The sequence below is a fragment of the Oryzias latipes genome, chromosome 6 (genome assembly GCF_053564925.1).
Source record: "Oryzias latipes strain Hd-rR chromosome 6, Olatipes_Hd-rR_3.1".
Classification (NCBI taxonomy): domain Eukaryota; kingdom Metazoa; phylum Chordata; class Actinopteri; order Beloniformes; family Adrianichthyidae; genus Oryzias; species Oryzias latipes.
This window is the reverse complement of record NC_136242.1, coordinates 8535415-8657310: the sequence shown is the minus strand read 5'-3', so window position 1 is coordinate 8657310 and position 121896 is coordinate 8535415. Positions and strand designations below refer to the sequence as shown.

Below are 121896 nucleotides of genomic sequence, written 5' to 3'. Positions count from 1 at the left end.
GCTCTACTGGGGGAAGTCACATTATTGAAGGAAGAATGAATAAAGAAAATGTACATTCTGGGTAAAAAATCTGCTGCCTTCTACCAGAAAGCTGGAAATGAACAGAGGATGTCGTATGAGAGGGACAATCCAAAACACAAGGTTTAAGGAGAAAACGTGCTTTTAAAGAAAGAAATAGAAAATCTTTAGAGAAATGAAGATCAACATTTATTAGAGAGGAAACCTTTAACTGTCATACTGTTGCTGTGCTATTCTTGGGGTGGTGGCCAGTGTCACCTCTTCTCCTGACAATGTGTGGAATGACAGCCAGAATGTTCCACTTTTCTTTCATCTGACCATACTTTAGTCTCCCAGAAAAATGCTTTTTGCCCCAAATTGAACCCAGCTCCAACAAGCTTTTTGTTCAGCAGCGGGGTCTTGCATGGTGAGCGTGTATGGACACCATGATGGAAGATCTTCCTGAAGCTCTGCTCCAGTGGTTCTTGGTTCCTGGAAAACTCTCCTGATTATTCTTTTGATTCCTTGGAAAGGGATCCAATTTTTACCTGTTATGGTAAACATTTCTAGATGATTGCTCTGACAGTGCTCACTCCTGGAAATGCGTCTATTACCATCAGAAGTATTTTCAACGCTAAGATTATGAAGATCTCAGAGGGTTCTTTGCTCTTGACCTGTGAGGGTCCTGGGTAATGAGAAGCCTTTTTAAACCATCAATTAGGACTGAAACAGCTGATACAATGAGTGCAGATATGGGGGTGGAGTTTCTCTCTTAATATTGACAGATTTTAGGTGATCTCCTGGCTTTCTTATGCTATTTTCTTCTCTTCCTGTCATTTCACTTAATGACTCAAACTTTTTAATGTTCTGATTTCTTTGGACAAATTCAATATTTGTTTTGATGGCGATTTTGGTGCTCCGACCAGACAGAAAACCTGAAGAGTAACTCTCCCTCTTTTTCTTCTCTCACACCTTTTTTCCTTTCATGCCAATCTGACAAACCAGACAAGAGTGTGTGAAAGCTTCACATTCATTCTCACAAATGGGTTTAGTCAGATGATACATTTACTGAGAAAAATGAACAAAGAAGCAATTGTGCAATTGTTATTACAGAAAACTAAACCCTAATGAGGAAGACCCACTGCCCAAACAAAACCACACCATTAACGTCTGTGGTCTGGGACAAACGGGTCACATGACACTGATATTTGTTTTGCAGCGGTCGCCGTTGGGTTCAGGTGTTTGGGATCAAAGTGCAGAGAGACGCTGCTTCCTTCTGGATTCACTGTTCTGTGATCAGTTACTGGCCACCTCGTCTGCGTTGTCTGCCGTCTCCAAGGTGCTGTCCAGTCCACCGCGCACACGCCAAATCTTCACAGTCCGATCGCTGGAAAAACAACATCAAACTAAAATAAGAGTCAACCCTTTACTGAGCAGGTGGCCGGGGTAAGGGCTTAATACGTTCACGCCGGGCATTTAACGTCATTCAAAAACCTTCTATAAGGGCATTTAGCTTACAGAATTGTCGCTGTCCAATACTAGCACATGCCCCTACTGTTGGAAGAGGCTTGGTGCAAAATGTTGAAGCAGTGGAAATCTGGTGAATCTTGCTTCAGGCTTTTTCTTTCACAGCTCTACTCCAATATATGAAAGATTTGGGGTCATAGAATTCCAGTCGGGCACTGTGATGGCTGCCTACGCTGCCACCCCATCAGGGCAGTAACCTCCTGTACCACACCCTACATATATCACTTTATTTTTTATGCATATACTTTTAGATTTCTTTTTCAAACACACACATTTGAACATCACATTTAGTAACACGTTTCAGTTTACTTTATTATAATTTGTTTCATTAATTTGCTGTTATGCTTTGAGTTACCAGTGCTAAAGGGAACCATTGTTGCTGCTGGAACCAGCAAGTCAGGCCTGACACAACAATGCATGCCAGTCAGCAGAGGCCTTTTATTCAGCAGGCAGCTAATTGGACTAAACCATCGCCCAGGGGACAAGAAATTATTTTGTGTTGCTTTACTTTAGTTTCTATTTTAATTTTCTTTATTTTTATTCATTTGTGTATGTTAATTTACCACAGGATGGACATTAGTTTAGTTTGTTTGTTGTATTTTGTCTTAGTCCTTTTAAGTTCCCCCTTGTGTGTCTAGTTGGTTTGATCAGCCACTATACATGTTCCCTTAGGTAAGTGAGTTTAACCCTTGTGCTATCTTAGATGACCCCACCCTTACATTGACGTGTTCTTCCTACCATGACAAACGTGGATAAAGGTGGAAAGATTTCATGTAATCCATGGACACCAGGGAAGATCAAAAATCATTGAAGAAAAAAGGTTCAGCGCACTGTCTGGTGGGTCTAGATCAGTGGTCCCCAACCACCGGGCTGCGGACCGGTACCGGGCCGCGGGAAATTTTGGCACCGGGACGCACAGAAAGAAAAAAATAATTTTGATTTTATTGTGTTTTTTTCTCTCGAAAAAAAACATTTTATTTTGCAAAGTGACACTTACCATAGCAACCAGAGTGTGTCGCGGTAGAAACGATGTTGCTCATGTGATGTTCTGTTGTTGGTGTGACGTTACGAGGACACCGCTAATAAAGTTGCACATGATTACACAGTGGATTTACGTTCATTATTATTATTGTTATTATTATTACTAAAGAGAAAATTCCACCCCCGGTCCGCGGTAATCGTGTCTTGCGTTGCACCTCAACCCCCACCCCCCACACCCCACCGGTCCGCGGTAAACGTGTCTTGCGTTGTACCGGTCCGCGGTGACAAAAAGGTTGGGGACCACTGGTCTAAATGACCCACCTCCCAATGTTAAAGTGCCTAGGATAGCACAAGGGTTAGGTAAGTTTGTCTGTCTGTTCAGTTGTCCTCTGTTACATTTAAAAGCTTGAGTTAATTTAGTCACTTTGAACTTTTTTAAAGGGCCATTTTTGCCCATTTACAAGTTTTTGAACAATAAATTTGAAAAGTTTTGATCGAATTATTCGCTGTCGTTGTCTTATACTGCTCGGCCCACCACAGGCACAAACCACAATTATACATTTTTTCCTCCATAATAAATTTTCAAAGGATTGGTACCTCCATGAATTAAAGGGGATGCCATCCATACGCCACTACCAAATCTGGTTGGTCAAACGGGTTTAACTTACAACATGCATTCAATTGATGCGTGTTTTGTACGTAGAGCCTGACAACGGTCTTAAACATTTGTGTAGCGATGCAAGAACACCAGTGTTTTCAACTCAAAACGTGTTCCCTAAGGACGTATGGGTCCTTAGGGAAGACCCTTCACGCTACTGCCCAACTAAGTAGTGGCTTAAGTCTGGGTCCCCCTGTGCTGGTCCACAGCCCGGATAAACTACAGGGTTGTGTCTGGAAGGACATGCGGCATAAAACCACCTGTGTGAGCCTGTGGAAGCTGGTGATCCCTGACGGGCTGTGCCGAAAGATGGACGACAAGATCAGTGACTTTTGATCTGAAGTGGTTGCTTGAATGGACGTTTTCAAGGCCGGTGTGAACGTAGCTTCAGAGGACAGGAGTGATGGCTTTTGTTCTTCTGGTTTAGGCTCAAACAGCAGCTTTTAAACATTAAACAAACTTGTTTTTTTACCCATTTTTAAAGGTTTACTCCGTGTGTCAGAGTTGCCTACAAACACTCTGTCTTGTAAACAGTTGATTGACGTTTCCATCTAGTTATCTTCTCCATTCTGTCACTGTCCACTCTTTCAATCTATGCTCGCAGCCCTGGGCTCTCCTGTCGCTTTCCAGTAAATGTCCTTTTTCACAAGCCAGCAACAGTACAGTCATTAAATATTTATCCAATATTTATTGTCATTTTTGGTTGGCAAAAACAAACAACTGAAGAAAAACTTTCTCCTACACGTGGAACAGCAATGTTGAGAAAACTTTTTCATCTTTAAAAAAAATAAAGCTTTTTTTAAGGAAAAATGTCTCCTTTTTAACCAGTTTTTGCTATTTCATTCATTCAAATATTCATTTATATCCAGATATAGCCATTATACTCTCTGTTTCAACTTTTTTAAACAAAAGTATGTGCATATGACTTTAATGTACCTTACTAAAAAGTGGGTAAGAAATGTCACCTCTAAAGATGTCAACAAAAATCACTTGATATTCAAACTTTAACAAGCCAACTGGCCAATTTAATTACTCTTAAATCAAGATGGAAACTAATTTTTTAGTTAAATTTGGTTTCATTTCTTTAAATACTCTTAGAACACAGTAATCTTTAATGTTTAACAGTTAACATACTTGTTTCTTTGCTTCTTTATTTTACAGAAAAGAAAAAAGCACCTCTCCCAAAGCCGTTTACGTTGGATATTTGGCCCAAAAATAATAGAATTTCTAATTCAGATTTTTTACTTATTGGAATTTTGTCTAACCAATGGAAAACCCTTTGCCAGTTTGTTGAGAGGCTTCATTAATGTTAAAGGCCTTATGCGTGTGGGTGCGCTCACTCAGAGGCGGTGAACAGGTGGCTGCTGTTGACAGTGATGCTGTTGATGGGGCTCTCGTGGCCCTTCAGCTCTCCCAGAGCCCCCAGTGTGTCTGTGTGCCACAGCTTGAGCACCCCCCCTCTGCAGCCGCTCAGCAGGGCAGGGGACCCGGGGACGACCCCCAGCGCACACACCCAGTCCCGGTGAGCGTTGGGCACTTGCTGGCGGATGAAAAGGACAAAGATAAATGAGATGTCATTCATTTGGCTGAACGTCTTCCTTGAAGGGAGATACAGAAAAGCAGAGTCGCTCGCTTGCATAACCTATTATTGACACTTTAAAAAAGACCAAAGTAAAATATTTCATAGTATGATATTAATTATATTAAATGTTGATTCAGACAGTTTGGGATCATGACTTCTCCACCTGCTGCTCGTGGATTCTTTTAGAGTCGATGTGTTATCTCCAGGTGACAGCAAAGCGTATTCCAGCTGTGCAAAAGCTTTCCAGGCTTTGACAATTAAATGCAGATCCAAATATTACATTTCAAGAATATCTATGTTTGAGGTAATCTGTGCTGCATTCATCAAGGGCGAGTCCACCTGGCCTCTTTACACCTGAGGGGTCTTTCTGGCATTAGAGGGCATTAGATACTTGAGATTATCAAGACAGATTATGGTCGTCTTTTGGTTTGTCCAAATTGGAGGGCTGCATCCTTCAATGGCCGCGGTCTTCCTGGTCGACAGTGGCCATGTCCCCTTGGCGAGTGGGTAGGTCGGATGTAACCGACTGTGAATTTGGACGAGTCTAGTCCTTAGAGAATTCCAGCCATTACACCGGTGAATGTCCTGCCGCCTAGCAACCGTGAGTCCCGAACAGAGAGGAGTCGTGAAGCAGGCGTGGAGCTAGAATTTTCCTGGCTTATTTGATCCAACTTTTAATCTTGGAGGTGTAATTACAAAAAGGTGTAATTATCTGCAACTCAGGGTCCCGCTTTACAGTCCGCCATTGTTGTCAGAAAATCTCGGGGTTCGGCCCCAATGCATCTTGGGATATGGACAACATAGCAGGATACACCAGACCAATCCTTGAAATCAGGAAAAAGAACACTGTATTTGTTGGCCGTATTTGAAGGAGTTGTTGAATTTGGAGAGCACTTGTGGCGGCGCTGTGACATAAGCAGCCATAGAATGGAAGGAAGAATGCAGCACTCAAATTTGGACACAGCCTTTATGTCCTGTGATGGCTTCCTGCCTAAAAACTGTCCCCTGACTTGACTAAAAGCCTTTCCCTCATTCTCCGCCTGGGTTTGTTCAGGCCTTTCTATTTGATGCCTCTTCCCTTACCTGGAGCAAGTCTCTGCGGTCCAGGTCCCACTTCTTGATTCCGTTATCTCTAGAGCCGCTGAAGAGCATGTCACTCTGGACCACCAGTGACTCAATGCCATCATAATGAGGAGGCTCGAAGTTGTGTGTAGGGCTGATGCTCCCCAGAGAGCCCTCTGTCACATCAAACAGCTGCAGCAGGAAAAGCAGCAATTGTACAACGTCTGAGATGTTTCAAAAACAACTACTCCAATCGAGTTTGCATTTTGTTGTTATCCAGGTGATCAAATGTTCTAGATATTTGAACTCATCGCAGGATCAAGACCGGCAGGATGTAACACACACCTTGATGTAATGGTCCTTAGATCCAGTGATCACCAGATCTTGATTATTACCAGACTGATCCACAGTCAGACACATTACTGGACCCAGGTGACCCATGAGTTTACCTGTCGATGCAAATCTGTAAGAAAAAAAGAAAAAATGAAAAACTTCTCAGTTTTTTTTTGTCCAAACGTTAAAAACTACCTTAGTAGATTTATGGAGTGATATTTCTGCCACCACTTTGCACACAAAACTTTCTGGGTTGAAAATGAAAATATTTGCTTTTCAACTAGTTTTTATTTTGCTTTATTTTTTATTTTTTGCTTTAAAAAATGTTTTTTGCATGCGTTGTGTCAAATCACACTTTTTTCCTATCTTTGATTTTACTGACTTCTCTAATAAAACTGCCACTATTGCCACAGCCAAAAAAGTTTTTGCATGTGTTGTGCGTCATCTCACTTTTGAATCTATCTTTGATTTTGCTTAGTTGAGTTTCAGTTTGACGTAACAAAACTGCCATCAAACAGCTGCTGATTGATCCAGATTCTAACCAATCAGGTGTCTGTCTCATATTCACGGCGCTGGAGGCAGACATGGACTTTGTGTCGGTTCTGTTCGTACGGGATTCTGCCATTTTCAACCATTCTGGCCCGGTTCTCTCATAGTTAAACCCAGAAGGAGCAGCAAAGCAGCTAAAATCAAACCAAGTTTTGTATTTATTTATGTCAGTGTAGCAACAAACGTGATTAAAATGTCTGCAGCAGAAAAAAAATATGTCCGAGCTCCGACTCCGTCCAGCAGGAAGTAACACTTTTTAAGATTTGTATCTGAACTATTGTTTTATCAATAAACGGTGAAATAGTAAGAGAAATTAGAATTTTTTCATGAGTAAATATTTTTAATCTGGACAAACACGGGTTCTAAACACTGAAAATTAACATAAAATTTAAAAATGCTTCTTCTGCTAAATACATTGAGTCTACTTTAGTGAACCGTCATTCATTCTTTTGCTTATTATTGCTGTTCATCTGATCCCAAACACGTGTGCAGCATAAAATATCAGGTGCTTTAAATCTTTTATTGTTTTGTTTTAACAAACATTTCCAAAAGATTCACATATTTCACACACAGGCCTGTTAAATTTAGTGTCAGTAGATAAACAGTTTTACAGTTTCAGGAGATCCTCAGCCATAAATTTACAAATCTGACCAAATAAAAATTAATCAAAGCTAAAAAAGAAAGAAAGTATGAATTATTGTTAAAATGATAAAAAAAAAAATTCAAAACGTCTTCATTCAAAGAGACAACATTGAGGGTAAAAGGTTCTGGTTTGGTTTGTCTGCCGTATTAGATAAATACTGCGATTTGATTGGTTAGATTCTGGACCAATCAGCAGCTGTTTGATGTGGGGGAGGCAAATTTACTGGTCGCACATGACTGGTCGCGACTGGATGTAAAATTCAGTCGCACACTCTCAAATTTTGGTTGCAAAATGCGACCAAATGGTCGCAGTCTGGAGCCCTGCATGGGTGTGGCCATTGGGGCTGAGCTGAGTAGCTCTGCCCTTGAACCCCCCCTTTCTTCAAGCTGTGTCTTGCATGAGTGAAGAGCTTGACACAAGGGGAGGAGGGCACAAACATCACCAACTGACAGTCTCAGAAACGGTGAAAATTGTTTCCATTCACTTAAACAGCAAATGAAATGAAATGCCAGAAAGGTCAGTGTTGAACTTTTTTCTTGGCCGCACGGACAGAGGAAGTGTAAAGTTTAGGATTATGGGTTACGGTTAAGCTGCGTTCACAGCGAACCCGATTTGGGCGGCAGAGGCAGCCAGTTTCAATGTTAAGTCAATGGTTCAGACCCCATCTGAGGTGCTGCAGTGCAAAGGTCTGGCAGCAGCGCGATGCGGTTCCCGTCTGAACCAAATCGCCCATCAGCAGCCGGCTGTTTCTCATTTTCATTTTTACTCCCCTGGTTAACGGTACGCTTTTAAACATGGTACGAGCGAGAACACAAATGCAGAGAACACATTGGGGACTTTAATGTCAAGTTTCATTTTAAATACATGTGGTCAATGACAAAATCCAGCCTCGGATGCATTTAAAATACATGCAGGAAACGCAGCAATGTAACATCTTCTCTTCCCCCGCACCATGATGCTAGACGGGGCAAATCAGGGAGCTTGTGTGTGCGCTACTGGGCCGTTGTGACATCACAGCAGGAGAAATACTAAGAAATGCAATGATGAAATGATTTTTTACTACATTTATTCTCTTTTTTAAGAAAAATGTCATAAGATTTTCATCGGAGGGGGACTATAAATTGCTGCTGGCAAGTTATTTCCTGACAAAAAGTTTCTGTTGTGATCCATTTATTTTTTCAAGACGAGCACTGAGGCCATTAATCAGAGTCAACGCCGGCTGACAGTAATTGATAAAAGCTCTGATTCGCATTCTTGTCAAGTTTTCTAAATGAAAGGAGTCATTCAAAGAGCTGTGGGTTTTTATGAAGCTGTGGAGCAAACAGGTTTTACGGTATCATTGAGATTCAGGGAGAATGCAGAGGAAATGACAGAGCGCATCAGGATCCAAGAATTGAATGTCAAAAGTTGCAGAGACGCTCGTCACTGGAAACAAATGAAATATGTCTTTTTTTTCCATTTTCAATTAAGTCATCTTGCTCTGGACTGCTCTGACTGTCAGGAAAATATTTCAATTACCACTATTGAAGGAGATTTTCTAATCTTAATATAACTTTGGGAACAAAAATAAAGAAAAAGCCAAATATTTTAAATATTTGGAGGCAAGTTTTACAGACAGCCCAAACTTACAAAACCTTTGGACAAATGGAGCTTAAAGTCTCAGTCCAATCATCTATTGATCTATTCTTTTAATTATGCTGTGTTTAGTCTAAATTTGTAAATGGCGTCGTTTCAGTGTTTTATAACCTTTTTTGAGCTGAGGTACACTTTTTCCTCGACAAACATTCTGCGGCACACCAGCAACCAAAAAGGTAAATAAAGAAAACTCTGTAGTCGGTATTGATTTACAGTCTCTCCACCATCTCCCGTGCATCTTTTGTAATAATAGAGGCCCAAAAGATTTGAGGTTACGCTTGTTTTTCCTAAAAGTTGCATTTGTTCTTAATAATAATTTTTAATTAAATTAGTTGAAACTCTTCTCAGGAAGTTGCTTTCCGCTCCAGTTACGGTAATTAAAATGCAGTTCTACATAACCTCACAAAAACCAAATGAAAGGACATTCTTTCTTAATGGTAATTTAGTTTTTAAATAGGTCAGTTTTTATGTTTGTGTAAGAGCACACAAATAGGCGCATAATCACAGAATAGTTGATAGATTTTAGACAAAAAAGACTAACATTATGTTTATACGTTTAATTTTAACACAAAAACCTGAACATGCAGTTTTATTAGTTTTTCTTTTGTCTGAATCAGAAATGTGACTTTAACAAAAATGTTGCATTTATTTTTGGTGAATAAATTCTTTCATTTGACTTGGATGTGTCCGTTGGCCACTTCACTTTAATCTGGTTTCTTTTACTTTGTCTTTGCACTTTATTTAAACGTAACTTCAGGTTTTTCAAACGCGAATAAAGTTTGAAATTGAATTTGTCCTTCAATCCAGACATTATTAGAAAACATTTGTTTGTTTTTTATAAAGATGACTTGGACCAAAACCTGGAATCTCTGACTGTTAATGAATTCTTTGTTCAAACTTGAAGGAAAACTAAACGGTGTTCCTGCTTTTATCAAGAATATTTACAAACTGTTAGAACAAAGATGTTGAGATATCCGGTGTATTTATACTGAAAAACTCCACAAAGCTGTCGGCAAACTACTCAACATGAAACCTGAACCTTTTTTGATGAATACAGAGCTGATAAGGTAAATGTTTTTAGATATGTGCAAATGAATGATTTCCCGCGGTACACCTGACCATCTCTAGTGGTTGAAAAACACAGTTCTGTGACAGTTTCTGCAGAGCAGCAAAAATTCACCTGAGTTGGGGGCGTGACTGCAGACGTGGAGCAACCCCACCCCCTTCCCTTCACCCATTGCTGAGAGTTCTCTGTTTATATGCTCTCCCGCTAGATTACAGCCCCCTCACAACCCCAGCCTGACACTACCGGGACAACAAAAAAAGGCAGGCTAAACATCTGGCTGTACAGTTTTGAGCCACATTCCAACTCAGATGAAGAAAACGAAGATGGATCTACATGGTGTCAATTTAGCGTCTAAAGAATTGCGCATCAAAACCGTAAAACCGTGAATCAAAACCCCAAATCCGCCAATCAAAATGCATAAATTGAGAACCAAAACCCATAATTTGCAATCAAAAGATATAACCCAAAGCACAATCCTATTTCTCAGGTGCCGATTTGTTTTCTCGCTATTCTGAAATCGTCCTTTTGAGTTGTGCTTTTATTTTTTGCAATTGAGATTCTAATATTAAACGATAAAACGTGTACTCTGTGTAATCGGAGGACGCCAGCACAGTCAGATGAGGAGCTCCACCAGTAGCTGCTAGTGAAAAAGTAAGATGTTGCATGAAAAACCATCGCCTATAATTATAAAAAGTGTTTGTCTGTGCTAGCCATGCTAGCTAGCTCAATGCTAGCGGTGTTTCTTGCTCATTTCATGACTTGTACGGATTAAACAGTCGATTTTACGACAGTGTCAGGATCGGCCATGTCAAACCTGGGAATAATTGCCCGTGAACTTTCACCAGGATTAATCAAATATTTTTTTCAAAAAGTACATTAATGCATAACCTCAATAAAGTTTCTGAACATTTCCATTAGGGATTAGGGATTACATTTTAAGTTTAGTTTTCTCTATGCATGTCCTCAATCATCAGAAAAATGTCACAAGAACATGTTTAAAAACACCAACATGATTCTGTGTCGGAGTGCTTAAAAAAATTCCACTTCGTGTACCGCTTAAGTACAATAATAAGCAGGTAAATTCTTACATAAAATCATTGGGCAAAACTGTAAACAAGAACAGATTCCATCTAAAGGCTCTCATTGTGGTTATTCTGCTATAAATCAAATCAAATCAAACTTTATTTATAAAGCACTTTTCATATATAAATATAACACAAAGTGCTTAAAGGAACGCTTAAGTAAATTCTTGATTAAAAACTGCAATATCCCGACTTTCTAATTCTCTAATATACTGGATTTTGAAAATGATCAATGATGATGATGGCTGTCTACAACATTTAAGAAAACACTGCCAGTTCACATCAGAAAAGGGAGAAAACTTTGAAAGATTCAAAACCGTTTTAAAGAATTGGTTAAAAATAAATCCATCATGTACTTGTGTTGTTTTCTGTGTTTACTGTAAAGGACTGTTTGTGTGGATTTGTGTACTTTGTGCTGTTGTGCATTTCATGTCTTAATCTTGTCTGTAACGTTTTGGATGTAACTTTTTTTCCTGCCTTGGGACTACAGATGTTAATCAGCTCTTTTATCTAGATCTGATATATTTATTTTGTAGCCCTGCCAAGACATTGCTTCATGTGCATTGTCCTAACTTCAATGAATAAATCTGAGCCTGGTTTCTCTAGTTCAGACCACAGACTGAACTCACCTTCTCAGATCCCAAACCCTGACTGAGTTTCCAGCAGCAGCGTATAAAACGGTGCCGTTGGGGTTGAGAGCGATCTGGTTGATCTGGTTTTCTCCTGCAGGGATGGCGACGGTCCGGTTTGTGTTGGGTGCGCAGATGTCCCCGATGTTAACCTGACCCATGGATCTGCAAATTTAAGAACAAAACTGGGAATTTATGCCACTGACAACTTAGAAGAATGAGAACGAACGACTAGATGGAACATATCAGATTGTAATTGAAGGCGTTTCCTGCTCCTAATTGTCACTTAACAAAAGTCTCATCAGCTCTTATTGTTGTACTAAACTTCTTCTTCCACTTTCGGCTTCTCCCATCAGGGGTCGCCACAGCGAACAAGTCGCATGGTAAATTTGGCAATGTTTTACGCCGGATGCCCTTCCTGACGCAACCTTCTCTAACCGGGCTTGGAACCGGCAGAGGTAGAGAAGGGAACAGGGAGCAGCCTGGAGTCGAACCCGGGTTTCACGGACGGAGGGCGCCACAAACCAGCACGAGCTAAACTGGCAATAATGAGTGCTGAGCAGCTCACGTTAGTGTTCGGATGCACTTGGCCGAGTCCCTGATGTCCCAGACTTTGATATAGTAGGTGGAAACGGTGAAGACCAAACTGGAGCTGTAACGCACTGACACCACGTTGTTGGGGTGAGCTGCCAGGGACATGATCTCCTGACCTGTCACCAGATTCCACACCTTACAGGTTCGGTCTGCAGAAGCATAAATGCATGAAAACACTCAATGAGCATTTAAAAATGCAGAAATCTGTTCCATGTTCAACAGAAAACACAAAACAAATGACAATCCTAATGAGAGCCTGTCAAGTTTAACTTGCTGTTACACAACTGCATATCACTGTAATACATGAGCGGCGTTTTAAGACATGCATCAGAATGTAGAGGCACCTTTGGATCCGGTGAATAGAAGGTCATCGGTGCAGTCGACGCACAGAACTGCTTTATTGTGTCCCTCTGCCACATGAACGCACTGCAGCGGTGCCATCCTGCTGCTCTTGGTTGATGGGACTGGGCTGATGACCCCCCTGAAAAGAAAAAGAACCTTTCTGTTAAACCTGATGAAGATGCTAAAGAATCAAAGCAGAGCTACAAACATGCAGCACTGAGATTCTGCTGCAAACTGACACATAGATGCGAGCCAAAGATGGAGGAGTACCCCCCCACACCCCCATAGAACAAAGGTAAGACCGCTGTGCTGTGAAAAGAGTCAGCCCTGATGACCTGTAGGGCGCCCAAGTAGAAAAGTGTCCCAGAAAACTGATGAGAAGCTGAAGACAGTTCAACAATGAGAACCAGAGGTGGACTCGTGTACTTAGTCACATAAATGGGGGGTTGACCTGTACGGGTGCTGCAGGGTTTTGGGTTGTCCAGGCCCGTAAGGGGTCATAGAGAGGTGTGGCTGCATCATAAAGGGAGCACAGATGTGTCTGGGAGTTTCCTTGAGGCTTGTGCATCACCTCAAGGGACGTCATAAAAATGGAATGTACCATTGTTGTGGGTGTGGCATGTGTATCGTGAAGTATTGACAAACTGTGGTGCTGTGGTACCTTTACGCCACACTCTAGTCATTAGTGGGGTAAGCGCACTGACCTCCTTACTGTGAGCCCTACCAGCGAGGTGTGCAGGTGATAGGCTAAAGCCCTTAGGGTGTCCACACAAAACTACACTCTGCTAGTCTAATGTCCTAAGTTCTAACAGTCAGGTTAGATGTAAAGATGTCTGCCACAGTCATAGAAATAAGATTTGGTCACAATTTTCTTTCAGTATTTGTTTTTCCATCCATCATTCGTCCAGATGTGTCAATGCTTTAAGCACTTTCACACTTCTAAAAGATTGAAAACACAGCGATTAAATTCAAGCATTACTCTTTCAGCACCCACACAAACCACCACAACACAACACGCAAGAAAGACCAGATACTGCAGACAATGCTTTCTACTGAGCTCTACTTTCAGTCACATAGACGACAGGTTTGAGGACAGGACACCTGACACGCATTTAGACTTCTGAACATGATCAACACTGAAAGACCCACTCCAATGTTTTTGGTGTTTCTCACATGTACTTTTCTGATGGCAGACATACCCATAGAAAATTAAGCTTAAAATTTCCTCACTGAGTATCTCTATATTCAAATCATTGTCAGTCAGAAACAGACAGAAAAATAAATAAACATGGTATGTTGGGTTTAAAGGGCCATTATCGGGCAAAATCAATGTAATATAATCCTAAAGGTTTAAACACATCTGTTATTGAGGAGCATTCATTTTTAATGAAGTTGCACTAAAATAAAATGACAAACTTTATAAATAAAGGTTGACTGATCTGCAGACGTAGTTATTTCTTGTTTTGTTGATTAGGTATTGCTCAACTAGCACTTGGTAAGCTGAACAATATCAACGATCAAGCGATCTGCTTCTGAACCTTTCAGAAACGGCGTGTCTGCTGGTCTAAAACTGTCCCACGGCTCCGACTGTCACAGGGATAAACAGCGCTGCAGTCCCTGGGGTCTGTGGTGGGAGTCAGAGGAAACACTGGGCCGCTCTTCAGGTTCCTGATGACTGAGCTATGAAGGAAAGAGATGCCAGAGATGCCAATTAAGCTGCAGCATAATTAAAGTGTGCTGAGCTGTTTGCACTGAGCGGCGTGAGTGTGGGAGGACAGCGCGAGGACAGAAGGGAGACGCATATGCTGCACTCATGTCATATGGAGCAAATGTCTGCACGCCTTCACAGCACTTTTTTATACCTGGTCTTTTGAGTTTTTATTTAGAAGTTTCCAAGTTTCTTATATGGAATTCACAAACAAAGTATCATGTCAGCAGGACTGGTTATGTAGCAGCTGAAATTTGTTGTGTTTTTAACATGTTCTTGCAGCATTTTTCTGCCAATGGAGGACGTATAGAAAGAAAGTTAAGTGTGTTCAAATCGCTGTGAATCAGGTGCAGACGACAAAATGGCATTTAAAAAACAGCTGATTTGTGATGTAGGAAATATGCTGGGAGAGCCAAAGGCTCCCTGCTCTGAGCTCCCAGCAATGGGGAGGGGGGAAGGGATCAGTCCCACTCACAACTCAAAGGTGAATTTCTGATGAACTCCTGCTGCTCTGCAGAAACTATGTCCTAGAAAATTACACGTTTTGTGGATTTTGGCTAAAAACATCATCATTATTAAAAGTCCACTGGAAAAACTTTACAATAGATCAAAAGATGATTGGATTATTTTCACTGTTCAGAAAAAAAAGTGATGGAGATGGAGTAAAAAATGTCAGAGTGGGCCTGAGGATAGTGGCTGAGTAAATGCCACGCTGGACCCACAGGATCCTTCGGTCTTCTCCTCTGGTGGCTCATTGGTCCAAACAAAAACTATTTAGATGCAACAATTATGCTTCCAGTCAAAAGGGTTTAAAAGAAACATTTTTGCTCATTTCTGTCTTTAGGAAACATTCTTCTTTTAGAGGAAGAACATCTCAAAAATAAAACGTGATACCACCCACATTTTATGCTAGATAGAAAAACAAAAACTAGGAATCCTAATAAGAACATTTGCTAATAAATGCTGTGAATACTGTCACAGACTGCATGATCCTGCAAAAACAATAAGAGTATTATAAAAAAAAAGTAAATAATATTGTTGCCATTTTTGTAATGCATAACCCTAACAAATACCAAACAAGAAAGTCTGATAAGGAAGCCTCATTAGAAGGTAATGTGCTACTTTATCTAAACTATAGATCACATGTGTCAAACTCAAGGCCCGGGGGCCAAATGTGGCCCTCCATGTCATTTTATGTGGCCCCCCGAGAGCATAACAGTTTTTCATTACTTAAAATAAAAAATAAAAATGGTTGTGTTTTATTCATATCTAGGTGGAATTTGACTTGGAAGTATCTTTGTGGGCAACTATACATTAGGACTTAAAAACACTGTCCATATAACCTAACCTGACAGAATCAAATTTAAAGTAACAAGCAAAAATATGTTTTCTATGCAACTGTAATTGTCACTTTAAAAAGTTATAATAAATAAATAATAAATTAGTTGTATTAAGAAGTAGTTACGTTTATTTTTCATTACATGTAGTTAAATGTATAAGTCATATCCGGCCCTTTGAGGACAGCCACTATGCTGATCTGGCCCTCGGTGAAAATGAGTTTGACACCCCTGCTATAGATGAACACAACTTTATTGATACGTCACCAACTTCTTTTTTCTTTGTGGGACACAAGAATGAACGCAATTACAACTTATATAGATGTGCCTAAACCAGGAGAGGTCATTCGAACACAAAACAAATACAAAAATCCTGACGGTCAGTCACATACGCACTCTATCCTGCTGCAAAAGCGGCTTTCTGTCGCTAACTCTGTGTCTCTGTAACCCACATGCGTTCAGGAGGGGATAAATAAAAACAAAAATGATCGATTTCTTATTGTCTCGATGAAAATAAGAAAAATATCATAAGATATAATAAGAGCTTGCTGCGTCGCCATACCGGACATAGCTCCTACGAGCTCCAGCCCGCCACGAGCTCTTTTGCTCTTCATGCCGGCATTCAGGCAGCTGGCTGGCCGGTAGACAGACAGCCAGTTGATATTGTAGTTTAGGGTCGAATAGGAATAATAATATTCAGGACTTGTCTTTTATTAACATACTCTTTAGAAGTCACTTTACATCCGAAGGCTACATGCTACGTAGCCTATCATTTACCCTGTTGTATTTGAATGCACCAGGTACAGGGACACGGTGATTGGTTGAGATGCATTATGGGATATGTACGATGCATGGTGAGATACTTGGCATGTATCTCACCATTTATTCATTCATTTATTTGACCATAAATGTATGACTTATGAATGACTTTAACAAATTAATTAATGCCTGGGAACGGAATATTAATTTGTGGAAACGAGATATTTATTATTTTACCCATCTACCTATCTTAGTTAATGACTTTTTCTATTTGATGGATGCACTATTTTTTGTTGAGTGTTCAAGATGCGTCAAAGAAGGGTACTGTTAAATAACAAAAGATGGTCATAAAATAAAAATCTGGGAAACCCTTTATTAAATGTGTTCATTTTGTTTTGTTACAAACGTATCAGAGACAGACTTGGAATCTGCAAAATACTAAAAATCAAATGATTTGGAATAAGATCGGGGACAGTCCTAGTAAAACCCTAAAGTCTGCATCACCTCCTCTGTGAAACTGCCTGCAAAACTAAGGGTCACCAGAATTATTTTCCAGCTGATGCAAAGACTTTTTCTCACAGCTGCTGACACCACAGCACCAGCTTCACTCAGGAGAATCACAGGAGGACAATGAGAGAGAAACGTGCAGCAGGTCAGAAGCAGAGCAACTGATCAGCAAGCTGAGCGCCAAGTTTTAGTGTCAGGTCATCAAAACAGGAAGTTCAGGTGATGCCACATGCCACACAAAGCAGGAAACCAACAGGAGTGTTGGTAAAGTCAGGCAAAGACTTTAGTTCTTAGCTTTATTTTGTTTTTTTTGTCAGCTTTGCAGCCACTCAACTGTCACCCGGCTCTTACTGTGTGATCTCCTTGACCTTTGCCCTGTCAGCCGCAGCTTGTGCCTTGTCATACATCTTCCTGCGAGAGAGCGGCGAGGGCTCGGCAGCTCGATTCTCCACAGCAGGCACAGCTCTGGAGCCAGAGCTGTGTGTTCAGTTTGACCGAATTATCCACAAACAACACACAGACAGCAAACAGAAAACATGTAAAACAGCACAGACAGCAAACAAAATAAAAAACATTTAAAACAGCACAGACACAAGAAACCCACACAGGCTAATGGAAGTGAGGAGATGTGCATGCAGTACACAAGGACAGCGTTACTTGGTGTTTAATGGTAGTTTTTCTCCTTGTTCAGTAATAATGAGAAGACTTTGTGTTATTAAAGAGACCTGTCAGCTCCAGCTCTTATCTGAAGGTAGTTAGGATAAGGCTTGGCCTTCATGGCCGGAATTTATGGCAGAATCTTGGAATAAGTCATCAGAGGATCAGCATTGAAGCCATACAAATGTTTGCTTTAGCCTTTTTGTGGAAAAACTCCTCAGCTTGGGGTAAAACTTTAAGTGTGCATTTGAAACTATGGATAACCTTAATGACATAATCAAGTTCATGAGTTTATGAGACAGGGTCAGGTCTGGACTTACATGCTGCCAGGTTTAGAGGAAAAGCCAGGGGAGAGAGCAGTGTAGTCTCTGACTGATGAGCTCGATAGGTCCATGTCTCCACCCCCATCTGGGGTTTCAGCCAGTTGCAGCATTGGGCCGGAGAAGTCTGTGGGGGTATCAAGGGCGGACTCGCTGCTTGCATACAACAACTCCATTTGGGTGGTGGTCCTCCTGCGAGCCTGTGTGAAAACGTTGGCAGAAATCAGAAGTCTTCATCTTTTTAGATGATCATACAGTACAGACCAAAAGGTTGGACACACCTTCTCATTCAAAGAGTTTTCTTTAAGTTCATGACTAAGAAAATCATAGATTCACACTGAAGGCATCACAACTGTGAATTAACACATGTGGAATTTTATACATAACAAGAAAGTGTGAAACAACTGAAAATATGTCATATTGTAGGTTCTTCATAGTAGCCACCTTTAGCTTTGATTACTGCTTTCCACACTCTTGGCATTCTCTTGATGAGCTTCAAGAGGTATTCACCTGAAATGTTTTTTCACTTTACAGGTGTGCCCTGTCAGGTTTATTAAGTGTGATTTCTTGCCTTATAAATGGGGTTGGGACCATCAGTTGTGTTGTGCAAAAGTCAGGTGGATACACAGCTGATAGTCCTACTGAATAGACTGTTAGAATTTGGATTATGGCAAAAAAACAAAACAGCTAAGTACAGAGAAACGAGTGGCCAAATTACTTTACGAGATGAAGGTCAGTCAGTCAAATATTTGGAAAACTTTGAAAGGGTTTCCAAGTGCAATCACAAAAACCATCAAGCGCTACAAAGAAACTGGCTCACATGTGGACCGCCCCAGGAAAGGAAGACCAAGAGTCAGGATAAGTTGGAGGATAAGTTCACCAGCCTCAGAAATGGCAGGTTAACAGCAGCTCACATTAGAGAGCAGGTCAATGGCACAGAGTTCTAGCAGCAGACACATCTCTACAACAACTGTTCAAAGGAGAGACTGTGTGAATCAGGCCTTCATGGTAGAATATCTGCTAGGAAACCACTGCTAAAGAAAGGCAACCATCAGAAGAGACTTGTTTGGGAACAAGAACACAATGAATGGACATCAGACCAGTGGAAATCTGTGCTTTGGTCTGATGAGTCCAAATTGGAGAATTTTGGTTCCGACCACTGTGTCTTTGTGCGATGCAGAAAAGGTGAACGGATGGACTCTACATGCCTGGTTCCCACCGTGAAGCATGGAGGAGGAGGTGTGATGGTGTGGGGGTGCTTTGCTGGTGACACTGTAGGGGATTTATTCAAAATTGAAGGCATACTGAACCAGCATGGCTACCACGGCATCTTGCAGCGGCATGCTATTCCATCCAGTTTGCGTTTAGTTGGACCATCATTTATTTTTCAACTGGACAATGACCCCAAACACACCTTCAGGCTGTGTAAGGGCTATTTGACCAAGAAGGAGAGTGATGGGGTGCTGCACCAGATGACCTGGCCTCCACAGTCACCGGACCTGAAGCCAATCCAGATGGTTTGGGGTGAGCTGGACCGCAGAGTGAAGGCAAAAGGGCCAACAAGTGCTAAGCATCTCTGTGAACTCCTTCAAGACTGTTGGAAGAACATTTCAGGTGAATACCTCTAGAAGCTCATCAAGAGAATGCCAAGAGTGTGGAAAGCAGTAATCAAAGCAAAAGGTGGCTACTATGAAGAACCTAGAATATGACATATTTTCAGTGGTTTCACACTTTTTTGTTATGTATATAATTCCACATGTGTTAATTCACAGTTTTGATGCCTTCAGTGTGAATCTCCAATTTTCTTAGTCATGAAAATAAATAAAAACTCTTTGAATGAGAAGATGTGTCCAAACTTTTGGTCTGTACTGTATATCAAATCTACAGGTATAGTACCTTATTTCTTGTTTTGGTCTCGCCACAAAGTTTTGCCAAGTCTGATGCCAAAGTGCTGAAGATAAAAAAACACAAATATATTTATGACAGCAAGCACAAAAAAATACACCGTTTGTCTCCCACTATTCAACATAAACTTTAACAGATCATGGAAATGAATTCACATTATCCCAATATTTATTCCTTTCGTAACTGACCATGGTATATACCAGGAAAATGCCCTTCAAGGAAGGTGTCCACTATCAAAACGTATCCTATTTTTAAGAGTTTAAGCCACTTTTTTTTGTGCATAATTTGGCCGGGCGTGCGATTGATACTAAGGTGTGATTTTTAAAAAAAAATAAATTGTAGCAACCACTACAGGGGTCTGTATGTGCGTGTCTCAGTATTTGTTACTGACCGCTGAGTCTCGTGCCAGGCTTGGTAAAATTGTTCCAAAGGGACATGAAGGACAATAATTGACATAAAGGACAAATAATTCAACGGATTTAGAGATTTAAATTGATATAAAGAGCTCAGTTGACTTGTTACCAAGTTCTTTTTGGTTATCTGAATGATTGTTCATATGTTGTGCTAATATACCAGATTCCTCCTATGTTTCATAAAGCTAAATAAGCACCAATGTGTTACAGTAGTAAAGTATGAATTTTCAGTCTATTTTTACTTATCCCCATTTAATGATTTGCTTTTTCAATACGTCTTTATCCCATATTTTATTGCACACATTTCTCCCAAAAGTGTAACTTCTAGTCCAAAAAAATACAACAATGGACTTTGTAGATGACGGTTCATGCCTTTGGCTTGTCCAGTTGTTTCTGACATCTCAGAGGGGATTTTCCCCTAATGCAGCATGTAGATGCAGGAAAATGATATAATACATGTTTATAGTATTCTTTAACGTGTACTCACGTCCCCTCAGCTGATGGGCTTTGAGCCGACTCATCACTGCTGCTGTTGTCTGCATTTTCTAAAAAAAATGAGATCAGGCAGCAAAGTTTAGAATCCTGATTCAAACCTACATTAAAAAAAAACCATTATGGCTTCCTGACATGTAATAATTTATCTTCTTATTTTTACAACCTTCTAGATATTCTTTAAGAACAAATACAGTCAATGAACAAAAGAAGCAGATGAGAATGATGTCAGCACAGAGCCATGCTATTCAACTGTCATATGGCTCCTTTTGAGGCTTGATGGGACCAAACTGACAGAAAAAGATGAGAGGTTGAAGATCAGAGTGGGTTTTTTCAGAGAAGAGTTTGGGGAGGTGAAGGTAAAAGACCGGCACTAAGTCCACGAGGTGAATGTCTGAGGGTAATTATTAGTCCGTTGCTGCGGATGGAAGTCAGCTGAGGCGCCGACAGAGCTGAAACGTCCACGATGTTTAGTTCCTGCGAAAGGATCTGGGGTTAGCTGGTGTTTAAGCTTTGATGCTGGAGCGCATGAGCCTAGAGGAGGGGGGAAGGTGTGCCGACAGACGGAGGGAAGGCTGACTGCCACAACCTCATGCACCTGCAGCTGCTGCTGTTAGTTTGCAGGGGACAGGAACCATGCAGTCACAGAAGAGTTGGACTCCGACATGTTTTACTCACCAGCAGGAATGTTACCTAGCTCTGAAAAACGATGGGAAAAGAAAAGAAAAATGGGGGAGGGCGAAACGGGACAAAATATGAAGACAATCCCTCCAAATTCTAAGAAAAGACACTGTGATAATTGTAAAAATGACAGACGCCAACAGTTCAAATATATATTTCATAATAGTTACTTTTCAGAAGTATATCAAATCTAATGAGGAATCAAGCTTTTTTTCAGCAGAAAGCACAGGCAAAAGGCCCAGTCATGCAGCTGGCCAACACCCAGCCGCCTTCCTGAAGGGCAAATGCTTATTAAAAAAAAATCTCTTCATCCAAACTAACCTGTGAATGAGAAGTCTACATCAACGCCACTGCTTCTGCTGTGACAGCGGGACCCAATTGGCTGCTTACCCTGCAGAGCGTTCCCAAGCAGCGCGTCTAGCTCCGGGTTAAACTCGGCCTTTTCCTTCAGCATGTGGAACAGCAGCTGGTTCTGAGTGGCGCTGGTTATTTCCGTCTGCTTCAGCCTGCCCTCCATCACCTTCACCTGAGACTCTCGCTGAGCTGCCTGTAGGCCCTAAAGATGCAGGAAACACAAGCGTCCAGCAAGTATAGGCAAAGACATTAACTATGACTATTTCTTTTTTATAAAAACGTTCCTAGTGTTGCTTTGATTATGATTAGGATGCTTTTAACCAAAATCCCACAATCTAAATGTCTTAAAACAAAAACGATATTTCTTGTTTATCTGAAGCCTCCGTTTCCAAAATCTCCTCTACGTGGACGTGGCTATTGGTGCTGAGCTGAGTAGCTCCGCCCTTGATCCATGAATAAAAAGCTTGACACAAGGGGCTGAACGCAATTTGCATGGCAGAGGCAGCCAGTTTCACTGTTAAGTCAATGGTACAGGCGCCTTCTAAGGTCCTGTGGTGCGATTTGGGCAGTTTGGTCTGCCAGGCCACAAATAAAGAATCTGAACTATGGCGAGGTCGCTTCATCGTATCAATCAATCAATCAATCAATCAATCAATCAATCAATCAATCAATCAATCAATCAAGAACTTAACTTTGGGCATGTGGCATTTTCAGTGACAGCGGGTAGAAAACACATCCAATATGGTGGATTGCCTGAACTTCTATCCATTTTCCTAACTTTTGGGGCAGCAGGGTTACCGGAGCCCATCTCGGCTACTGCTGGGTGAAGGCGGGTACACCGTGTACAGACTGTCGCAGGACCCATGGAGCTGCGGCGATCGCGATCCCTATGCCAGCTCTCTGGAGGCGAGCTGCTGGCCAGACACAGACCTGCTGCTGGATGGGGAGCCAGGCTGCTCGGGCCTCCAGAACTTAAGGATAATTTTCTTATTTTCATCGAGGCCATAACCAAAAAAGTCCCCTGATTTTATTCTTGTTTTCATTTTTTACCCTCCCTGGTTAATGTGGGACAGCCAGCCTTCAAACTCGGTCATGGAGGAAACACAAAATTGCCAAATTTTGCACAATGGACACCAAGCTGTACATCATGTGGGGTTTTGATTTCATTTGTAGATTTTGAACATTTTCTTGAGCCTCGTAAGAGACTTTGGCCCCAGTCTTTTTTTCTTGGCGGTTTCTCTCGCTGTAAATCCTCCTTTTTTAGGCGTGTCATTTACTATGTCAAAAATGTACTATCACTGGGTACCAGGTGTGGGTTTGAGTTTTAGACTATGTGAAAGAAGCAAAATTTTCCCTGAAAAAAAGGTAAAAAAAAAACAAAAAACAGTACAAAAAAAAGTTTGTTTAAAAATATAGTCCTTACAGCCCAGGATTGCTGTGGGACATAAAAACCTTTTTGGTTTGGTTTAAGTAAGAGATGTGTCCAGCAGTATTGGGGGCACTGAATTCATTACTGCTGAAAGATGCATATTGAAATAGTTCAGTCCAACATTTTGAGACCAAACAGCAAAAATGTGTGTTCTGTGTTGTTTTTTTCATGAGTTGTCATGTCATCATAACAGACAGGAGTAATGTCTCCTTTCCTCAGATAAGGGGGTACCTTGTTAATCGCCATTGACATGAAGTGATCCAGCAGGAAGCGAGCTTCAGCCAGAGTACAGGAAGTGATGACAGCAGAGACATCCACTGTGTCGGCCTCTTCCTGCACATCACAGTCCAGGCACAAGGCTTTTAAAAATCATTCAAAAAATAAGTTTCGCTCTTACGATGTAATCAGTTGGTTTTGTCTTTAAGAAAGAAGAATGGAGTTAAAACGTGTGTGCTTCAGAATTGACAAAGCCTTTTGGATAAGAGGTGAAACGTCTTCAACTTTAAAAACCAATTCCAGATGACAGCCTTTAGACCTACTACTGTGGTGTGTGCTTCAAAAGTCTTTTAAATGAATGTGTAGCTTTATAAACACAGCCTGAAGTCAACAGGTGGCCCCACCTTGGTTTCCTCCATCTGCATGATGTTGGCTTGACAATCTGCAATGCTGTCATTAATGTAATCAATGTTGGCGGTCAGAGCATCGACTTCCTCGCTGAGGGGGAGCACTGCCTTCTCCTCTTCTGGCCCCGCTCTGAGCAGCCGTTCTCTCTTCCTGATGACTTTCTCCTTCCGTTTGGTCAGCTCTTCTCGTTGCTGCGTGTCCAAAATAAATGGCATAAATGGTAAATGGCGTGTACTTATATAGCGCTGTACTACCTTCTTAGGAGGCACAAAGCGCTTTACAGTTACAGACCCATTCACACACTGATGTACACTGGCGCCAACCTATAAACACCAGGAGAGGCGTGAAACTTACTGCTTGCTCAAGGACCCTTCAACACACGGACAGACAGGGAAGGAACCAAACCTGCAATCTTCCGATCAGTGGTTGACCGCTCTACCACGGAAGCAGGGCAGCACAATTTTTCTGAATACATTTCTGCTTTCTTAAATTTCACTTTTCTGCCATACATGAACCAAAGTTTGGGCTCATTTTAAACCTGAAGCAAAGGTTTCATGACTAATATGAAGAACGTCACCTTCAGGAGGCGGTTCATGTCAGCCTCCATGTTAGAGATGGTCATCCTCTGCATGATGATATCAGAAATCCTTCGCTCCAGAGTCTGCCATTTGTTTCGAGCGATTCTAGTGGAATAGATTCCTGCTGTGCGCCTGTAGGAAGACCTGTTCACACAGCATCAGCCATTGGTGAAGCAGCTGAGAGGCCAAACCATTCATTTGGCTCCATAACACCGACCCACCTTGTGCTGTTGGGAGGGGCGTTGTTGGGGGAGTACATGCGGCCGGATGGGGGTCGGTGGGTAGAGTCCTGAACTGACTCTGGATGGTTGATCCTCCTGCTCACCCTACCTGAGGTGGGCCTGACCTGCCTCCTCAGAGCCGTCACCTGAGGCGCACAAACAGGTAGAAATACATACAGCCACAATCGACTAGCAGAAAAACATATCAAAAGTACAAGTGCATTATGGGTAGTCATGTCTTTTACACATAAGTCCATGCTTTCTGACTGATTTACTCAATACTGAACACTGTTCATCTCACCTCTTCAGTCTTTCTCTTTAAAATCAGCTCCTGCTGCCTCTTTTGAGCTTCCAGTAACTTCAGCTGGTGCTGAGACAGAAGTGAACGATGAAAACACTCAACTGTGATGAAGCTGCATCAGACTGAGGAGCATCTCATCACTGACCTCTTGCTTTCTCTGGTCTTTCTTCAAAGAGGCAATCTCCCGGTTCCTCCGGGATTCGTTCATCCTGTTTTTTTCCTGCTGCTCCTTCATCTGCTTCATCAGGCGGACCTGATCAACCAGAATAAACAAAAAATGAAATAAATTCAACACCAGCCAAATTGTTGACAGAGGTCATCAACCCAGTGAAGACTGTCTATCGGCAGGATCAACAATGACATTAACTGATCATCTGCCCCACCTTAGTCTTCTTCATTTCTGCCACATCCATCTGAAGCTTCTTCAGCTGCTTCTCATACTGTGATTGGTTCCTGAGCAGGCGGGCATGCTCCTTCTGCGCAGACTGGAGCTTCTGAAGCTCCTTATTCATCACACTCAGCTTTTTCTCGTATTCAACCTTGATTTTGCGAGCCTTGTCCTCTGTGCCGCTCTCCACTGAACCTTCAGATACACAGCAAAGACACAGCTCACGGACATTGCATGAACTCAATGTCCAAGTTTAAAAAAAGGAATCTTGTATCAAGTTTTTATTATTTTTTATTTCCAAATAATCTTAGTTTGAGGAAACCTCTTTAAGTTATCAGAATGTTTCGGTCCTTGACCATTTTTCTTACCCCACTGGCAGATATCTCTTTGCTAATTTAAAGAAACTCTGCCAATGGGGTTAGAATTTTTGACTTATTTCTAGGGGGGCCTGTTTTTGCAGTGCAAACAGGCAGAAGCTCAATGACTCTTTATTTTATGTCACTGGAGTTCCAGTCATATTAGTCTCAAATCAAAGTATGATTTGATCAACTTTTACTCCCACTGCCAATCTTTCAGGATGTATTCTTTCAAAATTGAAAAAATGAAAGCTGAGATCAAACATGAGACAAGCCGTTCTAAATAAAGGTAATCTAAATGTTTAATGGGATTGACTTCTAAGATTGAATTTACCTGAAATAAAACACAACAAACTTAGCTTACCACTGACATCTAGTGGATGTTTTTGTCTCTAAGAACTTGTGAAGAAATTGATTAAAGAACCACTCTGATAAAAATGGTGTTTTGGGTGTTTTTAACATATTCTGGTGGCCTTTTTCTGATGATGGAAGACTGATAAAAAGAAAATTCAGTTTATAATTGCATTTTTAACGAGTACTTTATTCAAATCGTTGTAAATCAGCTGCAGACGAAAAAAAGACCTTTTTGTTTATGTAGACAATACGCTGGGCGGGCCACAAGCTCACTGGTCTGCTCCATTCTAATGTATCCACTTGCAGAAAAATAGATCCATGGTTGTGTCCGAATTCCTTCACTACTCACTAAGTGCACTATATAGTGCGTTTCCCAGTTTGTAGTGCTGTCCGAATCTATAATTTCAAAACAGAGTGCCCTAGAAAACTTCCCAGAAGTCTCTGCGAAAAACCAGTGTCCATCGATGCTCATTAGATTGGTGACTATAGACCACAATGCATTGCGTTTAAACAATTTTGTGTGGGGAAAAGTGTTTAAATGTACTCTTTTAATAAACCATCAATGTTTTTATATTCAGGAACAGGGTGGATTCAAAGTCATTGTAAAATACTCATGTGTGTTAGGTTCTTACTTTGTGAAATCGATTATGTCATATTGGCCATTTAAAAAATATGAAAAATATAATATGTAAAATATAAAAACATGAGCATGACGTCCGGATTGCTTTCCAAAATCAAGGGCACTACATAGTCCCGCACTATATAGTTTTATAGTAGTTAGGGATAAACAGTGAGTTTTCATTCTCCTCGTCTGAACTAGCATCAAACTGTACAGCTGGATGGCTCCAATATTGTTCACCATTTTAACTGTATCAATAATGTTAGGGTGGGGGTGTGAGGGGCTGTAAGCTAGCGGGAGAGCGTGTAAACATGTGGATGTCTAGAACTGACAGAGACTATGGCTACGTTCACACTGCAGGGCTTAATGCTCAATTCGGATTTTTTGAAAAAATCCGAATTGTTTGCTAGACCGTTCACATTTCCAAGTAAATCCGAACTTTTATGATCTCCAGTGTGACCGTGACACGACCCAAACGAGACCCGCATGCGCAGAAGCCAGAAGAATACTCAATGGTGAACGACGTCACTTGTTTGCGGAGCAGATGTCAACAACAGTGTTGTCAAAAGCGGAGCTCTTTTTGTAATATTAAATTTATTTTCACGAAGGAGCAGCACAATTACAATCTTCTCATTTTAAGAAGGCAATGGAGTCGGGATCGTCTGTACCCACTGTTGTGGAATGGAAATGTGTATGTGTTGGGCCCGCGCGCCCCGTGTGTGCAAGCGCGTGCCGCGATAGAGAATAGGGGGGGGGGGGGCAGTGTGGGCGCGCATTCATGTTGTGTGTTACGGAGGACGGTAATAAAAGAAGGTTTCCCCCAAAATAAATGCTATGGAATCTTTATCAACCCGTTCTGGAGAATCTAAGGATCAGAACAGGGAGGAGGAGGGGGATCGCCTCGGGTCCCCTGCGCTTCTGAGCACGGTGACGGTCGGAAGGAGAGAAAGAAAAAAAAGTTATAGCTGTAAAGGTTCAACACCACGCTCTGCCATTTAGCTGGAAAATTTTTCAAAAACCGCCCAGTTGCAATAAGAGCCCTGGAGTTTGGCCTGAAAAGAGCGATCAGCCCAAATATTAATCCAATCGGGGATCTCGCTTCCCTTCCACTGACTGATCTCAGCAGCATCGTCCACCATGGTTGATGTTTACGTTCTCGTTCCCGCCTACTTTAACGCAAAATGATGACGTTTGTTGCGTGTCGATGACGTACGATTCGGAATCAAGTCGCCTGGCCGGTCAGACGGCGGTCGCAATTGAAAAGAACGGCTACAATTCGGATTCAGGACGGCAAACCCACGGGGCCTGGGTCGCAATTGAAAAGATCGGATCTGTGTCATTCAGACTGTCATGAAAAGATCGGAATTGGGCCACTTAGGGGCAAAAAATTCGGAATTGGGTCGTTTCAGCCTGCAGTGTGAACGTAGCCATTGTCCTAAAAAACCACACAGGTTTTTAGATTTTGGCTAAAACCATCATAATCAATTAAATCAGGGGTCGGGAACCTATGGCTCGCGAGCCATATATGGCTCTTTTGATGGTCACATGTGGCTCGCAGACAAATCTTTAATTATAGTTTTTTTTTTTCATTAGACCAGTCCTTCTCGGGCGCAATGCGATGCCAGAGGCGCGCAGTAGTAGCAGTGCTTAGAGAGCGAAATCTGCGCCAGCGCTATCAGTTACTATTATCTATTATTTCACAGAGTTTGTGCCAGCTGGAAACCTGTGAATTGACGTGCCTAAAACTGCGCGCTCCCGTCTCTGAGAAAGAGCGCACAGATGCGGAGACGGGATGTGTGAGGGAGAAATCAGAGGGTGGGGCTGAGGTGTTGTGGGGACAGTCAGCAGGTGAATCGCGCAGGGATTGTAAAAACGTAAAACCCGCTTCCCGTCACTCACTGCAGCGTGTGAGTGTGTGTTTGGCTCCCCGTCTGCATGTGAGCAGTCTTTGTCACATCTACAGAACATTCAGACCTACGATCACGTTTAAAGTCTCAACGCCTGCATGAAGCAGAAACTCACCACGTATCAACCAGACTAGACCATCAGCAGAACTACCACGAGAAATACTCATCATTTATTAGCAACAGCATAACGATGTTATTAAAAAGAATCCACAGACTTATTGTACTTTAAAAATGTTGAAATTAAATCAAATGCACACATTCATTTGTATATTTAGTTTTAAACAAATTGTCGCGGACTGAGTTGGATGGCTGTCGGGCCGCGTTAAAAGTTCTGGAGTTCATTGAACGCGTCAAGCAGAGATCTGATTGGCCCTCAGTTCTGTCGCTCAGCCTGTTGTTAGGTAGTTTGGACCAATGGGGTTCAGCTATGGGCCGAATAAGGGAAATGGGAGGGCTGCAGCGGGAGCAGGGGAATATAAAGTTGGGAGAAGCGCTCTCGTGTCGGCGGGAGAGATTCAGGAGTTGCTGAATTAATTGAACGGCGTTTGTTACGGTCTGCAGTAATCGGAATAAAGAACTTTAAAAGAGGTTAAGTCTCCGTGCCTCAGTGTGTGAAAGGGACACTACATTATTGTATGGCTACATTATTGTATGGCTCTTTCGAAATTACATTTAAAAATATGTGGCATTTATGGCTCTCTTGGCCAAAAAGGTTCCCGACCCCTGAATTAAATGATCACTGGGAACGCTTTGAAAATGGATCAAAAGATGATCGGACTGGGACTTTAAAGGCCGGGACTCTCTCCTCATCATCCTGCATCACTTGTGCTCGATCTTACTCATGTTCTGGAGGACCCGATCCCTCTCCAGCTGCGTGTCCCTGATCTTGCACTGCAGCATCATCAGCTTCTGCTCATACTGCTGCTTGAGCGTGTGCAGGCGCCGCTGGCTGTTCTCCAGCTCGTCAATAAGTTTCTGCTTGATGGCGATCTCACAGGTGATGTTGGCCAGATCCGCCTGGAAGTTCTCTGTCAGATACATGATCAGATTAGAATTTCCACATCCACAGGGACTTTTTAACCCTTGTGCTATCCTAAGGGGTCCAGATGACCCGATCCTTACATTAACGTGTTCTCCCTACTATGACAAAGGTGGATAAAGGTGGAAAGATTTCATGTAATCCATGGACACCAGTGAAGATCACAAATCCCTTGAAGAAAAAAGGTTCAGAGCACTGTCTAGTGGGTCTAGATGACCCAACTCCCAATGGTAAAGTGCCTAGGATAGCACAAGGGTTACACAGTAGCTTTGCCATGTATTTTCTGTAAAGCAAATACAATATCTTAAAGTAGACAAGAATAATGTGAAGGTTATCTTTTAATACTCTCAGAAGAATTAATCATGTTTCTCTTTTGCAATTCGCAGAAAAGTACTCAGGTAAAACTTTTATCGTTTTTTAAGTTTTATATTGAAACATTACGTGTCAAATCCAAGCTTTTATTTAGATTTATCTATACCTTTACAAATGTACTGCACCAAATAACAGCATTCAGAATCTTTTTATCCTTAAGTAAAGCTGTGGATAATGATATAGATATTTAAATACATGAAACAAATGTTGAAGTAGATTCAAATAAGTGCAGTAAATTGGTTAAAAATCGAAACTTTTGTAGAAAAAAAAAACATCCAGCAGTTTTTTTATTTTTTTGGTAACAAAAGTCATCATACACAGTTTTTTACTAACTCAACTTCAGTCAGATATTACTGAATTGCGGGGAAAAAAAATCAGTTTAAGCATTTATCTAAGCATTTTTGTTCCTTAAAAATGATAGAATGTCAGATCTGCTGAATGAACCCTGGAAGACTTATCAATATAAATGATTGTAGCTCAAAGTGAATCTGTACAACAGCTCTAAACATTACGTGGCAGCTCCATCGCGTGGAGATGTTGCTACTATTAACAAGGAAGACAACGTTTCTCATACCTTTCTCATCTGATTCAGAGTCGGATTCCTCCGAGCTGTCCTCCACGTCCATCTCCTCCTCCTCATCTTCCTCCTCCTCCTCCACTTCTTCGTGGTCACTGCCTTCTTGGACGTCCTAGAGTGTTCATCTAACAAATCAGTAACTTGAAGCAGCTTGCAGAAGACGTTCATGGCTGACAGCCAAAGTACCGTTTCTGTGTCCTCGCTGACGCGCTCCATCATTTCCTTCTCAGTGCCCTTCTCCTGCTCATTGTCTGGAACTTCCTCTTTGTTGGCACTGAAAGATTCAGGGATAATAGAAGCTGTTAGCTTTGAGCTCGTCCAACGCTGGGCAATCACACACAGAAGACTGTCTGTCCTGCGTAAACACTTCAATTGCTGATGCAACATACATGTGAAGCAAACAAAAGCATATATTTTTAGCAAACATTTGTGCTTGAAAACAGTTTCATTATTTGAGTTGGCACATTGTGAACGAAACAGTCTTCAGGGATTATACTGTCTTTCTGACAAATAAGCTGTAAAGCTAGCGATCCCCACATGGAGCAGTCCAGATTAGAGTACTTTAAGATTTAAGGAAGATACAGGGAATTTCCAACACTAAAAACACAGAAACCACGGTGGCACATCTCCACTTCCATGAGCTTTTTGTGGAAAAGACAGTTTTCACTTTCAACAGGGAGACGAGCGTCTCTGTCTCAACAAAACCAGCAAAAGAAGCAAAACGAAAAAGGTGAGGAGAGTAAATGCAGAGGCTCAGTTGGATAAAGAGGTTATCCAAACCCCCGTGTTAGTGTGGTTTATGAAATGTGTGACAGAACCGCTCAGATGTCAAGGAAAGCCAAAGATTGTGATGTGCTAAAGCTACGTTCACACCGTTTTCACGCTGTGGTAGCAGGAAGGGGAGTCTTCTGTTTTTCTACTGTTTACCTCCGCACGTCAATCACCTGGAAGAGGCTTGGTGGGCGGAAAGTGCATTTACATAGACTGTGGTAGGGCGGTGTGAACGTAGCTTCACATTTATTAGAGGCCATGTTGAAAATCTTTGTAACCATCTCAAACTGTACATAAAATGTAAATATATAAATATATATAAAGATGCAGAAAATTAGAAAAAAACTAAGATCTGCGGAGATTTGCATCATTGATAAGGTTTATGAAAAAGCGACCGATGGAAGAGCAGTGCTCAAAAAGCAGAGCGTTTTACTCCAGGTGGAGGTGATTCTTGCCCCAAAATGACTCTTGGCCAGATGAAATGGTGAAAGCACAGAAGGTGGGTGCGGGATGACAACAGGAGGGTGGGGGCTCCAACAAACCTGGCATCCTCAACCTCTTCCACCACCTCCTCCCCCTCCTCCCTCTCTCTCTGCTCCAACAGCTGCTGAAGTCTTCAGGGAGGGGTGAAAGGTCAAACCAGAGACAGGAGCAAAAGACGAAGGAAGAACAATCAGAGGAAGCTCTGAGAGCCCCGCCTCTTTATTTCCCAGAGCCCCACAGCACAACTGGGACCCTTTTCTCCCTGCAGTTGGACCTGTGTGTTCTGAACTCATTTCTGCAATAAAAACCTTCTTAGGACTATAAGAAAAATACATTTGAATCGCTTTAGATTCTCGAAGAGTTTTATCTCGCTGTGGGGTGGTTATTCAGACGGTTATTTAAAGGGGGTGCTTAGGGGCCACTGCTGCAGTTGTCCCTAATCCAAAATCTGCTAAATCATTCTCAGATTTAAGGCTTGCACCACCGTTAGATGTTTGCTGATATCCAAAACGTTCACATTTTCAGTTATACTGTGGTGCGGCTGAAAAGTCGATTCAGTCAAGTTGTCCTAATCCTTTACCACAGCTGTGATTTTTGAAAAGGACAGAAAAAAAATGTACATCCAATAATAATAAATACGTTTAACTTGAAAGTGTCAAACACGTGTTGTGCTACATGTAATATATTTCATATTATTATATTACAGCAGATTTAGTATAAGCCAACTGAAATGTTTTTCTTCATTGTTACTGGTTTATAAGTAAACCAAGAAAAGGATTTTTCTGCATTTTTAGCATCACATTACTTACCGTCACTCTTCAACTGTTTACGAAATTAACGTAATTCAAGCAGATTCTGAAGCGGGTAAAAGCAACACTCCAGTAGTGAAGTGCTCTAAAGAACATAGTCAGCGTAAATCAGCTGATTCTGTGGAAAAAAAAAGCGGCTTTGCGCCTTTCGTTATGGTACACTTCACATTATCACTGTGAGGTGATATGCAGTACTTTGCGTCATGCAACACTTCACATTAGTAATGTGTAGCATATCAGTGCAGAGCTGATAGAAAAACTGGAGATCTCGGCCACATGTCCAGTGTCAAAGGGTCACCTTTAAAATCTGGATAAAAATTTTAAAAAATTAGGAAAATATTTTTCGGCAGTTTATGAAAATTTAGAAGAACTACTAATTGGAATTGTGTCAAATGAGTTCCATGCTAACCTAAGACACCCCACTCCTACTTTCAAGTTTTCCAGAACCACATTAATGATTTGATTTATAACATTTGGTCACAATTTTTGTTTCTAAAAAATAAAAGTTGAGTTGAAGTTCATCATATTTTGACAGAGGTAAGACATATAATCTGGCCCAGTTTCCTGTCACTTTTTGTCCTGTTACCTTTTCTTCTTCTTCTTCTCTCGCTTCTTCAGCTTCGCCAAGTCTTTTTTGGCAAGTTCAATGATGTCAGAGGTCTCTTTCTCTGGCGCCAGCAGATTGGCGGAGAAGGAACCGGGCCCTCCGTAGAACGACTGACGGTTTGAGGCTCGGGACAGACTCTTCCTCAAGTTTTCATTGACAGCCTCGCTCTCAAGGAGTTTAGCCCTGAGAGAACAAGGCAGCTTTAGTTCTGTAGAACAGAGTCGAGGCAGATCTAACTGAAACTAAATAAAAATCCAGCATGCATTTCATAAATAAAGTGTAACTGTCAAATATGGAAAAAACAACAACTGAGTATTCACAGCTTTTGACAGCACACTACATGCAAAAGCTTTAAAAAAATAATAATATTTACCGAAGGTCTTCAATCTCTTGGATGTAACTCTTTATCATGTTTCCGATCTCCTCTGTTCCTCCTTCACCTGGAATTGAACATGTTTGAAACAGACTGATTTACAGTAGTACAATAAGTATCAGCACTGTTGACAAAAGGGCCAGAAGATATACACACTACTCACAACAAGGGATATACTGAAAAAGTGTGTGGATGTCATAAATGCAGTGTTTGTTTCACTTCACAGATTTTGGGGATGTGGAGGCAGTAGTATTGGGGGTGGGGGTGGGGGGGTGGGGGGGGTGGCAGCCTCATTTTGTCCACATAATGGTCTCACTGTGTTCAGTGTGTCTGACTTATTGGAGCCAAAACCAAAAAATCCATTTTAACATTGGCATCCATTTTAACATTGTGTGGGGATAAAAAGCTGATTTTGTCAGTAAGTCATTCAAAGTTCATCATTCAAACAGCCATGAACACATGACTTTGTTCATCTGACGAGCAGCACCACCTGGACGTAGCGCCCTCGGGTCGGTAATGTAACCAACTCTTGAATGAAAGACGACCGTTGTAGGTGATTTTACTGACACGTAGACACGGCCATGAATGTTTGCAGTGGACACAAGACCATGTGACCTGGACAAAGCAGCAGTGGTCGACCGTCCTGTTCACTGATGAGTGTCCTTGTGCAGAAACGATGATTGTCAGTGTTGATGGAGAAGGCGAGGTGAGCGAAACTGATTGGGTTCTCGTTGATGGCCCAGTTACTGAACGTTCTGATCTCAGAGAAATCGTTGATCCCATCATCATTCCACCAGCACACCCCCAACTTTCTATTCACGGATGACAATGCTCCACCGCATGGGGCCAGAATTGTCACAGCTGGACTTCAGGAAGTGGGACTGCCAAATATGGTTTGGCCAAAAATGACCTCTGACCTGAACCTCATAGAACCTCTACTTCAGCTGCAACCAGCTGAAGTAGAGACTGGATGATCAGACCCCCAAGTGACCTGGCAGAACTGCTTGTAGCACTTGTAGAGGGTGGAACGCCTCAGAACCACATCATGAAGCTAGTGAGGAGCAGGAGACGTCACTGTCAAGCTGTCATTGCAGAAAATGGTGGAAACACCCGCTATTAGTTTAGTTTACGGTAGTTTGTTTAGCTTATTTTTCCACAATGTGTCACAAATAACAGATCCCCTACACAATTCCATTGACATGGTCATTTGGAGCTATTTTTAGAGCTCATGTAAATAAAATTATCCATAACTTATTGTGAGTGGTGTATATATGTAAAAAAAAAGAACCTCATCCAACAAAACCCCTACCTGCCCTGGCCAAAGCCTGGTTGGCCTGATCGCTGAGCAGCTGTGTGAGTCGTGCTCGCTGGGCATCAATGGTCTCCTGCATAGCTTTGACCCTCACTCTCAGGTTGCTGTTCTCCGTCTGCAGCATGGAGTTCTCATGGTACATGTCGCTGAAGCTTTCCACACCATCCTCTCCGATCATGCGCTTGCCCTGTAGCATGCATAGTTCTTCCTGAGCAACGCAGCTCATCTCTTCTAAATTCATGTTATCTGACAGGTTAGGAGATTGTCAAACTATCTTAATTTGCAGTCATTCTACTTTTAGCCAGATTCTATTGTTTTTGCATGTCAACTTTCCCCCCAACCTCCCCTCCACCTCCACACTCACAGTCTTGTACTCCATCAGCTCTATCTGCAGCCGTGCAATCTCCGTCCTCAGAGCACTGATTTGCTGGCTGGCCTTGTCCTGGTTCACCATCACCTTGTTCTTGATGTTTCGGGCCCTGTTTGCATACTTTAACGTGTTCAAGGTCTCCATGAAGTCCTGGTCGGATGGACTGATGCAGGCAATCATCACTGTTTGACTGAAACAAAAAAAGAACAGAAACACATTTGATGCAGCTCTGTTAATAAATATGTTTTCCTTTGTAATGGTGAAACCTAGCTTTCCACCAACCTGTTACCTCCTAACGAGTCCTGCAGCAGTCGGGTGAGTTTGGAGTCTCTGTAAGGCACATGTGAAGATCGCTTGCTCCGGTCTCCTAAAGCACTGATTACATTCCCCAGAGCGAGCTGCAGGAATGCAAGAACCCAGGAATCTCACTGCAGGTGTTGAAGGTTGTGGTTGTTCTGACTGAAAACTGATTCAAACTGACTTGTTTCTTTCAAAAGGAAAATACTCAAACTAAAGATTTGTGCAGAAAATTTAGCACAACAAACAATCAGAGGAACCGAAACGTTTCATTGCAAACACTAGATGGGAGGTTATGCTATCATGTCATTCATTAGCTTTCTTTAAAAGGTAATTTCTTAAAGCGTTAAGACATCTCACCAGCCCACAGTTAATGGATATGCCCTCTTTGGCTCGGTCTCCAGTCGCTCCAGTTCTCTTTAGCCTCTCAGAACCAGCCAAATCCACAAAGTGAAACTTGGCAGTCAGTGTCTCATATTCATCCATTTCAGGGTTTCCATTAGAGACTCTATTAGTCTCATCTTCTTGCTAAAAAAAAACAATGACCAATGGAAACACAGTTAGACTGTACAGTTAATGTATGTGAATATGTGCTCTCTTTATCATTTGTTTTTCTACAGTTATTTTCCATCAAGTGTGTGTTCAGAATGAGAGGGTAGAGTGGTGCTGGGAGAAGCCCATCCACCGCAGAAGGTGGGGTACATCCTGAACCAGCTGTTTTTCTTTCAAATCACACAAAGAAAGGTTGTGGCTGTGATAACAACTGTGAACCTCAGTGCTATGAAGCAAATGGGGCAGGGATTTCACTGGTGTAAATGTGATATGGCCAAAAACAACATTGACAGAAGCTTAATAAAAATCCAAGAGTACCAACATTGTCAGAGGCACAGACACGGACTTGGCACAGGTGGATGGTGAAGATGGCGTGGGATCGAGAGCTCTGGACATTCATCTGAGTGCTGGCTGTGGTTCGAGACAGAGCCCCCAACTTCAGGCACTGCATCATCTGAGAAAGCAGACTTGTTAAACGCACCGACAGGATGACTTCTTCATCAAAAGGATAACTTAACCCATTTCGTTGAGTTATTTCAACTGATTGCTACTAAGCATCATCAAGAAACACGCTGTGTGATTCTACCTCAGCTTTAGAGGACACGGTCCGTGTGGTGACTCCAACCGTGTAGATTCCCCCGTTGGCATCTTCGTGAATCTTGATGTGCGCTTTCTGCTTCATATCTCGAGTGGAGTCAAACAGATCCAGAACTTCTTCGTTGTAAAGCTGAAGGAAGATTAAAAGTTTTCTTTCACCATCCAAAGGTGAAACACTTGAAACCCACTGCTCCTTTAACCCTTGTGCTATCTTAGATGACCCCACCCTTACATTGACGTGTTCCCATGACAAAGGTGGATAAAGGTGGAAAGATTTCATGTAATCCATGGACACCAGTGAAGATCACAAATCATTGAAGAAAAAAGGTTCAGAGCACTGTCTAGTGGGTCTAGATGACCCAACTCCCAATGTTAAAGTGCCTAGGATAGCACAAGGGTTAATCATCTTTAACTCCTGGTTTTGTATAGCTACTGTACTTCACAGCCACAGTGGGTTAAAACATCAGAATAATTGCCCAACTGTCCACTGAAAATGTTCTGAAAGCCTGCTGTGTTTGTAACCCTCTGTAAAAACAGCATTTGATTTTTTTTTTGTATTAAAGGTGCTTATGTTACAGTACAGACCAAAAGGTTGGACACACCTTCTCATTCAAAGAGTTTTCTTTAATTTCATGACTATGAAAATCGTAGATTCACACTGAAGGCATCAAAACTGTGAAATTATAATTATGTGGAATTTTATACATAACAAAAAAGTTTGAAACAACTGAAGATATGTCATTGTAGGTTCTTCATAGTAGCCACCTTTAGCTTTGATTACTGCTTTGCACACTCTTGGCATTCTCTTGATGAGCTTCTAGAGGTATTCACCTGAAATGTTTTTCACTTCCCAGGTGTGCCCTGTCAGCTTTAATAAGTGTGATTTCTTGCCTTATAAATGAGGATGTGACCATCAGTTGTGTTGTGCAAAAGTCAGGTGGATACACAGCTGATAGTCCTACTGAATAGACTGTTAGAATTTGGATTATGGCAAAAAAAAAGCAGCCAAGTACAGAAAAACGAGTGGCCATCATTACTTTAAGAAATGAAGGTCAGTCTGAAAAGTTGTGAAAACTTTGAAAGTGTCCCCAAGTGCAGTCACAAAAACCATCAAGTGCTACAAAGAAACTGGCTCACATGTGGACCGCCCCAGGAAAGGAAGGCCAAGAGTCACCTCTGCTGTGGAGGATAAGTTCATTCGAGTCACCAGCCTCAGAAATGGCAGGTTAACAGCAGCTCAGATTAGAGAGCAGGGGGGGGGGGGTATTCCAAAAAGCAGGTTATGCTAGTTACCACGGTAAGTTTGAGGCTAAGGAAGTGGATAACCTCAGCTTTTGGTTCCAGAAATGGAGGTATGTTTCAGGGTAGGTCAAGTTGCCATAGCAACTCATGCTCTGAACATAACCTGGTCTGGAGCAGGTTTAGTTGAAGGTTAGTTTGTTTTCAGAGAGGTGAAGCAGCATGGCGTGTCCATTTGAAGATGATTTAGTGGATGAAGAAGCTCAGATAATACTTTTTCCACCGTAAAAGGGTGATAAGACCACATATGGATGTTTAAATATAAACGGTTTTACATTGATCTAACTTAATTATTTGCTTCAGTTAAGATAAATCATTTTTTTAAGTTAAATCAGCTTAAAAATAACACGTCGTTATCAGACAGTTATTTTGCTTTCATTCAAATGAATTCAATAAAGTAGGTGTAACTTTGGTGCTGCTGTTAGATCGGCACCGCAAGGAATTTTGGGATACCATTCTATTTGCCCATCAGGACGGATTTGGGTTTCAGTGTGGGTTTTTGACCAAATGTGTTTAGTTGTTTAGCTGTTTTACTGTGTTTTGCCGAGTTATTTGTCCTGTTATGTTTAATTCTTTCTGCACCATGAGTGAGAGGGAGGGAGAGGAGGATGAGGACATTTAGCACCCCTACTGCCTAATTGTGTAAGGTGAAAGTCGGAGATGTGGAAAGTGTCTTAATGTTTCACATTACAATGCCAATTTTGTTTCATTCATTTTATTGTTATAAAAATGAGTATATCTGCAGGCTCAAACTTAGACATATGAGAGTTCAAGAAGTACAATAAACGAAGATGGAAAAACATTTAATTGAATTGGAGTAATATGACATTTAGTTGCATAAATATGTAAATTTGAGTTGTGAAAAAAATATTGAGTTGTTACCAATTGAATTAATTCATTTAAGTTGGATAATTTATATATATACCTGTCACAATGAAAATAGAAATGAGAGGAACTTGTGCGTTTACTTTGTCTGTTCTTTTTTCTCCAAGCAGAAACTCTTTTTGCTGATGATGCAGCAGTATTACTTTTTTGATGGGTGTACAATCTTCATACGTCGTCATTAAAATCTCTGACTCCGTCTCACTGAAGTATAGCGCTCTCTTTTTTTCACCACGCGTTTCCATGGTGACTCCTGAAATCGGCGATCCATTGAGAATGTCTTTATGTACTTGCCGTGCACGTGCATTAACCCAGGGTTACCAAGTGGAGCGTAATTACGCTAACTCATTTGGAACCGACTTACCCAGAGTAAGCAAGTTCAGGCGGATTTCAGCCAGAGTTCAGGCTTAAAGTCAGGGAATTTAAACATGCTTTCTGGAATACCCCCCAGGTCAATGGCACACAGTTCTAGCAGCAGACATATCTTCACAACAACTGTTCAAAGGAGACTGTGTGAATCAGGCCTTCATGGTAGAATATCTGCTAGGAAACCACTGCTAAAGAAAGGCAACAAGCAGAAGAGACTTGTTTGGGAACAAGAACACAATGAATGGACATCAGACCAGTGGAAATCTGCGCTTTGGTCTGATGAGTCCAAATGTGAGATTTTTGGTTCCAACCACTGTGTCTTTGTGCGACGCAGAAAAGGTGAACGGATGGATGCTTGGTTACCACCGTGAAGCATGGAGGAGGAGGTGTGATGGTGTGGGGGTGCTTTGCTGGTGACACTGTAGGGGATTTATTCAAAATTGAAGGCATACTGAACCAGCATGGCTACCACGGCATCTTGCAGTGGCGTGCTATTCCCTCCGGTTTGCGTTTAGTTGGACCATCATTTATTTTTCAACAGGACAATGACCCCAAACATACCTTCAGGCTTTATAAGGGCTAACTGACCAAGAAGGAGTGATGGCCAGATAACCTGGCCTACACAGTCACCGGACCTGAAGCCAATCCAGATGGTTTGGGGTGAGCTGGACCGCAGACTGAAGGCAAAAGGGCCAACAAGTGCTAAGCATCTCTGGAAACTCCTTCAACCTATGTTAACCTATAAGGCCTTATTGTTAACCTATAAGGCCTTACATGGTATGGCCCCGTAACTACATTAAGGACCTCATAGTCCCTTACCACCCAAACAGGACACTTCGCTCGCAAAATGCAGGACTGCTTGTCGTTCCTAGAATTAATAAAAGTATGGTTGGACGTAGAGCTTTTAGCCACCAAGCCCCTGTTTTATGGAATAAACTCCCAGCTCATGTAAGAGAGGCCGACTCAGTTTCTACATTTAAAGTTAGACTGAAAACATTCCTCTTTGAAGAGGCTTATTGTCAGACTAGCTGCTAGCAGTTGAAGCTGGGGTAACTATGGTGCACTGGGGTTCTGTCCTCTTTTCTCATCTACTTCTACTCTCCTTCTCTTCTCTATTTTTGATTATTATTCCTCATTTAGTTCCCTCTGTTTTGTGCAGTGCGATTCATGTACTCTCCCTCTTTCCCTCTCCCCTCCTGGGGAGTGGGAGCGCTTCCAGATTCCAGTTGGCTTATCCGTGCTCCTGTTCCTGACTGTGTAACTCGTCTCTGGCTCGTCTCTGCTGCTGCTCCTACACCTGGCTGTGGATCCTGTCTACGGCTCGACTCCGTGCCCCCGGCCGTCCCCGCAACTTCAGCTGGATGAAGCTCGTCTACTGGACTTTAAATGTGTAATTGTAGAGTTAGATAAGTTAATTCTTGTTATGGAGTTCTGGTAACTCGCCTGTCCGTCCTGGGGGAGGATCCCTCCTTCATGTGGACACCCCTGAGGTTTCTTCGTTTTTTCCGGAATCTGTTTTTTTCTAGGAGTTTTTCCTTACCGCGAAGGGGTGTTCAAGGGCAGGGATGTCCAGTTTGGCTTAGTCAGTTTGTTAGTTCAATTTAATATTTTCCTATTAAATTCTATGTATTCATGATCCTTTGATTTTATGTTTAACTTTTTCAATTACCTATACGAAAGCCCATTGAGACGACTGTTGTGAATTTGGGCTATACAAATAAAATTGAATTGAAGACTGTTGGAAGAGCATTTCAGATGGCTACCTCTAGAAGCTCATCAAGAGAATGCCAAGAGTGTGAAAAGCAGTAATCAAAGCTAAAGGCTGCTATGTAGAACCTACAATATGACATATTTTCAGTTGTTTCACACTTTCTTGTTATGTATAAAATTCCACATAATTATAATTTCACAGTTTTGATGCCTTCAGTTTGAATCTACACTTTTCATAGTCATGAAAATCAAGAAAACTCTTTGAATGAGAAGGTGTGTCCACACTTTTGGTCTGTACTGTATATATTAAGATTGTTTTATTTATACGTATTCAGTGATTTTTTTGTGGTGTTTTTTTAGTGCAAGTTACTCAAGTTACAAGCAGACATATCAGAAGCCTCAATAAAAGCAGGTGGTCTCACATCAAACATTCAAAACACTTGATTGACAGATTCTCATGAGCCAGTTTTCGAGTGGTAGGGGTGTGGCTTTCCAATAGGCTTATTCCTGAGTGACAAAAAGCGTTTGCCATAGAAATGGTGACTCAGACAGATTCAAACCAATGGTTGTTTACTAAAGATTTCTTGTGTGTGTCTGTGTGTGTGCATGTGTGTGTGTGCATGTGTGTGTGTGCGTGCGTTGGCCCGTGACTGTAAAGCACTTTTGGCTTTAAAGTGAGGTAGTAAAGCGCAACTTCCTTTTTTTAGCCACTTTTCTCGTCTAGATTTGTCCTGCTGTGAATCTTCTCCATCAGCTGAAGTAAACTTGTCATTCCTGTTAAGTACTCCAAACAAACATAACTCCACTTCCCGCTTGACCCCTCTGAATCCCCCAGTGACAGCTGCGGCATTTCAATTGTCAGAGTGGGCATTTTTGTGTGATGAGAGCTTCTGTCACAGCTCCTGAAGGTTGTCAGCCTTACATCCCTGGCTTCTGCCCTGATCATGAAACCAAAATCATCTTTCTTCTTTGTTCACGCTTTAAAGAAGCAGAGAAAAAAAAATTAGCCATTCTGACAGATGTGTACCTCAAGAAACTGTGCGTTGATCTTGAATTCTGGGACCGGACGTCCCTGCTCCTGTGCGGCTTCACGGCGCTCCTCGATGCCCTTGAACAGATGGTGGACAGCGCGTGGAATGATGCCCAACTCCTCGTCTGCGATGTTTACGTCAAAGCCAGTCCCCATAGTGTACGTCTTCCCTGAGCCCGTCTGAGAGAAAAGAATACCATAACATGACTCTCAAAGACAGGCTTCCAAATTATACCAACCTTTATACAAAAGAGTAACCATCTAGAGGATACAATGGAGCCAAATCATGGATTAATACTGACCTGCTGTGCAACACAGTTTGACCATCTACAAACTAAATTAAAAATTGGACTCTTAATCAAATATTTGTTGTGACTTACTTGCAAATCAAACTTCATTTACTGTATATAAAATTTAAATCATAAGAAAATCGTACTTTTGTTCCTAATGTTAGGTTACATATTTGGTTTTACTTTTAATTTGCTGTCTTTGGTTTATTTTGGGGTGTTCTCAATAAAAGTCTATCTGGAATCTTCCATCTCCCTGAATGTTTAACTGCTGGATATGGTGTAAAAACTATAGTTTTGTTCTCCATTATCTCCTTTTGTTTTTATGCCATGATGTTATGCATGTGATGTGCTAAATAAATAAACCAACAAACTTACTCAAATGTTCTCACTCACACAAGTACAGCATGTGATGTTTTGCTGCATCCTTTGCTGACAGAAAATATGAGAAGGTTGGGTTCAGTGAGGCTTCTCTAATTCTAAAATTGCTAATATTTACTAGCTGTTTGCAATTTCAGCTATCTTCTCCAGCTCCAAATAAAAATGGAAAGGTCTGAAAAGTCCAACTAACTCTTTCGCTCCATCTCTGTCTATCTGTACAGAAGTGGCAGTCAAAGAGAGATCTACAAAACAAAGGAAAACTGAAGCTATTTTCTTTTCTGCCTGCGGCTATTTTCTTTTCTTCTATTTTCTTCTTAGAAGAAAATAGCAACAATACATTTCATAACAGCAAATCATCCAAATCGTTAGTTATTGTAAGTAGTCCATGTGTCTTAGTTTTAAAATCTTTTTGAAATGATATTTGTTACTAATAATTTTAGGTATGATCACTGCAGCATTATAAAGCATTATGACAGAATTCATGTCTCTTTCATCTTGCTAATTTTTTTTCAAGTGTCACACATTACAAACATTTCAGTTTTGGATAGTAACAAATAATAGTAATAGTAATTTATAGTTTTTGTTTTTTTTATCCTTGTAAATGTTTAATCAAATACTTACTATGACCAGGTAAAAAGTTTTTGAATAAGCATGTTAGGATAAGATGCTTTATTTTGAATGAGATCTCAGGTTCGTCTGCATGCTTATCCGGCTTTTGTCCACTTAAAAACTGTCCGATTTTGTGTCAGTTTTACTCGTAAACAGCTCGAGTTTCAAAGAAAAAAGCAAATCTGTTCTTTTTGGATCAAGACTTTCAATCCAGATTAAGCTGATCCTCAGCAGTATCTCCGATTTATCACAACATGCAGGAGAGGCTTCACCAAAATGAAGTTTAAGAAAAGATATCCAAATGAAATTCCTTGAATTTTATTCTAAATGTATGCATTTCCTTTAATGTAATATTCAAATTTGTATTTATTTGTTTGGATTTTTTTTAATCGGATCACATGTAGTGAAGATCCTAGAAACTTGTTTTTTATTTTAAATTACCAAATCATGCATTTTATTTTTATGATTGTTAACATTGATGTTTTACTAAATAACAGCTTTAGAATTGTCTTTTTTTTTTCCTGAGAGACCCTTTAACAACGGAGATCCTTTAAAACCTATAGATAGGTAATCTCTGCTCACACTGGTACTAATGTCAGCTTCTGTTCGAAATCCAGCAGGTCCACAATCTCTTACGGCAGCCAAGTGGGTCGGTCTAAATCTAGATTAGTCCCAATAAAGAGAGACACCAAAGCAAATGAGTTTGATCCAGGCCAAACCAACCACTGCTTCGTCCTCTGGAAGCTTTCACAAGTAGGTCAGCACTGACAGCAAAGAGAAATTCAGGCCAATATAGACATTAAAGATGAATAACTGTCGAAAAAGAGTGCAAGGACTTAGTGCTTCACCAAGGCAACGGGGCTTAATGTTAAAGGAAAGCACTGGAATGCAGCAATGGAGGGTCTGGACTTAAGAGAGAACAAAAACAAAATTCATTCTTATAGGTTAGAAAAATACTTAAGAGAAGACATTTCTTTGTATGAAAATGATTGACAGATCTCATGCAGTTGCGAGTGGCTGTACACTAGCAGGAGAGAGTGTAAACAAAAGGATCATGGGAAGGCTTACTATGCGCTCACATAGTAACCTCATGATGCCGAGGTGAATTTCTAATGAACTACTGCCGCTCTGCAGAAACTATGTCCTAGAAAATAACACAGGTTTTTTGATTTTGTCTAAAAACTGCATGATCATAATTACAAGACCACTGGGAACACTTCAAAAATAGATCAAAGGATGATGAATAGAAGCATTATAGAAGCATTTTTTTTTTAAAAAGAACAATTTTGTAATCAGGCAGGAAATTTAATTAATAAAATCTTTACTCTTATGTTGTTTTCTCAGGTTTTCACTGGATTGTTCCGTTTTGTTTTTTTATTTGTGTAAAAATTGTTACTAAGGTTGCTGAACCTTCCAAACACAGATGAGCATTAATGCACCAGAAAGTCATCATATTTAAGCAGGAAGGCAGTGGATATAAAGACGATAGGCCCCACAGGAACCTGCAAGGTCAAAACACCTGCGGTTTTTGTGAGCCAACATTTAAGTAAAAAAGCTTTTTTATTTTTTTTTTTCAAATACTTGCTATTATACTTGTACTTGTACAGCTAGGTGGCACATCTATTTCCCCCCCTTTCTCAAAACCACACACGCAGAAGGAGACAATGCCCTCAGATCCGCCCAGCTATGAAACACTGTCAACAACACTGCTGTGATGGTGAACACAAACACTTGCCTGTCCGTATGCAAACACAGTGGCATTGTAGCCCTCGAAACAGCCCTCGATTAGCTTCTCTGTGCAGGTGGAGTAGATGGCGTCTTGCTGGGAGTCCATGTCAAACACAAAGTCGTATGTGAAGGCCTTGTCTTTCCCCAGGATCACCTGAGGCTCTCCGGGCATCACATATGTACATATGTGGCATCCCTCAATCTTCTCTCTGGCCAGCTGAGGACGGATTCTGCAGGAAAGGATGCAAAATTAAGTTCAAAAAGTATTTCTTTATTGAAATCATTGTGAATCAAGAGCAGAAGAAAAAATGCGGTTTGAAACAGAGCATATTTGTTACATAGAAAACACATTGGGCGCGCCACAAGCTCCCTGCTCTGCTCCATTCTGATGCAGACAAATAGATTCAAGAACATCTTTGCTTTCCTTGTCTGAACTGGAATCTGTATCAGAATTGCATGATTGGATAGCACCAATATTGCACTGAGGGCTTAGGGCATCTAAAAGCTCAGTTATGGGTGACTGGAAGGGTGGTTGGGCTTTCTCTGCGCTCAGAAGGGAATTTCTAATGAATTACTGCTGCTCTGCAGAAACTGTGTCCTAGACAATTTCACAGGTTTTTAAAAGACGGTTTTGAAAATACCTGTAGTTTAAAAGATTATTGGAGAAGGTCTTTAAAAGGTAATGGGGGAAGGGGTGGTAGCTGAACTGGTCACCTTTACGATAACACAGTACCTGTCCGTGGGCCACTTGGTACCGGGCCGCAGACAGAAAAGAAAATGCATACGCTAACATCAGTTATTTAAGTTTTGTTTATTTAGAGGATTCTGATTTAATGTTCTACTTTTTCAATTACCTATACGAAGCCCATCGAGACAACTGTTGTGAATTTGGGCTATACAAATAAAATTGAACTGAATTGAATTGTTCACCACATCTGTCTGTCTTGACACGTCACGTTACTTTCAGCAGCTGCTCAGATCGCTAAGTTAGTAGCCCAAAGCTAAAACGCTAATGGAAAACAAGCAAAAATATGTTCTTGGAAAGTTTCTTTGGGGAAAAAAGAACCAGTGGGGAAAACGAATATAGGTCTTCGACCTGAAATAAAAATAAAGCTGCTTTTTACAGACAAAACCAGGAGTTTTCCTCGACATTCAGATTTATTGAGACAGTTGTTCACACACACCGGCGGTCGCTCCACTCTGCCTGATCCACGGATGATAAAGATGCAGTTAGCTGGATTCATGTTTATATTATATTTAGAAAATACCAGTTTTACGACGGTTGCATAATTTTATTTTGCTTTATTTAACCATCACACCTTAAAAGTCTGACGCAGCTGGAATTAGCATCTGGTTACTAGCATCCACTTTGAAGTCTTCATCTTTATCTTCACACATCAAAGTCTAAGTTTAAACCAGCGCAAATGTTTGACAGAAAATGAAAATTCAATCAAATAAAGTTGCCGACCTGCGGAAGATGAGGAATCATGTAAAAGGGAGATTAAGGGGGTTTTATAGCACAGAAAATGTTCCTGTTTTGAAAATTATCACACAATGAGTCGGGATTTATGTAAAAGAAAAAATATGCAAAATGTTCTTGTTCTGAAAGATGATCCAAGACCGGGTTGAGTGTTATAATGGCGATCTATTGGGGGGTACGACTGTAAAGTTGCTTTTATTGAATTTTTACAAATCAAAAACAACTTCTACAAATCAACAATTTTCCTTCACCAAATCCTTGACACCTGCAAAAAAAAAAAAAAATCTACCAATGTTTTTAGATTTTTTTTTAAACCAAATTTCTTGTAGTAGCATTTTAACGTGAAAAATATTTTTCAGAAACCAGAAGCTTAAAATTATTAAAAGAAACTTTGCCCCCGCTCAGACCAGTCCGTGAAAATATTGTCCAACATTAAACCGGTCCATGGCCTGAAATAGTTGGAGACCATTGCTCTGTCTACACAATCTGCATTGACCAGCAAAACTATTTTTCTGTGCAGGAGGCTAATGTTACTGTCCCCCCCTTGACTACAGGGAGACAAAGTAACACAACAAAATCACAATGTACAGTAGGTATTTCATGTACTACATTTGTTATGTAGCTTTGGCCGTCCATTGTGCTCTTCCATAAAACCTACCAGCTGGGTTAGTTTGCACATGTTGTGTTTGTCCTTGATAATGACAATCTGACTCACTGCATGACAGTAATGCAACGTTGGTCATTTCAAAACTACAATCAGTTACTTATGTGGATAAGAAGAGAGGACAACGACAGGAATCAAAAGCCCATCAAATAAGCAGCAAATGTTTTCTTATAATGATACCATGAAAATATTATAAAACTATGTAAAAAAAAATCACTAAACATCTAAGCAATTACAATCAGGATTTTGGGAAACCCATCCACAGGGGTAGACACCTGGTGACTGTGCGTTAGGATTCATGCCAGTCAGAAAAACCAGTCACCCAGGACATAGAGACATGCTTTCTTATGAATCATTTAAAAGAAACTCAACTCTTAGCATGACAAAGCAGGCCTAAGATTAATTATCATGCCTGTTTTCTTCGATAAATCACAAGCTGTCAGCTTGCTTCAGCATCAAAGTGCAGGAACAAAGAAATGCTTAATTCAGTGCAACTGATCTGCAGAAGAATTCACTGGAAGAGGCACCGCTGTGAAGTGTCTAGCAGCAGGACACTGTGTTACAGATTTGTTTTTTTTAATTTGGAAAAGCAAAATAAAGATCATGGATTTGATTGGTCAAAGGTTACATTAAAGTTGGAGATGGGTAGGGGCTCCTCTACTTTAAATGACAAGTAGAACAGATAACATTTGCACATTCTTGCACATTTTTGCCAGCATTGTTGTAACTAGTTTTTGAATTATTATAATACCACCTTATTTGTTTGTTTGTACATTTACTTGTTTTTATTTTTTATTCCATTTTCTTTTTATGATTACAAGCTGCTATGGTAACGCACACATTTTCCACATCCTTCTTGGGTTCATCTCATAAACAAGTCTGAAAGAAAGGCACCTGACAGTGAGTTTTCACGTTTCTACCAAGTTGGGATAAGGGCCTCATTGTAGCCCCGAGTTCAGAAGAAAACAATACTGAGTGGACTACAGAGCGACCATTGTGTTCTGGACCCCAGTGTTGACACCAACGCCACGGCTGGAGGATTCAACGGCTAGGGAGAGGCAAGAGGAGGTTATGTCCTGGGTGGAGGTTATGACATGTCCTTGCATAACTGAAAAACTCCAAAAGAAGCAGACAGTATACAGTATGCAATACAAAACAAAAAAAAGCTGCTAAATTTTGACCACTGGATCATTTTGGAAAAGTTTCCTGTAAAACAGATCTACATTAATTGGCTGCTGCATAGTGGCATAGTGGTCATTGCTCTTGCCTCACAGCGAGAACGCCCTGGTTCAACTCCGGTCTGTGTTGAGTTTTCATGTTCGCCTCTTGTATGTGTGGCTCTGTTTTTCTCCCACAGTCCAAAAACATGCTTCATATAGGTTAATTGGAGACTCTATAGATTGTCCCTGTATATGTGTGTGTGGTTGGTATGCCCATGCAACAGACTGGTGACCTGTTCAGGCGAAACCCCGTCTTCACCCAACAGTAGCTGGGTTGGCTACAGCTACTGTTTGGTACATATCAAATTCCTCAACAAGTCTAAGGTGATGTCCGAATTCCCACTCTAACCCCTAACTACTAAAAAACTATATAGTGCGGCACTATGTACCTGAATTTGAAAAGCAATTCGCACAGCATGCTCACTACTTTTTTTTTCTTTTTCTGAATAGCGGATACAACGTTATCGATGTCACGAAGTTAAGATCTTTTTATTTTATTTTTTTTAACTTGTCCTGTCCAACAGCTGGGCAGACATGAGAGCTGAAGGCCTCGTGTTGGACATATTTTACTTTAACAACAGGGGTTATGAATCTTCTGACCAGAGGTATGTCTGAATAAACCCCTTTTGTAATCGAGGCCAAACTTTCTTCATTTAAATCATATTTGAAAATCTTTTGCGTTGGACCGGACGTAAAAGGAAAGAAAGGAAGAAGAGAGGAGAGAGGGATGTTGGGGGGGGGGGGGTCAGGAGGGTGATCATGGGGGGGGGGGGGGGGGGTAAAACCATGAAGCAGCAAAAAGCAACAAGTTTCTGGATGTTTATCAGTACGGTAAGGTTCAGATGTAAAACAAATCTCAAAGGGTGGGGCCTGTCCACACACACACTCAAATGTTATCAACACACGTGCTAGTTGCAAAAATGTCGACATGTCAACATGTACACAAAACAGATAGTGTTCACACACACATACTTATGCCAACTAGTGTGAAATATTTCATTCAATCAATCACGCAAACTATTAGTGCTAAGGTGAGCTAACACCTGTGCTTAAGTGAGTGTTTATGTTCTTCTAAAATGGATGGTGGAATGTGAAAAGAAGGAGGGAGAGTGCCCAGCCACCCCCATTAAAAGAACCCCGCCGCAGCAGCCGGGCGATCACATCCGCCACCCACGCCAGGGCCAGCAGGACCGCCGCGAGGCCCCCAGAGCCAGAGAGCAGGGAGGCATGGGGGGAAAAGAGAGTGCTGCCCCCGCCCAACCAGGAGAGCAGCCCCCCCGCTGCGCTAGGAGGGCCCAACGCCGTGACCCACCCGAGAAGGGTGTCCACAGCCCCAGACAAGCACCTCATCACCACCCAGGAGTTCTGGACATCCCCCTGCCCCAACCCCAGGTACGAGCCAAGACCCCGCAAAGGAGACCCGCTCTGTGCTCCAGGCAGCCACCCACCCGGCCCACGGTTGGTCCAGAAAGGAGCAAGGCAGGGGCCAGCCGCCCCCGCCCAGGAGGGGGGCACCCCGGGGAGAAGGGGGGCCCACGAGGGTTGTTGTAAACATGGGATGGGGTAGGGGACAGATGGTCCAAGGTCCTTGCGAAATGTGTGTGTGTGTGTGTGTTTGTGAGGGTGTGTGTGTGCATGTGTGTGTGTTTATGTTGGAATGTATATTTTGAGGGGTGAAGGGTGTGTGTACTAAGGGGGTGCAGTTAGAATTGGCGGGTAGGGCACTGAGGGGACATCTCCTGATTACTCACAGTGGTGTGACTGGGAAATTTCTTGGGCACTTGATTTTGGAATTGTAGATTTGGACAGCAATACAAAATGGCGAACACACTATATAGCGCACTATGTAGTGAGTAGGGAAGGAATTCGGACACAACCTAAGTGTACAGTCAGGACCCTAAATATTTGGACAGAGACACATTCTTTCTAATTTAGTTTCTGTACATTACCACAGTGAATTTGAAATAAAACAACTAAGATGCCATTGAAGTGCAGACTTTCAGCTTTTATTCCATGGGTTGAACAAAAAGATTGCATAAAAATGGGAGAAACTAAAGCATTATTTAAACACAATCCCTTCATTTCATGGGCTCGTAAGTAATTGGATAAATGAAAGAACTGAAAACAAAATTGTCATTACTAATATTTGGTTGAAAACCTTTTGTTGGCAATGACAGCCTGAAGTCTTGAACTCATGGACATCACCAGATGCTGGGTTTTCTCCTTCTGAATGCTCTGCCAGGCCTTTACTGCAGCAGCTTTCAGTTGCTGTTTGTTTGTGGGCCTTTCTATCTGAAGTTTAGTCTCCAACAAGTGAAATGCATGCTCAATTGGGTCAAGATCAGGTGACTGACTTGGCCATTCAAGAATATTTCACTTCTTTGCTTTAATAAACTCCTGAGTTGCTTTGGGTGTATGTTTTGGGTCGTTGCCCATCTGTATTATGAAACACCGCCCAATCAGTTAGGCTGGATTCACCTGGATCTGCGCAGACAGTATGTCTCTGAACACCTCAGAATTCATTGGGCTGCTTCTGTCCTGTGTCACGTCATCAATAAACACTAGTGTCCCAGTGCCACTAGCAGCCATGCAGCCCAGACCATTACATTGCCTCCACAGTGTTTTACTGATGATGTAGTGTGCTTTGGATCATGAGCTTCTCCACGCCTTCTCCATACTTTTCTCTTGCCATCATTCTGGTAGAGGTTGATTTTGGTTTCATCTGTCCAAAGAATGTTTTTCCAAAACTGTGCTGGCTTTTTTAGATGCTTTTTAGCTAAGTCCAATCTAGCCTTCCTATTCTTGAGGTTTATGAGTGGCTTGCATCTTGCAGTGTACCCTCTGTATCTACTTTCATGCAGTCTTTTTATGGTAGACGTGGATCTCATAAAAGCTGAAAGTCTGCACTTCAATGGCATCTGAGTTGTTTTATTTAAAATTCACTGTGGTAATGCACAGAAATAAAATTAGAAAGAATGTGTCTGTCCACATATTTATGGTACTGACTGTATATCTATCTATATAGATATAAACCCCTTTACCTATACCATAAACCAGATTTAAAAATGACAGTCTAGTTTTTAGGGAAAACATGCTAAAAACCCACAACATTTTTAAAAATATTACTATTGTAAAATTTTTCTTCGTAATAGTTAACCAGGACACACAGCTAAAGAATAAAAGGAAGTGCACAGAAACTGCAGTGATATTCTCAGAGGTCACTGCAGACAATGAGCAGACAGACCACAGCTTTACTGACTCGTGTCAGAAGTAATGCTCCTCAGGAGGAATTGACTTGCTGCCAGGCTCCAAACGTAAATTTCAATGCTTCTTTTTACAAATTAGACTGACAAGTCTGAGAGGAGGACAAGAAAAACCGGAGTGAGCAGGAGACATAAGAGGTGACAAGACCAAACACATTTGGCAGGCCAGTGCTTACAGTTAAATATAGGTAAGGTGGTTTATTTCACAAGCAAGTAATCATCCATTTTATTCTGTTTGCTACATAAATACACTGACCAAAAATATAAACGCAACACTTCTGTTATTGCTCCCATTTTTTATGGTATGAACTCAAAGATGTGAAACATTTTCCACATACACAAAATAACCAGTTCTCTGAAATATTGTTCACAAATGTGTCTAAATCTGTGATAGTGAGCAGTTCTCCTTTGCCAAGACAATCCAACACACCTCGCAGGTGTGCCATATCAAGATGCTGATTAGACAGCATGATTATTGCACAGGTGTGCCTTAGACTGGCCACAAGAAAAGGCCACTCTAAAATCTTAAGTTTTGTTTTATTGAGGGGTCAGGGGACTCAGTCAGTATCTGGTGTGACCACCATTTGCCTCATGAAGTGCGTCACATCTCCTTCGCATAGAGTTGATCAGGTTGTCTATTGTGTCCTTCGGAATGTTGGTCCACTCTTCTTCAATGGCTGTGCGAAGTTGCTAGATATTTGATTTGATTTGAAATGGTTTATTTCAAGCAAATTAAGTAGAAATAATACACAACAGCAATATAAACATCAGTTATACATTCATACAGTAACTAATCAAACTTAGGATAATTAGACATATTAATAAATATTGCTTGAAAGGGAGTGGGAGGAAGCGAATTTATATAATCCCACCCAGATTATACTGTAACCATTTTATTACATGATTTATCAATATCCCGTTCCCAGTTTTTAATCACACAGAATTAAAAATCATAAGATATCGATAAAGCACATGACAAAGATGAATTACTTAAGTATTACGTCAAAAATAACTATTTTAGAAATCAACATGGCAAATGCAGATCAGTCATATGAAATATATGCAGCTTATGTTACTTATAAAAGCCATTCATATGAATAAAACATAATACTATATTATTAAAGCAGACAACACTGCTTCAGGAATTTTCATAGCAGAAATTGCATCAAGTATCAACAGTTAAAAACATGTGCAAAATTATGCTACATTAGGAAAGATTTTTGAATCAATTTATCAAGTTTTGGAGAAAGTGTAGTAATATCATTAAAAGTCAATCAATTTAACAATTTTCAATAAGTGATTAATCATTAATCATTTTTTTATTTATTTATTTTTTTACTTTTTTTTATAATAAAGAAATGCTGTAGGGCAGGGGTCGGGAACCTAGGGCTCGCGAGCCATATATGGCTCTTTTGATGGTCACATGTGGCTCGCAGACAAATCTTTAATTATACTTTTTTTTTTTCATTAGACCAGTCCTTCTCGGGCGCGATGCGATGCCAGAGGCGCACAGTAGTAGCGGTGCTTGGAGAGAAAAATCTGCGCCAGCGCTATCAGTTACTATTATCTATTATTTCACAGAGTTTGTACCAGCCGGAAACCTGTGAATTGCCGTGCCTAAAACTGCGCGCTCCCGTCTCTGAGAAAGAGCGCGGAGTTGCGGGGACGGGATGTGTGAGGAAGAAACCAGAGGGGGTGGGGGGGGTTGTGGGGACAGGCAGCAGGTGAATCGCGCAGGGATTGTAAAAACGTAAAACCCGCTTCCCGTCACTCACTGCAGTGTGTGAGTGTGTGTTTGGCTCCCCGTCTGCATGTGATCAGTCTGTCTCACATCTACAGAACATTCAGACCTACGATGACGTTTAAAGTCTCAACGCCTGCATGAAGCAGAAACTCACCACGGATCAACCAGACTAGACCATCAGCAAAACTACCACGAGAAATACTCATCATTTATTAGCAACAGCATAACAATGTTATTAAAAAAGAATCCACAGACTTATTGTACTTTAAAAATGTTGAAATTAAATCAAATGCACACATTCACTTGTATATTTAGTTTTAAACATATTGTCACGGACTGAGTTTAACTTGGCTGTTGGGCCGCGTTAAAAGTTCTGGAGTTCATTGACCGCATCAAGCAGAGATCTGATTGGCTCTCAGTTCTGTCGCTCAGCCCGTTGTTAGGTAGTTTGGACCAATGGGGTTCAGCTATGGGCCGAATAAGGGAAATGGGAGGGCTGCAGCGGGAGCAGGTGAAAATAAAGTTGGTAGAAGCGCTCTCGTGTCGACAGGAGAGATTGAGGAGTTGCTGAATTAATTTTACGGCGTTTGTTGCGGTCTGCAGTAACCAGAATAAAGAACCTTAAAAGAGGTTAAGTCTCCGTGCCTCAGTGTGGGAAAGGGACGCTACATTATTGTATGGCTACATTATTGTATGGCTCTTTCGAAATTACATTTAAAAATATGTGGCGTTTATGGCTCTCTTGGCCAAAAAGGTTCCCGACCCCTGCTGTAGGGGAAGAGTAAAAAGGGTCCATAACTGTCGATTGTCCAAGGTTGGTATTTCTTCTTTTACTGATAACAGCTGATCTCCTGGGTTCAAAACAGAGTTTATAGTTCTCTTTGATGTTATGTCTGCAGACATTAGATTCAGGTCCATATCCTTCTTCAGCTGATATCAGCTGCGGTGAAAGTTGAGGTCAAGTTGTCTGCAGGTCAGAACTCTGCTGTTATTCAGGTTACGTTAAAGTGATGAATCCACGTGTCATATCTCTTGAAATTATTTGGCCGGGAGTGTTCGTGCCCCCGGGAGTGTTCGTGTCCCTGGGGGGTGGGTTCTGGTCCTTGCTCCTGAGCGCTGGGCCCCGCCAAATTTCCAACTGTGGCCGAGCCTGGTCGGGCCATATTTACAACACCCCATGTGGGCCCTCTTTTTTCCCCGGGGTTCCCCCCTCTTGGGCGGGGGCGGCGGGCCCCTGCCTCGCTCCTCCCTGGACCAACCGTGGGCCGGGCGGATGGCTGCCTGGAGTGCGGAGCGGGTCTCCCTTGGGGGGTCCTGGCTCGTACCTGGGGTTGGGGCGGGGGGATGCCCGGAACTCCTGGGTGGTGGTGGGGTGCTCGTCTGGGGCTATGGGCGTCCTTCTCCGGTGGGGCCCTGCGTTGGGTTCTCCCGGCGCGGCGGGGGGGCTGCTCTCCTGGTTGGGCTGGGGCGGCGCTCTCTCTCCCTCCGTGCCTCCCTGCTCTCTGGCTCTGGGGGCCTTGCGGCGGTCCTGCTGGCCCTGGCCTGGGTGGCGGGCTTGGTCGCCCGGGCGGCGGTTGTTCCCTGCCGGTTCCCGTGTGGTGTTGGGGGGATTCCGGCTGCCGCTGCTGCTGCGGTGGGGGTCTTGGGGCGGGGATGGCTGGGCACTCTCCCTCCTTCTTTCCACGTTCCACCATCCATTTTAGAAGAACATAAACACTCACCTGAGCACAGGTGTTAGCTCACCTTTGCACTAACAGTTTGAATGACTGAATGACTGAAATATTTCACACTAGTTGGTTTTAAGGCATAAGTATGCGTGTGAACACTATCTGTTTTGTATACATATCGACAGGTGGACATTTTTTGCAGCTAGCAGGTGTGTTTATAACATTTGAGTGTGTGTGTGTGGACAGGCTCCGCCCTTATTGTACTACATTTGAACCTTATCATAATGATTAACAACCAGTAAACTTGTTGCTTTATGCTGCTTCATGGTCTTATCCCCCTTCCCCTCCTATTATCACCCCCTACCCCCCCTCTCTCTATCGTCCCTCTCTCTTCTTCCCCTCTTTCCTTTTCCGTCCGGTCCAACACCAAAGATTTTCAGACATGATTGAAATTAATAAAGTTTGGCCTCAATTACAAAAGGGGTTTATCCAGACATACCTTTGGTTTGTCTGAAGATTAATAACCCCTCTTGTTAAAGTAAAATCTGTCCAACACAAGAGGCCCTCAGCTCTCATCTGTCTGCCCAGCTGTTGGACAGGACAAGTTAAAAAAAAAAAAAAAAAAAAAAAAAAAAATTATTTGGCTCTTTGGTTTATTACTCCACGTTGTTTCAGACGACCGTGATCAAACACTTTTCAAAGTCTTTCATGGTGTTCACAACCACAACCTTGGACCGGTCCTCTGGACCGAGCGGTTTGACATAAATCCTGCAGCCTTTAACCCAAGTGTTCTCAATCTGCTTACGCTTCCTGAGAAGCCGTGCATGTTTTGAGATTTCAGCATTCCTTCTGGACAGATGGTCGTTCAGATAAGCAGCCGAACCTTTCAGGTGTTTCCTTTGATTCATCAAAGCTAGCTTGTGTTTGTGATTCACAAACCTGATGAGGATCGCTGGTTTATCCGTCTCCTTTCTCCTGGGGAGCAGGTGGCAGGTCTCGATGGTATTGAGATCCAGGGAAATCCCTTTAGATGTGAGAAATGAATGTATTTGGTGATCCAGAGACACAGCACCGATCTCCGTATTGGCACTGCTAGCTACGCTAGCGCTAGCATTAGCAGTGCTAGCTCGAGGCTTGATTGGTACTCCAGTGAGAATGACATTATTCATCCTTACTTGCTGTTCCACATCGTCCAGTCTTTTCTCCAGAATCTTGACCTGGTTTTCTCGCTGCTCGTTTTGAGCCCGAAATCTTCGGAACTCTTCCATCATATCCCAAAGTGGCGTTAGCTTAGCCGACACTTGTTCCATAAAACTTTTCAGCGTTTCTTGAATAATGTCAAGAGTCTTTTTGAGATCTTCATATTCCTGGGGTTTCTTCGGGGGCATGGTCAGCTCTCTTTTTTGAAAATCAACCTTTTAAGTAATTTGAAAATAGTTGTATTCGCAGAGAGGCACGCCACGCGTCCTGCCGTGTAACCCGGAACCGGAGATATTGGCAGGAACTGGAACACGCTGTCGTATACGCTGATCCAGAGCATCCCAAACATGCTCAATGGGTGACATGTCCGGTGAGTATGCTGGCCATGCAAGAACTGGGATGTTTTCAGCTTCCAAGAATTGGGTACAGATCCTTGTAACATGGGGCCGTGCATTATCATGCTGCAACATGAGGTGATGTTGTTGGATGTACGGCACAGCAATGGGCCCCAGGATCTCGTCACAGTATCTCTGTGCATTCAAAATGCCATCAATGAAAGGCACCTGTGTTTGTCGCCCATAACAGATGCCTGCCCATACCATAACCCCACCACCACCATGGGCTACTCGATCCACAACATTGACATCAGAAAACCGCTCACCCACACGACACCACACACGCTGTCTGCCATCTGCCCTGAACAGTGTAAACTGGGATTCATCCGTGAAAAGAACACCTCTCAAACATGCCAGATGCCATCACATGTGAGCATTTGCCCACTCAAGTCGGTTACGACGACGAACTGGAGTGAGGTCGAGACCTCGATGAGGATGACGAGTATGCAGATGAGCTTCCCTGAGACGGTTTCTGACAGTTTGTGCAGAAATTCTGTGGTTATGCAAACCGATTGTTTCAGCAGCTGTCCCAGTGGCTGGTCTCAGACGATCTTAGAGGTGGACATGCTGGATGTGGAGGTCTTGGGCTGGTGTGGTTACACGTGGTCTGCGGTTGGGAGGCCGGTTGGATGTGCTGCCAAATTCTCGGAAACGCCTTTGGAGACGGCTTATGGTGGAGAAATGGACATTCAATTCTCTAGCAACAGCTCTGGTGGACATTCCTGCTATCAGCATGCCAATTGCACGCTCCCTCAAAACTTGCGACATCTGTGGCATTGTGCTGTGTGATACAACTGAAGATTTCAGAGTGGCCTTTTCTTGTGGCCAGTCAAAGGCACACCTGTGCAATAATCATGCTGTCTAATCAGCATCTTGATATGGCACACCTGCGAGGTGTGATGGATTGTCTTGGCAAAGGGGAAGTGCTCACTATCACAGATTTAGACAGATTTGTGAACAATATTTCAGAGAACTGGTTATTTTGTGTATGTGGAAAATGTTTCACATCTTTTGAGTTCATACCATAAAAAATGGGAGAAATAACAGAAGTGTTGCGTTTATATTTTTTGTCAGTGTAATAGCTGATGAGATGGGTTTGTCTTTTTTCTTTAACCCAATTGAATGAACCCTATTAAAGAGTTAAAGGCTCTGAAAGACAACCTTAAATCTGAAGAGTCTGCCAAACACTAAAAATAGATTTACTAACAACAGTGACACATGTATATGTGCACAGATAACCATCATTATCATCATTATTATATATGGCCATACTGGATTGATGATTATCATGAAATGCCTCATAAGGGGAAAAAAAGATCATGTCATAATGGAACATATCTGATAGAACTTTGAAAAAAAAATTTAAATATCAATATTTTCTGTGCATACAATAACAGAAGTAGTTTGTAACAAAATATAGAACATTGATTTAAAAAAAAACCTGTTACACACGTATACAGAGAATTACATCTGCAAAACAGCAGGAGCTGACAGCTCCACTAGCTTGTACAAAGGCTGAATAAATTTAACAGTTTGTGACATGAGGCTTCACTTTAAGAAGCCCTCCAAACTCCAGCTTTTACTTTAAACACCCACTCAGATGAAAGTCATGTTATTGGTGTTTTTAACATGTGCTTGTAGCATTTTTCTCATGACGGAGAATAGGGCTGCACAATAAATCGCAAATTTATCATTATCGTGATATCAGGTTGTGCAATACGCATATCCCTAAAGTTGGTGAAAATTGCAATAAATGGTTACCATAAATGTGCTAAAACAATCTTAAGGCAGCTTGAAGTATTTAACCAATCAAATAAAACCATTTATGCATTTGACCAATAGGATGGACCCTTTTTATAATAGATGCTTGCCTCCTTTGTAGACTAGGGTTATTTGAAGTATCATTGCAGTTATTTTGTCTCTTATTTAAACTGTTTCAGTGAAATGGAAATGTTTTTGGTTGTTTTGCTATTTGTTAATATATCGCAAGTTATATCGTCATCGCAATATTGATCACTAATATCGCGAGTTTTCCTCATATCGTGCAGCCCTAATGGAGAACATATATTAGGAAAATTAAGCTAAAAATTTCACGTCTGATTATTTTTTTGATTAAATCTTTGTGAATCAGGAGCAGATGAGAAATTGCTGTTTGAAAAAAGATTGTATTTGTGCGTAAAAAATATACTGGACTGTCCAGAAACTCCCTGCTCTGCTCAAGTCTGATGTATCCACTTGTAGATGACTAGATTCATATACGTCTTTTTTTCCCCTCATCTAACTGTACACGTGGATGGCTCCAATGTTGCTCTTCATTTTTGTTGCACCGCTAAGGCTAGGTTGGGGTGAAAGGAGTTGTAAGCTAGCGGGAGAGAGTGTAAACAGATTGATGATAAGAAGGGGGTAGGCTTTTTGCTTTTACAGTGACAAAATAATGAAATGTATTGTATGCAGAAAATGTTGGCACCTGGACTGGAATTGAATTCTAAATACTGTTCAATATGTGTTAGATTCTACACATTGTTCCATATATGCCGTTTTGTTTGCTATGTAAAACTCTACCATAGAGAAAGCACTGAGAAACCATCTGGCATGTCAATATAAGTTCATGCAAAACAATATTTCTTAAAAGTAGGATTTTTTCAAAAAGATAGTATCATTTTAGAACAGTAAAGTCCAAAGTGTGGTCTGACATGTTTAACTCACCCACCACAACACACAGAGGTCAGGGTGGCATCAGCTCCACCATATGAGCAGAGGAGCACACACCTTCTGAAAAAGTCTATCAAAGCCAAACACTAACTTTAAAAACAAGAAAAGAAAACACTCAGAGCTATGAAGTCTTCTGTTGCCAGTATTCAAACTCCTCTGTGAAGCGTGAGGCATAAAAGATGGGGGGTTGCCATAGCAACTGCTAGAAGGGGCAGCCGATTCGAGTCCTAATCCGATCCCAGCAGGATATAATGCTGCTCTGGCAGACAGAGATGTAATGAGGCGGGGCCGCCGAATAACATGAGTGCACTTAGCATCCTGTCATCCATCAAATACTTAAATGTGGGATTTATTTATTCCTAATCCAATGGAGTCAAAACATTTTGTGTTTTCTGTTCAGGGGTGAAGACAAAGAAATAAGATAATTTTCCTCATTTTTCTTTAGTTTAAGCACCAGACAGTGACACTGAAGTCTTAAAAATACATCTTTTTAAAAGCTGTCCATTCTGCATGATAAATGACAGCTGTTGGAAAGACCGTAATAACAGAAATGAGCTCATGTCTATGTCTAATAACACAAAGACATATCTATCTCCTGATCTGTGTCTTTAATTCCAAGCCTAAAAAGTGGAAAGTGTAATCCATGTAAGATGATAAATGTACAATTTTCCCACACTTTCAGTTTTAAAAAGTATTTAATTTTACTAACAAGTTGAAAATAAAAAAATACAATCAATTGCAGTAGTTAACAGTATTTCAGTCACTCAGGGAAATGTAAAATGGCAACATTTTGTAATATGTTTGCAGCAAATGTGATTTGAGCTTTCTCCTATGATGTCAGAGCTTCCAAAAAAAAGATGCAAGGCCAGCTTTCTGTCAGAATGCATCGACTGGGTTTCCTGGCGGCCGTGAAACTGCCCTGACCTTAGCTTACCAGCCCAGGCTCCGATAATAAAGCTGGATATGCACAGACATACAGACTCTGCTGAATGACAAGGCCTTCAACCTGTGTCCTTGTCAGAATATGTGCTTCCAAAATATTTAATGAGGGATTTTTTTAAATCCTAGTGGCATGCCGATAATGATGATGCATTTTCCTAAATGTCAGGGGTCAGAGAACAGCCGCCTTTTCTGAGCGGGAGATAGAGAAAAGGGCAACAGACAAGGCATCAGGGGGATCATCCCAAAAGTCAAGAATGAAAGTGGAACAGGATACAGGGGTTGCTTGAGGGCACCGGAGCAATTCTTCATCAACTGACATGAGTTCACAGCTTCTCAGGTGAAAGGGTGAGAACAGCAGGGCTTTGTGTCCGTGAATTTAGTGCTTTTCATCAAGAACTGTGGTGGTTTTACTAGAGAGCACAGGAGTCATTGTTGCCTTTTAACCATTTAACCCTTGTGCTATCCTATTGACCCCACCCTTACATTGATGTGTTCTTCCTACCATGACAAAGGTGGATAAAGGTGGAAAGATTTCATGTAATCTATGGACACCAGTGAAGATCACAAATCATTAAAGAAAAAAGGTTCAGAGCACTGTCTAGTGGGTCTAGATGACCCAACTCCCAATGTTAAAGTGCCTAAGATAGCACAAGGGTTACCATTGGAGATGTCACCAGTAACATCTAAATAACACACGCTCTTTTACATACCATAAATATTTGACTGTTTATGCAATCAACGTGAATCGGCTGATTCTGACCTGAAGAAATGTGGTGAAACACATTGCTAATGTAGAGTGCAACGCATAGCTTACATAAAGTGTAACACATAGCTAAGGTAAAGTGCAATACATAGCTAACGTATACTGCAACACGTAGTTAACATCAAGTGCAATATGTAGCTAACGTAAAGTCTAACACGTAGCTAATGTAAGGTCCAACACATAGGTAACCTAAAGTGCAACAGGTAGTTAATGTAAAAGAGCTGCACAGTGACACAATGCTGCTTTTTTAACACTATATATTTTGTTGATTATGTAAGCACTTTGTTTTGCATTTCAGCATAAGGCTGCTTTTCTTCACTTCAGAAGTTGTTGGAAGTACGTCAATTAAGCAGTTATTGAAGAGTTACGGTAGTTAAAAGCATGTTAATACTAGAGCTAAAGATCTGGTGTTAAAGAGGCTTCAATAAATCACACCACAAGGCTTTCAAGCTGTTTGCACAGTTTACAGCCTCTTTTATTTGAAAGTTTTATTTCCTCTTGTGTGCCTAAACAGCCTCTGCCGTGAACAAAGTGATAGAAGGACAATACAGACAGCAGAAAATAAATTGGGACATAAATGAAAGTGAAAGCACAGCAAGTGTCCGCTTTTTTCTGGCTGGGTGCTACTTTATTTGTGGACATGCTATGATGAAGTTTCCTGTTTTAAAAGTGGAAACAAATCTAAGACTTAATCTTAAAAGAAGATTTTTGATTAAATGATTTAAACTGAAAACCTATCAAATTACTTCTTAATGTTTACACAAGCTTGTCTGGTCTTACCTCTTTTAAAGATTTGACATTGGTTGATTTTCTCCCACTAGTTCTAACCTGCTGTTGAAACAGTTCAAGTTAATTGTTAAAAATCATTCAAACATGTTTTTATTTATTTATTTATTTATTTATTTTTTTTTTTTAATGATCGCTTAACTCAAATTCCAGGTGAATGTGTTGGATGTTTAATTGTATTTCACAGCCATAAATGGCTTAAACTTAAAGCAGCTGTCACAAGAAGGACCCCTCTCTAAAAAGTGGCACCCTAGCAATTTACTGAAGACTTTGTAACAAGAAAAGAGCTCAATGTAAGATCATAAGAAAGCTACTAACAAAGAAATGTGATTGTTTCTCGCCAGGAAAAAGCCTCTACTCTTCTCTACAAAGTGAACTACACATCTAAACCATTGACTGCATATGAGAACTGGATCAAATGAGTGGGTTGTCATCCAAAGAAAATGGTTTACTTTCGCCTCCATCAAAATAAGTTAATGCAGTTGCCACTTTTTTTGCCATGTTGGAATCAGAAATTGTCAGTAAGCAGTGATTGGTCCAAGTCTGAGTCATCATTTCTATAGCAACCACTCTTGCCAATGAGGAGTGAGCTTGTTCCACTTGAAAATGTCATCAAGAGAATGAGTCAATCAAACATTTTGAATGTTTGACATGAGACCATATACTTTTATTGAGACATCTGATTGGTCAGTTTATAACTTGAATAACTTGAACCACAGAAGAAAATATCATTTTAGGATTATCAAGATGTTAAAAAAGGTATCAGAGCAAGAATGGTTATTCTGACAAATAAAATGACTGAGAAACAACTGTTTGTTTCTCCAAAGAAGTCTATGGGGTTTTGACTTACTGGAGCCAACGGGTGCTTCCTGGTTGGAACAAATGAGGGAAGGGGTTACCAAGTCCAGTTCTTACCTACAGCCATGGATTTCAACAGGTCGAAAACACTTCATTAGCACAAATACCCAATATCAATCATTAGCTATGGAAGAGGAGTTTGGGTTTCAACCCACTGGATCCAGTTTTAACTCCTCATTGACATCCAGTCCCCGCCAAAAAATCTTTTTGATAAATTACATATTTTTTAAGGTTCTTGAGTGTTCTATTAAAGCTAGAGATGTTTAAATAATGACTGATGGTCTTAATATAAAAAAAAAATTGAATGGTATTTTGGGTGAGAACTCAAAGAACAGAAAACATGATACAGAAATCAAGAGAAAATGTCTCCTAAATTGGATCAAAAACTTCTTAATGACAGGCTTTAATGTACTTTACACCCCAGATGCATGATTTAATTTAGTTTTATTTAGGCAGTTAAGTAAAACAAGAAAAGTTTGAAAATGTTTGGTTGTCCTAGATTAATATTTGCCAAAATATCTTCCACTTAGTGTCCACAATGAAACTATTTACAGTCACCAGGGTCATTGACCTGGGAGCTGTTGACAAAGGAATCATCTAAGTCAACCACGTACCACCACGTCTGCAGCGTTCAAGCCAGTCAGAAGGCAAAGTTAGGTAAACGCACCATCCAGCCTCCAGTGAGGGTCACATTAGCCCCGCAATCGATGTTTTTTGTCAGCCAGACATTTAATTCTAATGGAGAACTTCATGGGTATATTGAATGAAAACTTTGAATGAAAACTTTAGCTGAATTTACATTGCACTTTTAACAGCAGAGGCACCAGTGAGACACATTTAAAGGGCCTATATAATATTTTTTCTTAAGCTTCTTAAGCTTTTACGTAAACTATATCCATATATATGATAATATATTATCTTTGGCACTCTAAAGAACGCTTTTTTTTATTAAATATGTGTTATTTCCGCAGTTAATTTTCCAACTCAGAAGTAAGATGACAAATGTCCACATCTCAATTTTTGTGTTAGATGAGTTTTCCCGGGTGTTGTGCATGCTGATCTTGTTAGCTTTTTTGGCATCAGTTTGCCTAGTTATCCAAACTAAAACATGAATGTATGGAGTCAAATCAGGATCAGTCTAAAGAGAATGAAATACCAGATTAAAAATTTGAAAAACAGACAATATAAATACAAAAAGAGGGGGGGGGGGGGGGGGTCAGCGGAAGCAGACCGGCTCTAAAAATGGAGGGCCATTGCCACAAATAGGACATAGATGTAACTGAACTTCCACCATTTAAGTGTCAACATAATGTCACCAATAGGTCTCGGTTATGAATATCTTATCTTTAGGAACAATCCAAAAGGGGTGGAGTTCAGTTTATCTCAGTGCAACATGGGAAATTTTACATTAAATGACTTTAATTGCATCACTTTATGATGGACGCTGACAGTGCTGACCTTAAGATTATCAATTGTTAAATGCACTAGGGCTAGCATGATTCACATGTCTCAGAAATTCTTATGGTTTCTTGTTTGATATTACAAAACCGCTTTCCTAGCAAACAGTTATTCAATAATCACTGGTCATCACAGGTAAATCAACAGATTTTCATGTTTTGAATGACTGTAAGCTGCTAGAGGAAAATCTTTAAAAAATGTGGTTTAGCAGATCTTCAGACTATCACGATAGCAACAATCTTGTTTTCATTATCTTTGGAAAGTGAGGTTGTCAAATGGTAATTTAAGGATACACTGGAAACAATTTCAGTATTTGGCCACTGTTACCCTCCACCAGACTCTTCCATTCTAAGATGATGCTAAGCATAGGCTGCACTTAAACTCTGCTTGTCCCAAAATAGAGTCCTGACTGGCCACAGCACCGCAGGAGGACCTCAGTTATCCCTTTCAGTGCGTCAGGAGTCAGCACATTTCTCTAAGACACATCTGCGAAGCGCCACATGTGGACATGTCTGCAAGTCTGACAAAGATCAAGTCCCTGCTCATGCTCTCCCACAGCTATGTGCCATTCATACAAATTAAATTGAATGCAACTACAGAGTAGCACTTATGAATGAACCACACCCAAACAAAATATGCTGTTCTCTCAAATGTTGGCACTTTCCTGCTTTGGTGAACATTTTCACTTTTTTTCCCCTCAACTTCTCTAAAGCTTTGTCTTTCATTGCTGTTCTTCAGCCTTTTCTCTCCCTGCAGATATGTCCCGTTAAGGCCTCGGCTGAAGCAGACCGGTTCTAAAAGTGGAGGGCCAGTGCCACAAATAGGACATAGATGTAACTGAACTTCCACCATCAAAGTGTCAACATAACATCACCAATAGGTCTCAGGCAGTCACAAATAGCTCTTGTTTGCATATGGAGCTTCCACCTCATTATAAAAACACCATGTCTGTTCCTTAACGCGCAAGATCCGACAGTCTGGAGGGAGGGTGAGTGACACACCTCTCAAACCCCTCCATGTTGAAAAATGAGGGGTGTTTTTTAAATTATCAAATGAACTGCGTTTATTTGGTGTTGTGCCATCATTTTTAACAACTCAAACCACTTTTACTGTATGAAATTTGCAGATGCAAATGAACATGTGTTCATGCGTGAAGTTAAAATGTCTTACCTATGATACTGTTTAATGTCACTGGTGCATTCTTGGCATGTCTGAGTCATAGACACAAACATGGCACTAGTATCAGATTATCACATCAGTTATCACATCTTTATTTCATGGTCCGGAGAATTGGCTGCTGGGTGTGCATTAAAAAGTGATAATCCACAGTGATAATGCACACCTAAAAAATAAGTTCTAGTCACATATCTTTAGTGTTGTATATCACTGCGCTGGCTTCTTTAAAACAAACTTTAGCTTTATCATCTGGACAAAAACAGGTGAACTTTCTCTCTGAACTGATGCTTTATTTAATATATTATGACGATCACCATGTATATATCGCTTTCCTTTGCCACAGCAGCTGAGGTCTGTTCCTGGCTCAATACGCAACAAATAATCAGCTTATTGTGAAAAAAGCAATCCAAACTGATCTCACTTGTTATAAAAATAAAAGAATTGCTGTTCTGCGCATCTATCATGACAGGCAAATATAAAAAAATCAGGTTTAAAGCATTGTTTTCAAACAGAGAAATACATCACAGAATGACTTCAATACATTAGTTTTAACCACAATTATTCTTTATTTTATTAGTCATTTCTCAAACTTTTTCATCTATAGATTATAATCGCTTTAAAGTAGGGCTACGAGTATTCAAATACTCAGATGAGTGCAATCTGTTCTAGAAAATTCAAGTATGAATTTTTGGGACGTCCAAGATAGCAGATTTGTAATCCTTATAAACTATAGTAGAGCATAGTAAAATAAAAAAGACTTTGGACATTGCAATTATCACTCTAAAATTCCTGAATAATGTTGATTTTAAGTATATAAACCAAACAAACTGAATTCGCTACCGTTATCAGAAGTAGATACATCTTTAAAGTAAAGTGGCAGTGAAGCTTCACATTTCAAAGTAAAACTATTGAGTGTTTTTCATAGATGAAAAAAAGAGATTGAATTTCAGTTTACTGAAATAAAGCATAAAAAAAGAATTTTGTTTTAATCCATAAGAACTCATGGCAACAACAGTAACAGAAAATGATCAGAAATGGGTTCTGTGGTCCTCTTGGTTTGTGGTAAAATACACAATTTTATTTTTAAGAAAATATATTCTTCTTATGGGTTAAATATAGTCTACAATTTCAATTTAAAAATATGAATCCTTAACTAGGAACATTAGAAAAATCTGGTGATTCCTTACGTGACATCACACGACTGTCTGCTGGCATGGCAGAGAATCCGTACCAGGAATGTGTCTGGAAAATGTTCATCTGGTGTGGGAGTTTTTTTCCACTAAAGATGAGGGAAAACATTTCTGTTGTTAATACATTATTTTTAGGTATTTCTGTGTCGTCATTCATCAATCTACTGGAACTATAATCAACACAAGTTGGAGGATGGAAAACCTGTGGAGAAGATTTTTAGGCCTTGTTGTAAAATGATCCATATCAAAAGTGATGTTTATCATTGTTTACTTCTGAAGTTAACCAGGAAGATGACAAAACACTTTTGAGTGTAACATTGTTTAAAGTGATAAATGTCATTTTTTTCCATTCTAAATCTTTGTGTTTTTATCTTTTATGTTTTGTTGATTCAGATCTCTTGTTTCTAAAATAAAAGTCTATATGATGGTGATTACATAAATGTTTTAATTGTCACACATCCAGTAAAAAGCAACCAGTTAATCATGTCGTGGTTTGATCTGTGAATCCTCGATTTCAATTCGTGAAATGAATTGCCCCCTAAGTATTGCTCCATAGTTCTACTTTAAAGGGACATAAAAAGAATCTGGTTAATTCCGGATCTAAGCCTGCTTTTCAATGTCTTGTTTTATTCCAATACCAAAAACCAGAAAAAACTGTTGTAGTCACCATGGAAAACCTGCAGATGGGCCACTGCAGGTCCCACCTTTATAACGAATGTCCACAAGTCAGAGTTCACAGTGAAAAGACAGCAGGAACATGACGTGTAATCAGCCTAAATTAACAGAAAGGTAAAAAAAGGTGAAACAATAAGTGCATTCATGTATGACTTTTTCGTTTTATTTTCTACTGTCAGTGCTCCAGTAGCTCCAGTGAAGTGAAGGAATCATCACAGCTCCTGCTCCTGACACACAGGCTTGCCTCAGTAATCACGAACAAAACATGGAGGTCTGGGAGGCTTTAAACCCGTTGGGCTTTTGTGCTCGTCTGGTGCTGCCATGGGTGACAAACATGCATCCTGTTTCTGAGCGTCCCCTGGCCCACCGCCAGAACTTTACTGGCATTCTGTAACAAGGAGAGCTTCACTGAAATATTCTGTGGGTTTGAACCCCCAAAAGACCACTTCCCACAGAGGACAAAACCAGAATATTCATTTTTCTAATAAAATGAATCTGAATAGATTTTAGATAACTGATCTGTATGTGGTATGTTATTGTACAAAATAGTTATAGCTACTTTACATAAGTATGAAGTATTTCATCATTGTCATGTGATTTATTGATACTTAAGCAAACGTAATGACCTAAAACTGTGTTGGTAAGGCATTGATAACAGATGAAAAGTTTTGAACTGGATAATAATAATAAATCATGTAATAAATTGGTTACGGAAGAACAGGGGTGGGATTATATAAGTTCGCTTTCTTCCAATCCCTTTAAGCAATCTTTGATTTAATATCTAATTATCCTAAGTTAAATACGTCTTTGAAGGAATGTATGAATGCTTAGTGTATTGTTTTGTGCTTTATTCTATGATTGCTTGAAATAAACCATTTTAAATCAAATTTAATCAAAAATATTACATTTTTATGCTTTTCATCAATATTTGTTTCAACACTTAAAGAAAGTACAGAGTTTCATGGAGTACAAGTGGAGTTGTTTTGCATAGTTTGGCCAGAGGTGCAACTTATACTCAGGTGCAACTAATATGTGATTTTCTTTTTAAAAAATAGGGTCATGTGCTTTTCATTTTCCCATTAACAACCACTAGAGGGCACTGTATGCGTGTTTCAGTATTTTCTACTGACAGCAAAGCAGAAGCAGCAGCGTTGGCCACAGCGCAGTTGTTCCACAGCAACACAGAGGATAAAGACTTGAACAGATCTAGTCGTTTAAAGGGATTTTTGGAGTTAGTTAACTTGTTAGCATGTTCTTTATGTTGTTCATATGTTGCGCTAACATACTACACAGTTATTCGATTCCACTTATGTTTCATGAAGCTAAATACGGTAGTGTGCATATAGTCAGTCTGTTCCTGTTATTATTTTGCATTTCAAAATGGAATGTCCATTCTTGTTCCTGTATTTTGTTAAATAAAGTTTTCCTAAAATTGCGACTTATACTCCGGTGCATTTTAACAATTGATGATTTTGTCTTTTTTATTATGCATTTTTTTGGCATCTGCAACTTATTTTCTGGAGTGACTTATGGTCTGAAAGTAAGGCATGTGCAGCTACTTAACAAGAACAGATCATTCACTTCTGTGACTGTTGCCACAACTCTTCAGATCTGAGCCTCTTATCCTTTCCAATAAGAAGCTTCTAGTCTCTTTTTACATTGTAAACCTCCACACTAGCTCCTGTCTCTCCACATTGCAGGTCAAACTCACATGAAGAAACCCAACAGCTCTAATTGTGCAGCTCGTTTTAACAGGATCGTTCCGCCTCAGTCAACCTCTTATGCTGTCCCGTGACAACAACCTGAGGCTTTCTCTCCACCTCCCAGCCAGTCACTGCGTGCCTCCACCTCATTCCATTTAAGCTTACCTCCAACTTAAGTCTGAAGAGGTTTAGGAGCCTTTTAAAGTAATTATTAGTATTGGTGGACTTCGCCGCAGAGCAACAAGCCTTTGCCAAACTGAAAAATTAGGGGTGGATCCCAGGCATTTGCAACATGCAAAGTTGTTAAAGCGCAAATAAACAAAGCTGAAGTTTCTTGGCTTTGCTTTGATGATGGCGGCTCATCCGTCATCAGTTCTTGAAAATATACGTCATGCAGCTTCTGTTTGTATTGTAGCTGCCGCCTAGCAGGCAGGTTAAGCAAGAACTCCATTTAACTGAGCCTCTCCCTTCAATGTACACCTTTCTATTCAATGAAAACGATTGCGGCTTCTTGAGAAAATATGTGGCCAACAATGTAACCCAGACATTGAACAACTCTTCCTCAATGTAATAGTAGTAATGTAGTAATTTATGCACGAGAAAAATCTGCGTTCCTGTCACAAATTCAAGCTTTCAACAAATGTTTTGATCTTCACCGTCTTTGTAAGGCTTTAATAGAACTAGAAAGTCTCTGTTTTGATAAGCCTGGGTCTTAAACCAATTACCTACACAAGCCTGGGTGACTTTCTCAGCTTTTCTATTCAATGTAGCGTACGTTCCAGGATTGAGCTCGACCGCCTTCACCGCACCATGAAATTACCACAACTTCTGCCGTAACACAAACATGCCGGGTCTTCTGCTGTCACACCTGAAAAATCACAGAACATCTCAAGGCTGAGTGTGGAAAAATTTTTGTACTCACTCACTGTTTCAGTCTAATATGTTGTGATAATAGACTGACAATAATACTGGATTCTTGGTCCTTTAAAAGACACTTCAAGGAAAATTGTGGTTTGGGTATTTTTAACATGTTATTGTGGCATTTTTCTGATGGAGGACAAATATCAAGAAAACTCAGCTTTAAATTGAATTCAAATGGTTGTGAATCAGGATCAGACTAAAAATGCAGTTAGAAAAATATAGATATGATATAGATACAACGGCAGGCCGCTAGCTCCCTGCGCCGGTCTATTGAGATTCATCCACTCACAGAAAAATAGATTCATGTCCGCTTTGTTTTCCTCTTCTGAGCTGCAATCTGGATCAGAACTGTACGACTAGATAGCTTCAATATCGCTCACTATTTTTGTTGCAATGATGTTAGGTTGAGGGTGTGAGCTAGCGGGGGAGAGTGTAAACAGAGACCTCTCAGCAAAAGGAAGACGAGGGGCTTACTCCAACAATAAACTCAGCAGCAAATATCTAACGAACTATTGCCGCTCTTCAGTAATTATGTCCCATAAAACAACACCTTTGACTACAACCAAAAAAACCACTGGGAACACTTTTACAATAGATCAAAAGATGGTCATAGTGAGACTTTAAGGTTTTTTCAAAACTAATAATTGAGTTAAATGAATGGGTGTTTACCCCTTGTGCTATCTTAGATGACCCCACCCTTACATTGACGTGTTCTCCCTACCATGACAAAGGTGGATAAAGGTGGAAAGATTTCATGTAATCCATGGACACCAGTGAAGATCACAAATCATGGAAGAAAAAAGGTTCAGAGCACTGTCTAGTGGGTCTAGATGACCCAACTCCCAATGTTAAAGTGCCTAGGATAGAACAAGGGTTAAAAACACACCATGCAAATGTCCTCTTTAGTACAGCACTGAAGTATCCTAGAAACAAAAAAGTTTGTACTATGGTGTGGCTGGAATTCTCTGGATAAAGTAAGAAAACAAAAACACGTGACGGTTCCTGCAACCATACATGATTGGACTGGTATCAGCAGCACAAACAAACGCTCTTTTCTCTACTGACACATTTCCTTGGATGCTCTCCAAGACAACCCAGCATCAAACAATAAAGCCCCAACTTCAGGTGGACCTTATGAGGCAACATCTATATTTAGATTTGCCCTTTTCCAAATTAAATCCAGAAGCTGCAGCAATAGCATTCACGTCATACACACTTGTGGTGCAATTATGTTTGGGAAAAAGGTTTAACAACAAAGGAGTGGAAAAAAAGAGACAAAGATGGAGGACGGCTGTGAGTGAGCAGCTCCCTCACACAGCAGATGGAGGTGGAGGGAATCTGCTTCGACACTCCCAACAAAATGAGAAGCAGCGATGCTGCAGGTGCGGATCATGGACCCAACATCCGCCCGCCTCCACACAAAGAGGAGCCGGACTGACTGAGTGCCCCCCGTGAGGGCTGGCTCTAGTTCCAGACAGCCGGCTGTCACTCAATTCCGTCTTTGATCGATTGGCCGTCTCTCTGCAGGAGGATCAGGGCAGACTAACTCGGGCTGGCTGCCTTTGTCCCACCTCCTGTGTCGATTTTGGAAACCGGGCCTGGTCCGCCCAGAGTGAAACGGGCCCATCATGCACCTGCGCACTGCGCTTCTTTACATTATTGCTAGTAAACCTCGGGATTTAACTTTATTAACATTGTCATCAAAATACTCCTGGGATTCACGTAGAAACTTTAAACGGCTGCAGACGGAGGGAACAAAAAGGTCTGAGACTTTGAAGGTGGGGCAGGTTCAGCATCTGCTGATAGAGATGAGGAGGACCTGCCACTGTTTGCTAAGCCCGTGGCGCTGACTGACAGGTGGCGCCGGTCAATTAAGAGAGCAGCTACGCATTTCCAGTTTAGGACAAAACGGAATCATGAAAAAAATGAACCTACCTCAGAGCAACACGGACCGAGCTCTCATCCTGTCCGGTCGTCATGATTCCTTAAATGAAAGTCTCTGGAGATACTTAAATAAAGGAGCGCGCGCCCCCACCGGGGGGAGGAGCTGCTCACCTCGACCTCGGCCCCACCATTTCAAAACCCAATTCTGAAAACCCCTCCGAGCGGCGACAGCTGCGTGGAAACAGCGCTGGACTGAGTTTCCGGAGCCACCGCTTCAGCCCCAGGGAGGAGAGCCCCAACTGACATCGCCGCTCCTGCGACGAGGTGAGACATGCACGTGCGCGTTTACCCTCCGCTCTGTTCACGCCGGGGAGGGAGCCGCAATGCGTCAGCAAGCCACGCCCACTCCCGCGACAACACCATGGCGTCAACGCAACCTGCTCACCAAACTTTGAAGAGAAAAAATAAATACAATATAGATGTGAATTTTTAGCCCTTCTCCCAACACAAAATGTATTCAAGAAACACACTTACATTTCTGTGCATGGATCACATATATCGTACTTTTTTAAGACTATGCAGCTCTGATCACGTGATGATTCTGGACTGTGGCTGTATATATATAAAAGATCTGTACATTTGGCTGTTTTTCTTTTTTTTCTGTCAATGATTGACAGAAATATGTATATGTTGCTTATAGATAAAGTATAAAGTAAAAAAATACAAATAAAAATGAATATTGAACCATTTATAGACCCCTAAACAGAACATGTATATTCAAAGCACAGACACACAAATTTATGTACACATCTATAATAGACATATAGAGAGAGAGAGACCCACACACATGCATTCAAGTATAAAAATAAGAGAATCATGAAAAAGTGTGTGCATTTCCATAATTCCATTAAAATACGTAAATCATAGGATATAGATTCAGGTCCTGCTGCTTACTTTTTTTTAGATGTTTATTTTCACATATTTTGGGGTTCCAGTTCATAAAACCAATGAAAACAGAATTTTAAAAATGTGAATACTGTAGAGAAATCTGCCCAAAGTTTGCAGAGCATGTTTTAAAAACAAATAACCTACTAAACTTAAGGCACCTGCACAGGTTTCCCAAATGTCATTAAATTGTCTGTTTGGTTCAGTATGGGCAAGACTTCAGACTTCATAACTAGCCAGAAGACCATCACTGATCTCCTCCATTGTCTGGTTTAGCCACAAAAGTTCTAGCTAAGGAGGCTGGCTGTTCACAGAGCGCCGAGTCCAAGCAAATCAACGGAAGGTCTAATGGAAGGGCACCATGTGGCAGGAGAAGATGCCTCAACAAAAGAGATGACCATGGGCTTCAGTGGATTTTTAAAAAGACAAGATTCAAGAAGCTGCATGGTAGATATCCAGAAAGAGTGAAATGAGATGAAGGACCAGTTTCATTCAGTTGCTTTAGGGAGACGGGCTACAACTGTCGGGTTCCTCAGGTCAACCCACTTCTGAGCCTGGACCAACGGAGGAAACATCTCAACTGGGCCGAAGAGAAGGAGGACTGGACTGCTGCTGGAGGTTCAGTGTGAAATCTCCTCAGTCAGTCAGGATTTGGGCTGCAATGTCCAGCTCTGATGTTGGTAAACTCTACTGTCTTCAATCGACCAGAATGTTCCAGAGGACTTCAGGATTCCTGCTGCTGAGGATCTGCATGGAGATGCAGATTTCATCTTCCAGCTGGACCTGATCCCTGCCCAGACTATTGAAGTACTGAAGATGGACATGTTGTTGTGAAAATACGGTACTTAATGGGTTGAATGCTATAAAGCATGTTTTCCTGTTTCTCTTTCTTTATTATAGTATCTTCTGACATTTTTTGACACTTAACTCTTTCTGCAGTTTAGCTCTTTCAGCTTTTTCCAGCTTTGACTTTTCAAATCCTTGAACCTTTCAAAACATTCCAGGATTTTTGCCTCCATTGAAACACACGGGGAATCCTTGGTGCAGAAGTTTGCTGGTTCAATAGCAGGCGCTCGCAATTTTCCCAAAAATATATTTTATGTTATTGTGCTGTTTTCACTTTATTTGTTAACTTTGATCATGTCTTTCTTTCTTTTTTTAGTGCCAATTATTGCCCTTTAAGTTTCATTTTCATTCAGCAATATAGCATTCAATCCTGCATTTTCTTCTGGAAATGCAGCTTCTTCTAGTTTGGATTGATTTGATGTGATCATAATCTCTGTCTTTATGTTTTTGCAAAAACTGAGAAGTAAATCAGTGATTTTCCCACAGAATTCTAATTCTCTGAAATCCTGTTTTTTTGAATTTTATGAGCTGGAACCCTCAATTGATGGAGAACTAAACAAATAAATACTAGAAAACAATTCAACAGAAGGCCCTGAATCTATTTTCTATAAAAGTTCAATTTTTTAATGGACTTATGGAAATGAATACACTTTTCCACGATATTCCACATTTTTGGAAAGGGTCTGTGTAAACAATCAAGTCTCATTTCATTCTAGAGAAGTGAACTGATTTCATTAATTTGGATCTCCTACCTCCTGGCTGGTGGTCTAAACTCTCCAAACTCTGTTTCCTTCACTCACTTTGCCCCTTAGTTTAATCATATGCATTCATATTTGTGTCTCTAAAATGAGGGGAAAAAGTCCAGTTTTAAAAACTCTCTTCATGAAAAATACACTCGCCAAGAATTCCTATTTTAAGAAGAAAAAAAAATGGAGTCACTACTAAATGTTTTCTCAAACTAAGATTATTTTGCTTTTGAAAAACTTTCATCCCAAATTAGAACATTTTTCATGAAATAAGCTTTTTCTTTTACTTTCTTGAGCTTGAGTTTTTGCCGTGTGACTGAACCTTCAGTCATAATAACATTAAATGCAAATGAACAGTTTCATGACAATGGGATACTTTTCATTTCTTCATACAGAACAGAAATACCCCCCCCCCCAGAATTCTTTTAAACTGAAATTACAGTGAATTGTCTATGAAGACCAGATATAAAATAAAAACATCTGTATGGAAACAAAATATTTTACCAACATTAAGTCTGTGTTCATATGAAATGTTACATGTTGCTCATGATCAATTGCTCACTATAAATTTTAATCATGTCAACAGGAAAATGACTTAAATCCTATTCAGAACAACCTCTGTGGTTTTTATCACAGAAATAAATCTGTTCGTCTCGTTTGGCCTTTAAGGCTCAGAAGGTCAAGTAAACACAGGTTGTTGCCACAGGTTCACAACGGCTTAGAATTGAGCTAATTACAATCCAGGAATTGTCATGACATTTCTAATAAAGGTATTTCATGACAGGGGGCTACAATTTGAACGTGGGTCGCATTTAACTTTCAACTCCCTCCAAAGATTTTCTCCGGGGTTGAGATCTGGAGACTCGCTAGGACACTCTAGAACTTTGAAATGCTTTTTATGAAGCCACTCCCTCGTTACCCGGGAACATTGTCATGCTGAAAGACCCAGCCATGTTTCATCTTCAGTGCTGATGGAGGGAGGTCTTCACTCAAAATCTGACCATATATGGCCCCATTCATTCTTTCCTTTACAAGGATCACTCGTCCTGGTACCGTTGCTGAAAAACAGCCCCAAAGCATGATGCTTCCACCTCCATGCTTTACAGTAGGTCTGGTGATCTTTGGATGCAACACAGCATTCTTTCTCCAAATGCTCTCTAGCAGACTGTAGACGGTTCAGCACATGTACTGGCTTTAGCAGGGGGACACGTCCGGCCCTTCAGGGTTTGAGTCCCTGGTGGTGTAGTGTGTTACTGATGGTAGTCTTTGTTACTTTGGTCCCAGCTCTCTGCAGGTCATTCACTAGGTCCCCCGTGTGGTTCTGGGATTTTTGCTCACCGTTCTTGTGATCATTTTGACCCCACGGGGTGAGATCTTGGGGGGGGAGCCCCAATACCTTTGTGTTCTTCCTGTGTTTACTGGTGCATGATGTTGAGGAACAGAATATGGTACACAGAAAAGATCTTTGTCTAGCTCTGCATTTCACACACTTCATCTTTGTCAATCCAAAACCAATCTATGACTTGAAATGATTTGAATGTAGTGTTTGTCCTCACTGCAGTAAAAGGAAACTTCTAGCTAAAGACAAATTGTGCATCTTGTACCAAATGGCAGTATTGACTTTCTGAATCAACACATTTCCAATGACAGAAAAATTTTATTTCAGCTGTTGGAACAAAGACCAGTTTTCCATAAGACATTCAGTACAATTTACAGATGCTAGAAGTTGTATTAAAAACAGACTTGCATGTATCAAAGTGCAAAAAGCATCGTCTGCACAAAGGAGCTTTGTTGTTGAGGGGTCATGATTATTTCAGCTGCAAGAGCAAAGACATGAAGAAGGCATATTTAGTGCTGCCACTGCTTTAAACAAAGGGTTTAGGTACATCAAAAGCACCTCAATGCCGTACTTACAGTTATATAGGCTATAGCACCGTCTGAATCCAACGCTCCATACTGTGCCGAGCTGCATCCCGGACTAGGCTAAAAAAATTTAAAAGGTCATTCTACCAGTCTAACAAGAAGATTCTTATGAAAAAAAATAAAAAAATAGTTCAACCATAGACCCCTCACAGTGCAAACAGCAACAACCCACAGTTAAGAGCTCCGATTGACCCCAAGTGCAGATTTAACCCATGTTCACCCATCCCAATCTTTCTCACGGAAGTGTATTTTCTGAGGATTTCTGCAGAAGCTACAGCCCAGGGAGAAAGTGTTTCATCTCCACAAGAACCAGCAGATAAAGACATTCTCCCTCACAGAGAGGAACGGTCACACCGAGTTTCCATAGTCTTTGGTGGAATGCCTTTTTGATCCGAAAAGGTGGGAAGAATCAGGTCAATCGTACCCGAATCTGTTTCTAAAATGATGTCCCTTTATGAATGATTTGATTAGCTGGTTTTCTAAAAAACAATGATTACACAGCATTCTGTAAATTCAGCAATCATGTTACAAAATAGTTGCACTTCTTTGGGATAATTAATGTCCCAGAATCAATGCTTAAAGTCATGTCTGACAACATCACTATTGGCAGTTTGATTCCCTCATATAAAACAAAACATAGAAAAAATGAGGAAATGACAGGAGGGAAAACCGCGAACGTTCAGCATGAAACTGTCAACACCAAAAGTTCCCTTGTAGTTTCCTCCAGAGGCCGCTAGAGGGCAACCATTTCCCATTGAAAGGAAAGTCTCACCAGTCTTCAAAGAGAAAAGTCAGGACCCAGAAGCAGGAAAGGGAAACGGTCCCAGTCTAATCTACATCAGAGTTTTCATCTTCCGAATGGAAGTAGTTGCTGCCTTTTACCCGGATATAGTGGACATGGCGGTTGTGTGTGGGTGAGGAGGCTCCGCAGGAGCACAGCTGCCCCATGAACAAATTCTCCATGTCCTCCAGCTGAAGGCCCCTGGTCTCTGGGAGACAGCCAAGTACAAAGAGCAGGCCCAGGAACACCAAGCCTGTGTACAAAAAGAAGGCACCTGCAGGACAGGCATGCACGTGACTTGAATGACTCCAGAAAAATAACTCCAAATACAGTATCTACATAGCTAATTTTGTCACTAAGTCACAGAATTCTTAAGTTACTAAAAACAACATAGATGTGCTTCCAAGACTATATTTAATTATCTGAAATTTTGCTTTTCCATTCATGAATTGGTCCCACGAAAGGGGTTCAATGGGTTAAGAAGATAGATGGATGGATTAAAATAGAAAAGGAAAATGTTATTTAATCTGCTTGAAAAGTGCTTAAAATGAACCCAAAGGTGCTTGTTCAAGACAGGATTTTCTGCAAGATCATTTCTAAATAATTCATGGGTTAAATACAAGCTGAAAATGAATCATTCACTTGTGGACGGTTCTCACTGAGACTCACCATAGTACGTTAAATACTCAGCAACGTGCAGAAAAGTCAGAGACACGAGGACATTGAAGATCCAGTTGACGCCAGCGGAGCAGGCATTGCCGGTGCTGCGAGCCCATAGAGGGTAGATCTCTGAGTTTACGGTCCACGGCATGGGACCCATTCCTGCAATGAGGTTGCATTGTTTTTCTCATTAGGAGAGCACACTGTGCTTTTGGCAAACGGGGAGCAGACATTAGCTGCAGATATATGTGCAAAATGTTTTTGATTGGATCAAAGATCGGATTACAATGAAACCGTTTACATGGCCCAGAAAAACCTTATCCGATTCTAACAAACGTTTACATACGCCACACTTTTGTTTGGAATAAATCATTTGGACATGCGCAGAACTGTCTAACATACCGGAAAAGGCTGTAGAAGAAGAAAGAGTGGGTTCTGTTGTAAACAAAAAGCTGCAGCATAGAGCGAGATGATCTTCTAAACGTGCTTTTATTATTGGCATGATTATTATTTGGTGACTGTTCGCTCAGAATTTTCTAAATATGTGCGGCCAGTGCGTTAGCTTTGGCGGAACGGAGACAAAAGAAGGGTTGGGATTAGGTTAATATGTGCCAACAACATTGGATGAACCTAAAAAAACGCAATGTGCATCTTGGCCCCACATAAATGCGCTGAATTGACGTCAGCCTTTATTTTGGAAACACAAATTCACATGATTGTTTCCATGGTTTCTCAGGACTGCGTGGAGCGGCATTTCTGCATTCTGCCAGCTCACACACCATCCCAAAGCCACTCCTCTGCTTGAAGACACAGTTCTCCCAGAAGACAGTGCGGTCCAAAGCCTCCACCGGAGCGCATACCGTACCACAGCACCCTTCCCTTCCCTGCTCGCAAACAAGATGCCAAGAGTCTGATCGACATAGGTGGGTTATGCCGATTGCTGATCCGATCGTGGTGCATATAAACAATTTATTGCGATTGTGGGTCACTACTGCTCTGGTTTTACGTTCATAGACAGTGTGGCGCTCCAGAGGAGGCTTTGGAGCGCAAACAGGACCGGCCGGGAGCTCCATACGAGTGAAGCATGTCTCTGAGCAGAGCGGCCGGCCGGAAATTTTGATCCGAATGAGTCTGATTGGAGCAGAGTATTCCGAACGGCGTGTTTACATGACGCATTTTCCTTCCAATCAGGCGCTTATTCCAATTATTTTTGTCCAGGTAAACGCAGCTAGTGGCTGGTTTTGAGAAGGTTCCTGTTGTTGGATGTTTTCTAAAATGTGAGAACTAGTCTCATCTTTATTCACAGAGTGAGTTTGAGTAGAAATATAAAATATTAAAAACACAAAAATTCTAACCTGGAGCAAAAAATGCCAGGTAAAGAAAAAGGCCCATCAGGACTATCCAGGAGTAGGACGTGGGGCAGTAGTTGTAAGCCCATATTGGACTTTTAATATCTTCTGTCTTATTGTAACATCTGCAAAAAACAAAAAAAACAAAACTTTTTTACACATATTAGTTGGATCTGAAGGTACCGTCATAACCAGAATGAACAGGAATGAAATAGAAGCTCTGACCTTCCCCAGGCGGCGTGATCAATGGACGCCTGATGGACGGGAACGCAGGAGGACTCAAACACTTTGGTGCCATTTTCACGAAAACAAAATCCGCAATCTGGATCCAACATGCAGGGTTCACAGGACCTGTGGCAAAAGATGAAAGAAAGACTGCTCAACAGCATTTCTGCAGTGATCATCAACAGGGATAACCGCACGGGGAAAAAAGAAGTTCCGGTCACATATCTTAAATGTTTTGTATCACTGCGCTGGCTTCTTGAAAACAAACTTATGCTTCATCATCTGGACAAAGACAAGCAGTAAGAGGTGAACTTTCTATCTAAACTGATGCTTTATCCCATCATGACGATCAGCATATACATCGCTTTCCTTTGCCGCTGCCAGCTCACCGCACCACGTATCAAATATTCTGCTTTTTGTGAAAAAAGCGATCTAAACCAAAAAAAAAACAAGAATAAAATACTAAAACTTGATTGAATATTCATTTATTTTGTATGTAACCATGGTATAAGCGGGATAATGGCCTTTGAAGTGTGCCTGATCAGAATGAATGCACTTCGCAGGCGGTTCAGGGTTCCACGGCGTGCGTTATTTTCTGATACTGCACAGCTGGTCGGCCATTAACCCTTAAATAAACCAGTCTGTTAGTGAGAACAATCATTTGCTGTCTGTGGACGTATTTTCATAACTTTTGAAACAATGATGCAAACAAAGACTTTTTATAGAGAAAGGAGAGAAAGAGATTTAAATTATTATCTGAAGTGGAAAAAAACCCTACAGTACAACTCTGTCTAGAATCCATTTTATTCTTCTGATTGTTTAATTGATTGCAGATTAGGCAGGACTAGGATTAGCATCAGGTTTTCCCTGCTGTCTCTCAAACATCATTTTAGTTTTGTACTTTTTTTTAATGTATGCACTCTTTTTTGCCCTGTAAAATAATCCAGAAATTAGCTAATCATCAGTGATAATGTGGCAAAAACATGTTTCTGCAGCTTCCTAAAAATAATGCAACCACATCCATACCGCCTCATCTGATGGTGTTACAGTGATAGCTTTTAGTTTCAGAATAATCACTAAAGGTATTATTTTTCGCATTTGTAGAGACCGTTTTTCTAAAGAAAGACTATGCAAAATGGCAAAACATAAAGATGAAAGGAAGAATTGTGTAAATACTGTTGATTTTAACAGGAAAAGTATTAATAAATGGCTTTATGAAATGTTTTTTTACCCATAAAGTCTGTATGTTGAGTTATTAGGGTCGACTGGGTGAAGGGTCACAGGCGGAGAGCTTTGAGCAGACAGTAGGAATCCAACAGCCAACAAGGCCAGACTTAAACCAGTACCTGCCAAAGGAGGACAAATGGAAGCACATTTCAGACCAGGTCCCACCCATTTAAATGCAGCACAAATATGAAACAGTTTTTATAACAACACCAACGGTCTAAAAGGAAGCCCTGATCAGAGCACCATGACCTGCTTTCCAGGTATCCTGGGACCCATCTGATATTTTTTATGCTGATTATACAAAAAAGTTTCTTTCTAAAGTGTTCAATATTACATTTTATAAGTTGTTTTAAGGGGGGGTGGCTGGATGACTCCATTGGTTGTGTGTGGGACTAGGGCTGTGACGATAACCGCATCACCGCGGTGATGAGGTCATCACCGCATCTTTTTTTTGAAAGTTTTCTTTTTGTTGTTGAAAGTTTTGCATATGGTGCGTGATTGAAACTACAATAAACACATTAAACACATTCATCTTTGCTGATAGTTTACTCTCTCTGCAAGTCCTGTGTTCAGACATAAAGGGTTTCTATATGGGAAACCTTTTATCACTCTTCTTCTCTCCTTGTCGCACCCGCCTGCGCGCGCCCGTGGCTGTCACTGTCTCAGAGAAGCACGCGGCACGTGCGCACTCTACTTAAACACGCACACGAGCGCTGTTTCAGAAACACACACGTCCTAGTTCTACAAAAGTTTGAGTCTTGCGAGGAAATACGACAAATTTACTGCGTTCTAATTATTCATTTCCATTGTATTCATTTCCATTACAAGCTGCGTGCGTTCTTGAGTGCGCGACACGGCCGCCCGCCGGAGGATTTTGTGTTGGGGGGGGTGGGGGGTGGGGGTAATACTGTTCTCAGTCACTCCGTAACACCAAACATGAACGCGCGCTGTTAGATTTCCATGAATATCACTACATTTTCTTGTTGGGAACTATTTTGTTAGCAGCAAAGTTACGTGTCTGAATAAACAAAGGCGGAGCCTCCTGGCCCGCGTTCTTCATGGGTTTCAGGCTTCACGGCTACTGGAGAGGCGACAGAGTGTCTGCAGTCTGCTTATTACTGGGCAATATCTAATATTCTGGGAAGATGTCTGTACCAGAGAGCACAGGTGAAGCCTCACATGCAGCCAGAGGGCAGAAGAATCAACACGCCCCCCCCAACACACGTGTGCGCGCTTCTTCCTCCTAGTCCTACACAAGACGCAGCGCGCAGACACAGTCACAGTCAATCCACAACACCTACATAGTTAAGTCATTAGTTAGATAGGTATTAGTTAGTTGTTACAGTTATTTGTTAATAAAGAATAGTACGTTTTAATAGTATTGATTTATTTCCGCCGGGGAATTTCGGGGTTTTTTTTTATTGGGGGGGGGGGGGGGGGGGGGGGGGCTGCGGTCAACCGCGACACCGCGCGGTTCATCATGAAAAATCCGACACCGTCACAGCTCTATGTGGGACTAGTACTTTAGAAATCAGGGTTCAATTCCCAGGGGGACGCGATGATCCTCATCCAGTTTACATTCTAGGGCAAACCCTTCCCCAACCTATGTAGCCACAAGTCTGGGTTCCCCTGTGCCGGTCCCCAGCCTGGATAAAATACAAGGTTGTGTCCAACGTAATAATCTTTGCCAAAACTCTCCTGTGTCTCAGTAAAAGCTGATTCGCTGTGGCGACCCCTGAAGGGATTTGCTGGAAAGTGAACAACAGAAAGTTGTTTTGGGCCATCCTCTATAGATGAAGAGTGAAATATTTCTTCATGGAAGGTAGGGAGGTGTTCCGGGACTGTCCCACCAGGCTGAGACCCCAGGAAAGTCCCCGGACATGTTGGAGAGACTATGTCTCTAAGCTGGCCTCAGAACGCTTCAAGATCAGCCCAAAAGGTGAAAAGACATGCTGGAGGAAGGGGCTAGGGAGAGAAAAGTCTGAGCATCTTTGCTTAAACCTTAAACCTCATTTACAACGGTCCATCTGCGGTCAGTCTACAGGGCATCTCCACTGCACAAAATCATTTATGAATCAAAACCTGCATTTTACAAGGACTCAGTGAGGAAGGAGGGGGCACATGCACCCATACGAGTGCTGCAGGTTTTTGGGTTGTCTGGACCCGTAGAGGGTTGTGGACATCCACAGGGTGTGCAGGCGATACGCAACCATAGGACCTCCACACAAACCACCCTCTGGTCGTTTATTTTCCACATTCACACAGAACCACTTATCACGTGAAACCTTAAGCCTAGGTTAAGGTTTCACTGTGCCGGGAGCCACTAACGGGCACAGTTCACAGGGTTTGAGAGGATTGAAAAGATGGAAAATCTGTGTGGCATGCCTGCGTCTCGCCTACTAGGACCCACAGAATGCCTGTAGAGAATGTGCATGAAGATTTTCACTCCACAGGCTTATCAAGTAGTCAGTGACGCAGGAATTTCCTTCTGGGCACCTGTGTCCGCCATACAGGTTTTCCCATTTTCCCCCCACAGACAGCCCATATCCACCCATAAGGGCAGTTTTGACTAAGCCTACCTGGCGACCTGGTGGAGACGGTCACGTCTTATAAATACCTGGGAGTGGTGTTGGACAAGAAACTGGACTGGAACGAGAACACCACCCTGCTCAGCAAAAAATGTCAAACCAGGATGTACTTCCTGCGAAGGCTGGCATTTTTTAACATCTCCACCAAGCTGCTCAGTATGTTTTATCAAACAGTCTTGCTTGCAGCACAAGCAAGAAAAACCTGACCCGATTAAACAAAATCATCAGGAGGGCTAGCTCTGTTGTGGGACTGAAGCTGGCCACAGTGGAGGAGGAGGCTGAACAACGAACACTGTCCAGACTTCAATGTGACACACCCTCTGCATGAGGCCTTCAGTGAGAGGAAGAGCAGCTTCAGCAGCACACTTTTATCCCAACGCTGCACCACGGACAGACTTAGAAAGTCTTTTGTCCCACGAGCCATCAGACTGCACAACACTCTGTTGAGAGCTTTTACTTTTACTTTATTTTAGTTTTGATTAAGCTGAATTTCTGGGAAACTTGACCTGTTTTTAGGAATTGTTCATTCTTGCTTTTATCTTTCTTATCCTTTTACATTTTTTATCTATTTATTGTGTTTTTACTTGTTTTAGGAATGATTGTGTTTTTATGTGTGGGCAGCTGGCCACTTAAAATTTCCTTCGGGATCATTAAAGTCTATCCATCCATCCACCATTGAAAATGGATGCTTCTGCCGCATAAATTTAATTCAGTGTAAACTCCGCTCAAGACTGCTGCCCTTGGAGCCTGGCCCAGGATAAACAGAAGAAAATGGGCAGATGGAAAACTCTCTGCCCCTCTGCTCGTCCTCCAACCCCCCTGTCCTGTTTGCCGAGGATCACCTGAACCAGCTCTGCATTTCTGATCAATTAAAATGAATTCTTTGGGGGGGATTTTCAAGCAGAATTTCTGTAGATCTGTTTTGTTTTAGTGTTCATAAAAAACTGAGTCAGAAGAGCCTTGCTTTGGTTTACCATAACTGTGGATCAACTTGAATGATGTGAGCACACGAACACAATGCTTATGCAGTCATTCTAGTCTTGAATGTATTTCAAAAATGGATCACGTGACCTTACAGGTACTGACCTAAAAGACTGCCCAGCGTCAGTTTTCTGCGGCCCACTCTTTCTACGAGCCACACGCCAACCAGGGTGAACACAAAGTTGGTGGCTGAAGTGGCAGCAGCCAACCAGATGGCCTCTTTATCGTCACGCACTCCTGCCATCTGCAGAATAGTCGCACTGTAGTACCTGGATAAAAGGGTTTCTTTAATTATAAAAAATGCCTGGATTCAGGAGGTCATCACTGACAGAAGACCTACATGACTGTGTTGATCCCAGACAGCTGCTGAAACATCTGCAGGCCACAACCAACAATCAGAGCTCTGCGAGTTGGACCGTGGCTGAGCATGCGAAGAAGAACAACGCCACCTGTCCATCAAAACAAAAACGTTTAAGAAATAAGACAAATCCTGCAATAAACAAAACCTCTAATTTGCAATTCCCTGCTTTGTCTTTACCTGCCCCTACTTCTTTCTCTTCTTCCTCAATGTTGGCTTTGATGGAGTCATACTCCTCCTCCACGTTTTGGTCTCCTCGGATCCAGCGGAGAACCTGCAGGGCCTCTTGGTTCTGGCCTTTTTGGAGGAGCCAGCGAGGACTCTCAGGCAAGAAGATGAAGCCCAGGAACTGGAGCACGGCAGGCAGAACAGACAGACCCAACATGTATCTGCAGCATGGAAACATCGGTAGAGTCAACTTCCTCTGCCCCGATCTTAAAGTTTTCTCAAACTAACGACCAGGAGCCAGGGAAGATCATTGACTGCATAATGCTGCGCACAAACCCCGCATGTGAAGTGCATTAAAGAATGTGCTGATCGTAGGTTCTTGAACAAGCGTTTAGCATAAGGGGTTCTCACTGAACTGTCGCTATCTGATCAGTTTGAAGAGGCTTGGTGTGTAATGTCAAGGTGGTGTAAATCTTGTGGATCTTGCTCCAGGCTTTTTTTTTTTCAGTTGGGCAAAAATGTATTTAAGGCACCAATTGCGCAAGTTCTCCCACTTAAAAAGATGAGAGAGGTCTGTCATTGTCAACTATGAGAGCAAAATGAAAAATAAAATCAAGAAAAAGACATATGATTTTTAAATAATTTATTTGTAAATTCTGGTGGGAAATAAGTATTTGGTCATCTACAAACAATCAAGATTTTTGGCTCTCCCAGACCTGTAACTTCTTCTGTAGAGGATTCTCTGTCCTCCACTTATTACCTGTATTAATGACACCTCTTTGAACTGGTTATCTATAGAAAGACACCTGTCCACAACCTCAAACAGTCACACTCCAAACTCCACTATGGAGACCAAAGAGCTGTCTAAGGACACCAGAAACCAAATTGTTGACCTGCACCAGGCTGCAAGACTGAATCTGCAACAGGTAAGCAGCTTGGTGTCAAGAAATCAGCTGTGAGGGGAATTATTAGGAAAGGCAAGACATAACTCATCTTGTCTCTCATAGTTGAGGTTTATCTATGATGACAATGACAGACCTCTTTCATATTTTAAGAGGGAGAACTTGCACAATTGGTGGCTGACTAAATACTTTTTTACCGCACTGTATGAAATACTTGGCGTTATAGAATTCTGGCCAGGCGTAAAACATGATCAATTTTCAAATCGTTGGCACATCTGTTAATTGAAAAAGGTGCTACCCATAAGTCACTACCAAATACGAGTCCCTGATTGGTCAAAGTTCAATGGCAGCAGGTTTTGTAAGTAGAACCAAACCAAAACTTAAACTTATCCTAAAATCCTGTGCAGCGATTCGTGAACGCAAAAGCCCAAATCGCACGTTTACATGCGTCTACAAAGATAGACTTTTCATTAGAAGTGGTCGCTTATCCCAAGGGTGGCGTGAACCAACTTTGGAGAACTGGACAGAGTGAGTGGAAGATGGTTTACTTCCATCTGAAAACAAATTAAGTCAATTCATTCTGCAGTTTCTCTGATAAGGACGCTGCCATGTTGGAGCTAGATGTCATCAGTAAAGAGTGATGGTCCGAGTCAGCTTAAGTCACCGTTTCTATGGTAACCATTCTCACCAATCAGGAGTGAGCTTTTTGAAAGGCCATACCCCTATCACTCAAAAGTGGGTAACACGAAACCAGGGGTGGAGTCACTCAGTCCATCTCCTATATACAGTCAACTTAATCCATCCTGTATACAGTCAATACTGAAGATTTAGAAACAACAGAGGAGTGAGAAAGGGGTGTGTTGTACCTCCAGCCGTCTTCACTTAGATAGCTGAAAGCCCCATCAACCATGCTGGCGATGAACTGACCGCCAGTGATGAAGAGTGCATTGACGGTGACCAGCTGACCTCTCAGATGAGGAGGAGAAACCTCTGCTATGTACACGGGAACAGTCATAGAAGCAATGCCTGATGGGAAAAAAAGAAACCTTATAAAGTTATAAAGTATTAACTACAGCTGGAGAAAGCTGTTGGACAGCAGCAGTTTTAAAGAGAGGAACTTTGTACCTGCTGGTTAACAACTTAACTTAGTGCTCGAAAACAGGATTAAACCAAAAAAATAAGGATGTGATCAAGGAATAAAATACACACACCTTGTAGTCAAAATGGACTTAACAAAACATTTACAAGACTAACAATCATTTAGTACACTGTAATTATTGTAGACATTGTCACCCAAGCAAAGACATATTCCACCTTAATGTCAACAAATCTGTCAAGTAATTTCACCTCAGTTACCTGAAAGTAGGATGTAAAGAATAATAGAAATAAATAGAAAAATCAATACAGTACCGAGAGTCACAGTAGGATGTGTCCAAAACCATAGATCCATAGAACGATCCGGAAGTAAACTGAGTTATTAAAATTTTAGTTTCTTTTCCTGTTTTGGTCTCTACTGCAGTTGCTTTTTAATGTACAGTACATGCCATGCAAGCTAAAAGATGTCCAATCACAACCTTACTTTTACCAAGTTGGGTCAGCTACAAATAGCTTAAGGTGAACCTCCCTGAGGGTTGTGTTGTGTGCACTATCAAACTTTTTTCACAGAACTTCAAATAGTGCCTGAATAAATTAATATGACTTAATTTCTTTTTTAGTGGCTGGGATAGGCTCCGGCAGCCCCGTCACTCCGAAAGGGATAAACCTGATTAAAAGATTAATGAAGGAATTTGATTAATAATGAAACATAACTAAAAAGATCCAAATTATCAGCTTTTAATGTTTGAAGCTGTTGGGTCAAAGACATTTGGTTTTGTTGCTTATAATAAATAATCCAAAAGAAAAAAAGAGTTTCTCTGTTGAAAGGCCAAATGAATAATTAATATCTAGATTGTTTTCATGTAGGTTATAGAATTGGACTGCATCGTATTGCCACAAAGTTAGTTGAATCTTTTATGTACTGATTTGTGGACTGTGTAGCGAGATGAATATTGAACATTGACTGTAAATGAGAACCGCTTGGCGTTCCAAAGAAGAAGTTCCTGCTGGCTCCAAGAAGCCAGAATCCCATAGACTTCTAAAGAGAAATAAACAGCGGTTACTCAGTCGTTCTAGTGGTCAGAATAACCATTCTTGGCTTGCCACTTTTTTCCGTACAATCCTCTTTTTTTCATGAAATATTTCTGTAGTGCAAGTTATCCAAGATATGCATCACTAAGAGTAGGTGGTCTCACATCTAACGTTTGACAGATTTCGTGTTACCCACTTTCAAGTGATAAGGGTGTGGCCTTCCAACAAGCTCACTCCTGATTGGTGAGAGTGGTTGCCATAAAAATGTTGATTCAGACCGGCTCTGAGCAATCATAAAAAATTGAGACATTTTGTTGGAACCAGAAGTAAGCCATTTTCTATGGTTGGCGACACAACAGGTCCAGTTCTCATACACAGTCAATGGTATTGATTCGATTCAGGTGAGAGAGAAAGATTCAAAAACTATGCCTTAAAGCAACACACAAAAACTTAGGGATGAAGAGTTCGTATTTTTATGGCCCGCAGCAGCAGGCACTGAATGAAAGGACAATATTGTTTTTGCAATAAGGGTCAAACACTCAAAAAGGTTCAAAACGTCACAAAAAACGCGTCAAAACGCCAAAAAAACACATCAAAAGTCGTCAAAATCCCAAAACGACATGACAACTGTGTGGCACAACACAAAATACACAGAGACACACACAACATTACCGCATAAACGTACAAGTTGTTATCGCAATAATGATGGAAAAAACCCCAAAAGCCTCAAAAAGTCCTTAAAGGAAAGGTATAAGCCCAAAAAGACATGACCAGTATATAGTAAAAGAAAAGCTGCATTGAAATACATAGGACATCTTAACCGCAAAAACTTCTATATTGTTTTTGCTTCGTGAGATTTTTTCATGGCCCGCAGCAGCTGTCATTGACTGTAGGGACCATATTGTTTTTGCAGTTGGACAGATTTCTGCACCTTTAAGGGAAAATTTGACCCCCGCCACATAATCCAAAAGTCACCAAAATGTGCACACACCTAGGATGAGGGCACAAATTAGCATTTCTGGGCACAAATTTGTGTTTTGTATGCACAAATGAGAATTTTAAGGTCACAAATTAGTATTTCATGCACAGAAATTAGCATTTCTTTCTAAGCACATATTTTGTGGGCACAAAATACTAATTCGAGCGAAAAAAATGCTAATTTGTGCGTACAAAATACTATATTTTACCTGCAAAATATGAACGCATGCCCACAAAAAAACATCACAAAGGACTGGACCAAGCGATTGTAATGTCACTCATGAAAACATTTCTTAAATTCGGCCACAGAAAAAATTAAGCTGATTCGGTTGCTATTTTTCCAGCAATACGAACATTACCCGGTTAGAGCCAGACAACAGTGACTGTCAGAGTCATTGACTGTATAGGAAAACTAGACAGAGCGATCCCTCACCCTAACAGGAAGGAGCCTCTAATTCCATGAAACCAAAATCCCAAAGACATCTACTGAGAAAAAAAACAGATGTTACTTAAATGTTCGGCATCATCTGATCCCTGTTTGAAGGAAGGGGTGTGCACTTTCAACAAGCTCACTCCTGATTGGCGACAATAGTTGCCATAAAAATGACTGAGACTTTGGACCAAGACTCAGACCAATTCCTGTCGTCTGGCTCCAACATGGCGACGACCGAAACGCGGAAAAATGGCGACAGAATCGGCTTCATTGAGCTGGAGCCAGAAATGAGATATTTTCTATGGTTGCCGTCACACTCGCTCAGTCCAGTTCTCTCTTGTGCGATTTCACAGTCAGCATCAGCAGATTCTTACAAACAATGTCAAGAATCAGTGACAAAGTTGAAGTTGCGTCAGGGCTGGATACTTCAACAAGACAATGACCCTAAACACTGCTCTAATTCTACAAAGGCATTCATGCAGAGGAACAAGTACGATGTTCTGGAACGGCCATCTCAGTCCCCAGACCTGAATATTATTGAAAATCTGTCTGATTTAAAGTGGGCTGTCCATGCTCTGAAGCCATCAAAACCAACTGAACTGGAGATGTTTTGCAAAGAGGAAGGGTCCAAAATACCTTCAACCAGAATCCAGGCCCTTATTGGAAGCTATAGCAGTGACTGGAGGCTGTCATTTCTGCAAAAGGAGGATCTACTAAATATTGATGGCATGTTTCTGTTGGGGTGCCCACATTTACGCACCTGCATAGTTTTGTTTAAGTAATTATTGCACAGTTTCTTTAAATCCAATAGACTTCATTTCACTTCTCAAACATCACTGTGTTCATCTGCTGTAGGACATATTTAACTGAAATTGATGATCCAAACAACCAATGATTTATGAAGAAACATCTTGAAAATGATCAGGGCGCCCACACTTTCTCATACCACACCTGAACTCTGAGAGACTAACTCACCTATGCCTAAGCCCACTATGATTCTGCCGACCAGCAGGACCACCTTGTCTGGGGCGAGGGCCAGCATGACTCCCCCCACACTGAAGATGAGGCTGGCCAAAAGGATGCAGATCCTGCGCCCCAGCCAGCCGTTCAGGAAGCCTCCAGCGAGGGCGGAGACAGCCGCAGCTCCCACCGTGCTGGACACCAGCAGCTCCTGCCACAGGGCGCTCAGGTTCATCCTTTTCTTCAGCAGCAGCATCGCCCCCGACACAACCCCGGTGTCATATCCGAAGAGGAACCCCCCCAAGGCGGAGAAGAACGCTAGCACGTAGACGAAGCCTGTCGTGGGGGCGTCCCGGTCCTCCGCGTTCCCGATGAGACTCCGCTCACCACCGTCCGCCGCTCTCTGCCTCTTTTTGCCCATCAGGTCGCCCATGGCGTGGGCTTCAGGAAGTGTTCACCCCCCCTGCGGGACACAGGAAGCAGCTGAGGCAGTGTTTGCTCCTAAGTCCGCAGCTTGGACTCGGAGGGGTTTGGCGAAACATTACGAACTGAGGAGCGAGTTCACCAAAAGACGCTTAATTAGACGGAGAACCGAAGACGTTAAGGAGGCAAAAACAACACAGAGCTGCGCTCAAAGAAACCAGAACCCCAAGACTTTCACTGCTAAGTAAGCAGCTGAAGGCGAAGGGTCTATTTCCGAAGCGGAACATGCGAGAAATGAACGTAACCGGCTCCGTTTATCAACGGCTCGAGACGTGTCTGTTTGTTTTTAATCGGGCGGCCGCCATGTTTTGCTGACGTCACCGGCGCGACTCTGCGGGGGGGGGGGGGCGCTCACTCAGAGTCGCGCTGGTGAAAGTTTTTTTTCTGGTACCAAAACATGACAAGTTATACGAGTACATTTGTATCTCACAACAACCGTGCGCGTGGCCGCCTAAGATGAGTTGTGTCTAGAAGCACCAGCCCTTACCTTTAGAAAAATCCGTCTGAGAAAACCTCTGAGCTGTTTTTATCCACCTACGGCATTGAGCGTCGGTGCCGCGAACAGTGTCCTGGTCGGCAAACAGGAAGCCTCTGTCAAGGATCATATGATGTTTGGTTGAAAGACAGAGAATGAGGAACACGCCTTCTTCAGCTGCTGTGTCAAACCTGACCTGCAAGTGATCTGACTATTGTCTGACTCTGACGGGATCCCGTTTGTCAATCAGGCCGTCAACACAAAATTACATGTGTGACAGATTAAAACAAAGTTAAAACTTTTTTTTTCTAATTTAATTACATTTAAATATCACATATGATCAGATCTGTGACAAAAACTAAATTTTAAAAACAAGGTATATGGAAATGCATATAAAAAAACGGTGTTAGGATTCATTTGTTCTGACATAATATCTCAGTGGATTTCAGTCTTGACAACACTGCACCAAACTGGAAAAAAAAAACCACATTACTTTTGCTTCGTATGCATTTTTCTTTCCGACTGCAGAATAAACACTGCTGACACCACAATTGTTTCTTGGTAATGCTGGATTGTTTAAGTTATTTTCTTTGCTAACTTTTTTTCCTCTTATATTTGACTGCAGTAAGGCCACCAATTATCTCAGATGATGTTCTCCATCTTCATCCTGTCCTTAAATTTATTCTACTCCACAAACACCAATGCCTTCTGATCCTATTCTGCTCTATGGAAAATCCTAAATCAGCATCTGTCTCAATCAAATATGAATCCAATATTTGATTGCAAATAACATCTCCAGCCCTCGAGGGTCGGTGTGTCTACAGGATTTCCAGATTTCAGATATCAGTAGAGAAATAGTTCCTAAAACCAAAAAAATCATAAATTGAAGGCAACTAAATATCAGAGCAAAAATAATGACATTTAATTTATTTAACTTGACTATTCTGAGAGTAACTCGATGGATGAGTGGTGTTTTGGAAATGCAAACCTCATGTGATCAACATGAAGTGAAAAACAGAATTAAAAAAAACACAAAAATTTGACAAAATATTTCCTTTATATAATCCCCCCAACATGGATGTATTAGTTTCATTAATCGATTTGAGAAAAAAAAAATCAGATTTTTTTTCATTTTAGCTGATTTAGCACATTTTTTTGCAGATGTTTTTTGTTTACCCACATTCCCATAACAATCTTTTGGCATGTTACATCATTTTTTTGTGGCCAGGAAATCATTTTTTACGACATTACGAAAACAAATGTGCACGACAGCTACAATTGCAACAGTTGTGAATTTGCCATGCACACGCTGTTAAAAATCTACAACTTCTTATTGCAACATTTTTTCCATAGTAGTTTGCCGTTTATGCCCGAGAAGTTACGAGACGATCAATAAAAATCCCTAGGGCAAGTTTTCGTTTGTGTTTCATATTTTAATTTAGTTTTTTTTACATATTTTTTTACTTAGTTTAGGTGTTTTAGATTTTTTTGTTACTTCTTCATTTATATTTATGTAATAATAGTTATAGTGAATTTGTAAATAAAATGATAAATAAAAAAGAAATTATCATTAAAAAATATGTTACTAAAATAAGTATTATAAAACTTATAAATTCATTTAATAGAAATGTTGGCACCAATATCAATAACAAAAGAATTATGAATCATAATTATTGTTTATTATTGTAATAAATATATATATATATGACATGCCAGACGCTGCAGTGCAGGAAGGAGGTGCAACTGCTCCACACAGAGCAGATGTAAATACCTCTCTTTACCCTGAGTTAGTATAGGATCTCCCATCTTATGATGGGGAATCTTCTCAAACAGGAATGATGACTAGATCACAGACAGGGCAGAAATTACATTGATCAAAAACAATGGGAGAGGTACTTTCTCCTCTCTTCTGCACCTGAAGAAACATCAGCAATGACAGAATCAATTCCAATGATCCATGTTGCAAACCCCCAGGCAGGAGATCATCAACCCCCAACTATTTTAGTGTATAGGACATGGACAATGGAAGATGTTAAGAAAGCTATAGGAGGTGTCATTTCTTACAAAGCAGATGTAAATCAGTTTGTGCAGGACATGGGAAGTTTGAGATGATCATACCATCTGAATGGTCAGGAAGTGCAGCAGGTGTGGATGGCCGCTTTGGGGGCGGATTGGCATTATGTGCAGGGAGATTGGAATGGATGGCAACGCCCCTGTGATTCAAGGTTCAGGCCTACTGGAGCAACGAGTTCAAGGTTTGAGAGACAGAGTAGTGGAGCGTTTTAGACGAAGAGCAAACTACACAGAGATTGGTAGAATAAAACAAAAGGATGAAGAAAGCTTTAATGATTCCATCCGCATGATGTCTACTTTTAAATTTCACTCTGGTTTAGAGGATGATGGATGAGCAGATGGGCCCTATCAGCAGCAACCTAAAAATGCTCTGTAGTGGATCAACATATGCAATTAGAAGCTGGGTACAAAAACTTTACATTGATTTATCTACGGGAACATTAGAACAGTATGTGAATCTTTTGTACAAATGGAAGATTGCACAGGTCATTTTATGACCTCAGTTTTAGTCCAACACCATGAAGAAAAAATGTACAATGAAATACTTAAGGAAATGCAACAAGAGTTTTGAACCTGAAAAAGAACTATTGAAAAAACATATTTTATACACACCTATTTTAACAAAAAATCTTTACAAATGGGCAGCTACAGTCAGGATCATAAATATTTGGACAGAGACACATTCTTTCTAATTTAGTTTCTTTACATTACCACAGTGAATTTGAAATAAAACAACTCAGATGCCATTGAAGTGCAGACTTTCAGCTTTTATTCCATGGGTTGAACAAAAAGATTGCATAAAAATGTGAAAAACTGAAGCATTTTTTAAACACAATCCCTTCATTTCACGGGTTTGTAAGTAATTGGACAAAGAACTGAAAACAAAATGGTCATTACTAATGTTTGGTTGAAAACCCTTTGTTGGCAATGACAGCCTGAAGTCTTGAACTCATGGACATCACCAGATGCTGGGTTTTCTCCTTCTGAATGCTCTGCCAGGCCTTTACTGCAGCGGCTTTCAGTTGCTGTTTGTTTGTGGGCCTTTCTGTCTGAAGTTTAGTCTTCAACAAGTGAAATGCTCAAAGGGGTTAAGATCAGGTGACTGACTTGGCCATTCAAGAATAATCCACTTCTTTGCTTTAATAAACTCCTGAGTTGCTTTGGCTGTATGTTTTCGGTCGTTGTCCATCTGTATTATGAAACGCCGCCCAATCAGTTTGGCTGCATTCACCTGGTTCTGTGCAGACAGTCTGTCTCTGAACACCTCAGAATTCATTGGGCTGCTTCTGTCCTGTGTCGCGTCATCAATAAACACTAGTGTCCCAGTGCCACTAGCAGCCATGCAGCCCAGACCATCAGACTGCCTCCACAGTGTTTTACTGATGATGTAGTGTGCTTTGGATCATGAGCTTCTTCACGCCTTCTCCATACTTTTCTCTTGCCATCATTCTGGTAGAGGTTGATTTTGGTTTCATCTGTCCAAAGAATGTTTTTCCAGAACTGTGATGGCCTTTTTAGATGCTTTTTAGCTAAGTCCAATCTAGCCTTCCTATTCTTGAGGTTTATGAGTGGCTTGCATCTTGCAGTGTACCCTCTGTATCTACTTTCATGCAGTCTTCTTTTTATGGTAGACTTGGATATTGATACGCCTACCTCCTGGAGAGTGTTGTTCACTTGGTTGGCTGTTGGGAACGGGTTCCTCTTCACCATGGAAATGATTCAGTGATCATCCACCACTGTTGTCCTCCGTGAACGTCCAGGTCTTTTTGCGTTGCTGAGTTCACCAGTGCTTTCTTTCTTTCTCAGGATGTACCACACTGTTGATTTAGCCACTCCTAATCCCGTAGCAATTTCTCGCATGTTTTTTTCTGTTTTCTCAGCTTAATGATGGCTCCTTTCACCTGCATGGAGAGCTCCTTTGACCGCATGTTGTCTGTTCACAGCAAAATCTTCAAAATGCAAGCATGAGTCCTCTAATCAACTCCAGGCCTTTTATCTGCTTCACTCATAATGACATAAGGGAATTGCCCACACCTGCCCATGCAATAGCGTGGAAGTCTATAGTCCAATTACTTACGAGCCCATGAAATGAAGGGATTTTGTTTAAATAATGCTTTAGTTTTTCACATTTTTATGCAATGTTTTTGTTCAACCCATGGAATAAAAGCTGAAAGTCTGCACTTCAATGGCATCTGAGTTGTTTTATTTCAAATTCACTGTGGTAATGTACAGAAACAAAATTTGTAAGAATGTGTCTCTGTCCAAATATTTATGGTCCTGACCCATGGGGTAACCCATTCCTCACCCTCCAGGGGAGGAATGATGGGGCAGGTAAACAAGCATCACACAACCCATGGATCTAATTCTTATCCAAAGCATTTTTGTAGAGCATGTCTCACCTGTGCCAAGCACAATGCTCAAGGAAATGTTGGACCAAAATGAGGGAAGCTTCCAACTCCCCAATATCCATTTCAAGTTATACACATGGACTTTATAGAATTAAACAAAAGTGAAGGGAAAAAAATTCTGTCTGGTCATGATAGATGCATTCTCTAAATGGATTTGATTGTTCCCAACAAAACATCCATTTGCATTAACAGTAGCTAAAGCATAAAAAGATATAATACCTCGCTATGGTATGCCTGAAAAAAAATCTATAGTGACAATGGGTCTCATTTTGTTAATCAAATTGTAAAAAGAATAGGAACTATGTTTCACATTGACTTAAAGAATCACTGTGCCTACCACCCGCAGAGTGCTGGGTTGATAGAAAGAATGAATGGTACAATTAAAAATAGGCTAAAGAAATGTATTGATGAAATTGGAAGGCCAAAGTGCCTAGATTTACTAAAACTGTACATAAACATTACCAGTACAACAGGCCTAACACCTTATAAGACCCTTTTTGGAAGACCTTACAGGTTACCACAGTTTAAAAACCCATGGGAGACTAATGAAGAAGCAAACCTGGCTGACTATATGAGGGCCATTTTAGAAAAACAAAGAGAAAACTTGACTAATGAAGAACCTCTTGCCTCTCAGCAGGAAAACCAGCTTGTGGAACCAGGTGATTGGGTGCTGATAAGAAGCATCAAAGAAAAAACACTGGTATTCACCCAAGTGGGAGGGGCCATACCAGGCACTGCTGACCACTCCTACTGCAGTCAAAATCACTGAAAGTTCCACCTGGATTCACCTGACACACTGTAAAATGATAATCTCGACTGGAAACTCCAAGGTGGAAGGTGAGCCAACGTCTGATAATTGGGTGGACTCAGATGTTTGGAGTCTGGGTAGACCCGAAAGTCAGTGAAGCCTCCTGTAAAGCCACCGACCCATTTAGACGGAGAAAAACATTTAGTCGAGATAGCAAACCAAGGTTGTCAGAAATGTGTGAAATGTATTGTTGTTTTTGTTGTAACCATTGTTGGAGCATGGCTTACCTGGCAGTACTGGCGCCCAGCTGGGCTCCAGGTGGGACAGGGCGGCGTGCAGGGCTAACGAGACTGCGTCCTCTGTCGATCGGTTCTCCCTGTAGGCGAACTGATGACTGTCCAGAGAAGCAGGGATGATGTCCTTGATGTGGCTCAGGATGATCCTCTCGAAGCACTTCATGATCACCGCTGTAAGAGATGACCAGTGGCTCTGCTGCCAGGAGTGTCAAAGTCTGCAAAGAAGGTGTTTAAGGTGTCAGGCAAGGTGGGGTCATGGGTGATCTGCTGCATGTTGCTCCTGTGGTCTGTGATGGTTCTGATGCCTTTCAACATCTCCCGCGGGATGTAATTAGCAAAATGCTCTACACGTTGTCTGTACCTGCGTTTAGCCTGGTTGATTCCCTTCCTTAGCTCTGCCCAGGCCCTGCTGTAGGACAGCCTGTCACCTGTCCTGTAGGCTGCATCCCAAGCTTTGAGCAGAGGCCGCACTGTGCCATCAAACCATGGTTTCTGGTTAGGATACACTTTGATGGACATTGTGGGCAGAACAACATCACTGAAAAACTGCACATAGCTCAGGACAGATGTTGTGTAGGCCTCCAGGTCTGAGCTATCTGCAAACACCTCCCAGTCAGTGAGTTCAGTTCAGTTTGGCTGAACTCCTATTTTCACCAAAAGGGGGTGCTGTAGGCATGATCAATGAATCCACTTCGTCTTTTTCCTTAGCCACCATTTCCATCACACATGCCATCTGCAAACCCCGCCCCCCCACACTCACACACACACACACCTGCCCCAAAGATCTGTGAACGAAATGTTGGTAAACAGTTTCAGAAGCAGAAAATCAGGAATGTTCCAGGACGTGATGGAGTGTCTCCGTCCTGACTGAAAGTCTGTGCTGATCAGCCACTTGTTTGTTCTTGTTTATATCATTTTAAAAAATATAGTCAGAATGATTTTAATGTGCTCGTGGTTTTGAGATGAAGATGCTTATCTATGCTTTATTTCATGTTATTTTGATTATTGCAACTGTATGTTTACATGTTTAGGTCAAAAATGTGATGAACAGCTTCATGTTATAGGGATGTAAGTTTTTAACCTAATTAAACCTAAACATGCCACCCCGTTACTAATCCAGTTGATATGGTTCTCCATCTCTGTCTACGTGATATAAAACTGTTGTTTTTATATTTAGAGCTCTAAGCAACCAAGCAGTTGTCTATATAAAAGACCTTTTTACAATTGTGCACTTTTAGCAGGTCTATGAGTACATATGACCAATGTATTGTGGATGTTCAGAGAACTTGTTTAAAACTGTAGGTGACAGAGACTTTGTAGAAGTGGCTTCATTGTTCTGGAGTTCTTTGTTTCACCCTCAGAAGAGTTGAATTGGTGATTTCTTTTAAAAAGCTGCTAGAAACATGCCTTTTTCAAATTGCAATTTCTAATTTAGATTTTACATTTTGTGTTCCATTTTTGTGCTTTTATTGGGAAGCATTTGTTATTTGTTTGGTGTTTAAAAGAACTAAATATATACACATCATTTTTTAGAGACATTTTTTGTTTTCAGTTGTGTTTCTTGGTGTTGTAGTTTAATTTCATTGGATGTATAGAAAGTAAAAGAAGGCAAGGCAAGTTTAGTTGTATAGCACAATTCGTACACAAAGTAAACAGAAATGTTTTAAGTCTAGATTTGAATATGAACACAGAAGAGACCTGTCTTACGACTTCAGGGAGGCTGTTCCAGATTTTAGCTGCAGAATATTGAAACGCTGATTCCCCTTGTGTAGTTCTGAGTCTGGGAATCAACAGGAGGCCGGTCCCTCAGGTCCTCAGAGTACGAGATGGTTCATATGGCACTAACATGTCAGAGATGTACTTTGGTGCGTGGCCATGGAGAGACTTGTACACAAGCATAGCTGCTTTGAAGTCTATTCTTTGAGGTACAGGGAGCCAGTGCAGAGACCTGAGCACAGGACTAATGTGATCATACTTTCTGGTTTTGGTCAGGACTCGAGCAGCAGCATCCTGGATGTACTGAAGCTGTTTTACAGCTCGTTTGGACAGGCCGGTGAGCAGGCCGTTACAGTAGTCTAACCTACTGGAGACAGATGCATGAACAAGTATCTCCAGGTCTGGCTTTGACATTATGTTTTTAATTTTGGCAATGTTTTTCAGATGGTAAAATGCCGCTGATGTTACTGACTTGATATGGCTGTTAAAGTTCAGGTCAGAGTCCATGATTACCCCTAGATTTCTGACTTGATTTGAGGGTTTAAGAGACAGAGAATGAAGGTAGCTGCTGACAATTTCTCTTTGTTTCTGTGGGCCAAAAATAATAACTTCGGTCCTGTTTGAGTTTAGCTGGAGAAAGTTGTTCTGCATCCACGCACTGATCTGTTGGAGGCAGTGGCTGAGTGAATCCACCGGCCCATATTCACCTGTTGTCAGTGACACATAGATCTGAGTATCATCTGCATAGTTGTGATAAGATATGTTATTACTGCGTATTAACTGCCCTAGTGGCAGCATGTAGAGGTTGAACAGAAGGGGTCCCAGGATCAATCCCTGGGGCACACCACAAGTCAAGGCCATGTAGTCTGAGACACAACTCCCAAACAAACAAAGTATTTCCTGTCTTCCAGATAAGACTTGAGCCAACTTGGGTCAGATCCAGAAATGCCAACCCAGTCTTGGAGTCTGTGTAAAAGGATCCCATGATCAACAGTATCAAAGGCAGCGCTCAGGTCTAGCAGGATTAAGACAGAGACTTTGCCATCATCAGTGTTCAGGCGGATGTCGTTGGTTGCAGTATTGATAAAAAAGGATAGAAGAGATATTTATTGTCTGATGTTACATCTGTAGGAGTGTACTGAGGTTTGGTTTTGTTTTGGAGCATATTCATATGATTTTCTAAAAAAAAAAAAAAAAGATAAAATATTGAGTTAATTGGTTAATTGTACTTTGGAGGAATGAAAAAAGCAATGATTAGTACTAAAGATGTATACAGTCGAGACATACAAAATAAATGAAAAGGCAGTCTTTCAGTGTTGAACTGGCTTTTTTTGGCCAAACTCCTCTCATCCTTGTTTGTCACTCCTGGCTAATTAACACATGAGCAGGAACCCTGCAGGGGGAGGAATGGTGATATTTGACCCGTGCAGCAGGCCTGGCTTTGAGAGGTTGTTGCATGTAAGAGGAATTTCTTTTTTGAAATTGACCAGTTCCTTTTAAATTGTGAAAATATTCAGGGACCATTTGGACACGTACAGCTATATGTCTGTGAAGTTTTGATAGTGTTGATAGTTTAAAAATAAGTTATGATAAAAAATATTTGTTTGGAGTCCAGACGGATTCAGCAGAGATTTTGTGATGGATAAAATTTCTTAAAATTCATCTGTTCCACCTAAAATTCTGAAACAAAAATGGAAGGCAGTAGAACACAACACCAAACATTTTTTTGAAGTTAGGGGGCGGTTGTCAATCAGCTCTTTATTAATCCTGTATGTCAGAACAGTTACCACACGAACCGAAAGGCACAGCCAGCTTCTTCTTAGTCAGAGGGAGAACGTTCACCGAATGCACACAAACACACACAGGTAGATCCCGCCCCTCCCACCAGTCACCAGCCCACCTTTGATTGACACACTGTGGTCCAGCAGCTGGCCGGTTCGGACTGGGTTCGGTTTAAAGCCCGCGGGCCTGTGTCGGGTCGGGCTGGATTTTTTAGGCCTGATCTTACCTCTAATATAAATATAACTTATCCAACTTAAATGAATTACTTTAATTGGTAACAAGTAATAGTGTTAAATTTTTTCAGCCTAATTCATTACGTCTACCCAACTCAATATATTGTAGCGATCTGGGGGTTAGCCCCGCCTTCAGCCCCTAAGGTTCATGGGAAGTGGGGAGCTTTAGGGTGAAACCTTGAGTCTGAGGGTTGTGCACTGAAGTGACGTCCATGCTGTTTGGGCTGTCTGAGTTGGAATAAACAGGCTTGATGCTCAAAAGGTGACTTTGCCTCACTTCCTGTTTAGTAATCCTTGAGACTAACGGGGTCGTGTGGTGTGTGGGGCACGGACAGCTCTCCCTTGAAACCTCTTCATGGGCAGTTAGCTTTTGCTATCCTGCTGAAGTGACAGTCCGGCTGAAACATCTAAATATTTATTACAACTCAAATTTACATATTAATCTAACTAAATGTCATATTAATCCAACTGAATTATATGTTGTTCCATCTTCATTTATTGTACTTCTTGAACTCTCATATGTCTAAGTTTGAGCCTGCAGATATTCTCATTTTTCTAACAATAAAATTATTGATACAATATGGAATTGCGGTATGAAGTCATATACCATTTCTCCGACTTTGACATTACCCTACATACCAGTAGTGGTGCTCAATTAACTCATCATCCTATCTCTCCCTCTTACTCATGGTGCAGAAAGAATTAAAGATAACAGGACAAATAACTCCCTAAAACCCAAATCCGTCCAGACAGGCAAAGGGAATGGTATCCCACAATCCCTTGCAGTGTCGATCTAACAGCAGCACCAAAGTTACACCTACTTAATTTAATTAATTTGAATGAAAGTAAAACAAATTTCTGATAACTAAGTGTTATTTTTAAGATGACATAACTCAAAAAAAGAATTGTCTTAACGAATCAAATAATTACTTTAGATCACATTAAAAAAAAGTTTATCTTTACAACATCCATATGTGGTATTATAACCCTCTCACGGTGGAAAAAATAATCTGAGCTTCTTCATCCACTAAATCATCTTCAAATGGACACGTCATGCTGCTTCACCTCTCTGAAACCAACCTTCAACTAAACCTGCTCCAGACCAGTTTATGTTCAGAGCATGAGTTGCTATGGCAACTTGACATTCCCTGAAACATATACATTTTTGGAATCGAAAGCTGAGGTTATCTGCTTCCTTAGCCTCAAACTTACCGTGGTAACTAGCATAACCTGCTTTCTGGAATACCCCCCAGGTATCTCTTCCGCAAAACAAACCTGGGGGGTATTCCAGAAAGCAGATTATGCTAGTTACCCCCAGGTATGTTTTGAGGAAGAGACACCCCTAGAATCAGGCTGCTTATGCAGACTTACCTGTAGATGGCAGCCAAACATCAACATGAGGAGGACTGCAGTCTGAGGAGGAAAGGTTTTTTTATTTTGCGGAAGCAATAAAACATTTACATGTTGACAGTTGTTAAACCATGCTTTGTTTGTTTTTTTTCCTCTCTCTCTATATTTTTTCCACATCTAAAAAATACAGTGAAAATCCGCTTCATTTATTTTTATCTGTCACCAGGGATTCTTACATCTGAGTGAAACATATCTAAAATGATTGTAAGAGACTATGAAGGCTAAAACAAAGCCAGGAAGCCTGGAGACAGATTACTTGATCCAATTAAAAAAAATCTAAACAGTGGCTGTAAACCTGTAAAAAAGGTGAAAGTTTATTTCTATAGTGTCTTCTTTAAGTCCCACTGTCTAAAGTCAGATAGAAAATCCAGGAAGACAGTTTTACCTCTTCAAATCAGCATGTGATTTTAAAAAGAAGAGAGGATGTATGTAATGACTGCTGCAATGAGAATTTGTTTCTGACAAAAAACTCAAGTATTACTCAAGTAGTAATCAAGTAACTCAAGTAACACAAGAAGCTCATACTCTCCTGAGAACCAGCTCATTCATTTATGCCTTCTGTAGGGGACATTGGTTTTTGAATTGAGTCCTTCTACCTGGTGTGCTTAATAAGGACGTCCTGGTCTTTCCAGTGACATCTCGTGTGTTTTGGTGCGATAAGTTACGGGAGGTTTGTTTTTAAGGGAGATCAATTGGAGTCTACTGAGGCCATAAATTAATGGACTCGTTCTCAGTAGGATCATGTTCAGATCCATGTTCAGTCAAAAAATAGCGTTTTCACTCAAACATAGCATTTTAAAAAACAGACTTGTTTTTGTGACAGTTTTCCAGGAGAGCAGCACAACAGTGAAGAGTCAGCAAAGTAGAGGAAAAAGCAGACACAGATCATGAATCCCAATAAGGTTTTTTGATTTTCCTGATGGGTTGTGGAGGCCGAAATAGGCCTCAGAGAGGAGGAGTCTGCCACTGAAAACCTTCTTCCCTCTGTCTCCCAGCCTGTCTGTCATCAGCCCCATTGATTGTGTGATTTTTGCTCATAATTTGGCTCTCACATTCTTTGGAGACAGTGATCTGATTACAGTGTTTTTGTCCTCGCAACAAAGTGCTTCAAAACATCTTTTCAACTCCTGGAGAAGCTACCCTCTATCCCCAGCAAATAAACACATTTATCGACAGAGTAATAACTCTGCGTCTATTTCTCACACCCACACACTCTCACACACTCACATACACAAGGTCACAGATCAGCTGAATGTCATAAGGTCCATGATTGGATGTTTACAGAAAAGTGGGCGTCACCTCCTCCGCTAAATATCGACCTGAGGAGACACCTTCACTAATGGACAGCAAAGAGAGGAGACAGACAGAGGAGACAAGGAAAAGCTATGTCTGAGTAAGATGAGGAAATGAAGACTTGAAGTGGAGCAGAACTGGTGAAGTTGTTCTACAGGCTCCAGGTGAGCATCTGAACTCCAGTGCGCTCACATTTATTTTTTGTCCAGGTCTACATGAAAACACCTCACAGTTTTATGTTTATTCTTCACTCTATAAATTATAAAAAAAAATCTACTGGTACATTTATACTTTATTCAAATCACGGTGAATCAGGAGCTGACGAAAAAATGCTGTTTGAAGAAGTTTGCATTTTTTACGTACAAACTACAATCAGCTCTCTGCTCCATTCTGATGGATCAGACAGATAGATCCATGAACGTCTTGGTTTTCATAGTCTGAACTGGAATCTGGATCAGAAGTGTACAGCGGATAGCTCCGATATTGCTGCCATTTGTGTTGCTCTGCTAATGTAGTTGTGAAGGGCTGTAAGCTAAAAGAAAGAGTGTGTAAAGATATAGATAATGGTTGTTCTAAATGACTTGGATTCATTTTTCCAGGTGACGTCATTTTCGGTTGAGCGTAAACCAGTGCTTGTAACTTGATTGCCTGATTTGTTTATATCCAGTGTTATCTGGTTTAGTATTCAAAACTTTTAAGAAGCATTGCAACTTAACTGCTTTTCCTTAGCCAAACACAGCTAGCCTCAGCTTAGCACTTAGCATGGCTTCCACCTCTTCTGCTTTCACCCCCCTTTCCTGCCCCATGTGCCATAAGTTCAATGAGGATCCTGCCTCCTTTAGTGAGGACACTGGTAGGTGTGTTAATCCTTTAGCTATCCTAGGCACTTTAAAAACTGGGAGTTGGGTCACCTAGACCCACTAGACAGTGCACTGAACCTTTTTTCTTCAATGATTTGTGATCTTCACTGGTGTCCATGGATTACATGAAATCCTCTTCACCTTTATTCACCTTTGTCATGGTAGGGAGAACACGTCAATGTAAGGGTGGGGTCATAGGATAGCACAAGGGTTAAGTGTAGTCTTGTGTTAGACTTGGAGGCCAGGCTAGAGCGGTTAGAAGCACGGCTCCGCACAGCGGAAGCTAAGCCGACTAGCCAGGTTGTCACTCGTCGCGCGACTAGGGCTACTCCAGTTAACACTCCAGCGCCTTCCCAGCAGCCGGGAAACACACAGGTTGGGTTTGTACCTGTAGGGAGGAAGCCTAGTGCTAAACGCAAAACTTATGTTGTCTGACACTGTAATTTTCTCTGGTCCCTTGCCAAACTTAGTCAGTGAAGAAATATACAGCCACTTTTCATCACTTAACCGCTGGCTTTCTAGATGGTGCTCAGAAAACGGCGTTGGTTTTGTTGATAATTGGAACGCGTTTTGGGGAAGCCCGGTCTCATGCAGAGAGATGGCGTCCATCCTACTCTGGACGGTGCCGCTCTTCTTTCTAGAAACATTTCTGCTAGCCTTAGTCGGTCAACCTGACAACCCAGAGACGAGACCCGGGTGCAGAGCAGCAGTGTAAAACTCTCCTCTGGGCCTCCCTTAGTGCTGGTGCAAAGCCCATGCAGGGAAAATCCAGCAGTTCCTAGCTTTAGGTTATGTGCTGAAAGGCAAGTGAAAGGATTCACAAACAGTAACCTTAAAGTAACAGATACCAGTACTCTCAATAACAAGAGGCAGACGTATGATCTAATTTAATGTAGTTTATTAAACATTAGATCCATTTCCTCTAAGTCCCTCTGATGAAAACAGTTTAGTAGTGTTAACAGAAACTTGGCTCCAACAGGATGACTATATTAGGCAGAATGATACACCCCCCTCACACACACACGCACACACTTAAAACAACTATCAGAAATCCAGGATTTCAGGGAAAGGAAGTGGTTTGGCAGTAATATCACAGTCTAGCTTATTTCTCAGCCCTAAAGTCAAACATGTTTATAATTCCTTTGAGTACATCATATTGTCTATAAATCACCCTTACAGGTAGACTCAAAAAGCTGTGTTATTCATATTATTAATCGCCCCCCCCCCCAACCCCGACCCATGTTCAGAATTTTTTACTGAGTTTTTCTGACTTTTTGTCAACTAATGTTTTAGAGAAAAACTATAAACATAGTATTTCTGACTGAAGTTGTCAACTTTGAAGTTGAATAAAGAGATTTTGGTGCATGATTCCAGGCCATCACTAGTAAATCTTGGTTCTACACGTCCTACACTGTCACCTCACAAAGATTTGTGTACTTTTACTGTGCAGCTTTTCAATTATTAGTACATAAACATAGCATTGGGGCTTTTGTCTCTACAGTAGCGTCCATGCCAAAAAAGCATGGGAACCCCTGTGTTTGAAACTACCGACCACAGCATCTTGTTCCAAAGAATAGAGGATGCCATTCAAAGGGTGCGATTCATGTGTTGTCCCCTTTTCCCACTCCCCTCCGGAGGAGCAGGAGAGTTTTCCAGATTCCAGTTGGCTCTTCTGTGCTCATGTCCTTGGCCGTGGACCTCACTTCTGGCTCGTCTCGTGCTTCCAGCTGTCCCCGAAATCCATCTGGATGAAGCCCATTGGCTACACTATTCCATCATGTAGTTGTAGAGTTAGATAAGGTAATTCTTCTTTAACAGTCCTGGTACATTGCCTGTCCGTCCCTCCTTCATGTGGACATCCCTGAGGTTTCTACTTTTTCCACCGGAATCTGTTTCTTTGAGTTTTTCCTCACCAAGAAGAAGGGTCTACGGGCAGGGATGCCCAGTTTAGCGTTCTTGAAAACAACAAAGGTTTTTCTATTGTGATCATTAATAAGTATATAAACTTAAATAGATCATAATGTCATTGTTGCAAAATACATGAATAACAATGGAATACTCTTTGTCTGTGTGATAAAATCTAATCACTATTGGAGCTGACCTACTAGCATCAGTTGTATGGGTTTGACTCATTGACTGTAAATAGGAACTGGACTCTGAGTGACCCCCCCCCCCATTCCCCCTGGCGTTCCTAATAGGAAGTACCTGCTGGTTTCAAGAAGCCAAAATCCCATAGACTTCTATAGAGAAAAAAACAGATACAACTCTTTTTTTTAATCATGACATTTTTTTATTGCATGTCCCCTCCACGAATGTTTGATTGACAGATTCTACTGAGCCGCTATTGGCGGAAGGGGTGTTTACTCCTAACAAGGAAAGCTCTGGTTTTTGTTTGACTCAAGTCGTCTTGTGTTTTGCTAGCTTTGGTCATTTTAGAATGACTTCTCAACAAAAGGTCATTTCAAAGTTTTCAAACATTGAATCAGTCCAACTTCAACTTGTTCAAATGTTGTCATTTGTGGCTCTCTGCTTCAGTTCGACATGTCTCCTGTAATGGTTACCGACATCTGCTTCCTGATGACCTAAGTGACCATAACTACCTGGATTGACTAAAAACTGTTGCCATAAGTTAACTGAGACCTTTACATTGCACCTCATAAATCAAATCAAACTTTATTCATAAAAAGGGCTTTTCATACTCGTCAGAAGGCAGAACTCTGTCTCCCCCTCTGGTCACCGGCGAGAGCAGTCTCCAGAGAACTGAAAGCACTTCATCTCCCAGCATCCGCAAAGTGCACTTCCTGGATGCCACACACCTGGCTCTAATTCCCTCAGTCACAGTCTACCTAAGCTCTGCACCAAGCCTCACTTAGTGGGAAGTATTGTTTGTGTCAGACTGGCTTCATCACTGGGCATTATACATGGACCTGATCATCTGTCTCCTGACTTTGATTGCCTGCCCCGACTCTCGCCTATCCTCATTGCCCAGTCTCTCCTCTGATGATCTCATGCCTGTTATTGACCCCTGCCTTTCTGACTCTGATTTAGCTTTTAGCTGAGCTCATAAACCTGCTGCATTTGGAACCAGCCGTCTGCCTGTTCTTGTGACAATACCTTTGGGCAGCTCAAAGCGCTTTACAATTATAAACAAACAATAATTAAGATAAAACCTCAACCCCCCTTCTGTTATGGCCCCAACAGGTAAACCTGCAACCTGCCACAGTCTAGGGCAGATGGTCACAAAGGGGTGTAACATATGAAAAATGCACACCACAAGGAACACAGTTTAGAGAAAAAAACAGCTGTGTCCTGTAAAGCAAGAACAAAAATGAAATTATAACAGTGCTGGTTCAAACAAAAGACAAACTGAAGGGTTTGAAACCTTGGCCAAATATAAAATAAGTCGGGGAGACAGCTGACCCAGCCACATTGACTGGAGTCAGCAGCTCCCTGCTAAGGAAACAAATAAAGCCTCACCATAAGTTTTGGTCCTCACCTTAGGAACAACTAAAAGGCCAGCAGCGGAGAACCTCAGGGTCCGCAAGGGTTCATGCCTAAGAGCAGATCGCTTAAATAAGAAGGCCCAAGACCATCAAAACATTTACAAACCATTAAAAGAATTTTAAAAATCAATTCTGAAACGCACAGGGATACTATAACTCATTGATTGAAACTGACTAAATATTTACCACAACAAGATTGGAGTGTCGTTATTAGTCAACATTAAATACCTTAGACACATCCACACATCATGGGGGTTGACCCTACGGGTGCTGCAGGTTTTCTAGGTTGTTCGGCTCATAGAGGGTCGTAGAGAGGAGCGGCTGCATCTTAAGGGGAGCACAGTTGTGTCTTGCAGTTCCCTTGAGGCTCTTGTGAACACCTTAAGAGACTTCACAAAGATCGAACATACCTTTTTCGTGCATGTGGTCTGTATCGTGAAGTATTGATGATACGTGATACGTAAATGACCATAAGATGCCACTTGGGCGTCCACACAAACTCCACTCTGGTTGTCTAATTTACTAACAACCAGGCTGCATGCAAGGCACACCTAAGGGGCGTGCACCTTTCACTTGGACTGCACAAACAGGTCGCAGGAGGAGGTTGGAAAAAAAAGGAAAAATCCACATGACGTGCCTGCGCTCTCGCCTACTTCACTCTTACTCATCTTTACATGTTGCTTAAGTGTTCGGTACAATTTGAGTCCCACAGCGTAAACAATTCATCAACATTTTTGCCTCATAAGCTCACCGCGCTGAGTTGCGTGTGGGCCACCCATGTGCCCTGTAACGATTTTGCCTATTTTCACCCAAAGACAGCCTGTTTCCACCCATAAGGGCAGTTCTGACTGATGCATTATCTGGCAACAGTTTTTGATTTCTACTTTGTTGAATAACTTATGTCTAACAAGTTGGAGAAATACTAATAATGAACAAACACCCAGTAAAGGCTGATTCCTGGTAAGCTTGAATGACTGAGTGGACCGGTATGAACAAGCTGAGATGAGCTTGTTTTCACAGCTCAAAGACACAGTCTGTTAGAAAATATAGACCTGAACAACATCTTGATGGTGATGATTATGGATGAATGTTGCTGAACGTCTTGTCAGATCCTGACAGCGGCGCCCATAAAGCTGTCTTCTGGAGTCAGACATCTTTTTCCAGGACAAACCTGTGCAGATAATAGCTGCTGGCCTGGTCGATCACGGCTCGGAGTGTGTGTGTGTGTGTGTGTGCCTTGGGATAGAGAGATGATGCCGAGGCCAACAATGATGGAGGTGGTGATGATGATGATGATGGAGACAGGGAATTAGTTTTCGATTAGCCACAGTGTCGGGTCATGATGTCGCGTCCTGCCTCTCTGACTGTGTGACTGATCAATACCAACATCACATACAATATTAGCAACTCGGCCCCCGCCCTGCCTCCTGTCAGAAACACAATTATCAACTCCTTCTGCTCATTCACTGTTTCTGCCCCTTTTTCACTCTTTCTCTAGATTCACTTTCTGTCATCATTTCAGCTTTGAATCCCATTACTCCTCCAGAAGTTTGCGTCTTTTGCTCAGCACTCTGCTTTTGAGTCTTTGAGCTTTCCTTTGAATCTTTGCAGACAAAATGTTTCCAAGAGGACCTTTCAGACATTAGCAGGTGCCGCTGCGTGGATTCCTGCTCTCACTCAGTTCATAACAACATTGCTCCAGTTATGATTGGAATCACATGAAGGTGCATCTCAAAAACCTCATTCTTCTTCGTCGCCCATTGGCTGCTCCCTTTAGGGATCACCCCAGCAAATCCTCCACTTCCATCTACTCCAGGGCTGCCCAACCCTGGTTTCTGAGATCTGCCATCCTGCCTAGTTTTCAGTTCTCTCTGCACTTCTTGCTGCTGATCATCTTGGATCCAGTGTGTTCATTTAATCAGAATAAGGAGACATGTGAGTCAGCTAATCAGCAAGTAGCAGAGAGATCTGTGATACACCGCCACTTACTGCGAACTCGGAAATTACGTCAAATTTTGCAAATCTGTGCTGCCTCTTTGGTCTTGTGGTTACTGTACTGTATTTTGTCTTTTTTGTAAATTTAGGTTACATTTAAATATATGCTTTATGAAACTAAAATAATACAACACATCACACCATAACGCAGATCCATGTCCACATTGGTAAGACGTTTAGATGGCTACATCATTTTGTAGGAGAGATTGGACAGATTGTTAGAACACCAGGAGAGAACCTTCGTACGTCATCATTGTCAGCTCCTCCCCCTAACTGAAGCAAGCCTCCATATGCGTTTCGCAGAAACTCCTCCTCCACTACTCGACACACGCCTCCAAGCCTCAATGCAGAATGTCACATCAAGACGTGCTTGCCAGACCGTAACAACACATCATTCTTCCCTTTTTAAAACTTTACAACTTGGTCCTCTCCTCTGCCCTTGTCCTCTTCGTCTTCCTCACCACCAGCAGTCATCTTCACACCACCATCCTCTGCTGTCTGGCTGCCCAGTGCTTTTCTACTTTCATTAATGCCCAAAGCTCTTTCCATTCACCGTCCCTTTTACTCATTTATACACATATTCCCACTCTGATGGTGGCAGAGCTGCCCCAAACGGCAGTAACCTGTAACCTCCAGGAGCAATGTGGGTTCAGTGTTTTGCCCAAGGACACTTGGACAAGCAAAACAGGAACCAAACCTGCATGTTTCCACTCTTTCTCAGCACCACAGGTACCTCTATGATGTGTCTCCACAAAGTCTGTATCTGTTGTAAATGGTGTATACTTACATAGAGCTTTTCTACCTGCAAGGACAAAGCGCTTTACAGTCACAGACCCATTCAGTCACACATTCACACACTGGTGGCCGCTCTGCTGCCAAACACAGGCGCCTGCCTACCACCAGAGGCAAGGTGGGGTTCAGTGTCTTGCCCAAGGACACTTCGACTCATGGGCGGGAATCAAACCTGCAATATTACGATCATGGCTCGACCGCCCTACCGCTGCACCACGGCCGCCCGTTGTAACGCATATAACATAAGAGCAAAACGATCTCTCTCTGGCTTTAGTGTTGGAAGCAGAGGGATAATTGAGGTATAAAAGAGCTGCAGGGCCTCCTGCTGGAGCATGTGTGTGCATGCGTGTGCATGCGTGTGTGTCTGCTTCATGTCTGTGTCAGTGACCACTGGCTTTCATTCAAAAGGACAAAGAGACTTATCAATTCTACATGCACCCAGTCAGGCACACTGGACAGGTTTCACACATACACCGACTTCCATTTTGCACAAACACACACACAACACACCAGCACAGACTTTTACACACACCTGCACAAACACTCCCACACATGCACACACACGTACACAAGCAAACAGAGGCACACATGCAAAAATGCACACACAAGCACATGTAGCCTATGTGTTCAGGCAGGGTTGTTAGTTGAGGAAAACTATTGTATTTCCAAGTCATTTAACTTTAGATGTTATTTGAGTCCATTGATTGTCTTCAGACAGACAGATCCAGTCTTGTTGCTGTTTTAAAGTTTCACAAAGTTCCCGTATTTTTGCCAAAAAGGTATTCCAGATTATTCCACTCAGTTCTAGAAGTACGTTTCCTCCAAAGACAGAGGTCACATGACCCATTTTCTGAGGAGCAACAGCAGAATGAATCTGGGTTCCCAGGATGAAACAGTGAATGTCTATGAGAACTTTTGGCGAATCTGGCCAGAACAGTCAGCAGATTTTCACAACGTTACACAAAATCCATCAGTTTATTAATATAGCACTTATTAAATCAGGAGGAACCAAAGTACTGAACAAGAAGTCAAATATAAATTAAAAAAATACAATAAAAGAAATTGTAACAACAAAAGTGGCTGGGTAGCTCAGTTGGTAAGGTGAGAGGCTACCATGCAGGAATCCAGGGTTCAATTCCTGGAGGGGAATGAACAATGGTACTGATGTTAGCAGTTAACATCACCCAGTGAGGGTCCATAACGCTACTGCGTTATGGGCTACAGCTCACCACTCCCCCAGGGGATGGATCAAGAAGAATTTCCCATTGTGGGATAAATAAAGTATCAATTATTCTTAAAAGCACACATGCGCCTGGTGCAAACATTTCCGGCTGTCTGTTAAAGTCCGAAGCTTTAGTTTTACTGTTTATATTCTTTCAACTACTGTAACTTTTCAACCATTAATGTGATCCATGGAGATTTTTGAGCCACAGCTACGTTAGCAATGTGTTGCATGTTGGTGCAAAGCCAGAAAGAAAAGCCGCTTTTCTCCACGTCAGAATCAGCTGATTCATGGGGATCATGTGAACGGTTAAAGATTTCTGGTATGTCAAACAAAACCTGTAGCTGTGATATTATTTGTGTTAAAGGAGTAACTACAGTGGCCCTGAAATTCAAATCACATTCAAGAATTATTAAACGCAAAACAGAAAGATAACTAAAAAACATGGCAAAATTCCACAAACCAAAACAATTCTGAAAATATGAAACATTTCAGAAATCAAAAGTAATTTCCTGGAATCAAAATGAAATGTTAAAAATGACAAAGAAACTGGAAAAGATATTATGGGACCTTACTGATTGGATGATGATATTTGCTCATCATTTTGCATACATTTTTGACATGAAGCGCCTTAAACTAAATACATTAACAACACTGCTGACCCAAATGTACGTTAGTTGTCAAAAAAAATGTAATTCAGGACATGAAGTGATTCTGGAAATGCTCTGTACGAATCAAAAACCTGTTCCCACTCCAGTGGTCTTTTAATTAGGGGGGTTTTAGGCTAAATTAAAACAACCTGCCGTTTTCTTGAACATAGTGTCACAGCGGAGAATGGGGAAGTACCCAGGCGCAGAGAGGAGGAGGAGGCAGAAGGTTCCAGGGGAAAAAGGAGCTTTAGTAAACAAAACTAAACTAACAAAATACCACTGCAGCAGGCAGGCAAACTCAAAATACATTTCAAATACACAGGAAAAGGGGAGACCTAAGACTATGGAGCAAGACAGGGAAAGACAGGACTCAAATACATACAGGACTGACGAGACACAGGTGGAAACAATGAGGGCAGATGGGGACCAAAAGTAAAACTCGAAACAACAACTTAACAGGAAACCAGGGGCCTGTTTCAGAAAGGAGGTTAAGTGTAAACTCTGAGTGCGTTAACCCTGAAATCAGGGAAACCCTGGGTTTTCCGTTTCAGAATGGGAGGTTTGTTAAACTAGAGTAAACAGAGTAAGTCTGTCCGGAGATCACCCCCTGGCTGTGCTGAAGGCTTTCAGATCCGCGCTGAGAACATCTGCGCTGCCCAGAAGAAACCCGCTAAATTTACCTCAATGAATGGAAAACAGGATCATCAATAATCCACACCTCGATCTCAGGAAAACAGTCTTTTTTTTTTTTTCGTCACCTCAGTCCCACTGATGTTTCTATTGTTGTTTTGTTGTTGTTTTCGTTTTCCATTCTATCTCTTTTTTTCTTTCCTTTACTCTCCCCCCCCCCCTCTCCCCCCTCATTATATGTAAATCACCTGGAAGCAACTCATCCTCGGTAAGTATTTATTTATGCACGGAACGGGCGCGCGCACACACAAGCGCACACAGGGGCGTGCACATGCGATCCCGCACACACACGCCGACATACTGCAATCACCTCACACAGGCTCTCATAGGACGCACGCGACACGCAGCTCACATAGCCAGAAAACGTTCACGCGCACAGCGCTTCTCAATACGGGCACGCGCACACGGACTGGTACACAAGCACTACTTAACTCTACACCTTTTCAGTCAGAGCAGTTATGAACAGTCTTAACATCGTTAGCTGGAATGTGCGTGGACTTGGCTCTGAGCCAAAGAGACTGAAAGTGTTAAATCACCTGGATGGTCTAAAAGCAGATATAGCTCTACTGCAGGAGACCCATTTATCAAATTCTTTGGATCACCTTATGTGCTGCTTACAATTTCCAGTTATATACTCTGCCAGTTACAACACCAAACAACGAGGAGTTGCTGTTTTAATTAATAAAAATCTTAATTTTACTCATAAGGATACAGTTACTGACCCAGAAGGCAGATTTGTAATCATTAATATATCCATTCAGAATAAGGACTATTGTATAGTGAGTGTTTATGGTCCTAATGTTGACGACTCTTCCTTCTTTCACAGATTCTTCACCTCACTCTCAGTTCACTCTGACTCCACAATCATTATAGGAGGAGACTTCAACCTTGTTTTGGACCCTGAACTTGACAGACTCAGCACAGCAGCAAACCAGCGTACATGGCGATCTGCAAGTATTCTAAAGCAGTACATGAATGATCTGGGTCTCTGCGACGCGTGGCGCTCATGTCACCCAAACACTAAAGGGTTCACCTTTTTTTCTCCAGTTCACTATTCACACTCCCGTTTAGACTATTTATTAATCAGTAACTCTCTTTTAAAAAATATTCAAAGCTCCAATATCCATCCAATTATTATCAGTGATCATGCACCAGTCTCTGTAAACATTTCTAGGGAAAAATCCACACCCTCTGGTACAACCTGGAGGTTTAATACGTCTCTGTTAAAGGACCAGGAATTTCTTGAATTCTTTAAAAAAGAGTGGGCAACCTTCTTAGACTTCAACAATACTCCAGACATCCCACCGTGCGTTCTTTGGGAAGCAGCAAAGGCAGTCATGAGAGGGAAAATCATTTCTTATTCAACGCACAAAAAACGCAAAGAGAAAGCAGATTTATTAGAATTAGAAAATAAAATCAAAACCCTGGAGACTGCTTATGCTGCTTCTGCACAGGAACACATTCTGAGAGATCTGAAAAATTTAAAGCTGCAGTTAAATGACATCATTAATAAACAAACACAATTTCAAATACAAAGGCTACGACTTGAAAAATTTGAAAACTCTAATAAATCTGGCAAATTTCTGGCTAATCAGCTTAAAATTAACAGAGAAAAATCATCAATCACCTCTATTATGGACCAAACAGGAAATGTCACCCATGACCCGGTCAAAATTAATAACGCATTTGAAAACTTTTATAAAAACCTGTACACACCGCAGATCAATCCGTCAGAGCAAAGTATTGACTAATTTCTTAATAATGTAAACCTACCCAGGCTAAATGAGGATCAAATCACAAACTTAGATTCTCCGCTCTCGCCGTCTGAACTTCATGAAGCTCTGTTACTTATGCCCAATGGTAAAGCACCAGGGCCTGACGGCTTTCCTGCTGAGTTTTATAAAGAATTCTGGGAACAACTGGCACCAACATTTTATAAAACTGTCACATCTATTAATGAGAGCCAATCAATGCCACCTAACATGAACTCAGCCAACATAATTCTTCTTCTAAAACCAGACAAAGATCCCACTAGTCCTTCAAGCTATCGCCCTATTTCTCTAATCAATGCAGATGTAAAAATTATCTGCAAAGCACTAGCACAGAGAATAGAAAAAATCACTCCTCACATAATTCACTTCGACCAGACTGGATTCATCAAAGGCAGACACTCGGATGATAATGTCCGTAGACTAGTTAATATAATAGACTTTGCCACCATTAAAAACCAGGAAATGACGGTACTATCGCTGGATGCTGAAAAAGCCTTTGACAGAGTTAATTGGAAGTTCCTTATTGCTGCCCTCCAGAAGTTTGGTTTTGGAGAAGCATTCATCAATTGGATCAAAATATTATATCACAACCCCAATGCATCAGTTAGAACTAATAAACAGACTTCAAACAGGTTTTTTCTTGGAAGAGGAACCAGACAGGGCTGCCCACTCTCTCCTTCTCTTTTTGCTATATTCATTGAGCCTTTAGCTGCAGCAATAAGACAGAATGAGAGCATTATAGGAATAAAAACCAAACACAGCCATCATAAAATTAGTCTTTATGCAGATGACATATTACTGTTTTTAAGGAATTTACATTCTGTAAATGAAACAGCAATGATCATAAATGAATTCTCCTCCATATCAGACTATTCCATTAATTGGAATAAGTCTGTTTTATTACCACTCAACAGGAATATGGAACAAAGACTCACAATTCCAGTTAAAACAGGAAATATCAAATATCTGGGTATCTACTTTTCCCCCAAACTATCAGAACTGGTGCAGCTAAACCACACCCCATTACTGAAAAGCATACAGGACGATCTAACACGCTGGACCAACCTGCCTTTGTCCCTTATGGGCAAGGTAGCCACGGTTAAAATGAAAATCTTACCCAAGGTTAATTATCTCTTCTCAATGATTCCCACACAACCGCCATTAAAATGGTTCAAAACATTAGACTCGTCCATATCATGCTTTCTATGGAACAACAAACCTGCAAGAATTAGTCTAAAAACTTTAAAATCTGCAAAAAACTGTGGAGGATTAGAATTACCTAACTTCCACAAATACTTTCTTGCAAATAGATTACAATACATCTTAAAATGGTTAAAAAATAATCCAGAAACCAACTCATGGTTAGACTTGGAACAGGCGTTATGTGGAAAGATCAACCTGTCACAGCTACCATTTATTAGCCAAACAGTTAAAAAACAGGATTGTTTCAAAAGCATTAATATAAATGCCACCTTAACAGCCTGGTGGGAATTTCTCAAAATATCAAAATCATCAATTCAACCGTGCAAAATGACACCCATCTGGAAACGGGGTGGTCCCTTTGCCTGTGCTGGGGGGAGTTGGCGGGGGGCCCTGCTCGGGTGGGGGGGGCCCAGCGGCGCCGGATGGGCTGCCCATCTGCACCTGGGGCTGGGATCGGCCCTTCCCTGGCTCTGGGGCGGGACGGGACAACCCTCTCGGGGCCCCCGGTCGCTCTGGGTGTCACCCGCTTCGGCTGCGGGGTCTGGGGTGGGGTGGGGTGGGGGGCTTGTCGGCCCTGTCCTGTGGGGGGGCGTTCTGGGGGGGAGGGGGGGCCCATTATTAGTACGGGTCGGGGGGGCTAGCGGGTCGGGGTCTCCGCTGAGGCAATCGGTGGTTGCCTCGGCCGGTTGGCCTCCTCGGTCCCGTCGAGGCCTGACCAGAGCTCTTCTAGGGCCGGCGTCTGGGGGTGGGGGCCTGGGCTTGCTCCGGGGGGGGGCGACGCTTTCTGGCTCCTCTCTCTCTGTGTGGGGTGGGTGGTGCCGGGCCTGGGGTGTCGGCGCCTCCGGGGGTGGGCCCCTGGGCTGGGTGGCCCTGGCCCCTTTGCTGGGGGTGGGCTGGGGGACGGCTGTTTGACCACCAGGGGACAGTCTACCAGCTGTCCCCAACTTACCCCCTTCCTTATATAACCTCATATTAGGGTGAGGGGGTGGGGGGTCTAGCCTGCGATGCGCCTTGGGGGGGGGCTACTTGGGAGTGGCCCCCCTCCTATGGTTGCCGTATGGAGTGGGCCCCCCCTCTTTCGGTTTTATTTGCACCTTAGACATGTAGGGTCCTTGGTAGGGGGGGTGCTTGGACATCACTGCAAGCAAGCAGCAGATGTCCTCCTGGCACCCTACCCGCCAATCTTAACCGCACCTTAGACATTTAGGGCCCCTTAGTGTGGAGGGTGAGGGGACATCACTGTGAGTAATCAGGAGATGTCCCCTTAGTGCCCTACTCGCCAATTTTAACTGCACCCCCCTTAGTACACACACCCCTCCCCCTTCAATATATACATTCAAACATAAACACACACACATGCACACAAACACCCTCTCAAACACCCATACACGCACACACATTTTACAAGGAAGGTGGGACCTGGGTCCATCTGTCCCCTACCCCTTCCCTGGTGGGGGGTGCGGGCCCCTTGGCGATGGCGGCCGTGTCCCTTGGGTGCCGGCTCCCTGGGCCCGGCGGTGCTCTCTCCGCACGGTGGGGGAGTTCATATTACACCTGAGCCGGGGGTGTTTGTGTCCCTGGGGGGTGGGTCCTGGTCCTTGCCCCTGGGCGCTGGGCCCCGCCAAACTTCCAACATGGCCGAGCCTGGTCGGGTCATATTTATAACATCCCTTGTGGGCCGCCCTTTTTTCCCCGGGGTTCCCCCATCCTGGGCGGGGGCGGCGGGCCCCTGCCTTGCTCCTACCTGGACCAACCGTGGGCCGGGTGGGTGGCTGCCTGGAGTGCGGAGCGGGTCTCCCTTGGGGGGTCCTGGCTCGTACCTGGGGTCGGGGCGGGGGGATGCCCGGAACTCCTGGGTGGTGGTGGGGTGCTCGTCTGGGGCTGTGGGCGTCCCTCTCCGGTGGGGCCCTGCGTTGGGCTCTTCCGGCGCGGCGGGGGGCTGCTTTCCTGGCTGGGCTGGGGCGGCGCTCTCTTTCCCTCTGCGCCTCCCTGCTCTCTGGCTCTGGGGGCCTCGCGGCGGTCCTGCTGGCCCTGGCCTGGGTGGCGGTCTTGGTCGCCCGGGGGGCGGTTGTTCCCTGCCTGTTCCCGTGTGGCGTTGGGGGAATTCCGGCTGCCGCTGCTGCTGCGGCGGGGGTATGGGTGTGGGGGTGGCTGGGCGCTCCTCCTCCTTCTTTTCACATTCCACCATCCATTTTAGAAGAACATAAACACTCACCTGAGCACAGGTGTTAGCTCACCTTTGCACTAATAGTTTGCATGATTGAATGAATGAAAGATTTCACACTAGTTGGTTTAAAGGCATAGGTATGCGTTCGTGAACACTATCTGTTTTGTGTGCATGTTGACATGTGGACATTTTTGCGGCTAGCAGGTGTGTTGATAATATTTGAGTGTGTGTGAACAGGCCCCGCCCTTTTTGTACTACATTTGAACCGTACCGTAACGATAAACAACCAGTAAACCTGTCTGCTCTATGCTGCTTCATGGTCTTACCCCCCTTCCCCTCCTATTATCACCCTCTTACCCCCCCCTCTCTCTAACGTCCCTCTGTCTTCTTCCCCTCTTTCCTTTTCCGTCCGGTCCAACACCAAAGATTTTCAAACATGATTGAAATTAATAAATTTTGGCCTCAATTACAAAAGGGGTTTATTCAGACATACCTTTGGTTTGTCTGAAGATGAATAACCCCTCTTGTTAAAATAAAATATGTCCAACACAAGAGGCCCTCAGCTCTCATCTGTTTGCCTAGCTGTTGGACAGGACAAGTTAAGAAAAAAACAAAAAAAAAAAAAACAAAAAAAAAAACAGAGTAAGTCAAACCCGTTTCTGAAAGAGAGGTAACTTATACTCGGAGTCAGTGTCCATGATTACTTACGCTGTGAACCTAACCTGGTCGGGAGCAGGTTTTATTCTCTAAACTCAAGGTTTCTGCCGGACCCCTCCCCTTTTTAAAGACGAAGCGGTATTTGTCGCTTTAACCTTTATTGCCCACATTTCCGTCACACAGAACCAAGTGACAAGAATGGCTTGTCCTTTTTTGGAGGACCCAATAGACGAGGAGGCTGCATTAATTCGTAGAGAATTACATTTACGTCGTGCAAGGATTTTGAGACCTAGACTCGATTTTTTGTCATTTCCCCATACGTTTTTGTTTGAGCGTTACCGTTTTTCGTTGCAATCAATTACATATATACAATGAAAACAACATTAGATATGTATTGCTATGTAGATGTTTCATATGTCAAATATTGTCAACAAAGCCTACATCCATGACATGCTCAAATTGACCTGATTGAATTATGTTTTTATACTTCATTTTTAGCTGCTGCCATGTTCTTTTAATTCCTGCAGGATTGCATCTACATGAAAATAAAATCAGGGACATTGAATTAGATTAATGTAACAATTACTTTTTGGATTACAATTACATTTTTCCCCCAGATTGGTTCTGTACACTATGCAGCATTTCATGCAATTACACCAGGAATAACACTTCAAAAGTACACCTAAATATCGCCATTTTTTATTTCACACCTTACGCTATTTAAAAAGTTATTACAGCCAATATTTTATAACAATGATTTAAATGCAAACTTAGGCATTAACGTGAGTAGCTATGTTTTTCCACGCTAACTGTCTCTGTTTTGCAGCGGTGTTGCTTTTTTTCTGGAATATGTGCTCATATTCACTGTAACTCTGCAGCAGCACGTCAAGTTCAGCTGGTGAAAAATACGCAGACCTCTTTTTTCTACGGTTGCCATGGTGACTCGTAATATCTGCGCTCCATTGATAATGGCTTCTTATAGACGCGGTGCGCACGCTCACCTCCGAATCAGTCCACTCAGAGTTGATTAACCTAACTCCGATCAGCTTCTCTGAAACAGAAAACTCAGAGTTGTTAATCTCTCGATTGACCAACTCAGAGTTCAAGTTTAACCACAGAGTTGGTTGAACCTCCTTTCTGAAACAGGCCCCTGAACTCAAAACATGACAGAAACAAAAAAGAACCAGAATTCAAAGGCAAAGAAACTGAAACCGTGACACATAGTTTCTGCAGAGCAGCATGAGCTGAGTTAAATTCATCTGAGTTGTAGGAAATAACCCTCTGCTGATATTGTCAGGGTTTTGGACCTAGACCCCAAGAAAACAAACAGCACAAAAAGGTTTGTTCTGGGACTTAGGTAGGACACCAGCAGGTAGAGCAGCCGTCTCTGCACAAGAGAAGAAAGTTAGAATACGTCCAACTACAACGGTGGAAAATGACGGGGGGGGGGGGCTTACTTTCTTGTGCGAGGGATGCTCTTTAAATCAAATCAAACTTTATTTCTATAGGACTTTTACAACTCGTGCTACTGATTCACAAGTCCAAACACTCCTGAGAGAGGCAACAGGAAAGAGGAAAAGAAAGGCAGCTGAGAAACGTGAGACTTTCAGGGCACCAGAGCAGAGGCGAAGATGACCTGACACAGACTGAAGTGCTGCAGCTCCTCATGAACACAGCCACACGGGTGGAGTAAATCAGCTGATTGCACTGCTGAGATAATCTGCCAAGGTGGAGTGGCCCAGGATGACAATAATAAATCTATTATTGATAAAATCCAGCAATCCATCCCTTTACGAATGGTAGAAAACCTGTAATTCATCTCAGTATAACAAAGCTCTTTTTATGTTTGAGGCCCAGCCACATCATGGGGCACTAGCTCTTAAAAATGACTGTTGTCCTACAAATCATCTAATGAAGTACTTGTCAACAAGCACATTATTTTATTATGCTTCTGCTGTGGGTAATTTTCTGCTTCGTTGTCTCATCACTGTGCTCACTGAAGCATAGAAATCTCACTCTGCAATTATACAAGGGCCTGTGACAGAAAGCTCCTATAAAAAGTTTGGGTCAACCTTGGAGCTGATTTTGTGGTTTTAGTGTCACTCTGAGTCCAACACATTTATACCCAGCAGTGTCACACAAATACAGGAGAACTCAGAGAATGTCACTGTGACGTTTACTCACTTTGTGCGTTCAATTGTTAAAAATAAGTAGCATTAACATCCATCCATCCATCCATCTTCCTCCGCTTATCCGGGTCGCAGGGGCAGCAGTCTAAGCAAAGATGCCCAGACTTCCCCCGCCCCAGCCACTTCCTTCAGCTCCTCTGGGGGTACCCCGAGGCGTTCCCAGGCCAGCCGAGAAACATAGTCTCTCCAGCGTGTCCTGGGTCTTCCCCGGGACCTCCGCCCAGTGGGACATGCCCGGAACCCCCCCCCTAGGGAGGCGTCCAGGAGGCATCCGGACTATATGCCCGAGCCACCTCAGCTGGCTCCTTCTATGTATGTTAGCTAATGGGACTTTAACTTTAATTGCTTTTCCATAGATTTTAAAACCTTATTGGAGTCATAGATTCATGTTTGGGGACTGCAGCTGTAGTTCTTCCGCGTGCTGACCACACCTACACCTAACCCTGAACAGCAGCTGCTGTCATTCATCAGTCATTTCTACATATTTTTTCTTTATAAAATACATAATTATCTTGTTAGAAATTGTTCACAGTATTTTGTACTGCCAAACACATGTAAATGTTCTTACTGCACGTAAAATCTAAGGTTTTCAGTTGTAAATGATCTACTATTATATCATAAAAACAGAAAAATAGCATAATACAAATAATGGTCCAAGTGATAAATTACTCAACAATTTCTTGTTGAAATTAAAACATCTAACCATTAACATTTTAGTAGTTAAATTTAGTAGTAAGAGGCCAATTAGGTTAATAGGCCGCTCTAAATTGTGCCGAGGTGTGACTGTGAGAGTGAATGGGTGTGTGATTGTGGCCCTGTGACAGACTGGTGACCTGTCCAGGATGTCCCCAGCCTTTGCCTGCAAGTGGCCGGGATAGGCTCCAGCAGCCCTGTGACCCCGAAAGGGACAAAACGGAATAAGATGAATGAATTAATTTTATTAAGATTAATGTATCATATACTGTAATGCATATAATCATCACATCTGCAATTTATACAACAAAATCATGTCAAAACAATTATTAACCGCAGCCAGGCCCATAGCCACCTATTAGAAGGTCTGAGTGGGCAGCGAGACACCGAACCTTCTCGTGTTTTCATTGGAGGGGGTTATATTGAGTAATATTTTGGGGGGGTTTCGGGAAATTCTTAAACTTTATAACACAAAAAATGTTACAAATTAATTAATATTAGTTAATAATTAACAAATTAAAATAAATTAATCAATAAATTAATATGAAGAAAGTTTAATATAAATTACAGAAGGGGTTAATTCAAACATATACCTTGTGTGTCAGAAGATTAATAACCCCCATTGTAACAGTAAAATATGTCCA

At 41.7% G+C, this 121896-nt stretch overlaps 2 protein-coding genes across 13 annotated transcripts; both read right to left on the bottom strand.

The window, feature by feature from the left end:
- Nucleotides 1–1044: 1044 nt before the first annotated feature.
- kif21a (kinesin family member 21A) lies at nucleotides 1045–72127 on the bottom strand. Of its 9 annotated transcripts, none has more exons than XM_020703784.3 (35): nucleotides 71797–72119; nucleotides 45052–45274; nucleotides 42037–42219; nucleotides 36739–36879; nucleotides 36475–36606; nucleotides 35961–36128; nucleotides 35586–35701; nucleotides 35298–35493; nucleotides 34931–35120; nucleotides 33622–33688; nucleotides 33228–33431; nucleotides 31892–31963; nucleotides 30765–30852; nucleotides 30576–30690; nucleotides 29430–29618; nucleotides 25350–25549; nucleotides 25112–25219; nucleotides 24967–25035; nucleotides 24666–24811; nucleotides 24444–24588; nucleotides 23863–24057; nucleotides 23474–23575; nucleotides 21850–22015; nucleotides 21457–21477; nucleotides 20774–20831; nucleotides 19865–19919; nucleotides 17969–18168; nucleotides 17343–17468; nucleotides 12683–12819; nucleotides 12313–12487; nucleotides 11745–11909; nucleotides 6153–6270; nucleotides 5829–5999; nucleotides 4504–4703; nucleotides 1045–1384 (listed from the first exon to the last, which is right to left on the bottom strand). In XM_020703784.3, the coding sequence occupies exons 1-35, from the start codon at nucleotides 71838–71840 to the stop codon at nucleotides 1294–1296; spliced, it is 4776 nt and encodes a 1591-aa protein (XP_020559443.1). In that variant the 5' UTR covers nucleotides 71841–72119; the 3' UTR covers nucleotides 1045–1293. The 9 variants fall into 9 exon arrangements, with proteins under 9 accessions (XP_020559443.1, XP_020559445.1, XP_011474067.1 ...); XM_020703786.3 differs by having other exon boundaries at nucleotides 17343–17456; XM_011475765.4 differs by lacking the exon at nucleotides 31892–31963 and having other exon boundaries at nucleotides 71797–72127.
- Nucleotides 72128–75919: 3792 nt separating this feature from the next.
- LOC101158939 (proton myo-inositol cotransporter) lies at nucleotides 75920–91132 on the bottom strand. 4 transcript variants are annotated; one of them, XM_078948378.1, is made up of 13 exons: nucleotides 90913–91132; nucleotides 89958–90405; nucleotides 86311–86470; nucleotides 84555–84763; nucleotides 84357–84465; nucleotides 84122–84285; nucleotides 80452–80566; nucleotides 79221–79346; nucleotides 79002–79120; nucleotides 77656–77808; nucleotides 77088–77260; nucleotides 76197–76265; nucleotides 75920–76099 (listed from the first exon to the last, which is right to left on the bottom strand). In XM_078948378.1, the coding sequence occupies exons 2-13, from the start codon at nucleotides 90373–90375 to the stop codon at nucleotides 76091–76093; spliced, it is 1824 nt and encodes a 607-aa protein (XP_078804504.1). In that variant the 5' UTR covers nucleotides 90376–90405; nucleotides 90913–91132; the 3' UTR covers nucleotides 75920–76090. The 4 variants fall into 4 exon arrangements, with proteins under 4 accessions (XP_078804504.1, XP_023811345.1, XP_011474066.3 ...); XM_023955577.2 differs by having other exon boundaries at nucleotides 75920–76265; XM_011475764.4 differs by lacking the exon at nucleotides 90913–91132 and having other exon boundaries at nucleotides 89958–90766.
- Between the last annotated feature and the right edge of the window lie 30764 nt (nucleotides 91133–121896).

Bases quoted from the DNA above. Each gene is read 5' to 3' on its own strand.
- LOC101158939 (XM_023955577.2), bottom strand. From the start codon at position 90,375: ATGGGCGACCTGATGGGCAAAAAGAGGCAGAGAGCGGCGGACGGTGGT. The intron at 77,261-77,655 runs GTGAGTCTCAGT...CCTGTCCTGCAG, and splicing joins TGAGTATTTAACGTACTATG to GTGCCTTCTTTTTGTACACA. The intron at 76,266-77,087 runs GTAAAAGGCAGC...AAATTTTTTTAG, and splicing joins GCCATGTCCACTATATCCGG to CCTAGTCCGGGATGCAGCTC.
- kif21a (XM_020703784.3), bottom strand. From the start codon at position 71,840: ATGACGACCGGACAGGATGAGAGCTCGGTCCGTGTTGCTCTGAG. The intron at 36,880-42,036 runs GTACACATCTGT...ATCTTCCTTCAG, and splicing joins TCAACGCACAGTTTCTTGAG to CTTTACAACGAAGAAGTTCT. The intron at 12,820-17,342 runs GTAAGAGCCGGG...TTTTCTTTTCAG, and splicing joins AAGGTCAAGGAGATCACACA to GGGGGTCATCAGCCCAGTCC.